The sequence below is a fragment of the Notamacropus eugenii genome, chromosome 1, assembly GCF_028372415.1.
Source record: "Notamacropus eugenii isolate mMacEug1 chromosome 1, mMacEug1.pri_v2, whole genome shotgun sequence".
Taxonomy (NCBI): Eukaryota; Metazoa; Chordata; class Mammalia; order Diprotodontia; family Macropodidae; genus Notamacropus; species Notamacropus eugenii.
Genome location: NC_092872.1, coordinates 518,499,089 through 518,643,267, shown reverse-complemented (window position 1 = coordinate 518,643,267; position 144,179 = coordinate 518,499,089). Strand labels below are relative to the sequence as shown.

Here is a 144,179-nt window from a genome sequence, read left to right as displayed (position 1 = left end):
CCCAAGCTGGGTTATCTCCCTCTCACTGTTCACATACACTGACTTTGGACTCAGAAGACCTGGACTCAAATCCTGAAAGAGGACAGTACAAGGCACACATGATTAAAACGTATATTACCAAAATACTGATGAATTCAGGAACTTGGAAAACAAAGCACTTTAGAATGAATATCATAATCTTTCCCCTCTTCGAACCTCAGTTTCCTTATCTAAAAATAGGGATATCAATGTCTACTCTACCTACATACCTCACAAGGTTATTTTGAGAAACGTGCTTTGTATACCTACATAAATGGGGTAGAAGTGGTTTTTGCTGTTGTTCATTTTCCACCTTGTCCTACTCTTTGGGGTTATCTTGGCAAAGATACTGGGGTACCTTACCATTTCCTTCTCCAGTTTATTTTGTAGATGAGGAAACTGAGGCAAATGGGATTACGTGACTTGCCCAAGGTCACACAGCTAGTAAGTGTCTGAGGCCAGATTTGAACTCAGGAAGACAAGTCTTCCTGACTCCAGGTCCAACACTCTGTACGCTATGGTGTCGCCTAGCTTCATGTGGTGGTATACCCATGGCCTAAATGACTGTACTAATGGGGCAGGAGAGGGAATATCCATGTGAAACACATTTTTAAATTTAATCTGCCTTATTCACATTTTCTTCATCACCTTCTTATGTCTAGACAATCAACAAAGCAACAAATCACTCCCTAATTTGTGGCGTTTGCCGATTTTTCAGATGTAAATGCTCACACTGAAAATTTAGCCCTTGTTCTCCAGAGCTGGTTCAAGCTGGCTCCAGTGCTCTTCAGTTGACCACATACTAATCCATTTGATGCTTACAATATCCCTAAGATGTAGACAAGATAGGGGATTATTTTCTCCCTTTTTATAAATGAGGAACCAAGGCTCAGTGTTCAGTGGCTTGCCCAGGGTCATTTAGCTATTAAATAGCAGCCAGGATTCACACTGGAATCCTGCCTCCAAGTCTATCAGTCTTCCCTTTATATAATCTATTATACATTTTATGTGTCCCTGACTCATCTTTGTGTTTGTACTGTGTCATATTCATCCTTGAACCTCCTCCAGTTCCCTGTACATAGAATCAGACACAATCAGAACTTGAAAGGATCTTTAAAGCCATCAAGTCCAACCCCCCTTTTTTTACAAGTGAGGGAACTGAGGCAGTTAAGTGAACTTGACCCCAGTCCCATAGCTGATAAGTACCTGAGGTGAGATTTGAACCCTGGTCTCCCTGATTCCAAGTCCAGTGACTTATGTACTACACCATGCTACTTTTCTTAATGGAAGCTCAATTTATGTTTGTGGAAGTGAACTGAATTCAAATCCTTGCTTCTCTGAGATTGCTAAGATAGAAGCTACTTTGGAAATTTCTTTCCCTCTAGTAACACTATGCTTCTTCCATCAGTCCCCAGTTTATTGCAGAGCGTCCTGGACAAGATCCTTAGGATACATCATTCTACAGAGAGCCTATAGGCTCTATTGGCATCTTTGGAATATCAAGAGAAGCTGAGGAAGATCCTTAGCTCATAGGGTGGAACTCCTGTGGGGAACTTACAAGAAAAGCAGGAACATTCACATAGGATGAACAGACATGAATAGATGGGTTGCAATCTGCACCAGCAAATAGAGCACCATGCAATACTAGGTGAGTATTGCACCAAGGATTCTAACCAAATTGAACATCAATTTGCTTACAAGTGTGAGCACAAATCCCCCTTAAACCTCTTTACTGTGGGAAGTAAAGGCAACAGGCAGATTCCAAGATAGTGATAATACAAAAACTCCTGAAGTGCTGGGAAGCCCAAAAACTTCCCAGCTATTGAAATCTTCATCCCCAACAAAGCAATGGGTAAAGGGGAATCAACATGGAGAATATTGGAGGGAATGAAATGTTGCACAGGGTTCCTTAAGGAACTAGACATCATGTTATTTTCTTCTCCCATAACCTCCATGGCACCTGGTACTGAGTAGAACTCAGAGGAATTAGTCAAGGAAGGTTTAATGGGCAGTGTGGTTAGGGCAGAGAACTGGGTTGAGAATCAGAGAAAATGAGCTGAAATCCTGACTCAGTTACTACCAGAATGACTTTGGTCAAGTTAGTCATGTTCTCTGCACCTCCTCTGTAAAATGACATGGCTAGACATGATCCCTAAGGTTCAAAGGCCCTTCTAAGGCTAAACCTATTATCCCATGATCCTAGAACTCTTTGTCTATGATTCATTCTATCCTCTGGTGCCTACTGAATCCTATCTTTCACTTAAAGACTGTCAGGCCTAGAGGCCTAAGGGCTACCCGAGTCTTTCCTTACCTGTCGCAGGTCTTCGGCTGGCCAAACCAGATAAACGTATGAGAGAAGAGACTTTCCAGAGTCGAACAAGGGTTAGGCTTTATTCAGGGTCTTGGTTACATGTGCAGGGTGAATTCTTCCTTAGGAGAGAGGAATCCTCTTCCCAAGGAGGCAAAGATCTTACAGTAAGAGAATGGGAGTGGGAGTGGGAGAGGGGAGAGGGTAGAGGGGAGAGGGAAGAGGGGCCTTCTGTCCTCTAAGGGCCCCTCAGCGCTAAGAGCGCCTTCAGGCTTTCCTGACCCTACTTAAGCTCTCCTGCCGCATAGTTTGCACCTGAATACCGTGCCTGTTCTCAGCCCTTAGACAACAATAGGTGTGCTCAGACCATGGATTAGTCTCGAGGGCGGGGATGCTCTCCCCAGCAAGTTTCCCACAGGGAAGAGGCAGAAATGCACGAGATAGCCCGGGTCTCACACCTCAATTCCCAGCTGTTCCCTGGGGGGGCCTCATGAGAACTCTAAGGTTTAGAAGTCCTCACCTTTACCTGCCTGAGACTGTCCACATGGAACTGAGCTTACACCCCCAACAAAAGACACTATATCTCTTAGCCCTTTCACCAAGGCTGGCTGTTCCTTTGGAGAAGCTGCCCCTATGTTTGTCATAACCAACTTCACCAGGTCTCTGTCATTCTTCCTAGTCTATCCAGGATGAAATTGGGGTCCCCTTTCCTCCACATTGAGACACTTTGATGGTACTGGAACTGATAGGGAGAGTGAGAGGATCTCACTCAGATGTATATCTTTGGTTTCCCTATTTCTCATGTTGCAGATAAGGAGACACTGGAGATTGATCAAGATGGTCTCTTCTGTATAGACACAGGGAATGAAAAATTCCAGAAATTTCCAGAAAAGGGAAAGAAATGAGGGTAGAGCTAGTTTGCTGTATGCAAGTCTCATGGATCTCCAGCAAAAAATACCAGAAAGCTTCTTTGTCAATCATAACAAACATATACAAATAGAACCCTAGAATTTTAGAGTGGGAGGACATCCCTCTCAGGGCATCTAATCCAACCCACATCTGAACAGAAATCTCCCTTACAACATCCTTGACCAGCAATCCACATAAATCAATTGATCAATCAATAAGCAATTAATTAAGCCCCTATATTTTACCAGGCATCATAGTAAATATTGGGATAAAGGGAAGCAGGCTGGTGAGCAAGAGAGTGCTGGGTTTGGAATCAGAGAACCTGGGTTCAAATTCCACCTCTAACAGATACTTAGGCAAGTCACTTAATTTCTCTGACTCTTAATCTGTAAAATGAGGGGGTTAGACCAGATGTTCTCTGAGACTCTAAATCTGTGATCCTGTAATACTGATTTATTGTTCAATTGTTTTTCAGTCATGTCCAATAACTCATGACCCCATCTGGGGTTTGCTTGGCAAGATACTAGAATAGTTTACCATTTCTTTCTCCAGTTCATTTTATAGATGAGAAAACTGAGACAAACACGGTTAAGTGACTTGTGCAGGGTCACACAGCGAGTAACTGTCTGAGGCCATATTTGAACTCTGGTCTTCCTGACGCTATTGTATCCACTCTATTCTATCCATCTGCCTCTGTAATACTGATACAAAGACAAAAATAAAATAACCCTTATCTTTAAAGAGTTTACATTCTATTGGACTCACAGATGTGATTCAACACATATTTACAAGTAGGGCTCCATGCTAAGTACAATGAGGAATAAAGCAGGGAAAAATAAGACATAGTTCTAAGCTCAGAGTCTAAAGAGGAAAAGATGATTAGGGCCTAAGAATCAAAGGACAACGCAGGAAAACATTAGAGCATGAGCTAACCTGTATAATCCAGTCAAAGCTGTTGGAGTCTGGGAGTAGAGATCTCTTCAGGCTGGAGGCTTTACCGAGAAGACAGGACTTTAACTGAACCCGAAAAGATTAGCACAGCAATTAATCAGTCGGGAAATATTTATTACCTACTATGCGCAGGCACTGTGCTAAGCACGGGAGATAGAATACAAATCAAAACAAAGACAGTGCTTGCCCTCGAGGAGCTTATACTCTAATAGAGGAAGACAACACACAAAAAGAAATTTTAAAAAGGGGGTTTGAAGTGGGACTCCCCACTCAGGTGGCATGATGGAAAGTTCCAGAGAAATCCACAGGGTACAGAGAGTACCTCTCCCCAAAAAAGTAGTGTAGCGAGAGGTGGAATCTATAACTTTAATGGATACTTTTGATCACAGGATTTTAGAGTCAGAATAATAACATAAGGTAGCATTTACATATCACCTTAAGGTTTACACAGCATTTTACAAATATTATCTCATTTTATCTTCATACCAAATTTGGGAGGTGGGTGACATTATTCTCTCCATTTTACAGATACAGAAACTGATACAGAAGTTAAGTGACTTGCCCAGAATTATAAAGCTAGTGAGTGTCTGAGGCTGGATTTGAATTCAGACCTTTCTGATTCCAGGTCCAAAGCTGGAGAAAGGAATATTATCAACCATCTAATGCAGGAGTTCTTAATTTGGAGTCCATGAATTTAAAAAACATATTTTGGTAACTGTATTTCAACCTACAGGCACACCTCATTTTATTGAATTTTGCAGCTACTGAATTTTTTAAGTCTACTGGAGCCATTTTTCCAACAGTCTGTACTTACATTGTGTCTCTGTGTAACATTTTGATAATTCTTGCAATATTTCAAACTTAAATTATTATTATATCTGTCATGGTGATCTGTGATAAGTGATCTTTGATGGTATTATTTTAATTGTTTTGGGACACCCCAAACCATGCCCATACAAGACAGCGAATTTAGCTGATAAATGTTGTGTATGTGCTGACTGCTCCACCAGCCTGCCCTTAGGTCTTTCTCCCTCTCCTTGGGCCTCTCTATTCCCTGAGACATAATACTGAAATTAGGTCAATTAATAACTGTGCAGTGTCCTCTACATGTTCAAGTGAAAGGGAGACTCAACAGATGCCACAAACTTCATTGTTGTCTTATTTTTAAAAATTGCCGCAGCTACTCCAGTCTTACCACCCGGATCTGTCAGCAGCCATCCACATCGAGACAAGACCCTCGACCAGCAAAAAAATTACGACCCAATGAAGGCTCAAATGATGGTTAACAATTTTTTTTAAGCAATAAAGTATTTTTTTAAATTAAGGTATGCACATTATTTTTAGACATAATACTATGCTCACTTAATACACTAGAGCATAATGTAAACATAACTTTTATATGCACTGGGAAACTAATTAATTCACGTGACCCGCTTTATTTTAGTGATTAAGAAGTGAACCTGTAATATCTCCAGTGTATGCCTAGAACTGGTCTCCCTTTTAATCCTATGTATTTTATTTTATCCAGCCAAAAACATTATTCTGAGAAGGGGTTGATATGTTTATCCAGAGAACCAAAGGGGTCCATCACCCCTGAAAAAAGATTAAGAACCTTGATTTAATCTAACTCCCTCATTTTACATATGGGGAAACTGAGGCCTTGCTCAACACACTACAGATGATAGAGCAGCAGATCTGGGAGCCTATCCCAGGCTCCCTGACTCCAAAGCCAGCGTTCTTTCCACCACACCATAGTGCTCCTTCCAGTGTATCGATGGATGAAATTCTCAGAGGACCCCTTTCAGTCACAACCCAGTGAAAGAGCCCAGGACTCAGAATCAAGAAAACAGGGTTCATATATCAGCTCTGACACTAGTTATATGTCAACTGGCAGAGACTTTACCTCTTTTGCCTTAGTTTACCCATCTGTAAAGTGTAAATAGTAATCCTTGTTCTATCTATTACAGAGGATTGATGTTATGGAAGGGATTTGTAAATCTTACAAGTAATCTTGAAATATAAGCTATCATTTTTATTATTTATTACTTATTATTCTAAGCTGGGGCTCTGGAGCTGTGACCTTTTGTTCCTGCCTCCCCAGCTCTTTTTGCTGGATGGCAAAAAGAAGCCAGCTATCACCTGTCCCTTCCTCCCTCCTTCCCTCCCCATGGGAAGGCCTGTACTCCAGGCCCGACTTCTGCCCCTAGAACGGTCCAGCATGAGAGAATGTTTTCATGTCTGGCCCATTATAGATTCTGAGCAGGATATTGTTCTCACAGTGTGCAAAGAAACAGATGTGTTTATACGGTCTCCATGGAAACCTGCAGGCTGGGGCCACCTTCACTTGGCAAAGGGGAGCTCCCAGGCTTTTGTCTTCCAGGCGGAGAATTGAAAGCAAATAAGATAAGCATCCCTGGAGGCTGGAGTTGCTCATGCCCACCTTGGGCCAAGGATGACTGAGCACAGGGATGGATGCTTGAATGGGCCTTCCTGAACCTCTAAGGACTGAAGACACTTGAATCTTTATTAACAAGTATGGCTTCTCCTTCTCTCTCCCCATAGCCTCCCGCAAGGCAATATTAAAACAGTTTTTCAATAAGTTCACACTGAAAACTAGGACCCTCTCAGTCCAACTCGGGATGGAGAGAAAAATCAGGTTCTTTCTAAACAGGGGGAAAGATTCATTCAAAGAAGGGAAGAAAATTGTAACATCAGAGTTGAGAGGGGTCCTAGAATATAGAATGTTAGATCTGGGGAGACCTTAGGGTGTCGGACTTGAGAGGGACCTTGGAATATAGAACATTAGGCCCACAAGGGTTCTTAGAACACACAGTGTCACAACTGGGAGGGGATTTAGAACATAGAATGATAGACCTAAGAACATTTTTTAAAACATAGAATGTCAGAACTTAGAGGGACCTAAGAACATAGAATGGGCCTGGCTTGCTACAGTCCATGGGGTCAAGGACAATCAGATATAACCAAACAACTGAATGACAATGTTTCTCTTACTTCTAAATTCCATGGTTCTAAGGGCCTCAGCTGAAACAACGGTTAAAAGAAACCAAAAATGTCTTAACACACAGGAATTTTTTATTGCAAAGTTGTCATAAGCTTCATTTCTCTAAAATATTTGCCTTTTTATGTTTCTCTCACTTCAGGTTGTTCCAGGATTTTGCCCCCTTAACTCATACCACAGTGACCGTTTTCTAAAAAATAAAACATTCTGTGTTCTATTGTATGAGCTGTAAGTATTCTTATAGCATGGAATGTCAAAACCGAGAGGGACCTTGATAATTTAATCCATCCCCTTCATTTTGGAGAGGAGGAACCTAAGCCCCACTAAAGAGAAGTGCCTAGCCCAATGTCACAAAAGCAATTAGTGGGTCTCTAAAATCAGATCTCAATGAAACTGGCCAGCAACTTAGCACTACATCATGCCACCTATAATAACAAGATCATTGCCATCACCCAGTATACTGATTAAGAGACAAAAGAATCAGGAACCTTGTCTCCTAACCCCATAAGAATTCCATTCACTTACTAAGTACAAAATACTTGATGGTTCAATGAATATGAAAATGCCTAGTCTCCCCAAACCAAAGATTGCCTTCTAATATTTCAAAGGAATATTTCCAGGCAGGGCCAGCCCCACCTCTTGGCTCTGAATAGGAATCAGGTAATAACACTCCCCAGAAATAGTTATGGAGCAGAGGAGGCTGAGATGTAAAAAGAGACCTGGAGTCAGAGGATCCAGCCTAGAAGCATAAGACAGTTAGGTCTAACTAACCTTAGAGGTCCTAGAGGGGAAGAAACTGAGGACCTGGGAAGTTCAATGATTTAGTCACATTTCCAATTAAGAATCAAAAACCTTTTCTCCAGTGCTATTTCTGCTACACCATGATGCTCACTGCCTATGCAATGTTGGCCAAGTTATTTAACCTCTGTGCCTGACTTTCCTCATCTATAAAAGAAGAGAGTAAGAGCAGGGGATTTCTGAGACCCCTTCTGGTTCTAAATTCTGTAATTATCATGACATAAAAAATAAGAGATTACTCTCTCTCTTTCTTGACCCTTTCTATCAATGTCTCTGGATGGCTAAACTGAACATTTGAATTTTATATACATATGTGTATTTGTATGTACATTTCTACCATATATATACACAGACTTGTTTATCGTGCTTTCTTTTCAGAAAATAGAAAAACCAGAAATCCCAGCTCAGCCACTTCTCATGTGATTTTAAAGTCAATTCTCTTAACTTTATAGACTTCTTTTTCCTCACCTTTCAAAATGAGGGCTCTGGTCAAGATCTTCTGTTAAATCCTTTCTAACTCTAAATCCTGTGATGCCATGACTAAACAATCCCTTGGACAGCAAGGAGATCAGATCTGTCAATACTTGAAGAAATTAATTCAGGCTATTCACTGGAAGGTCAAATGCTGAAGCTGAAGCTTAAATACTTTGGGCATATAATTAGAAGATGAGACTCATTGGAAAAGACCCTGATGTTGGGAAAGACTGAAGGCAAAAGCAGAAGGCAAAGGATGAGATGAACGGATAGTGTCATGGAAGCAACGACCCTGAGTTTGGATGGACTTCAGGAGACAGCGGAGGATAGAACGGCCTGGCATGCTATGGTCCCTTGGGTCACAAAGAATCAGCTATAACTGAACGACTGAATAATACAATGTTCCTCTTCTAAATTTCATGGTTCTAAGTGCCTCAGTTGAAACAATGGTTTAAATAAACCAAAAATGTCTTAGCATAAGAGAATATTTTATTGCTAACTTGTCATAAGCTTTATTTCTCTAATATATTTGCCTTTTTTATGTTTCTCTCACTTGCAGGTTGTTTCAGGACTTTTTTTTTCTTAATTCATATCACAGTGACCCTTTTCGAAAAAAGAAAAAAATCTGGACATCTATGTGAGGAACTCCCAAGATGGACATTCTGACTTTGCACACATACAGGATCAAAAATTTAAAGCTAGAAAGAACATTAGAAGCCATCTAGTTCAATTACCTCATTTTACAGATTAGGAAACTGAGGCCTAGGGAAGTAACTAAATTACCTATTACCTAAGGTCTCATAGGTAATAAGGGTCAGAGTCTGGATATGAACCCAGGTCCTGGAACTCCAGAGATGGCATACTTTCCATGGCACCATACTACCTCCCATATGTGTCAAAAGCAGATTTTGAATCCAGGGCTTCCTGACTCCAAGCCCAACTCTAACATTCGGTGTTCTAAGGTTCCTCTTAAGTCTGACATTCTATGTTTTAAGATTTTATATTCTACAGTTCTATCCACTACATTATGGTACCTCTCTATAAGCTGCTTCGTCCCAGCTTCTACTCCATATTGCTGTTAATCACTTACTCCACATGTGATTTTAGAGTCAAGTCTCTAAAGCAATCCTTGACCAGTGGCTTTCTCTCTTACAAGTCTAGCACAAACTCATCTCTCTCCCAGAATATGTACCTAGTCTACATAATGGTCTCTAATCTATGCATTGTGTTTTTCTCCTCTGTGGGAATGAAGCTCTCTTTTTTATCACCTGATTACTTAAAGAGGCTAGACAGAACTCCTAAACATTCTGAAATCATTAGTTTAAGAAACTGTTAAGTAAGTTTTTTTCAGCAAAGGTATGAAGGAAGGAGGCTGCCCCCTTTACTTCTTGGTGTGTTGGAGAACCAAGAACCACTGTATTAGATTCCCATCAAGGTTGGATAATTCCCCCATGTACATGACTCAGCCTTGTCATAAGCTAAACATGCTTTATAATGTTCCTTTAATTTGTTCAAAGCAATACCTAGACCTTAATCCAACAGCACCAGAATTATCCACTTGGTTTTCAGAGCTTTCCATTCCTTCTTCTCATCTAGCACAATCGTAGATCATAGGTTTTTAGCTGAAAGGGAACTTAGAGGCCATTAAGTCCAACCCCCTCATTTATAGATGGGAAAACTGAGGCACAGAGAGATTAAGTGTCTTACATACTTACAGCTAGTAAGTATCTGAGTGAGATATCTGGTCTTTTGTCACTCCAAGTTCAATACTTGATCCACTTGACACCATGAACCCTGAGGCTGTGGACATGTGTCACCCCACATTCCCACTCCATATCCCATCATACACATATATACATACATACATACACACACACACACACACACACACACACACACACACACACACTCAGAAAAGGCCAGGGCTACTTCTTTAGAAACTCCCCAACAGAAACTACTCCCTTTCAACAGGAACTACTCCATTCCAAGGGCCTTCTATCCAAAGGCAAGGCCCCCCCATGTCTGACTTCTCATCTCCATGACTTTTTCCATCTACCCTAGCATCCCTCAAGGGCCTTAAACAGCTACCCCCAGGCCATGGGAATCTATCAGCGTTTTTCAAGACTCAGAGTAGTGGGACCCTGTGAGTGGGTGACAGAAGTAGGGGCTTATATATGTCCACATATGAGAACCTGTAGAGTATGGCTTTGTACACATCTCTGTGAGCAAGGCAGAGGTGGATGGAGCATACGTGTACAGAAGGAAGAAGCATATGTGTGTGTATACACATATATGTATGTATACATACACATACATATATAGAGAGAGAGATGCGATTAAACAGAATTATATGTATATGTTTGTGGGCTTGTCTAGGACACATTTGTGTTTCTATGTAAGGACTTGCAAGTTGTTCTATTTGTCTGAGTCAGGGGAAAGCCTATTTGCATGTGTATGTAAGGGTGTGTGGAGGGTGTCTTTGTGTATGTGTGTAGGGATATATTTGTGTGTGTAGGAGTATGTTTGTTTATTTGGGTGCCTGTAGCAGGTGTGTATTACCATAATAACAGCTCCCTTTTCTCTAAGCTTTTAAGATTTACAAAACTGGCTCCTCACAACAACCTTATGAGGCAGAGAGGGCAAAGATTATTATTCTAATTTGTGTGAATGTGTAGGGATGTGTTTGTGCACTGGAATGCATGTTTGTCAGTATTGAGTGTGGGTGTGTATCTGTAAGGATGTGCTTTGCAAGAAGTGTATGAGAAAGAGAACCTGGGAGTGGGGCATTAGGGAGGGTGGAAGGACCAGGAAGGGAGAAGAAGGAGAAGATTTGGGAGTAGCTGGCATACATTAGAGCTCACAGACAGCTGATGTCTGCGGGTGAGGGCGTGTTTCTCTCAGTATGTGTTGGGAGGTATTATTAAGAGAGTAAAAGAGATACTTTGGAAACCTCCTTTCTAGAGTTATGAGTCAGAGCTCTGCAGAGACTGCCTGGCAACAGAGCATCCCACCCAGAGATGGTGTCCCAATAGGATTCACCACAGAATCCAGGGACAGAAATTCAGTCCTACAGACCCCAACCTGAATAGACTTGAGCCTTGTCTGATTGCCCCAAGGCTCAAGAGTGGAACCATCTCCAGTGGCTTCTGTGGCCAGACCCTGAAAGTTCTGACCAGAGAGGAGTCTGCTAACCAAGCAGTCAACAACCTAATTTGTAAAAGCACTTAGTACAGTGCGTGGCACATAGTAGGTGCTTAATAAATGCTCGTTTACAGTTTAGATATAAACACAAGTTGTAAACTTCTGAACTTGGCTTTCAAGGCCCTTCAAGTACAGGATGGAAGAGTCATGGCAGGACAGCAGTTTCCTGGAAAAGATCTGGGGGTTTTAGTGGACTGCAAGCTGAGTATGGATCAGTAGTATGATGAGACAGCCAGAATCTAATGTGATCTAACTATGCATTTTTCTAAAAGGTACTACTTCCAGGAATAAGGAGGTGATAGCACCTCTGGACTCTTCCCCAGTCAGACCAACATCTGAAGAATTACATTCCTTTCTAGGTATCACAGCTTAAGAATTCTGTCAAGCTAGACACTGTCCAGAAAAGAACAACCTGGATGGCGAAAGGCCTTGATGGAGTTTAGGCCAGCAGAGGTTGAGTGACCACTTGACCAGGATGTTATAGGAGGGATCCCTTTTGTGTAAGGATTTGATTAGAACAGTGGTGGCATTCTGGGAGCCAAGATGGTAGAGTGATTGGTAAATGCTATCCCCGTCCCCCCTCCCCCCGCCTTGTTGACCTTGAAAAATCCAGAGAATATTTCCCCAGGAAAAATCTTGGAACAGAGGGATCAGCCAAAGGGGTAAACAGTCTCTTAGCCCATGAGGCTAGGAAAATCACAAAATGGGGTCCCTTTGCTGTGACTGAAGGGGACCAGTGCAGAACTGGAGCTGTCCCAGATAGCTCACCTCAATGAACCAAGAGGAGAACCTGAGCACCCTGGGGTGGGGGGTGCAGCCCACAATTGCCAACACCAGGACCCTAGGTATGCCTCAGCACAGCCAGGGGAATTGGGAAGACACTAACACAGATGGGATTCACCAACTGCTGAACTTACCTATAATCTAGCAAAGGAGACCTCCTGTGGCCAGACCACCCCTCCTCTATACTTAATGCAGCTAGCTCCAGGGTAACTCCAAGGGAAACTCAGAAAGACTTCACCTGGCTTCTACTTTGGCACACCAGCCAGCTCAGCACCAGGTAAACTGCAGCATTTTAGCTTCTAGCTGAAAGACCCAGAGGCCACAATACACAAAACCTCAAGTTCTAAGCACAAGAACTGTGGAACAGAGCCTCCTGTACCCCAGAAGCAGAGATCCACTTTAAAAGCCAGGAAAAGGGTGATCATCATGAGCAAAAAGCAAACTTGAAAAGACCATAGAATCTTTCTATAGGGACAAGGACCAAAGCATGAATACCAAAGAGGTCAGCATTGAGACTGCATCCCCTTCTGAAACTTCAGAAGGGAATATGAACTGGTCTCAAGCCTAAAGAGCACCTTGGAAGAGCTCAAAAAGGTTTTTAAAAGTCAAATTAGAGAAGTAGAAGAAAAACTGGTCAATGATTTTAAAAATATGAAAAAAGAATTCACTGAAGAGAACAGCTCCTTAAAAAGGAAAATTGGACAAATGGGAAAGGAAGTACAAAACCTAACTGGAGAAAATAACTCCTTAAAAGGAACAATTGGGCAAATGCGAAAAGAGATGCAAAAATTAACTGAAGAAAACAATCTATTAAAAATTAGAATTGGGCAAGTAGAGAAGCTAATGACTCTATGAGAAATCAAGAATCAGTCAAACAGAATCTAAACAATGAAAAAATAGAAGAAAATGTAAAATATCTCATTGGAAAAACAACTGACCTGGAAAATAGACCCAAGAGAGAAAATCTAAGAATTATTGGTCTACCAGAAAGCTATGATGAAACAAAAGAGCCTGGACAATATGTTCCAAGAAATCATCAAGGAAAACTACCCAGAGGTCTTAGATCCAGACAGCAAAATAGTCATGTAAAGAATCTACTGTTCAACTCCTGAAAGGGATCCCAAAATGAAAACACCAAGGAATATCGTTGCCAAATTTCAGAACTATCAAGTGAAGGAGAAAATACTGCAGGCAGCCAGAAAGAAGTAATTCAAATATCAAAGAGCTATAGTCAGAATCACACAGGACTGACTGGAATATGATATTCTGTAAGGCAAAGGAGCTGGAACTACAACCAAGAATCAATTACCCAGCAAAATAGAGCATAATATTTCAGGCAAGGAGATGGACATTCAATGAAATAAGGGATTTCCAGATCTTCCTGATGAAAAGGCCACAGCTTAATAAAAAATTCAATCTTGAAACACAAGTCTAAAGAGACGCATAAAAAGGTAAACAGGGTGAAAAATTTTGTTATTCAATATGGGCAAACTGTTTACATCCCTATAAAGGAAGATGACACTTGTTAATCTTGAGAATTGTATAATTATTGTGATATTTAAAAGGAATATACATAGACAGAGGGAGTGGGTATAAATTAAATGATATGATTTAAGGGTACAAAGGGATTGTAACAGGAGATGTGAAAAAAAGGAGGCAGAAAAAGGTAAGTTATATCACAGGAAGAGGCACAAAAACATATTACAGTAGAGGGAAAGAGGGGAGGGAGATGAGTATTGTATGAGATTTATTATCATCTGATTTAGTTCAAGGAGGGAACAACAACCTCGGTTAAGTATAGAAATCTAACTAGTTCTATAGGCAATAGGAGGGGAAAGGGGAAAGAAAGGGGAGAGGAGGTTAAAAGGGAGGGAAGAAGTAGTAAGGGAAAAGGGGAGTAAAAGGGAGGGGGGCTGATAGAAGGGAGAGAAGACTGAAGGAGGCAGTGGTCAAAAATTAAAACTCTATTGGGGAGGGGAAAGGAGAAGGGAGAACTTAAAGCGTAAACGGGGGAAAGAGGATGGAGGGAAAGACACAGATATAATTCATAACTGTGAATGTGAATGGGATGAGCTCTTCCATAAAATGGAGGCAGATAACAGAATGGATTAAAAATCATAATCCAACAATATATTGTTTACAAGAAACACATTTGAAACAGGGGGATACACACAGAATAAAGGTAAAAGGTTGAAGCAGAATATATTGTGCCTCAGCTGATGTAAAAAAAAAGCAGGGGTAGCAATCCTAATCTCAGACAAAGCAAAAGCAGAAATATATATAATCAAAGGAGATGAGGAAGGAAACTATATCCTGCTAAAAAGCACCATAGATAATGAAGCAATATCATTACTAAACATATATGCTCCAAGTGGTAAAGCATCCAAATTCTTAGAGGAGAAGTTAAGGGAGTTATAGGAAGAAATAGACAGCAAAACTATAACAGTGGTGGCAAATATGTGTCCAAAGTCACTCCTGAGTATGGCCAGAAACAAATTAAGATGTGCTTCCTATCTGAGTTTAATGTGTTGATATATTAATAAATAAATGAAAGAATGGATGGATAGATAAATAAATAAAAACATGTGTGGCTAAGTTAGTATGCAGCTTGCAGGGATCCTTACCATGTTTCAGTGACCCATGTTTCTCTTTGAGTTTGACACTAATGAGGTCCCATCCAAATCTGAAATTCTGAAATTAGGATCATAGAATTATGGAATCATGAAACTATAGATGGAAGGGACCTCAGAAACCATTGAGTACAACCAGTTCATTTTACAGATGAGGAAACTGAGGCAAGCAGGGTTTTGCACAGGGTAACTCAGCTAGAAAATGTCTGAGGTCAGATTTGAAGTCAGGAAAATGAGTATTCCTGATTCCACATCCAGTATTCTACCCACTGTGCCACCTAGCTTGCCCTTGTTTGACCTTAGGCAAGTCATTACCCAGTTTCCTAAAATGAGAGGACTGAATCTATACAAACCACTTCCATAGTTAACATTCTAAGGTTGCTTCCAACTCTGTATCTGAGGATCTCCTCTTGTCTTGACTCACTTGACCCCTGTCCAGCCAAACAGCTCCTCAAACATCCCAATTTCCCAACTTCCTTACTTTGTTCACATCTTCTCATCCATCTAGCATACTCCTCTTCCTCCAATCACTGTCTGTTGAAATTCTATCCATCCTTCAAGTCTTAGGATAGCTTCTGTGAACTCTACCCTAGAAGGGAATGGTTCAGAGAAGGCACATGTGGGATAGAAAGAGTACAAGGAAGGATCCTGAAGTCCTGAGTTTGGCTCTGCTCCTAACTCACTATGACCAACACGGATGAACACAACAACAATGACCAACACAGGTCATCTCCCCTCTTAAAGCCTCAGTTTCCCCATCTGGAAAATGACTTAGTTGAAATGAATGATCCCTAAAGTCTCTTATAGTTCTATTAAAATCTGCTAGATTTTAATTCTAAGGAACCTTCAGGCTCTGATATCTTTTGTGCTATATACTAAAGTCTCTTTCAGCTCTGACATTCTAACTTCTTTGTTCCAAGGTCCCTTTCAGCTGCGGCGTTCTGAGATTCTGTGAAACAAGGGAACAGAGCCCAGGATGCTCAGATTCACAGACCCAGTCTATCTTTCATATTTAAATACATGTATTGGCTATGCCAAGTAGCATATAATCACCTCATGTTGGTAGTAATTCCAGACCATTCCAAACAAATGATTTCCAGGCCCATTGAAATATAGTTTACAGTGCCTAGTTCCATATTGGTTTATTAAATGGGGCTGAAGTTGTTCAGAGTGACCTGAGAGGCAATTTGTTCTCTTTCTTCTCCCACACAGCCAAGTACCATGTGCCAAGCAATCGCCTTGGAAATCGTTAAGCCCCCTTCCATGAAAATCCATTATCATTGCCTCACCCCTACCCTTGGGCCAACCTCGGAAATGTTCATTATCTTTTATGGCAACATGCTTGGAGTTTTCCTGGGCTACTGCTCAGCTGTCCGTCAGAGGGAATTTCCTATTTGTACTTCTCTACATGTTCTACACTCCTCCACACAGGAAGAAAACTATTGAAAAACACAAAATTGGCAAATGATTGCCTTGAGTGCTCCTGGCCTCTGTTCTCTTCATTGATGATACCCCCTCCCTTCCTGCTCAAATGTTCAACTGTCTCCTACCTCTCAAAATCAGAACCAATTCTCAGAGAAGGGTCTAGGAGGTAATATGGAAAGGGTGTTAGCTTTGCACCTTGGAGGACCTGACTTCAATTCCCAGCTGTGTCACTTACTAGCTGTGTGATCTGGATAAGTTAATTAATCCCTGCCCTCTCTGAATGAATGTGCACATATGCACATGTGTGTATACATATGTTTGTATATGTTTATATGCATATATTTCTCAAATTCACACTAAGTAATAAATTAATAATAGTGAACTAGAATTAAAGAGAGAAATTAGGTATAAACAGAGAAGTATAATGAAGAGTCAGAGGGTTTGGAATTAGAGGAACTTGGTTTAAATCACATCACTGCCACTTTCTACCTGTGTTATGTTGGACAAGTTATTTTACTTCTTTAGGCCTCATTTTTCCAAATGTAAAATGAAAAAGTGGGGTTTGATGAGTTCAAAGTTCTCCTTCATTTCTATATCTTTGGTCCAACAAGAGTCTATCATCCTCTATTGTTTCATGAGCCATCCCCACTCCAACTGTGTCAAAGGGATCTTCCTGAAAAGGAAGTCTGACTATGTCACCCTCTACTCAGTAAATGTCATCAAATACAAAAACCTCTGTTAGGTGGTTCAAACCCTTTATAACCTGGCCCCTTCCTACTTTTCCAGACTTCTTCGACCTTCCTCCCCTCCATACACTCTTGGATGCAGTGATATTGGCTTCCTCGCTGCTCTGCTAACAAGGCACTCCACCTCCTCACTCCAAGTATTTTTGCTAGTTATTCTCCATGCCTGGAACTCTCCCATCTCATCTCATCTCCACCTCCTGATTTGCCTGGTTTCCTTCAAGTCTTAGATAAGTCCCATCTTCTGCAAAAAAAAAAAAATTAAAAACCTTTTCCTGCTCCTTCTTAATCTGAGTGCCTTCCTTCTAAGTTTACATTGAATTTATCCAAATTATCTCCAATTTATTCCATATATATCTTGTTTACACATAATTGTTTGCTGGTTTTGTCTGCCATTATATTATGAGCTCCTTTGGGGCATCCCAGTACTTCTCACAGTGCCTGGTATACTTTGTTGCTACTTGCTGCTGTTCAGTCATTTTCAGTCATGTCCAACTCTTCATGAGTCCCTTTGGGTTTTCTTGGCAAAGATACTGGAGCAGTTTTGCCATTTTCTTCTCTGGCTCATTTTACAGATGAGGAAACTGAGGCAAACAAGGTTAAGTGATACTCCCAGAGATACACAGCTAGCAAGTGTTTGAGTCCAGATCTGAACTCAGGAAGTTGAGTCTTCCTGACTTCAGGTCTAGCACTCTATCCGCTGCATCATCTAGCTGTCCCTGCCTGGCATACAGTAAATACTTAACATTTGTTGATTTGACTTCTTGAGTTGACTAGAAAGAATATTTGAATCCATAGCTTTCAAAACAGGTGAACAAAGAACCCCAGGACAAAATGGTGAGGGGCACCCATATTTGCTAGGAGAAAAATGGATGGTGATCCCACAAAGAAAGCTGAAAAGAAGCTGCTGCTGAAGAAAAATCAAAGAGAGTAAATAAGTCGCCTTGTGCAAGCTAAGGGAAGAAAGACTAACAGGAAGGGATGTCTATGGTGTCAAAAGCTGTAGAAAGAACAAGGAGAATGAGGACTGAGAAAAGGACACTGGATTTAATAATTAAGAGATCATTGGCAACCTTGGTTGAAGCAGTTAGAACAGAACAGGAGAAGCCTTGGAAACCAGCTTGCAAAGGATTAAGAAGTGAGTGAGAGGTAAGGAAATGGGAGGAATGAGAATGGGGAATTCTTTATAGGAATTTTGATGTGAAAGGCATAAGAGATATAAGATAGATCTTGAAAGTATGTCAGGGTCAAGTGGAATTTTTTTAAGGATGAGATCAGGGCATGTCTGTAGACAGTGGGGAAGCAGCCAGTGAGAAGGAGAAATTGGAGATAATGGGAGGGGAAAGAAGGGAGGGTCTCACAGGAGACTGGGGAGCAGGGAAGGAGCTGGATTAAGGGCACGATTAGAGAAGTCAGCTTTGGCAAGAATAAGAGCCACCTCCTCTTTAGAGGTGCGAGGAAAGGAGAGAATGGAAAATTAGTATAATGGGCAAGTAAGTAGCCAATGAGAGCTCAGTTCTGTGAGCACATGAATATTTGGTGAGATTGATTCTGGACATGCATAACGGAAGACCCCACTCTCTACTGCAGCATAAGCACAGTTACTGTCTGCCTGTTTCCAGTCCGCTTTTTCAGCTAGCTTTTATGCTGGAACTGAACGTGGATACGAAACTTCTCAGCAGCACAAGCTCTCTTTCTGGCCTGGCTGAATTTAAGTAAGAAGGCGTAAATTATTGTAAGCCTCCAGATGGAGAGGGAAAGGGTTAATACCAGCTCCTAATCTCACCCTGTGGCTTATAGTAGCCCATGCCTACTCTCTCAAGACAACCAGACCAGGAAGAGAGTTCACTTTCACCGACCCACCTTCACCAACCCTCACCCCCGCCCAACCTCCCCACCCTGGGAGGCTTTTGAGGAAAAGCTCACTTCCGGCTTAGCAACCAACTGAAGATTCCATTTCTTCCCTACCCAGTGTGCAAAGGAAACAGTCACAGAAAGAATAGCTGAATATGCATGCTCCTAAGCCCATGGGGGATATTTTATCAGGCCATGCACACTGCATCAGTTCATAGGGGCTGGGATTTCACTGACCATTGCCTTATTATTACATAATGTACAGGGGTTTTAAGACATGAGAAGGAGAGAAGAAAGAACTCATGTTGAGTTTTATCAGGAAAGTAGTAGGCAAAGTCTTCTAATGGGAAGTAAGCAGGGAAAGTGAATGGTATAAGAAACTTGAAGAGAGAAGTTTGGGAATAATCATTTTGCGGAATATGATTAAAAAGTCAATCATGTTAAAGTTAATCATGTTAACTCCTTGAGAACAGGGACTGTTTCATTTTCGTCTTAATATTCCCAGCAGACATTTTAAAGCGGTTATTGATTTACTGATTGTATAATAACAAAAAGTTCAGCATGGAGTAGCTAGAGTCCAGTTAAGATTAGACGACATAAATTTGTAGCAAACCAAGTCAGCACAATTACATGGCTTTCTTTAGCAGCATTCAGCAGCACACAAATTGGAACATGATGTTAGATGGAGGGGTTGGTGTTTAACTAGGCATGAATGATGGGTAGGACGAAGGCAAGAGATGTAAGACACAGAAAATTGTATCTACATAGACTGATCAACCATATGTTCAAGACAGTGAAAAAAGAAAAAAGCAAGGCCAGAGCAGGGCTAGTGAGGGAGAAGGGGGTGAGAGTAATTGGAGATGGGGTTTGTGGAAGCCAGAATGAAGAATAATGAAGTAAAGGGAGAATTATATGATGAGATGTTATGATTAGGCAGGAATTTTCATTTTTGTGAATTTCAATTCAATGTTCAATTTGTGAATCATGATGGTAACACATTTATAGGTGACACTGAGATCTAAGATCCCTATGAGTGGTTGAGCTGGAATGAAAAATGTAGGTTATGGGAACGCAGGTGCCTAAAAGGACATAACAGTGTATATTAAAATAGGAGAGAAGTTAAAGGAATGGGGACTGAGGAGAAAGGAAGCCAATATATGATTTGGAGGTCATAGATACAGAGCTGGAAAGAACTTCAGAAGCCATCTAGTCCAATCCCCTCATTTTACAGGAATGACAAAACTCAGGCTCAGAGATATTAAATGACTTTCCAAGGTCTCATAGTCAGTAAGTAGTAGGGAAATACTTGGGGGAAACATGGCGGAGGAAAGAAAGGGAACAAGTATTTACGTAGTACCTACTGTGTGCCAGACCCTATGTTAAGTGCTTTTACAAATATTACCTTATAGGATCCTTACAACAACCCCATGAGGTAGGTGCTCAGATGACCTTCATTGTATAGTTGAGGAAGCTGAGGCAAAGAGAGGTGAAATTACTTGCCCAGGATCACACAGTCAGAGTTTAAGATCAGATTTTAACTTAGGTCTTCCTGACTCCAGACCCAGTGCTCTATCCATTGCATCACTAGCTGATGCAAACATGTGAAGGAGAAAATAAACCTGTTCTACTTGGCCCCAAATAGTAAATCTAAGGGCAATGAGGAGAACTAACATGGAAATAGGTTCTATCTCTAACTAAGGAAAAACTTTCCAACAATATAAAACTATTTAAAAGAAGCATAAGCTACTTCAGCTGTTCTAGAACCCCAATCCCCTTGCAAGGCTCATCATTCAAGAGGCCTTTTCTGATTCAAGTCAAATCAGCAAACATTTATTAAGCACCGACTATGTGTGCCAGGCATTGTGCTAAACACTTACCATTCAAGAAACCTTCCCTGATTCAAGTCCAGTCAATAAGCTTTTATTAAGCACCAGTTATATACCAGACATTGCTAAGTGCTGGGGATATAAAGAAAGGCAAGGAACTCACAAACTAATGGAGAAAACAACATGCAGGCAACTATGTTCAGGCAAGATATATACGTGTGTGTGTATATGTACATACATACATATATATATATATATGTATGTATATATATATATGATAAATTAGAGACATCTCAGCCAAAGCACTAAAATTAGAGATGATGGAGAAAGGTTTTTCAGTGAATGACTACATTTTTACTCTGTATATAGCCTCTATCTACTCATTTGTGAACATGCTGTATTCCTCCAGGGCCTAGCACAGTGCCTGCTTCATGGTAGATCCCTAACAAATGCCTGTTTGTAGATTGATAATGAGTTTTCCCTCCCTTAAAAATCTTCAAGCAGAAGCTGGATGGTCATTTCTCAGAGCTGCTATCAAGGGGATTCCTATCCAGGTACAAGCTGGACTAGATGGCCCCTCAGGTCTTTCTGACTCTGAAAGTCGATGACAGTGATTCTGTAAATTCTAGGCATCGGTGAGAAGCTTTTGATGTATCCCATCATCCTCAAAACTGTACTATGTAGACTGACACCTGAGCCTCAGTTCCCCTGAGCTGTAAAATAAAAGAGTTGTGCTGGTTGATTCCTAAGGCCATTGCTAGTTGTATATCAGTAAATTTAATCAATAAGCATCTATTAATTCTCTCCTATGTAATATCAGGCAAAACATCCTACTCTGTCTATTTCTCAGACCAGTCAAGCATGTGAGAAATTAGGGGAGGATTATCTTGCTTTTTTTCTGAATTCCATAAAACCCTAACTGAGCTCACAGTCTGGCTGTGAGGGGCCCCCTGGAAGAGCTAACTCTGGAGGCAGACTCTCCACCACGTATGCTCAATGTCAGCGCCAGGTGCTAAAAACCTAGACAGGATGAGGTAAGTGTTTCTCCAGGCTTGGGCTTGTTTGAGAAATGCCAGAGCCCCCCTTTCCCAAAAATGCCTTCTGTCCCAAGAGGGGCTTCGCCCCAGGCAGTCACGTCAGAGCCAAGCACGTGGAAGCCAGGGACATGAAAGGACTGATTACACTAAGCACACATCTGTGGCTCCCCATGCCCAGGTGGTCACTGCCAGAGCCCACAGGAAGGGACAAGTAGTGAAGAGGATTCGAGGGTGGGGAATGAAGGGAACAGCGCTGGGAGGCTCCAGTTAGGAGGGGAGGCCAAACCTTCCCTCAGGTGGGAGCTGCCCTTCCCCATCACGGCAGGCCATTCCCTGCATTCCTCTCCTCCTCTCTCTACTCAGAAAGTCCTTAGAAGTCACAGTTTTACTAAATCTAAGGATCATGACACCCGGCAGGCTCATACAAACATAATGGGGAAAGCATAGCTACGAGCAGGGGTGTGCTGGTAAATGTCTAACAACTGGCTCTCGAGAGCAAAAAAATGTACGCATTGTACACTTTTAAGATTAATCTGCACTGGCTACATTTTCTCCTTCTCTTTCTTAAGCCTAGACAATCAATAAAACAATAAATCAAGCCTTCATCGGTGGCATTTGCTGATTTCCAAGGTATTAGCAATAATAATAACAATAAATGATCACCCTGAAAATTTAACTATCAGCCCTCTCTCAAGCAGGTAGGAGCTGGCTCCAGATGTGGAAATGCCTCTGGGTGTGGGAGTCAGGGGTTCTGGAGTCTAGTCTCCATTCAGACATGACCTTGAGCTAGTCACTTTGAGCCTTTCTGGTTGCCATTTCCTCACCTACGAAATAGTATCAACATGCTGGGGCAGCTAGGTGGTGCAGTGGATAGAGCACCAGTGCAGGAGTCAGGAGGACCTGAGTTCAAATCTCACCTCAGACACTTGACACTCACTAGCTGTGTGACCTTGGGCAAGTCACTTAACCCCAACTGCCTCATCCTGGGTCATCTCCAGTCATCCTGATGAATATCTAGTCACACGAATAGATGGTTCTGGAGGAGAAGTGAGGCTGGTGACTTGCACAGCCCTCCCTCACTCAAAACAAAGTCAAGTGAAAGTCATGTCATTATTTCTCTGATGGCATGGTCTTCTTTGGTGACAAAGGAGGAACATACACATCAACATGGTCATCTCTGAGATCTCTTTCAACTCTAACATTCTGTGTTCTTTGTTCTTTTTCAGAGGCAATCATGGTTAAGTGACATTGTCACACAGCTAATAAGTGGTTGAGGCTGAGTTTCAACTCAGGTCCTCTTGACTCCAGGGCCAGTGCTCTACCCACTGCACTACCTAGCTGCCCCTATGTTCTTTGTTATGAAGGAACATCCATCTCTAACATTCCATGTTCTAAGGACTTTTTTAGTTCTAATATTCTATATTCTGGGTTCTCTAATCTTGGTCTTAGCCCTAAATCATTTCTCACCCAGCTGGACTCTACTAGACTTTCATCATGTTTTCTGGAGTCCCATTATCCTTCAAGATCACAAGCTCTGAAACTCACACCTCACCCCTTCCTCCCTCTGATTGGAAAGGGTAGTAGATAGACAATGGTGAGCTCCTCCCAGCTCTCCATTTTAGGAGAATGCCCAAGGCAGCCATATCATCATTTCCCACCTGGCTGCCCTGCCTTTTATGTATTGTCTCCTGAATTAGAGTGTGAGTTTCTAGAGGACAGGGACTATCTTTTGTCTATTTTTTGTATTCCCAATGTTTACCCCAGTGCTTGGCACACAGTAGGCACTTAATAAATGTTTACTGATTAACACATGTTCTATATTCTAAAGGTCCTTCAACTCTGACATTCTTCCATTATTAAGAGGGTCACACCTTCTTGAGCTTATTGCCTCATTTGGAGATACTCAGAGCACCATGTGAGTACAAGTCAATGTGTATGTTCTAAGCTGCTCCAATCTATTTCCATTTTTATGCACTATGTAAATATTTCTGTAGCTCCATTAAACATGGTGGTCAATATTTAAATAATCAAGTGGATCTGTTTGTCACTTCAATTCAGGGGTTCTTTCCAGCCATGCAAATGACAACCCATCCATAGCTGTCCAGTCTGTGCCACTCATCTCCATGGCTTCCCTAAAAATTCACCAAAGGAGTCCACCCAATGTGCTTGCCAGTGGTCTTCTTCATCTCCTCCCAACACCTGGAGGGTACCATTGGAGCACACTGATCATCCGCCTATCATGCCTTTCTCTCACCACATGACCAGTCCACCTTCTCTTATTGCCACGTAATTCTTTGATGACATCCTTTTTATTCCTGTCCTTTGGAGTTATTTATTGGCTAGATATTGCAACCTGCTCACACCCATGGTGCACCTTTCCATTGTCCTCTGTGCAGTACTTATCTTTGGCTTTTTAGAAGCAGTGGTATTCCAGGTCTTACTCCCATACAGTAACACTGATTTTTAAAAAAGTTTGCGTTGAAAAGACATGTCTTTGCAGTCCTACAAAACTTGAGGTCAAGTCAATAAAAGTGTCTTGAAATTTCCCAAAAGCAATCTGGTACATTCTTTCCCTCCTTTTTATTTCTAATTCCAGCTCACTGTCCATCTGTATGTACGTGCATATGAAGATACACATCTGTACATATGTATGTCTCAAACAGACATACTGGAGGGCAATTTCTATAGGGAATCCATTCATATACATGCTGAAATTCAGGCACCAGACATTTCTCATCCATTTGGTTTTTCCTCTGTGGATGGATGAATCAAACTTCTTTGAGTTCCAGAAGGCTCTTAAGTATCTTGGGGATTGATGCGATCAATATAATATCATCTACAAGAAGGAACATCTGGAAGCCCTCACCATTCCCAAAGAATCCCTTCTTTACCTGGACTCTATGTTGGATCTCCCCCATTAGAGAAGAAAATACTTTTGGCAGGCTTATGGTTTTCTATTTTGTGCTTTGCCTGAAGTTAATTATGAGAAGGCCCTTGAATGGAGTTATTTATGCTGTTACATCTTCAGAGAAATCTTGGATGACCTTGATATCTGAATGGGAAAGAAACACTGTTGTAAAAATGCCTTCAAGGTAGTGTCCTATTCTCCCTAGTCAAATGCATTTTCAATTAACAAACCACAAGCACAACAGGACCTCATATTCTCTACATCCTTCAGTCAGTTGTGAGATGGCAAAGATGTGATCCACTGCTAAATAGCCTTTGCAAAAGCTTACTTTTTTTCTACTAACTGCCTCATCAAGAAAGCCCTCTCAATTCAGGTAGAGATGACCCTCATGTAAATGAAAGGGTAGGTATACGAGTTGGTAGTAGTAGCCAATGTCCTTTCTGCTTTTGTTCCCCATATCAAGATCAAAGATTTTTTCAATGCCCCCACCTTTAGACATCTTGTAAATGACTTCCTTGATATCATCAAAACAGTATCAGAATTAATAAGAAATAATATATAATATATTAATTATTGATATTATATATAACTTTAATATATATTGATTTATTCAAATCTCAAAACAATCCCATGAAATACATCCTACATATATTATTATCCTATCTTGCAGATGAGGAAACTGAGGTCAAAAACTTCTAATTTCCCCAGATTCACATATGCCTAGTAAGTATCAGAGCTGGGATTCAAACCCAGGTCTTTCCTGACTCCATGTCCAGCAGAGCTGCCTCTCAGCTGATTAACATCCTGCTTCTGTCATATACTATCTCTGTGATATTGGACAAAGATCCATTTGGGCAAAGAGATTAAACCTCTGAACTTCTATAAATTTCAGACTCATCAATAAAATGATAGGGCTGGACTAGATGGTCTCTAACGTTCCTTCAGATCTCAATATGTGATCTTAAGAGAAATTCCCAGGTGAGATAGTCCTAAACTCATTGGCAGGACCTAATGGGCCCTTCTTTGCATGTAATTCTCTTTAGGACCACAAAGGTTTTAACCTCCAAGCAATATGAGACACCTTCACAATCTCTTTCACCAGCCTGCAGGGCCAAGAACCCAAGCCTCCAACAGGACCAAGCATCCGGACTTCTCTGAGCCATTCCTACCATTGTGGGCATACTATAGGCATGGTGGTCCCTGCCACCACCAATGGAGGAATGGGCTCACTCCCAGGACTAACAGTAGCTCACTTTGCTGCTGACAAAGCACTTTCATCAAAATAACCCTGCCAGGTAAGTCATGAAAATATCATTATCCCCATTTCACAGATGAGCAAACTGAGGCTCAGGAAGAGGAAGGGGCTTGCCCAAAGCCACATGGGTGTTAAGTGTCAGAGCCAGGGCTTAAACCCAAGGCTTTTAATTCCAAGTCCAGTATCCTTTCTACAATGGAACCCTAAGTTTGGGAATACTCAGCTATTTGGGGCAAGGGGAGACATGAACCTCAGCTGAGCCAGGACCCATTCTTTGAATACTAGAATAAATATGTTGCTTAATTTGAAAAAAGCCACTGTAGGGAGTCAGCATGCAGTAGTAGAAAGTATATTATACTTAGAACAAAGATTCCTGGTTTCAGGGGTATGCTGGTAAATATTAAACAATCAGGTCTCTGGAAAGATGACACCCTTTTAAATTTAATCTATTTCAACAACATTTTCTCCATCCCTTTCTTAAGTCTAGACAATCAACAAAACAATAAATCAAATCCTGATTTGTAGGCTTTGTGATTTCTGAGGTGCAGAGGCTCGACCTGAATATTTACCATTTAGTGGGCTCCCACACACCCAGGCCTGGTTTTGAATCCTTGATGCTGCCACTTCATAGCATGGAGACCTTGGGCAAATCACTTCCCCTGCCCCCCATCTCATTTTCCATTTCCATCAAATGAGAGGGGGTTAAATTAATGGAGCCTTCCAGCTCTCAAATCCTATGGGATGTGTTCATGGGAGGGCCCCTTCCTTGGGGTTAACTTTTCAACCAGTTATGCTGCATTTCTTCTGCTCTAACTCCTTCCAATCCTCCCTCTGAGGACACAGAGGATTCTTCTTTCCATTAGAAGTTCATTCATATCCTCCCTTCAGGGGAAAAGCCTATGTTGATTGGTTGAGAATAGGGGAAAGTAGAGGCCAAGCCTGAGACTACATTTCCATCTTTCTTGTGTATGATATAATGGGATCTTTTCTCCAGTGTAATCAGAGAGAATAAACTGCTGGAAGGCATGTATGGTGATGGATGGAACTGGTAACTTATGAATAAAGAAAAAGGGAAGAGCTGGAGAGAGGTCAATGGTGGCAACCAAGGGGAAGAAGAGGATTTGCAAAAGGATGGCATTTAAAAATAACCCATGGTCCAGAACTGCAGCTCTAGGTCTATAAAAATCTTGTCCAACCTTGAGGGCTTCTTGCAAAAATCATTCTATGGTTCATGTATTCCCAGGGTATTCCCTGGGAACATATGAATTTTGCTAATGAATGTGTCTCTGTGCCAAGAGGAAAAGGACATTGGGTCCCTATGCAAGCACCCTGGTTAACAATACATCCAGTATAAGGTAGGCTATCACCTGATGGAATATGCAAAAGTCTAATATCACAAGCAACCAAACATTTCTTCTCTATCCAATGAGTCCTACTTATACTAGACAAGGACCTATAAAGTTCTAAAGGTTTATAGTATTGGCCTAAAGTTGAGCCCCCAATCGCAAAAAGAACATACTTTGGGCTGCTAGAGAGTCTACTTTCCCCCTACGTCCAATAAAGACTCAATCCCCCTTCCCCTAACCTGCACAATTCACTTAATTGACAGAACCAGTGAAAGGTAAGGTCTGGTTGTGGTTCTGTCCCTTGCTACCACTCAACTCCTGTTTGGTCCAGAAATTCCTTGGAGCCAGAAGGCTAAGGCCTGGAATTTCTCTGCTTGGTATAGAAATTCAAGTCATTCCAGAGTGCTTCCACTGGAACCAACAACCTACAGCATCAAGCTTGGCCCAGGAACCCCACAATGGCAGGCCACCATCTTCTCATTTCCAACACTTGGCACAGTGCTAGAACACAGTAGGTGCTTAATAAATGTTTGCTGGCAATTCTCCAGAGGAGCCCCACAGAGGCACAGACTTTCCCTCCAGGGAACCATCTGATCTTTGTATGTAACCTTTGTCCTCTTTGCATTTCTCTTTGTCTCCTCAGTTCTCTCTAGGTCTACATATCTGCCCCATTCTCTTTTAAAGGTCAAAATCAAGTGTATAGTCCAGGTACATGAAATGGTCCTTAATCAGTCAATCTTTCTTAATGTGGTATTAATGAAACAAGGGTATAATGATCCTCACAACAACCCTGGGAGGTAGGTGGTACCTGTTATCCCTATTTTACAGTTGAGAAAACTGAGGCAAAGGTTATGACTTGCCCAGGGTCATGTAGCTATTAAGTGTCTGAGGCGGAAGTTTTGAACTCAGAACTTCCTGATTCCAGGCCCAGAGCTCTATCCACTATACCTCCTTTTCAATAGAGCAATAATATCTCATTAAGGAGGTATAAGAAGAGGCCTTCCCTGGACACTTTCTACACAAAAGATGACAGGACTTGAAAGACTCACCCTTGTTTGGTCTGACAGAACAAGTAAACCTGGTCACCATGGTATGGATCTAGAAATTCCATGAGGAATTTCTAGGATAGGGCAACTAGGTATGCAGTGGGGAGAACATCAGGCCTGGAGTCAGGAAAACTCACCTTCTTGAGTTTAAATCTGGCCTCAGACACTTAGTTGCTGTGTGACCCTGGGTAAGACACTTAACCCTGTTTGCCTTGGTTTCCTCATCTGTAAAATGAGCTGGAGAGGGAAATGGCAAACCATTCCAACATCTTTGCCAAGAAAATCTCAAATGGGGTCACAAAAGAAGAGTCAGACATGACTGAAATATGCCGAAACAACAGCACTGTAAGATGTTCAATAGAGGTAGGCGGAGACGGAGAAAGAGACAGAGAGAAATCCACCCCACCTCCTACCCTGCCTACCCTGCTTCAGCTGGCACAGAACAATGGGCCAAGAGGGGCATTTACCAGAGGGGCATTCAATTGCAGGCTTGTAATTGAACTGGAGCGATCACATAAATCTTTGAGACACACGGCAGTAAAAGGGTCACAGGAAAAGCGCCTTCACATGAGCTCTTAGAATCTCCCTCAAAGCTACCCCAGATGACCTCTGTTTGACCTACATGGAAATAACTCTGAATTTGGAGTTAGAAAGACTGGGTTCAAATCCCAGCTCTGCCATTAACTGGCTGAACAACCTTAAGAAAGTCATTTGCCTTCTCTGGGCCACAATTTTCTCATCTGGAAAATGAAAGGGTTGGGCTTGGAAGTCCCATCCGTCTCTACAGACTTCAGTTCTGTTCAAATGCAAGACCCCACTGGTCCCTCTTGGCTGGGTTGTTTCAGTTCCTTTCCCTTTCCATACAGAATTCTGTCTGGTATTTCATCCAGTTGCACATGAATTATGAACCCCTAAACAGTCATTCCCTGTCTGTGAAGGGAGAGGGGTCATTACCTGTATAAAACTGGCTGATTCGGTCCCCAGAGCAGCATTGGGGCTACTGAGCCGTGCTTTGCTCTCTAATCTATTATTGGCATTATGGAGTCACAGAATATGGTTTATTGAAGTCATAACCCTGGTAGAATCGGTCATTACCACAGCTAACGGCAGACTTTGGAGGCCATGAGAGGTCCTCAGCTTTGCCTCTGATGATTAAACAGCCAAACGACCACTGGCTAATGGGAATGGGCAGCCCTCACGGGGAGGCCACCATCATAGTTGGGACACAGACTGAGGTACCACCTTCAGGGAGATGTTCTCTTTTGTAGCCTGGGCCCCTGTAAGAAGACAGAGTAAAGCCAGCTACAAAAATAGAATGTCTCCCTTTTCTACAGCTCCTTAAGGTTGCTATTACATTCCTTTTACAAATAAAACAAAATGAGGCTCAGATATAAAGGACAACCCGCCAAGGTGGCAGAGTTAGAAACATTAATGCCAAGATTCAAGCCCAAGTCTCCTAACTGGAAATCCAGTCCTATTATACTAAAGAAAGGATGCTTACTTTTTTTGTGCCATGTCTACCTTTGGTGGTCTGGTGAAGCCTATAGGGCCCTTTTCAGAATCATATTTTTAAATGCATAAAGTAAAATATGTAGGATCACAAAGCAAATCAATTATGACAAAACAAAGATGCAATTTTTTTCCCATTCAAGTTCATAGGCCCTCTGGAATATATGTACTGATCCCTTGGAGGTCCATCCATCCCAAGTTAAGAATCCCTGTACTAAAGGGAGGCAGCTATAGCTGGAAAAAGGAAAATATTCCTTCTGTATGCTGCACCTTAGGCTCCGGAAATGCCAGCTGACCAGAAACCCCTCTGTCAACCTTTATATATAATAAATATAATAATAAAACACAACTTGTCCACATTAATCTGTCCTGCCTTCAAGAAGACATATGACTCCTGTATTCCAAGTCTTATCCAGCGACATTTTTTAGTTTGTTTTACCTCCCAGGTAACATGACCCCAATCCAGTGACCACCACCCCCCATGCCACTTTTCACTGCTTCCTACTAATGGAACTCTAAGGATGAGTAAAGGAGGGAAGGAGGGAAGGAAGGAAGGAAGGAAGGAAGGAAGGAAGGAAGGAAGGAAGGAAGGAAGGAAGGAAGGAAGGAAGGAAGGAAGGAAGGAAGGAAGGAAGGAAGGACCTATCAAGCACCTACTAATAAATTTAGATCCTGAGTAGGGAGTATGGCAGAGAAGGTTCATATGACTCCTTTGAGGAGTTTGGTTCTCCATTCATGAATCAGTCTTTGTGTCTTGGAAAGACCCTGGAGTAAGAGGTGGGTTTCCATTCTGCCTGTGTCAACTGAAGGTCTACAGAGTTGCCATGCTGAATTCTTTATTGTATGCCTGTGTAATCGGGACAGTATACCAGTTCAGTTCCAAGAAACCTAATCTCTTCCATTTGAATTATCTTAGGAAGATTCTGAAGATCACATGGCTAGATAAGGTACCAGACACTGAGGTTCTTTCTTGAACTAAACTGCCAAGCATTCAAACTCTACTGCAGAGAACACAACTCTGATGGGCTGGCAACACTGTTCAAATGCCAAGCAGATGTTTGTCTAAAAGAGTATTTTACAGAGAACTCACATAAGGCAAGTGCTCACATGGAGGTCAGAAGAGGCAATACGAGGACACTCTCAAGGTCTCTCTTAAGAACTTTGGAGCAAATTGTGTGACATGGGAGACACTGGCAAAGGACCACCCAGCACGATGTGACTGCATCAAAGAAGGCACTGCTCTCTATGAGCAAAGTAGAACTGAAGGAGCTCAAAAGAAACATGAGATTCACAAATTTGGAGACATCTCCACTTCCAAGGTTCACTATTCATACCCAACCTGTGGTAGAGTATTCCAAGCTCCTATTGGTCTGATCACCCAGTCCAACACATTATATCCTGACCCCAACATTTTGGTCCTCTTTGAGAATGAAGGACAACAACCAACCAATCAACTTTGTGTCAGGGATTCAAAATCAGGTGTCCTGCATTCAAATCCAACACTCTTTCCACTAGACTAGGATGAGCTAAAAATGAGATCTTGTGTCCTTCTACCTCCTTTGCTGTGCCTTTCTTTCCCTCCCAGAGCTTTCACCTCCTGGAGTCTCCTCTTCCCTGAGCCCTTTCACTTCAGGTTCACAGAGTTCTAATACTGCCCAGATCTGCCATAATCCTTCCTTCCTTACAGTGCCTCACTCACTGGATGGTGACCTCCATTATTATCCCTTCTCCCTAAGATGCAGAGAGTAAATAATGACTGAATGTGTCACCCATTTGAAAGTATTTGCATTTTAACAGGTGCCCCAAGAAAATAAAACACTCAAATTTGCACTGAATTTCAGATATCAACAGCAAGCTAGTAAAGAAGTCTCCTTAAATAATGGCAGCTTTCTATGGGTCTCACCTGTACCTCGAGCACTCCTGCCCAATCCTGTCACTGGGCTTTCTGCTCCTCACTTTCCCAGTCTGGTGTCACATGGCATCAGGTCCCCCATTCTTAAAACCTACAGAAATAACAGGGATGGGAAACCTGTGTCCTCAAGATCTGACTGAGACATGTCAGGTCACAGAAGCAGAGACTTATCCAATGTCTGAGCTACAAGGGGACTTCAGAAATGGTCTAATCATGACATTTGACAGAAGATAAAACTGAGGCACAGAGCAGTTAAGTCACTTGCCCAGGGACACAGGAAGCTGTTGGCACAGGCAGAATGGAAACCCAAGTCTCCTGACTCCCAGTCCAAGCCTCTTTCCAAGGCACAAAAGCTAATTCATGAACGGAGAACCAAGCTCCTCAAGGCAGCCATGTGGGCTTTCCCTGCCACGCTCCCCCCTCAGTCTCTGTGCACATAAAACTATTATTAACATCATCAATAATAATTACAGTTCACATTTCTATAGCACTTTACAGTTCAGAAGCCCTGACGCTCTGGGAGGTAAGGAGTGAAAGAATCCTGCACAGCACCACCTTCACAGTAAGTGCTCCATAAGTATTTGTGACATGAGCAGATAAAAGCAAATCAGCAAACCTGATCTAGTGAAAAGAGCCCTGGGAGAGAAGTCCAGAGACCTGGATTCGAGTCTCAGCTCTGCCATGGATTCAGCTATGTGACCTTGGGCAAGTCACTTTCTTTACCTGGGCCTTTTTTTCCTTCTCTATAAAATAAGGGAATGGACTTGATGGTCTTTAAGGCAGCCCCCTCTCCCAGTATATACATATATTTACACACACACATATACACATACATATATTCATACACACATATAATATGTGTGTATTGTCTCCTTCAATTGAATCCAAATTCCTCAAGAGCAGATATTGTCTCACTTTTGTCTTTAAATTTCCAATGCCTGGCACAGGGCCTGGCACCTAGTAAGGTTGAAGTTAATAAAGGCTTGTTGACTGATTGATTGATTCTCTGGTCTAAGGTTCCTTCTAGCTCTAACCTGTTGTGTTCTGAGGTCCCTTTAAGAATGGTTCTGACATGATATGATTCCACTTATCACATTGTATTGTAGTTATCTATATGTGTATAATCTCCTACTAGACCATGAGCTCCCTGAGAATATGTTGGGAGCAAGTCTAATTTTATTTTGCATCCCTCTCAGCATTTGCTGGTTATTTCCTGAAGTGTTACTTTATTAATACCATTTTGAAGAGAAGGAAACTGAGGTAGAAGGAGGGAAGTCACTTGCACAAGGTCAAGCTAGGAAATGTGAAGATCAGAACTTGAAAACAGATCTTTGGACTCCAACTTTCCATTGTTATACTCTACCTCTAAACAAAAGTTTGGGCAGGACGGGAGCCTGGGATAATGGGTGTGAGATTTAAATAAAGAAATCTCTTCCAGCAACTTCCTCGAAGTCTGCTGGCTTGCAAGAGGCTTCCCTGTGGGAGGCAACGTAACTTCTAGAATGATTTGCTCCCTCTCAGATCCCACCTCTTCCCAAGCCCTGAAATCAGAGACTTCTTTCAACCCTGGCCTGAGACTGGGGTGGGCTGGAGGAAGGAGGCTTAATCTCTTCTCAGCACGTGGCCACAGCCAGGCCTAGTTGGCCACACTCAACCCCATGCCGGGCTTCTCTGGCAGTCTCCCAGGACCCCCAGGTGGCCTTCCGCTGGTGCATATATTAGCATACATTATTTAATCAAAAATAAACCACACAGCCAGGGCCTTCCAGGAGGGGGGAAGGGGAAGGGCTCATGGAATTCCCACAGCAACAGAGACCAAGAGATTTCCCCTGGCCCTGGGCTACAGACAGACAGATAGACAGATTTGGGGGACCTAGTAATTCAGACAGTTGGCAAGGACCCAGAGTATCCTTATATATCCCCAATGCCCCATCTCTAAATAGATCTGTGCAATTCTGTCAGCCCTTGCTCTAAAATGATCTCTCTCACTTGCCAGATCATAACCAAAATTCCATCAGAAGTCTATTCCTTTGGTGAAGGACGATAGGGTGGAGTACCCTGGCACAAAAGTCAGGGAGCCTGGGTTCAAACCTCACCTCTGACATTTACCTTGTGAGCTTAGGCAAGTAGACCTTGGTTTCCTCACCAAGGAAGGGGTTGGACTAGATACTCTTTGAGGTTCCTTTTCTGGAAGCAGTTGGTGGTAGAGTTATACAGAGCACTGAAGTTGGACTCAGGAAGACCTGAGTGCAAATCTAACCTTAGACACCTACTGGCTATGTGACTCTGGCCAAGTTATTTTACCTCTGTTTGCCTCAGTTTCCTCAACTGTGAAATGGAGATATTAATAACACCTATCTCCTAGAGTTCTTGCAGGGATTAAACAAGATAATATTTGTAAAAAGCTCTTAGCACAGTGCCTGGCACAAAACAGATGCTATGAAAATGCTTGTTCCCTTCTCCTTACAGCTCCAAGGGACCTCAGAATGTGGAACCTAGAACATAGAACCCTGTAGATGGAAAGGGCCTGAGGAATCACCAAGTCACAGATGAGCATGATGAAGCCCAGAGAGGTGTTCACCCCATTAAGCAAGATTTTGAACCCAGGTCTCCTGACTTCCAAGCTTGGTTCTTTCCATTATACTAGGCAGCTCAAATAGGAATTCCTTCCTTCCTTTCACAGATTGTATATAATACATACCCTGTGAAGGGCCCTGTGGAATAAGAAGGTTCATGGCAAAGTGGAAAGAGCACTGGTCTTGTGGTGAGAAAACCTGGATTGAGTCCCGTCTCTGCCACTTGCTAGCTGTATGACCTTGGGGAAGTTACTTAACCTCTCTCTGGGCCTCAGTTTCCCAATCTGTACAATGGGGATAATATGAGAGCACTCCCTACTTCATGGAGTAAAGTGTTTTTGTCATGAGGAAAATGTTTTTGTCAACCTAAAGACATGTGAGTTACTATGATGACGATACACTTCATGATCTAGGAAGGGAGGTAAAACTCAAGTTCAAGTAACTGCCTGCCAGGCCTAGAGGCCTGAGGGCTACCCAAGTCTTACCTTACCTCGCAGGTCTTCGGCTGGCCAAACTCGATAAACGTATGAGAGAAGAGACTTTCCAGAGTCGAACAAGGGTTAGGCTTTATTCAGGGTCTCGGTTACATGTGCAGGGGGAACTCTTCCTTAGGAGGGAGAGAGAAATCTCCCAAGGAGGCAAAGATCTTACAGTGAGAGATTGGAAGCAGAAGTGGAAGTGGGGAGAGAGGGGGAAGGGAGAGCGAAGAGAGGAAAAGGGAAGAGGTGCTTTCTGTCCTGTAAGGGCCCCTCCCGAGCTAAGAGCTTTCAGGCTTTCCTGACCCTAATTAAGCTCTCCAACCGCGTAGTTTGCACCTGAATACCGTGCCTGTTAGATAACAATAGGTGTGCTCAGACCTGGGCCACTCTCGAGGGCGGGGATGCTCCTCCCATCACGTTTCTCACAGGAAGAGGCGGAAATACACGAGATAGCTCGGTCTCACTCCTCGATTCCCTGCTGTTTCCTGGGGGGCCTCATGAGAACTCTAAGATTTAGAAGTTCCCACCTTTACCCTCCCAAGACTGTCCACATGGAATTGAGCTTCCACCCCCAACAACTGCCATACAAGGCAGACAATAAAAGGGCAACAGGAATATGGGGGTTAAGAGGACAGTCTGTCCTTTCTGTCTGAGATTCAAGAAGGCTTCATGGAGGAGGTGGTATTTGAGCAGAGCCTTGAAGGGTAATTAGTTAGGAAGAGCCAAAGGGAAAGGTATAAAAGACAGAAGACAGACCAGAATGAGTGGGGCAAAGTATGCTCGCGGCATGGGGAGCACTCCAAGATGGTTGTGACCTAGAGCAGGGGACAAAAAAGCTTTAGTGGAGACTCAGCATCTAGTTCAATCCCTTGTTTTGATAGATGAGGAAACTGAGGTCCAGAGAGGTTAAGTCATTTGCCCAAAGTCACACAGGGAGTAAGTAATGGATCCCGGATTTGAACTCAGTGCCCTTAACTCCAAGTCCAGGCCTCTTTCCTTCCATTTTATCATGGATGGTTCTTCCTGGCACTGAAGGAAAAACTGAAAGCCATAGTATAGGATTGGGGAGAGGGGGAGGGTAAGGGGGACAGAGAGACAGATTATTCAGACATCAAATAGGAAAGAAGGCACCATAAAAGGGAAAAAATGCTCCTGAAAGAAAGCTGGGGTGCAGATTCTACTTCCTCCCTAGCCCTCACCAGGGCAGTCCCTCCTGAAACATGAAAGCTAGCATGAGCCCAAACCTTGTTCTCACAACCCTTTTCCCTCTCTCCTAGGTTTTCAGAGTCACGTGAATCTTCAGAGGAAATGTAATCCAGGTGTGTTAGGTTCCTTTTGCCTGAACTCATTCACATCTGCTGTCTCATGCTGGGAGATGGCCACCTAATTGGTCTCCCTGACTCATGTCTCCACTCTCTCCACACAGCTGCCAGAGTGATTTTCCTAAAACACAAGTCCGACCACACCATTCCCCTTCTGATAAATTCTAAGAACTTTCTGCAGGATCACACATAAACTCCTGTTTGGCATTGAGAGCTCTTTCCAAGATGTCTCCAACCTACCTTTCCAGCCCTGTTGCACAGTATTCTTCTTCCCCAGCTCCATGGTACAGCCCAAGTGGCCTTGTTTTTCTTCCAATCCAACACTACCTTCCACCTCTGTGCCCTTGCCTTGGTTGGTCCCCCTGCCTAGTACGTGTTCAGTCCTCGCCTTTGCCTCTTAGAATCCGGGTTCTCTTTCCAGCTCAGGCAGTCCCTTCTTCTACACAAAACCACTCCTGATCTCCTCAGTCACTAATGCCTTCCTCCCTCAAAATTACCTTGGTTTTAATTTGTATCTTTTGGACACATACCTGTATATAACCATGTTATGTCTCCTGATACGATGAGTGTAAGCTCTATGAGAGCAGATACTGTTTCACTCTTCACTTTGGTCTGTGTATCCCCCAGCACCTACCACAGTGCCTGGCATATTTGTTGTAGGTCAGTTGTTTCAGTTATGTCTGACTCTTCATGACACCATTTGGGGCTTTCTTGGTTAAGATGCTGGTGTGGTTTGCCGTTTCTTCTCCAGCTCATTTTATAGACGAAAAAGCTGAGGCAAATAGGATTAAGTGACTTACCCAGGGTCGTACAGCTGGGATGTGTCTGAGGGAAGATTTGAACTCAGAAAGATGAATCTCCCTTACTCCAGGCCTGGTGCTCCATCCACTGTGCCACCTAGTTTCCCCTGCCTGGCACATAGTAGGTCCTTAATAAATGCTAGTTAATTGATTGAGGAAGAAGCAGCTTGGTGTCATGGAAAGAATGCCAAGTTGTATTTGGATATACAAGTTATATGGAAGGAATTTCACACAGAGGATCTAAACTGACCTAAACCAGATCTCCTCCCCAGCCCCACAAGATCCCTGGAACATGTTGTATGTAAGGTGAATTTTAGTGTAAGTAAGGTGGATTTTAGTATATGTCAAGCAAATTTTTGTTATTATTTCTCAGAGTTCAGTTTCCCAGGATCCATAGCCATGACAATCTTCAGTTCTTAGGTACTAGATATGAGTCCCCATAGTTATAGTTCAAAACATCTCCACCACGCTTGCACATAGTTACATAATAATAAATAGCAAAAGCATCCACTGTGGCTGAGCAGTGAGATACAGAGTTGGGGGGGAAGTAAACTTGTGAGGCTATTGGTGGCAATATGCCTTCTTTGTCTGTTGTTCTATAAAGCAGGTGGTCACTAGACAGTGAATGGGGAACCCTTAGAGTTGAATGCACAAAGGTGTGTGCCTCAACTGGCCCCCATGGAGGCTTGGGGGGAACCTTAAAGTTGAGTGCGCAAGCTAGAATGCTATACATGCTTTGATTGGCCTCCATCACGGTTTAGGGGGAATCTGTGTTTGCCTCAAATAGGCCCCATTAAGGCTTGAGAGGACTTAGGGGAAGGACAAGTTATGCCTACCTCGATTGACCCAATCAAGATGTAGGGGCAGTTGCCCCCCTCTTCTTACCAGCCCCTGTGAGAGGGCAATTAGGGAAGGCTGTAGGAGTTTGTGCTCTCACTATCAGCAATCTCTTCTAAGAAAACTAAACTAGAATAAAGTAAGATTATTAACCCCTTTTCAGTGTCTTTCCTGTCTGACCAAATCGAGTGAACCTGTGCTAGCAGCCCTCAAGTGTGCTGTCTTACACATTCCCATCCAGGCTCTGTTGAAAGATCTCCAGTGTAGGGGAACTCACTATCACCAAGGCATTTGAGGACAGTTCCAATTATTGGAAAGCATTTCCTTATATTTAACCCAAACTGCCTCTCAGAAACTTCTACCCATTGTTCCTGGTTCTACCCTCTTGGGCCAAACAGAACAAGTCAACCCCTTCTTTGACATGATGACCCTTCAAGTACTTGAAGACAGCTGTCGTTTTCCCCTCCTTCTGTCTCCCCCTCAGTTCCATCCCCAACTCTTCTCTAGGCTAAACATCCCTAATTCCTTACATGGCACAATGCCTTTCACCATCTTGATCACTCTCCTGTGGATGAGCTACAATTTGGCAATGACGTCCTTCCCAAAACATGATGCCCAGAACATGGAGACCAGTACTTCAGGTGAGGTCTGACCAGGACAGACCCCAGGAAGACTAACACAACAGCCATAGGTAGGAATCTTTTTTTTACCTGGGAAAAAGCAGTTCAAGGAGCCAGGGGAGTGAATGCCCAAGTTCACACAGCCATTGAGTGGCATTTGAATTTGAACTTGAATTTGAATCCAAAATCCTTAACTCCAAATACAAAACCCTATTTTACTATATCGTATATGTGCATAATATTATTAACACAATATATTATTAATATTATATCCATTACTACATATAATTACTTTATTTTACAGATGTGGAAACTGAGAAAACTGCCCAGGGTCAGACCAATAGTAAGTGGCAGCCAGGATAAAAGCAGTTTTCAAATATTTGAACAGTTGTCATATGGAAGGATTGCATTTGTCCCTCTTGACCCTAGGGCAAAACTGGCACATAGCTTGTGCTTACTAAATGTACCTGGACTTACTGACAAGACTAGGAGAAATGGGTGAAATTGCTCAGAGACAGAGAAGGGGAAAGTTCCTAACAATCAAATTTAACCCAAAGTACCATGGGCTGCCTTGGGAGACAATGGGTTACTTTTCACCAAAGGTGCTCAGATAAAAACTTGGCTACCCACTTGCCAGGTATGTTATACCAGGATCACAGGATGTTTAGAATATAGATCAAGAGCTAAAAAGGACCATAAGAGCTCATCTGATTTTATAGATGAGAAAACTGAGGCTCAGAGAGGACATGTCTGGTCCAAGGTCACACAAGTCATAGGTGGCAAGGCAGGATTTGAATACAGGTCCTCCAACTCCAAATGCAGTTTACATTCGCAATCAGGTGGTACTACATGGCCCCTGAAGTCTCTAAGAACTTTGAGACTCTATAATAACCTCTATACCATGGTGAAACATCATAAAACATCAACAGAGAAACAAGATTTTTTTTTAAAGGGGGAGAGAGTTCAAGATAAACAAGGCTAACAGGAGAAAGGGCAGGAAGAGGTAGAAAGGGGAAGCTGGGAGGGCCAGTTGGATAGCAGATGCAATTGTTTAAATCACTCCAACCCTTAACCCCACCATGGCTGAGAACAAGGGGAAGAACACCATAAATACAGAATCCTTCAAAGGGGTAGAAACATGATCCTACAATGGTGATTATGACAGAAGACCTAAAGGCAAGGCTTGTGACTGAATCTGCCAAGGTGAGAGTGCCCCCTGCCTACATCAACTCTCTGGGACAAAGCCCTGTACTAGTTATGGTTTTGCTATCCCCTCTTACATTCTCAAACTTTTTTTCTTCTTCAAGGATCCATGACCTTTCTGGTGTTGGGGCTTCTTCTTTCAAAGTGGACCATAGCCTCTCAATAACTTAGTGGATGGTCTTGGGGAGTTAAAGTATTTATCACCCACCCAGATATCAACCTAATATTGAACCTCTCCAAATGTAGCTCAGATAACATGCATAAAATCCATCACTGGGTCCATTCTCATAGCCCATAGAACTGGAAAGGACCGCTAAAACTATCTAGTCAAACCCTCTCATTTTATAGATTATACATGGAGGTTAAGTGACTTGCCCAAGGTCACACAGAGAGTAAGCATCAGAGAAGATATTGCTGTGAGAAATATCAACAATCTCAGATATACAGACAAAACCACTCTGATGGTAAAACATAAAGAAGAATTAAGAAGCCTCTTAATGAGGGAGAAAGAGGAGAGTGTAAAAGCTGGCTTAAAGCTTAACATAAAAAAATAAATAAATAAACTAAGACCTTGGCAACTGGTCCCATCACTTCCTGGCAAGTAGAGAGAGAAGAAATGAAAGCAGTGTTAGATTTTACATTCTGAGGCTCAAAGATCACTGCAGATGGCAACTGCAGCCATGAAATTAAAAGATGCTTGCTCCTTGGAAGGAAAGCTATAGCAAATCTGGACAGCATACTAAAAAGCAGAGACATCACCTTGCCAACAAAGGTCCATTAGTCGAAGCTATGGTTTTTGTCCAGTAGCAAAGTATGGCTGTGAGAGTTGGACTATTAAAGAAAGTTGAGGGCTGCAGAATCAACACTTTTGAATTGTGGTGCTGGAGAAGACTTTTGAGAGTCCCTTGAACAGCAAGGAGATAAAATCAGATAATACTTAAATTAATTCTGGCTATTCACTAGAAAATCAAATACTAAAGCTGAAGCTTAAATACTTTAGTCATATAATGAGAAGACAAGATTCATAGGGAAAAGACCCTGACATTAGGAAAGACTGAAGACAAAAGAAGGGGACAGCAGAGGATGAGACAGATGAATAGTTTCATGGAAACAGCAAACATGAACTTGGACAGATTTTGAGAGACAGTGGAGGATAGAAGAGCCTGGTGCACTATGGTCCATGGGGTCACAAAGAGTCAGACACGACTGAACAACTGCCCACAACCTATGAATCCAGAGTTAGTTGTCTTTATTCTATATGATAAACTACTCAAAATCTCTCCAACTTGGAGGACATGCCAGAGTCTGTACTCAGATGACATGACCTGAGAACCTGGGGTCACTGATACATGATGATAAGACATCACAGTAGGCTTATGAATTCTAAGTGCTGAGTTTTTGTTAATGCAGCCTAAAACACCTCTGCTATAAAAAAAAAAAGTTGTCATGTCATTCTCTTGACTTACATGAAACTTACATGAAGTCTGCTTAAGACCCCTAGATCTTATTCACACAAGTTTCATCTAAGCCCCTCTCCCTCATCCTGTATCTGTCAGAAAATCTAAGTTTGCGTTCAGTGTCTAACTCACTAGGTGGGACTTTGGGCAAGTCAGTCCTTCTCTTACAGCCTCAGTTTCCTTATTTGCAAAATGGAGATAACATACTCCCAGGGTTCTTATAAGGAAAGTGCTTTGTAATCTGTAAATTTCTATTAAATTTCAGTTCTGATCATCACCATCGTCATCAGTATTAGTTTTATAGCTTGCTCAAAGCCTACAAGACAGGACTAAAGGGGAATTTGAAAAAGAAGAACATGGCTCACAGAGAGATAATCTCACCCCCTGAATCTGAGTTTCTGTTTCCTCTTGGCCATACGCTGTTGGAAACAGCACCGTCAATATTATGTACACAGAAACCATCTGCAGCATCTAATAGCAAAAAGGTTATTACAATTTGTGACATAAGGTGTTTACTGAATTTGGATTAATTACATTTGTGCCCAAACAAATCCTGGTATTTTGAGAGGGGGAGGGAGTGAGGAACAACTCTTTCAAGCATCCAACCTTCTGAGATCGAGGTTTCTAACTCAGCACCTGAGCAAGGGGTCAGCAGGAAATGGGGCTGACCTGCTGGAGGAAAAGGCATAGAAAGTGCTGGATTTGGGATTAGAGGGTATAGTTCAAATAAGAGCTCCGCCCCCTTACTTGCCCTGAAGTGATTTAAACATGGCAAGCATTTTGAAAGTCATCTAGTGACTTAGATAGTCATCCAAACTTCTCATTTTGCAGCTGAAAGACCGTAGACCTAGTGAGGTTACTTAAGTGACTGATTTGCTAAAGTAACATAGGTAATCTAAAAATTTAATCCAGGTCCTCTGACTCCAGTTCCAATGTTATTTTTTCCCCATAGCTCCACTTCTTTCTGGGCCCCTTGTTTTTTCACTTCTAAAATGAAAGTTACTTTACAATCTCTAAGATTCCTATCAGCTCTAAATTCTAAAATGCTAAAAATCCTTTAAATCTATAATCTAAATAAAGTGAGAAACAGAGTAATAAAATCAGAGAGAAAGACAAAGCAAGATAGAAAGAGAGACAGAGAAAGAGAGAAATAAAGAGGAATGGAGACAATAAAGGGCAAAACAGCAAGGGACCAAGATAAACAGTAAGAGAAAGATTAAAAAAATAGTAAATGAGAGGTAAGTAACAGTGAGAGATACAGAGATGAGTGCAAAAGAAGAGGTAAGAAAAATAGAGGAAATGTACCATTTATAGAGATGGGAGGGAAGGAAGGAAGGAAGGAAGGAAGGAAGGAAGGAAGGAAGGAAGGAAGGAAGGAAGGAAGGAAGGAAGGAAGGAAGGAAGGAAGGGAGGGAGGGAGGGAGGAGGAAGGAAGGGAGAAAGTGAGAATTAAATTCAATAAGCACTTGTTAAGCACCAACTGTGTACCAGACACTGTTCTAGGCACTAGGAATACAGACAAAAGTGAAGCATTCTCTGTCCTCAAATAGCTTATCTTCTACTAGATGAAAATGTTATATAGAAAGATAAATAAATACAAAGCCTTCTGAAGGAAAGAGAGGCAGAGAAATTGAGACAGAAAAAAGACAGAGAATTAACGAAGGGGGCAAGGATCAGGAAAAGCCTGGAATAGGCAGGGGCACCCTAATTATGTCTGAAAGGTAAGCTAGATAATTAATCCAAGATGTAAAGGTAAAGAGGGGAATGGATAAAGTGGCAGAAATAGACAGTGAAAAAAGAGATTGACAAAAATATAAGGAGAGATAAAAAGAGAGACAGAGACTTCAAATTGAGTGAGTGAAAGTGAGAAAGATAGAGACAGACTTAGAATAAGGGGAAGACAAAGGAAGAAACAGATGTAAGTGAGAAAGGCAAAGACACAAGAGAATAACAGAGAAAGGTAAAGGAAGACCTTTTCTCGTTTTCTGTACCTTTCAGATATTTGTCATATTCTCTTTTGTGTTGTTACGCACTTTGGTCTTATTTTTTTCTACAAGACTGTTCTGCGAGGGTGAGGAGCTTAATATTGTCGGTACCTCTTTCAATGCTCAGTATAGCACATCGAACCGAAGAGACACTTAAGTGTTTGATGAATGCATTAATGAAAGACAAAGACAAAAACAGAAAGAGAGAAACAGAGACAAAGAGACAGACAGATACAGAAAGAGAAAGGCAAGACTCAGGGTTGGGAAACAAGAACAATAAATGGGGGTGGGGGGGAAGGTCAAAAATATAGGGAAAGCCACGAATGAAAGGAGAGGCAGAGACATACAAAGATAAAAGGGAAATGGAGATTTCTGATGCCATGCACGGTATCCTACCTTCACTCTCTGGTGGTTAGCCAGAAGTCCCCAAGGGACAAAGGGCTTACATTTTGAGTAGGAAGGCAAGAGACACTTGATCACACATACACTCACACACACACACACACACACACACACACACGCACACACACACACACACAGATACTTTTCCCTCCCCTGCTTCCAGTGGACTAAGTTAACTTAAAAATTCCTGATCTCCGTACTTGAGATCCAATTCCCTTGAAAATTAAAGGAAAATCTTCAGCTTTAGCAGGGCTGCTGGGGAACTGGGGGAGCTGCCCAAGCTTCGTTAGGGGAGAGCTCACTTCTACATGCCCAAAGGATGCTGCCAGGTAATTACCAGAGAATAGCAGTTAATTACCAGCTCTTTCGAAGGGGAAAACATTGGTTTTGGCAGAGAGACCTCCATTTTTTATGCATCCATCTGGTGCCAACAATCCAGCATCTCTCCTAAGGAATCCAAGTTCAAAAACTGAATTCATCTTGTCTCATTAAGGGACATCTCTCATCATCCTCCCACTGGGTGCCAGCAGCTTTTGCCTTTGCACAGTGCCAGCCTTCTGGAAAGCACAAAGTTGGTGTGGATGGTCTCTAGAGTCCCTTGTAGTTCTCACCTTTCCACTGAAGTCAATTCAGTTCAATGAGTATCTGTTAAGTGTGATTTCAATGCTAAGGATAGAAGAACAACCTCTATACCACCGTCCCTCTCCAAGTCTGATAGTCTGTGTTCTGAGATCACATCAGATGCTACACTCCTAGTAATTACAGTGATGACCTCACTAGAGATGTCCAACAGGCTTACTGAGTTTGTGAAAGGTATAGCAGCGTTCACATATTAGAGCTAGATAATTTGAGGCAGCTGAAAGGCAAATGTCTTACCGAGATCTTAGGGAAAATCCCCAACAAAGAAGATCATCCAGGGTCTGTCTCAGATCTTCTGATCTCCACATCAGCCTACAAGCTCCCTGAAGGCAGGGGCTGTTCCATTTCTGTCTTTGTCATCCCCAACACTTAGCACAGTGCCTGGAACCAAATCAGTCCTTAACAAATACTTATTAACGGATCCCACTGCTTTCCTCTGTCCTAGCAGGAAGAAATGAAACATTTCAGAAATTACAATAGTTCCTTAAATTTCTCTAGTTCCTATCTTTTTACAGCCTACAAAGTATTTTCCTGACCACAGACTTTTGAGGTAGTTGATGTTAGATGACATGTGAAGTTGGTAACAACAGCTAATATTTCCATAGTACTTTGAAATTTACTGATAGTTTGAATGCAGACTGAGGCACGCTGTTTTTCACTTTCTTTTTCTTTTATTCAAGTCTTCTTGTACCAAATGACTAATATGGAAATGTTTTACATGATTGCGCATGTATAACTTATATCTGATTGCTTACCCTCTCAGGGAAGGGGGAGGGAAAGGAGAGACAGAATTTGAAACTCGAAACTTTTTTTAAATGTTAAAAATTTGTTTTAACATGTAATTGGAGGGGATAAAATATATTTATATTTTTTTAATTTACAAAATGTTTTACCTATACTGTTACATGTGAGCCTCATAACAACCCTGTGAGGTAAGTGATGATGACAATAAAAACTGGCATTTTTATAGAACTTTAATATTCACAGTTTATTTGAGTCTTGCAACAAAACGTTGTAAGTTATTGTTGGTGTTATTATTAACCTCATACAACAGTTGGTGTTATTATTAACCTCATTTTACAGATTAGGAAACTGAAGTTCAGAGGGTCAGACAGCTAAATATCAGAGGCAGAATTCAAACCCAGGTCCTCCTAACTCCAGGTCCAGCACCTTTTGCGCTATCATCATGGTACAGTTGAGAAAGCTGAGGCCCAGAAAAGTTAATACATAACTATGGGCTATATGACTGTGGGCTCTGCTGCCACAAAGTCTGGGCAATTTCCCCACCATACTATACTGCCTGTCATGGATTACTGTCCCCATTTGGTAGATTAGGAAAGTGAGTTATAAGGAGGCAGAGGGACTTGTTCACATTCACACAGTAAGTGGCAGAGCTTGATCTTGAACCCAGGTCACCCAATTCCAAGTGTAGTGCTCCATGCTGTCTAGGAAGAAAAACAAGGATGGTGATCCCATAGGTGTCAAAGATATCTACCAACCTTTGGTCTGCAGAAGACAATCAGTTTATCAATTTTAAAAGCATTTTTTAAGCACTTCTGATATGCCAACGGCTGTTCTAAGTACTGGGAATATAGAGAAAGGTAACAGCAGTCCCTGCCCTGAAAAGTCTCACATTCTAATCAAGGCAATCATGTGTTAATTTTTCAGTACATACAAGATAGAATCCAGAGTTTAGTAGAAAGTTATCTCAGAGGGGATGGCATAAGCAGCTAGAGGAACCAGGAAAGACCTCTTGCAAAAGATAGGTTTTAATCAGGATCCCGAATGGATCATGTTCAAATTGGGAAATTTCTGACATGGGAAAGAGAGAGGGAAAAGTTCAAAGAATCAGGCATAGTTTGGGCTCCAGAACAGGAAACAAACAAACAAACCTTGTCTAGTTCAGAGGTCTTAGAGGTGGAATGCATCTTAGAGATCATCTCAGACAACCCCTCATCTTACAGATGCAGAAACTGAGGTTCTTTTCTCCTCTACCCCTCTCTACTCAGCCTACTTACCTAGAGTAATACGAAAGAGCAGTGTCCAGGAGTTAGGAGACTTGGGTTGAAGTCTGTTGGATCTCATGAAAGTGACTTCTTCTCTCTGGGCTTTCTCTCTAATGACAATTCCTGCTTCCATAGCACTTTATGGTTTACCAAGTACTTTCTAGATAAAAATCCAGAGAGAAGGAGGGCCACCGTTGCTATCCCCATTTCACAGATGAGAAAACTGTGGCCCCTGAGATTCAAGGCTGGAAGTGATCTTAAAGACCAAACCACTCAGTTTACAGGGAAGTCTAGAAAGATGAAATGACTTGCCCAATTAAGACAGATGTGGTAAATCCAAACTTCAAATCCAGGTCTTCTGATTCCAAATCCAGGGCTCTTTCCACTGTCCTGGATGGTCTTGGGGTTGCCAATATTATGGAGCAGTTACTGTTGCAGAGTCCACCTGGCATTCCCCCACAACTCTGCCCAGTATGGCCAAGGGCACAGAGCATCAGACTCAGAGTCAAGAAAACCAGAGTTTGATTCCTACCTCAAACACTTAGTAGCTGTGCCATCCTGAAACACCTTACCTCTGGGAGCCTCAGTCTCTTCATCTGTTATATGGGGATAATAAGAGAACCCACTGTACTGTGAGGATCAAATGAGGCAAAGTAATTTTCAAACTTTATAGCACTATATAAATACATGGGGTTTTTTAGTAATTAAATTTTATTTTTTCAATAAACAGAATCAACCTTACTTGCCCCTTTTATATCTTCTCCCATCGAAAAAGAAAGAAAAACAAAGCCTTTGTAACAAATATACATAATTGACCAAATCAAACTCCTGCATTGTTCATGTCCAAGTATGTATTACATATTAGTAGAAATATTATGTGTGTATACATATATAATAACATTTAGAAATGTTATGTTATATATATACATGTGTATGTCTATATGTGCATATATGCCTCAGTCTGCACCCTCAGTCCATCACCTCTCTGTCAAGAAGGGGGTAGCATGCTTCATCATGGGTCCTCCGGAGCCCTAGGTGGTCACTGACTTGATGGGAGATCTTAAGAATTTTAAAGTTGTTTGTCTTTACCATGCTGTTGTTATGTTAAATTTTTCTCCTTATTCTGTTCATTTCCCTCTGCATCAGTTCACACAAATCTTCCTATGCTTCTCCAAAAAAAACCCTTCATCATTCTTACAGCACAACAGAATTGCATCCCATTCCTCTAGTATGACTGAGAGGACAGAGAGCCAGCCAGGAGGACCTGAATTCAAGTCTTTCTTCTGACACCTACAGGCTGTGTGACTGAACAAGTCACCCCCTCCTCGGTGATCTAGACAGCTCTCTAAAAGTCAAAGTTGCAGAGTCCCTATATCCATGAAATCCTAGGTCTAATTCCTATCCCTGTCCCTGTTATTCCTCCCCCTACCCCAAACAAAGTGCTGAGAAGATATCATATAGGGTCTCTCCTTGATAGCAGGCATGGCCCTGCAGCCTCAGAGAAGTAATGAATGGGTGCTGGGCAGAATTATTAAGACAGGAGTTTACCAGTCTCCTAGGCTGACCACTAAACTGACCTACTTCCTGCAGGTCATGGGCCTGGCAAGCTATATAATGCCTCTTCTCACTCTGCCTGGCCTCCGCACAGCGATAGACGAATCTCTTCCCTGGGAAAATATGTGTTAAGGTTAACTGTATGTCCCCCAGTGCCAGCTTCAGTGTGGTTAGGGGAAAACAATTAACCCATTTAAGAGCAAATATTTGGAAGATGAAATTACTGCTGGGGAAGCCAGGCAGCTCTTCCATCCCCTAAACCAAGCATGGTTCAGTAGTGTCCACACAGACTCACCATTTAGGCTGCGGAATGGAAAAGATTTTGTTAATGATACTGGCATTTCAGGTTATTGGAATAATTCATGTTTGCTCCTGCTGAGAGAACTTTTCAGGAGGACAAAGATTCCTGTATCTTAATATATACATATATTTACATATCATATGTGTGTGTATTAATAGATAGAAGCAGAGAGCGAGAGAGAGAGAAAATGGAGAGACAGAGACAGACAGACTGAATGGAGTCTGGCCTTGTGATTTTATTAATATAGAGAACAGTTGAGGGAGAAAGTGTAGACCGACACCTTCTCTGCAATTGACAGCCCCAGAGAACACCAACTAGTTAAGAGACTTACCCAGAGTCACATAACAAGTATGCATTAGAATGGAGATTTGAACCCATAACTTCCTGTATTGAAGGCTGGTTCTCTATCCAATATGCTACACATATACTGCCCCTGTCCCTGTCCCTCCAACTCAGCTTGTGGCCCCCACCTGCAACACACACACACACACACACACTCGTAAGCACGGATTGATATAAATAGGTGTCAGGTTTTCTGATCTAGACCTAGCATTACAACAGCGTAGGAAACTCCCCTTATAGAAATACCCTCCACGCTCCCTCAAAACAGATTGCCTACTGGTCTGCAGCTTACCCTTTCAGACAGCTGTTTGTACCCTTGAGAAGTTAAGTGACTTGCCCATGTCCACACAGGTGGCATGTGAGACAGGTAACATTTGAATTCAAATCTTCTTAATTCCACTCTATCATACCGCTCTCACAAATGTGCGTATACACATATATGTATATGTGTTGATGCATACACACATTTATTTAATCCCACATGTATACATACACATGTGCATATGTGTGTTTATGTACACATGTGTATTTAATCTATGTGCATGGATACATGTGTGTATATGTATTTATATGCACATATTTATGTGATTCCACATGTGTACATACACACATATATGCTGCCTCATACCACTCTGTGCTCAACAGAGCATATACTTCCTTCTCTCCTTCACAAACTCTGATGCAACTGATCATTTGCTCCCAAGATACCTACTTAAGCAACTGCTTTTTCCTTGTTGACTAGAAGGAGGACTAGAGCAGCAGTTCTCCTTCCTCTGCATTTTGAAGGATAAATTATCATTAAAGCAAATCATAACTTTATCAGCTGTTCTGATTTTGGCAGACAGAGAGCTCCAGAAGATACCTACATACATCACTACAATCCAAGCCAATCCAATAAGCATTTACTCAGCACCTATTATGTGTAAGGTGCCTACTCAGTGCTCCTCAGCACCCGAAGACAAATGGAAAAATAGTCCCTGCTCTCAACGTGCATACTTTCTATTGAGGTAATACATGTAAACATGTAAGCATAGAAACATGATAGGAAAACTAAGGCAATCGTGGACTTATTAAAAGAGACATAATATTCAGGAATAAGAAAGTGACGATCCACCAAATTCTTCCCTGGTTAGACCCAATCTGGTAAATTGTGTTCATCCAATAATACGCCTCTTGCCTGAGTATCTGATCTGTTTCCTGGACTCCATATATAATTCCTCCTCCTATCTGGGTGGTCTGGAATGGGGTCAGTCCCATAACGATACTATTTCTCCTTCAACCTGCATTGCTCCCTCACCAAATGCTCTCCAGGGTGTTCTCTGCTCTGGTTCGAAGAATAGATCATGCTGTCAGGTTGTCAGGTCTGGGAAGACTTTCCATAATGTCCTGGCTATAAGATACAGACATGCACTCTGGGAGAACCCCAGAATTCTTTGTCACTTATGTCAAATCAACAAACGGCTGGCTACCTTTGTGCCCAGCAGCATGAAGCCATCCCACCCCACCACAACACCACCACCACTTGTCTCTTATTCCTCTGACCAGCACCAGAGGGACTCTTCTCTAGTGCCCCCTGTAGATCTATATTATTATTCCTAGGACCACAAGGAGTTGCTTCCTCCCGAAACTGTCAAGTTCTCTCCTCAGTGAGAAGAGTTCTATGTCTAAGGCAACTAGGTGTTTCAGTGGAGAGAGAGAGAGCTATGCTTGGACTCAGGAAGATCTGAGTTCAAATGCTATCTCAGACCCTTCATAGCAGTGTGACCCTGGGCAAGTCACTGAACCTTTGCCTCAGTTTCCTTAACTGTCAAATGGGAATAATAATAACACCTTATAGAATTATTGTGAGGATCAAATGAGATAATATTTGTAAAGGCTTAGCACAGAGCTTAGTATATAGTAGGCGTTCAATAAATGCTTATTCCCTTCCCCTCCCCACTATTATTTAGCTCAAACATTGAGTTATTTTTACTTCCCTCCTTTCTCTGCTCCACATTCACCCTGCAACCCCCTGATCCAGATAAGAATTCCCCTTTGCCTTTTCATGTTCCTTTTCTTCTGTTTCCTCCTTGAAGTACTTTTTCTTCTATTTCTTCAAGGAACATTTCACTCTCCCTGAAAACCTAGAGAGACAAATTCTGCCTGCCTTTTTTCCTCCTTCCTCTAGGACTGAGACCAATTTGCATTCGGTGCTTATGGAAGTGTTATTTAGTGCTAACTGAAACACAAACATTTTCCCCTCTTTACAGATCACTGCAAATTCTCCTTGCCTTTTTTGCTTGCTTGTAGCCAGATTCTCAGTCCTCTGTGTTCTTTTCGCTCCTTCTCTGGGCTAACCCTTGCGGTTCGCTGCTGTGGCAAATTGCCTAGTTGCCACACCTATTTGCAGCTTTGCTGGTTTCCTCCCAGGGATGTCCAGAGTGAGTCTTCATTTATTTAGGGCAGGTTTCCCACTTTTTCTCTCCTAAGAAAATACAATGGGTTCACAGCTGCTTTTAATTAGCAGTTAGACTTTCCTATGGAGCCCTAAGGCAGACAGAAGCAAACAGAAGCTGGTCCATAAACAGAATTCTGAGCTCTACCTGCTCTAGGTCCTCCTGGCCCACTGATCTGCTGACATTTCCCAGGATTCCCCCATTGCTCAGACCTTCACAACTCACCCTGTGGAGCTGGTCTCCTCCTTTTTCTCAATATAAGCCATCAGTGCAGTCAGACTAGCCTCATTGCTGCCCCCATCACCTCCAGGCCTGATATTGAGCCAATAGTCCTTTCGAAAAGCCCTCCTTGTCATTCCTCTTTTCTTTTTCTAAGTCACATCTCCTCCAGGAGACCCTCTCTGACCACCCCAGCCCACACTAATCTCTGACTCACCTGAGTGTATGTCAGATTTGAAGTTAGTGCCACACAAGTACCACAGGTGGAAACATTACACATATACAAGCCTTCTTTCTAGTCTTTGGCTGTTGAAATGCTTGCAATTCTTGATCTTTGCTAAGATTATAATCAAAAAGAAAAAATAAGAAATACTTGGTTTTCAAGAAAAGAAAGAGCACTCACGGTAGAAGGAGGATCTCTATTCAAATCCCACCTCTAAGATTTAATACTTGGATGACTTTGGAAGTGTGACTGGGTCTCAGTTTCCTCATCTGCAAAACAAAGGGAGTCTTCAAGCACCATATCTATGACCCTGTATCATAGATTCTATGATATTGTTATCCTATGAAGAGGCAGAGAGTTAAGACACAAGTTCCTAACTTTGGCTCCTGAGTCCTCAGTGGTAAAGTCATTTCAAGTGACAGCCATTCCCTCACTCACCCACCCAATGCCTCACTACATCCTCTCTTTCTCTTACTCTCCTCCTCCTTGGGTTCTAGAGTTGCCCATCTTACACACCACTCTTTGAGAATCATGGGGTTTTTTAATTTTTTTATTTATTTTATTTTTTTATATTTTTAATTTATTATATATGTATATATATATACATAATTTATTAATTCTACATTTTTAATTTATTTATTTTAGTTTTTAACATTCATTTCCACAAGATTTTGAGTTCCAAATTTTCTCCCCATCTTTTCCCTCCCTCCACTCCAAGACACCATGCATTCTGATTACCCCTTCTCCCAATCTACCCTTCCTTCTATCACACCCCTCCCTTCCCTTATCCGTATCTTCTCTGTTTTCTTGTAGGGCAAGATAGATTTCTATGTCCCATTTTGCACGTAAAAAACAATTTTTAGCATTCGTTTTTAAAAGTTCCAACTTCTGTCTCTTCCTCCCTCCCCACCCATCCCCACTGAGAAGGCAAGTAATTCAATATAGGTTATACATGGGTAATTATGCAAAAGACTAACTATATTTCCCTCCATCCTATCTTGCCCCCCATTTATTCTATTCTCTCTTTTGACTTTGTCCCTCCCCAAAAGTGTTTACTTCTAATTACTTCCTCCTCCCATTTGCCCTCCCTTCTATCATTCCCCTACACCTCACTTATCCCATTATCCCCTATTTTCCTGTAGTAGGAAGTAGTAGTAGTGTAGATTTTCATACCAAATTGAATGTATATGTTATTCCCTCCTTAAGCCAAATATGATGAGAGTAAGTTTCACTTTTTCCCTCTCACCTCCTCCCTTTTCCCCTCCATTGAAAAAGCTTTTTCTTGTTTCTCTTATGGGAGATAATTTGCCCCATTCCATTTCTTCCTCTCTCCTCCCAACATATTCCTCTCTCATCCCTTATTTTTATTTTTTAGATATCATCCCTTCCTATTCAACTTACGCTGTACCCTCTGTCTATATGTATATAATCCCTCCAACTACCCAAATATTGAGAAAAGTCTCAAGAATTACAAATATTATCTTTCCATGTAGGAATGTAAACAGTTCAACTTTAGCAAGTCCTTATGATTTCTCTTTCCTGTTTACCTTTTCATACTTCTCTTGATTCTTGTGTTTGAAATTCAAATTTTCTATTTGGTCTTTTTCATCAAGAATGCTTGAAAGTCCTCTATTTCATTGAAGGATCATTTTTCCCCTGCAATATTATACTCAGTTTTGCTGGGTAGCTGATTCTTTGTTTTAATCCTAGCTCCTTTGACTTCTGGAATATCATATTTCAAGCCCTTTGATCCCTTAATGTAGAAGTTGCTAGATCTTGTGTTATCCTGATTGTATTTCCACAATACTCAAATTGTTTCTTTCTGGCTGCTTGTTCTGTTCTCCTTGACCTGAGAACTCTGGAATTTGGCTACAATATTCCTAGGAGTTTTCCTTTTGGGAGGTAATCAGTGGATTCTTTAAATATTTATTTTACCCCTTGGTTCTAGAATCTCAGAGCAGTTTTCCTTGATAATTTCATGAAAGATGATGTGTAGACTCTTTTTTTGATCATGGCTTTCAGGTAGTCCCATAATTTTTAAGTTGTCCCTCCTGGATCTGTTTTCCAGGTCAGTTGTTTTTCCAATGAGATATTTCACATTGTCTTCTATTTTTTCATTCCTTTGCTTTTGTTTCATAATTTCTTGATTTTTCATAAAGTCATTAGCTTCCATCTACTCCATTCTAATCTTTAAGGAATTATTTTCTTCAGTGAGCTTTGGGACTTTCTTTTCCATCTGACCAGTTCTGCTTTTAAGGGCATTCTCCTCACTGACTTTTTGGATTTCTTTTGCCATTTAGGTTAATCTATTTTTTAAAGTGTCATTTTCTTCAGCATTCTTTTGGGTCTCCTTTAGCAAGCAGTTGACTCATTTTTCATGATTTTCTTGCATCACTCTCATTTGTCTTCCCAATTTTTGCTCTACTTTTCTTACTTGATTTTCAAAATCCTTTCTGAGCTCTTCCATGGCCTGAGACCAATTCATATTTTTTTTATTCATATTTTTCTTGAAGGCTTTGGATGGAGGAGCTTTGACTTTGTTTTCTTCTGTTTGCATGCCTTGGTCTTCCTTGTCACCAAAGTAAAATTCTACAGTCTGATTCTTTTTCTGGTTTTTGCTCATTTCCCCAGCCATTTACTTGACTTTTGAGCTCTTTGTCAAGGTAGTTCTCTGCTTCCAGTGGAGGGTGTACTGTCAGCCACTTGATCCCCCCACAATCTGTGGGCCTAGAACTCAAGAAACAGTGGCTACAGTTGCCCCTGCTGCTGCTTTGGCTGCTGCAGGTTCCTCCATGCCCTCCCCCCTCTGCTCCTTGAGGCTGGGACTAGACCACTCCACTCTCTTGCACTGGTCCCACAGGCTTTTCCCACTGACCTTCCAATTTATTATCAGTGTTTTGGGGTCATGAAGTCTGAAAACCACCACAGGAATGAGAGATTCAGTCTCCACAAGGCCTGTTCAGGTCCCTTCTGTGCAGACATGACCCATGTTGGACTGTATCCTGCCCCCAGTGTGGTGCAATAGACACTTCCCAGTGACGTTTCAGGCTGTCTTGGGCTGGAGATTTCCTTCACTTCATCATTCTGTGGGTTCTGCAGCTCCAGAATTTGTTTAGAGCTATTTTTTACAGGTATTTGGCTGGGCTTGGTGAGAGTGCTCTAGAAAGTATGTGCTATTACTCCACTATCTTGGCTCCACCCACCCTCGCCCCCAGAATCATGGGTTTTAAAGAAGCATCATTACAGAAGGGAAATTACATTGCATCTGGAGTGGCAAGTCCCTGACCATCCAGACACTTTCTAGCAGCATGACTATGGATGAGTCATTACCCCTTTTTGAGCCTCAGTTTCCTCATTTATAAAACAGAAACAAATTATTGAAACAGAAACAAATATATCATATACCTCCCAAAGTTGTTTTTAGGAAAATACTTCATAACCATTAAATTTCCATAGAAATTTGAGCTATCATTGCTATTTTAAAATCATTCACAATCTAGCCCCAACCTACCTTTCCAGCCTTTCCACTCTCTATAATTCAGTCAGATTAACCTTCTTAATGAGCATTTATCAGCATCCCATTGAGCCCTTACTATGTGCCAGCCACTGTATTAGGTATTAATGATGCAAAGACGATAAATGAAACAATTCCTATTCTCAAGAACACATGACTTTTCACTTCTGTCCTCCATGGCTTTACATCGGTTGTCTACATACCCAGAATGTTCCTGATTTCTACTTCATAGAGCCCCTGACTCTCTTCCAGGAGCATCTTAAACATAAAATAATAATAGCAACTAACATTTGCATAGCACTTACTATGTGCCAGGCATTGTGCTACGTTCTTTATAATTATTATCTTCATTTGACCCTTAGGATACCCTGGAAGGGAAAGACTATATACTCAGATGCTAGTGTCCTCCTCCCCCAAAATTATCTTGTATTTATTTTGTATGTAACAAGTATCCTAGACTTATTCTTCAAAAGTGAGATAGGCTACTTCTTCCCCTCAGGGCACTAGAGGTACCCCTGAAGGGTTAGTGTCTCTTCTCAACTCAAGGCATCTGTCCAGCTATGTTGCTCCTACTGTGAGTCACTAGTGATCAGAGCCCCACTCCCATTTAACCAATTAACATTAATTACCTTTTACAGAAGGATATTTGCTCCCCACCACCACCACCTTGGAGATACATCCTCCCCATACCACCTCAGTCTCTGAGGAGAGTGGGCTCAGATGTAACTCACTATCATCATAGCACTGGTCCTATACCAAGCTCATATCCCAAATCATCATCTCAGCTACTCCTGGGTTGAGTCCTGAAGGTTGTTTCTCAATCCTCAGGACATCAATGTTGGGCTGGCTGAAAAACTACATGAAAACTACTGGACTTTAGATGGCTTATCCTCTTGACCTTTCAAAAATCACAAGATTGTAACTTCCAAATTAAACTCTTTCACCTAAAACAAAAGAACAAATGCTGAGGCTAAGAACCCAGGACTGTTTTCATGGGTCACTCGTTAACTGGGGAACAGGGATGGGAATGGGCCCATCATCACACTAGAAGGAGCCAGCTGAAGAGAAGACATCAAATCCAACCAACCAAAGTTGGGGAAAAGGTCACACAGAGCTCAGCTAGTCAAAGAGGCTGCTGTTTCACAGAAGAGAACCACTTACAAAACGTCTATCCATACTCCAAAGTCTCTCCAACATACTTCCATTATATACTATTATCATTCTACCATAGCTCAGCCTTTTCCATGTAGGGAATTACATCATGGGCATTGAGTATGTTCACAAAGATTTTTGTTGTTCAGTTGTTTCCGACTCTTCATGCCCCCATTTTGGGGTTTTCTTGGCAAACATCCTGGAATGGTTTGCCATTTCCTTCTCTAACTCATTTGACAGATGAGGAAACTGAGGAAAACAGGGATAAATGACTTGCCCAGGGTCATACAGCTAACAGCTGTCTGAGGCCAAATTTAAATTCAGGCCTTCCTGACTCCAACCCTGACACTCTATCCACTATCCCCCACCTGCCATTCAGAAAGATAGGGCTCAATAAGTGTATTTTGTAGGGAGTGAACACAGGTATGCCAGTAGGTTCTCGTTATGAAATGAATGAATTTTTTAAAAGAAAATTAACTGAAATGAGTGAAAAGGACAGTGAAAAAAGCTCCAGAGCAGGAGTCAGGAAACCTAGATCCCAGTCCTAGCTCTGCCATTTACTGTGTGACCTGGGATGTCACTTCTGTTCCCTAAGCCCCACTTTTCTCCTTTGTAAAATGAGGGAAAGGACTTAGTGGCATAGATGTTCTCCAAGGGCCACTCTGCCTGACCTTGTCACAGTCTGTATTTGAAGGTCCCTCTCGGCTGCAACATTCTATATTCTGAGGTCCCATTTTGCATTTACCCACAGAAGGACATGCTGTCCCTCTCGATAGAATGTAAGCTTCTTGAGGTCAGGGACTGTGTTTTTTGTCTTTTATCTCTAGTGCCTGGCATTTCATAAGCATTCAATAAATATTTGTTGTTTGACTGATTTCAGAAAAACAAACACATACTTTTAGAACCAGAAAATTATTTTACCTAACCTTTTCATTTTTGTTGTTGCTTTATCATTTTTCAGTTGTATCTGGCTCTTTATGACTCCATTTGGGGTTTTCTTGGCAAAGACACTGGAATGATTTGCCATTACCTTTTACAGACGGGTAAACTGAGGCAGACAGCATTTGCCCAGGATCATAAAGCTAGTAAGTGTCTGAGGCCAGATTTGAACTCAGGAAGATGAGTCTTCCTGACTGCAGGTTCTGGTGCTCTATCCACTGCACCTTGTGCCATCTAGCCGCAAAATAGGAAACTAAGGCCCAGAGAGGAAAATTGCTAACCCAAAATCACACATCTGGGAAGTAACAGAATTGTTATTAAGAAGTAAGGTGTTTGGGTAATAAAAATTTCATAGACAAGGAAAAAATAACCACTGATTCTCAGTGAGGAACCACCATACTACATGATATTGCATCCCTAAAGCTTGCCCTCTGGCTTGGTATTAGGGCAGTGGAAGATGGCCCATCCATTAGTAAACCACAAGTCAATTAAAATCACAGAATTATAGAGCCCTAACTTAGAAAGGACCTCAAAGAAGAACCTGCCCCACCTAATGCAGCAGTCTCCTAATCTACAGGCTCCCTGATAGTCTGCTTATACACACCCAATTACACAGAGTTACAAACCAGCATCCTAACTCCAGCTGATCCAGCTGTGTTTATATGACAGAAGATTTGAAATGCTGATGCCTAGAACAAGTCATGGAACCTAGGGCAAATCCCCTCCTCAGTCTGTTCTGTTTCCTCACCTACAAAATGAGTTATTGGGTTAAATGATCTGTATGGTCCCTTCCAACTCTAACATTCTATTTGTTTAGTTTCCTTCTACCCCTAACACTAAATATCATTCACTTCTAAGGTCCCTTCCATCTCTGATATTCTATGTTATTTGTTCTAAGATCTCTTTGAGTGCGAACATCTACGTTCTATGTTCTAAGGCCCGTCTAGCTCAAATATCATTTTTTTGTTGTTCAGATGCTGAGAGCTCTGACAGCAATGTTCTGTGTTCTAGGGCTCTGCCTACTCTAACATTCCGTGTTCTATGCTTTAATATTCTATGGGCCTATGATACTAGTTTTCTGATTGCTAAAGTGCCATATGACGGCTTTGATCTTTTGAGATTCTTTCCTCTTTCAAATAACCCAACTTTGTGTCTTTGGAATCATGGGTCAGTCATTTGTAAACAGACAAAGCAGCTCCTCATAGTGCCTCACAATAGAAACCCCTTAATAAATGCTTCTTGATCAACTGACTGATTGACATGCCAGAAGTCACCGAGTATTTAGACCTTTATATAGAAAGCAGCTTCTTAGCCTATGAAAAGCATCTCCGATGAAGCACCACCATGCGATTGGAAAACAAACTGCAATTATGCAGTGGAAACTTTTTCTGGGTCTTTTTACATAAACAAGTTCATTTGTTCATTCAAGAAATCCCAAGCACATCAAAAGCACTGTTTATATTAAAAGGAAGAAACAGAAAATTTGGCTTGGCCCTGTGCCAGCTCTCCACCTACAGAGTTGTCAAGCTGTTAGATTAACATGAGGGAGTGCTGGTGTTTGTGCTGAAGGAATCACTGAAGCCAAAGGTGTAACTTCTTGGACAAAACATCTAGGCGTGTTTAGCCAATGGACCCAGATTACTGGAAACTAAATGACCAGTATTTGCTGGAAAGTCAGAGCCAAACTGGGGACTCGATGGAGATGTCAGTGTGCATGCTCACGCCTGCCCTGGCTAAGAAGTCTCCCTTCCTGCAGACAGATAACTGCTCTTAACAAGTAGTAACATCTGGATGCTTCTGTTCACTACTGAACTCATATCCCAGAAGAACTGCTCCTTCCAAGACCCAGATGTTAGATCCTCCCCAAACACAGATGGTTTGTGAGCATTTAGAAAAGAACATGGAATCACACTTTAAGGGAGACAAACAATAGGAGGGCAACCAGATTGGTGAAAAGTCTGGATATCACATCACATAAGGAATTGTTGAGGGAGCTGAGCATGAGGGACCTTATAGAGATCACAACCTCTAGACCTGGGCTGAATGGGACCTCAGGAATCACCAGGTCCAAGTCCTACCCAAATCATGAATCCTGCGTGTAACATTCAACCTCTAAACAAAGCTCTCCAGCAACAGGAAACTCACTAACTCCTGAGGCAACCCATTTCATTGGTAGGTCTCTCTAACTATTAAGAATTGACTACTTATATTGATCTCAGACTCCTCTTCTTTTGACTGCCCCTCCCTATTGATCCTAATTTTCCTTTTATAGTCAAGCAAAGCAGGTTTCATTTCTCTGCCACAAATAGCTTTCATTAAATTCAAGATAATTTTCATGGTCTCCCTATAGCCTGCCTTCTTTGGACTAAAAAAAAAAAAAAAATTCATCCACCCACATATATATTTGCTAGTATCTTCCCCTCTGAGATTACCTTCCGTCTTTTCTGTATATATCTTTTATGTTCAGTTCAGTCATTTTTCAGACATGTCTGACTCTTCATTAACCTCATTTGGGGTGTTCTTGGTAAAGATATTGGAGTGGTTTGCCTTTTCCTTCTCCACATCATTTTATAGATGAGGAAACTAAGGCAAACAGGAGTAAGTGACTTGACCAGGGTCATACAGCTGGGAAGTGTCTGAGGCCAGATTTGAGTTTAGGAAGATGAGTCTTCCTGACTTCAGGCCCATCACTCTATCCAGTATGGCACCAAGCCTCCCCATATCTTGAATGTACACCTATTAGTTTACATGTAGTCTCCTCCATCGGTCTGTGAGGTCTATAGTTGTTTGGTTTGGTTTGGTTTTTTCCTCTCTTTATCCTGTATGTAACTTCCTTTACTCTGTATTTATTCTGTTTGCATAAAACTGTTTACATCTTGTTTCCCCCCCTTAGACTGAGCTCCTTGAGAGAAGAGACTGTTTTTTGTTTCCCTTTATATCCTCAGTATTTAGCACAATGCCTGGCTGACAGCAGGTATTAAATCAATGCTAATTGAGTGACTGATGGGTATATAGTAAGCACTTAATAAGTGTATGTTGGCTGATCCATTATATAGCATGGGCTCCAGTCCTTCTCACCCTTTGACCCCATGGCATTGAGGGACTAAATGGAACTGGAGTTAGTAGAGGGCATCTCATCCTTAGACTCTTAGAGAGTTTGAGATCAGAGAAGTTGACAAGGTTTCAAACATCCTGGGCACCCTCTTTTCCAGCCTTGGGATAGCTGAAGACAATTAGCATTTGCTCTGCCATGTCCCCAAGCCCAATATCTTTTTCTTCAAGCTACTCCTCTTCCTATGGCATGACTATGAACTACCCGCCATCTTGATCATCTTCTTCTAGCTATGCTCCAGCTTATCAACAAGGTTCAGCATAGCATAATATCGTCATCAATTCACAGCTTGAGGGGACTTAAAAATTCATCTAGTCTAACCCCTTCATTTTACAGATAAGGAAACTGAGGTCTGGAGCAGTGAAATGTCCAAGGTCTCACAGGTTTTAAGTGGCAGAGCTAAGACCCAAGCCTAGCTTCTCTGATTCCACACCCAGCACTCTCAGAAGGTGCCCCCCAGGAGGGGGTAAGTTCAGATAGTATCCAGAGAAAGTGTCGGCTTAATAAGTTGTTCCTCTGATCTCTCTGTGTGATCCTCCAAGGGATGTCCTAATGCAATCTTCCGCACAAGAAGCACAAAACCTCCTGTCTCTATTGTGATTTATTCTTTTTGAAGTGTTTTCATATCTCATTTCATGTCTCATATCTCATCCCTAATAAGATTCCCACCACCACCCCCCACAACATGGGAGAGCTCCTTAAAACTGCCCCTGATATCTCTCAACTTGAATTTCCGGAGCTAGCCTCAGTGGGCAGGCAGTGATGGATAGTGGAAATATTTGGAATGAGAAGGCCTGGGCTTAAGCCTTGTCTCTGCCACCTTCTTATTAGCTGTGTGACCTTGGGAAAGACAGTTTACTTGGAGGAGTCTCTGCTTCCCTACATATCAAATGGAAACAAAAAAAAAAAAAATCCCTTCACAAAGTTGATGTAAGAATCAAGTGAAATAATGGCTATGGAAGGAATCTTTTGCTACAGTGCAGAAAGAGTATTGGCTCTGGAATCAGAAGACCTGGGTTTGAATTCCACCTCTGACCCTTATTACCTGTGATTCCTGAACCTCAGTTTCCTCATCTGTATAATGAGGAGGCTGGAATAGCTGACCTCTAGGGTCCCTTCCTGTTTTAAATCTATGGTTCTCTTTCTGTTCTAAATGTATGATTCAACACAATGGTATGTGGTAAGTACTTAACTAAATGCTTATTAACTGACTGGCTTCCTATCTCCAGAGCTTACTTAGCCTGCTATATTTTTGCGGTCGTTCAGTCATTTTTGGTCACGTCCAACTCCTTCTGATCCCATTTGGAGTTTTCTTGGCAAAGGTACTGGAGGAGTTTGCCAGTTCCTTCTCTGTTCATTTTACAGATGAGGAAACTTTGGTAAACAGGGTTAAGTGACTTGCCCAGGATCACACAGCTACTAAGTGTCTGAGACCAGATTCTAACTCAGGAAGATGAGTCTTTCTGACTCCAGGACTAGTGCTCTATCCACTTCATACTTAGCTGCCTATTTTAGTATATAGCAAGCACTTAAGAAATGCTTGTTGGGACGAATGTGGAAATAGGTTTAACATGATTGCACATGTACAACCTGTATCAGATTGCTTGCCATCTTGGGGAGGGGGAAGGGGGAAAATGGAGGAAGAAAAATTTAGAACTCAAAATCATATAAATAATGAATGTTGAAAACTATCTTCACATATAATTATAAAAATAAAACACTATTTGCATAAGAAAGAAATGTTTGTTGACTGATTCTTTGTAATGTATAGTTTCCAGTCTTCATCCTTTTATCCTAGGGACTTGTTATTGTTATTATCAAATATCTTTTCCAGGATTTAGAGTTGGAAGACACCTTAATGATTATCTTTTTAACCCTTCAATTTATAGAAGAGCCTCAGAGAAGCTAAGTCTTGGTCAAGACCACAGAGCAAATGAGTAGTATAATCTAGATTTGAACCTAGGATCTCTGACTCCAAATCCCATGATCTTTCCACTGCATCAGCCTGAGTTAACTGCTACCAGACCTCCTTCAGCAGGCCCAGTCCAGGACAGAGATAGCAGGCAGGCTCAGTCCCCAGTCTCCCTATCCTCCCAGTCTTTTCTCTGGTCTCTTCTCCCCCTGCCAGTAACAATTTCAATCTCACCCTGTCAAGGAGGGTGGTTAGGTACTGGTGGACTTGCGCTAGGCTAGAGGAGCTGGTGCACCCCGAGACAGCTCAAGGGACCAAGGTGTGGCATAAGTACCTGCTGACCAAGGAAGAAGGCAGCCCTCTCAGAGATAGCATCACGTTTCGGCTTCCTCTCTGCCTGCACAGGCCCGAAGATGTATTTACTGTAATTACATCTCATAATTTGCAGCCTTATTCGGCTTTAATGAGCAAGCCAACCAATCCTTCAGCTGTTCTCTGAAGAAGGAAGCTGGTTATGTGATCTCTCTGTGGGCTCTGGCTGCAGAGAAGGGTTTGGATAGAACTGCTCCACTATCTGCCTTCAGACAATACTCAAGGCAGAGGCAGAAAAAGCTCTTCTGATAGGAGAACTCCGGCTCCCACTGACCTGCCCCCAAAAGAGGCAATCTAGATGATTCCTCCAGGAGCAAGGGTTGGCCAGATGGAAAGCACCCACCTAAAGGGTTGGTCAAAAGCGAGTAGAATGGGACACTGTGTCATGGGAAGGGCACTGAACTAGGAGTCAATAGACCTGGGTTCAAATTTCATCTTTTTCACTACCTCTCTGGAGGACCCTGGGCAGCTTACCCCACCTTGGAACCTCAAAATTATGGTACAGTACAAAGAGGGATGAACTTAGAGGCACAGATACTGAGTTCATATCACATCTTTGTCACTTACTTCCTGTGTGATCTTGGGCCAGTCATTAACTTCTCTGAGTCTGACCTTCCTCATCTGTAAAATGAGGCCTCTGTCCCTTCAGCTCTAAATCTATGATCCTATACATCCTGTGGGACTGCTAGATGGTGTAGTGGATAGAGCACCAGGTCTGGAATCAGGAAGATTCATCTTCCTGAGTTCAAATCTGACCTCAGACACTTCTCAGTTGTGTGACTTTGGACAAGTCACTTAACCCTGTTTGCTTCAGTTTCTTCATCTATAAAATGAGCTGGGGAAGGAAATGGCAAACCACTCCAGAAAACCCTCAACAGAGTCATGAAAAGTCAGACACAACTGAAAAATAATTAAACAACATGTATGCTGTAAATCAAGGAAAATAATATTTGTACCACTGACCTCAAAGGGTTGTTGGGAAGAGAAAATAAAAAGTCACCTAGCGTACTAGGCAATAGTAATTCACATTTCTAAAACATTTTAAGGTTTACAAAGTGTTTTCCCCTGTGACAAGGCTGGGAAGCAGGTAGTACAAGAATTATTACCCCATTATATAGATGAGGAAACCAAGACCAAGGGAGTTAAAATGACTTGCCTGTGACCATATTCGTTGCTGCAGTAGTGCTAATTGTACTAATATTTGCAGTAGTGGTTATAGTAGGAAAGTAGTGATGATGATAATAATAGCTGGTAGTTACAAAGTGCTTTAAGGTTTGCAAAACACTTTACATACCTCATTTAATAGTAGTAAAAATAATAGAAAGTCAAGAAAAAGATAATTGTCACTATAAATAATAGGACTCAAAGGCAGGATTCTACTTTAGGCCTCTGGGCTACAAATCCAGCTCTCTTATGCCAGCCTCCCCAAACTCACTCCCACTGCCACCTGCACTATAAAGGCCACCAGTTTACTTTAACAGACAAAGCTCTCCCAGCCAGAGAGAAAAGGGGATGACTTAGAAAAAGCTGAGGGGTCAACCAGGGTGAGTACTGTGAAGCTCTATTAACACTAAGCCTTCTCGCTCCCCAGCAATCCCCTTGATCTCAAAGAAGGTAATGTAAGGACATGTAAGAGACTTCCCAAAGCTGGGAATAAACATACAGAACTTGTTAGCTCAGGAGGTTTTATGTTGAGATGAACAGTGGTAAAAGCTAGAATTATAAGTTTGAGAAGGGTTCAAATTAATTCCTGGAGTTATAAAGCAAGAACTGCATGGAAGAGCACTCTATACTTTTGAGTTTGACAGTGAAGCCATTGGTGCTCCCAAGTCAGAACCCTGAGTCAGATGGGCCTTGGAGTTCTGCTGGTGGCCTGGGGAATGCAATAGGATGATCAAATCCAAATACTTCTACCAGGCCTTTAAAGCTAGCTAGGTAGCTCTGTGGATAGAGTGCTGGGCCTAGAGTCAAGAAGATTCATCTTCCTGGGTTCAAATCCAGCCTCAGACACTTAGGAGCTATGTGACCCTGGACAAGTCACTTAATAATCCTGTTTGCCTCAGTTTCCTCATCTGTGAAATGAACTGGAGAAGGAAATGGCAAACCACTCCAGTATCTTTGCAAGGAAAACCCCAAATGGAGTCATGGAGAGTAAGACATGACTGAAACAATTCAACAACAACAGGTGATATCCTCAAGCCTGCAGTTTGACTGAGAATCTAGAGGAAAAGAAAACAACAGTTCCTTTCTGCTCTGTGGTTTGGGGTGGGGGATGGTAACCTTTTATCACCCAACCCCCACCTAACGCAGGTTTACTTTATGGCACTGGAATCTTGAGCATCTCTTGTGACTCGCCAAGAAGGGAATTTCTTCTTTCTCTTCTTCTCCACTCTTTTCTCAGACAGCTCCTCCTGGGACTTCCATACCAAGGCTTTCTCAACCCAGTCCAAACATGAAGTGGATTACCTGTGTTTAAAGGAGAGCAGAGCTCCTGCCCTTGGTGTCCTCTCCTGCCCCCTCCAAGTGCCTGGGGGTATTAGTAGGAAGAATTCAATGAGAATTGTAGCTTACTGGGATCATAGGAGATTTCCTGACTATGACCTAGAAACTTATCAATTCTACTCCACTCTATGGCAATGCCCAAATCAGCCATGAGAACCCTACCACTGGGGAAATGAGGAAAAAGATTTTCTTATCTCCAGACCTCTTCCCCACCAAAATTTGGAATGAAAGTGACCAAAATGGGGGACAGGAAGGGAAAGGGAAAGCTATGGGGAAAGGGGAGAACAAGCCCACTCCCAACCATAGCTGTTGTACTAGAGGCCCCCTTGATTTTCTAGCTCCAGGTTTTTCAATGCTCAGCTTCAGTTCCTGGGGTGGACTCCGAGTGACTTCCAAAAAATAAGAATGATGATGGTGGTAGTGATGGTGATGATGGTGGTGGTGGTGGTGGTGGTGATAATGATGGTGATGATTTATTTGTGCAATGATTTGTTCATGAGGGAAATTGAAAAACAGCTCATTACTCTAGAAACTATAAAAAGGTTATCCTTAAGGAACTCAGACAGTGATTAATGCAGATCATTCAAGAAAAGAAACTGTACAAGGTATCACTGCAGGCTTTAAAATTTTAACATAACATAAATACCTAGCAAGACATTGTCTATTCATGTACTGCTAAAGCAAGTCAAGAAAACTATGAAACAATGCTGACTATGTTACATAATCTCAACTGGGCCCTCAATGTAGCAAAGGCAATTCCTTATGAAGGCAGCCAATATCTGAGTTCATATCTGACCTCAGATACTTACTAGCTGTGTGACCCTAGGCAAGTTATTTGATGCTATTTGCCTTAATTTACTAGAGAAGGAAATGGCAAACTACTCCAGTATCTCTGCCAAGAAAACTCCATGAACAGTCTTGGCATGCTGTGGTCCACAAGGTCACAAAGGGTGAGACACAACTGAACGACTCGGCAACAGCAACAACAATGATTACTATTCTACTAAAGGGGTAGGAAAGTAGGGGACGATGAAGAACAAGCATTTTTAAGGGCCTATTATGTGCCAGGCACTATGTGCAAGGCACTATGCTAAGCACTTTGCAAATACCTCCTTTGATTCTCACAACATTTCCAGGAGGTAGGGGTGTTATTATCTCCATTTTACAGTTGAAGAAACTGAGGCAGGTGGAGGTTAAGTCATAGTCACAGAGCTAATAAGTAAATGAGGCTAGGTTTGAACTCAGATCTTCCTGACTCTGGGCCCATCACTCTATCCATTAGTGCTACCTAGCTGCACTTTTTCCAAGCTTTTTCTATATACTTTATTTGTAACATGTTGTTTGTATGTTGTCTCCCCGTTAGACTCTATACTCCTAGAGAGCAGAGACTGGTTTGGGGAGGTTTTTTGCTCTGAATTTTTTTTGCCTTGCATCTTTATATCTCTGCCATTTAGCACAGCATCTGGCACATACTTAATAAAGCTTTATTGACTGACATCTCAGACCATGTGTCTGTTCTGGTTAGCTCACTATCAGGGCAGCGTAGCCCTGGTGAGGGCAGCGGTTCCAGGGCAGAGCTCTTCCCTCTGTGAGTCACCAAATGAACTGAGTTCATAGATCTGACAAGGACCACAGGATGCAGAACATCAAAGCATCCAAGCTAGAAGAGATTTAACAACACAGAATATCAGAGTTGGATGGGGCTTTAGAGTAAGGGCTGAGACTTTGGAATATGAAATGTCATAGAACTTCCTGCCTTTCCTGATTTCCTTCAAGTCCCAGCTAAATTCTTTCTATGAGAAACCTTTCCCAGCCCCTCTTTATTCTAGTGCCTCCCCTCTGTTGGTTCTTTATAATTTATCCTATATTTAGCTTTTTTATACATAATTATTTATATGTTGATTCGCTCTTCCATTAAATTGTGAGCTCGAGGACTAGGACTGTCCTTTACCTTTCTTTGTAACCCCAGTGCTTAGCACAATGCCTGACACATAGTAGGTGCTTAATGGTTGCTGTCCTTCATTCTCAAAGAGGACCAAAATGACATCATTATGCTAGAGTCAAGTTTCCGTGTATCTGACTGTGACTGATCAGACCAATACAAGCTTGGAATGAACATTTGGGGTGGATTCTCTAAATTTGTGCATCTCATGTTTCTTCTGCCCTACTTCATTCTGCTTTACTCATAGAGCAGAGATAAGGGCATGACACACTGAGTAATCTTGTATTAGTGTCTCCCAGGTCACACAGGCAATTCCAAAGTTCTAAAGAAAGACCTTGAGACTATCCTTGTATAGCTTTTTCTGACCACCAGCAAGATCACTTGCTCTGTGTGAGTTCTCCACAAAATAGTGTTTTAGGCAAGCATGCGTTTGGCAATCAAACAATATGGCCAGTCCATCAGAATTAAACTCTCTACAGTAGAGTTTGAATGCTTAGCAGTTTAGTTCCACAAAGGACCTCAGTGTCTTATCCTGCCAGAAGATCTTCAGAATCTTCCTAATTCAAATGGAAGCAATTCTGTTTTCTGGCATGGCGCTGGTATACTATCCATGTTTCATAGGCATACAAGAATGATAGTCAGCCTAACACTTCTTCTCCCCCACCCTCTCCTTCAGAGCCTTTCAAACACTGAGCTAGCTCTGGCAATGAGTGTGTCAACCTCTATCAATGTGTACATTGATAAAGTACACTGCCAAGGTAAGTGAACTTATCCACAGCATTTAAAGCTTCTCCATTTGCTATAGCCAGTGGTTCCATATATGGTGCAGTACTGGCTGGTGGAATTCTGTTTTCTTGCTGTAAATTGTTAGGACAAAATTAGCACAAGCCACAGAGAATTAATCCATACTTTCTTGCATCTCAGCTTCAGAGGCTGCATTGAGTGCACAATCATCTGCCAACAGAAAATCATGCACCAACACTCCCTCCACTTTGGTCTTTTCAAATTGAAGAACTTACCATCAGTACAGTAGCTGTCCGTATTGCCATGTTCATTGTCATTGAAGGCATTTGACAACATGACTGAAAACATCATCTAAAAAGCATGGGAGCAAGCACACAGCCTTGTTTCACTCCATTGGTGACCAGGAAAGTGTGAGAGTATCATCCATTGTCTAGAACCCAGGCAAGCATCGCTATCATGAAATCAGTACAATGCTAATGAACTTATCCAAATAACCAAATTTTGACATAATCTTCCATAAGCCCTCATGACTAACAGTGTCAAAGGCTTTGGTCAGATCTACAAACATTGTGCACAGACCTCTGTTCTGCTCCTGGCATTTCTCCTGGAGTTGTCAGGCAGCAAACACCATATCGACTGTTCCTCAGCCCTTTCTGAAGCCACACTAGCTCTCAGGTAGATGACCATCTTCCAGATGAAGGAGCACCCTATTAGGGAGGACTCTGGCAAGAATCTTACCAGCAATGACTGAGAGACCCCCCACCTTTGATTGTCACAGGACAATCTATTTCCTTTACCTTTATGGATATGGACAATGAATGTATCCTTGAATTCCTGGGAGATAATCTCCTCTTGCCATATAACCTGGAAAATCACAGTCAGCATTTGCATGAGCAATGGACCCTGCCCCTAACCCCATCTTGTAAATTTCAGTTGGAATAGAATCAGCACCAGGTAGTTTGCCACAGGAGAGGAGCCTAATGGCATTCAAGACCTCTTCTTCAGTTGGAAATTTGTCTAGAAAGAGATTGACTTCAACCTGAGGTAAAGGTCAACGGGTTTCAGCATTGGTCTATATGGAAGTGTGTAGTCCATGTCCGTGACAGGATCATGTCCTTATCACTGATCAATGTGACTCTATCAGCATTGAGTAAAGAGGCATGATAGGTCTTTGGCCCATAAATAGCCTTGAGAGCATCATAAAAGCACTTTGGATTGTTACTGTCATCATAAAATTGAATTTCACCTGCCTTCTTACTGAGCCAAGAATCCTGCATGTCTCTAAGCTTTGCTTAAACTTTACTTTTGATGGAGTTAAATGCTGCCTTCTTAGAAAAAAGAATCTGGTAAACCCTGTAGAGTTCTCATTTTTTTCCTTTAACAGTTTCTGAATTTTACCATCATTTTCATGAAACCATTCTTGATATCTGCAAATGTTCTAACACAGATGAGTAAATGCAATGCTGTACACCAAATCTCTGAAAGCTGCCCACTCCTGTTTTGTTCCACTGTTGCCAACCATGTGTTGGTTCAACTTTTCCTCCAAGTTAGCAACAAACTGTTCCTACTCAGAGAAGCTGCTCTAATCTGTTGACATTCAGTCTTCTAGTAGTCATTTTGCCTTGGGGATGCCACTTTTGTTGAATGTGAATATTCAGCTTAGAAAGGATAAGTCTATGATCAGTCCAGCACTCTGCGCCACATATTGTCTCCAGCTCTCTCACATTCTGTCTGTCTCTTCTTATAATCACATAATCTATTAAATGCCAATGTTCACTGAAAGTACATCCACAAAGTTTTATTGCATTTAAGTAAGTGGAAGACAGTGTTGAAGATGAGAAGGTCATGAGATATACAAGTCTTCAGTAGTAAATGACCATTGCTGTTGCTGTTTCCAACTCCATTCCTCCAAGATTCCCTGCCATGCCTGGTAGTCTGAGTCTACTCCAGCATTAAAGCCTTCCAGAATTATATGCTTGTCCTCTTTTGGAACATTGATGATAAGAGTCTCCAGATCTTCATAAAATTTTTCTTTGACCTCATCAGGATTCGTTATGGTGGGAGCATAGGCACTGATGATGGCAGAGTGGCATTTTTCTGAAGGAATAATCACATTGTCATGAACCTGTCATTCACTTCTTTTGGTAGGCATACAAGCTTATTGACTAGATTAATTTTGATTACAAAAGCTACTCCAGCTTTACAGCACTCCCCTTCACTGCAGCCACTCCAGAAAAACATGTAGGTACCCTGCTCCAACTTTAGTAAGCTAGCCTTCATTTGCTAGCCTTGTTCCACTCAAGGCTACTACTACTTGGATGCAATATCTGCTGAGTTCTCTTGCAGCGAGAGCTGCTTGTCTTTCAGATCTACTGAACTTTGTGTTTTCTATAGGTGTGTATACATTCTATGTACCAATGGTGAGTGGAATCATCTTTGTAGAAGTTGTTGTATTCTTTTTTTGTGCTTCCACCACAAGGTGGGATCCCTACCTGCCACAATAATCAGTCCAGTTTGGGTAAAGGCACCTTTCTAGGTTCTTCCTCACACCAGGAGGTGAGCAGTGTACTCCTTAAAAAGCTGTTCACACACCCAGGGGGCTGCCAAATCCCACTGCTGCTTCCAGTGACAAGATGACCATATGGCCTGGGCCGCCTATATGCAGGGTTGTGACTACAGGTCCCAGTATATCCATATCTTTGTTACTTGCCTGTCACCACAGAACTTTGAGATAGGTAAAATGGTATGGGTGATGTCTATTGATTCATGTATAAATTAGACCTAAGTGAGGCAGAATTGCACAAAGCTGCTGGCCTCACTCTCTCTTCCAGTGTCCAGTCCAGTGGCAGGACAGAGTCACAACCACTGGTGATAGTTCAAGATGGAATGGGTGACCCTGGTGACTTTGGTGTCTAGGCTCTCCATAGGGCCTGCTTCAGTTGCTTTCATGGCCATTAGAACAAATTGTTCTCATCTGTCCACCCCACTAGGGGAAGTCATCACATGCTCCTAACTCACCAACAGGTTTGGGAACCCTCGGTTACCCTCAACATGGTTTAGCCTGCCTGCCAAAATGGTTTACTAGGGTGTGGCCACTGTGCATGCTACAGCTTCTTGGAGCCATAGAGTTGAGTGGATCAGGTAAACACCAAAGATGGAAAGCAACCCTCACACCAGAGGTACTAGTCCTGCCTGAACACACCCCACAACCCAGGTGCTTAATAAATTTTTACTGACCTGACTTGGTAGCTCAAATTATACATCAGAGACTCGATACCTTTCATGGACTGAGTGAGGACATGAGTGAGTGAGGACAAATTCCCATATTACATATCAAGACCTCACCCAGACTGGTAAAACTTAAGAATTACATTTTTCATAGATCCTACCATCCCAAATACCCAAATACCCAAAACCTCCACATTACATTGAACCAAAAGCTTTCATAGTACAGAGATCTGACCAAGGAAATCAAAGTGATGTGGGAGCAGGGTAAGGTACACTTCATCCCAGTTGTCCTATTTGCTACCGGAACTGTACCATAGATGCTTTAGTGAAGAAGGTGAGCTCACATCCTAATGTGATCTTTATATGCCTACTCAAAGTAATTCTTTAACCCACCTGTACAATAGCCCCTGGAACACAATACAAATGAAGGATAGTAGCATAGTAATTTGTCCTGAGACCATTTCTATATGAATCCAGTTGGAAAAGATGAGAAGAATGAGCTGACAACAATAATGAAGGAAGAGGCAAGGTGGTTCAGTGTGCAGAGAGCTGGCCTCAGACTCAGGAAGATCTGGTTTCAAGTCTTGCCTCTGGCATGTCCTAGATATGTGACCATGGGCAAGTCACTTAAATGCTCCGTGACAGAGGAAACTAAGACTATAATTTTCAAAAGAATGCCAACCTGCACTGATAAAAGAAATTCCTCACCAGGAGCTCCCTACACCAATTAAATCACAGGTCTGGTGAAAATAATAATAATAATTGCTATTATTATAGTTGTAATAATAAAAATAATCACAACTTTGCATTTGATAAGCACTTTCACAAACTTTATCTCATTAGACCCTCACAATAAATATTCTTGTGATTTAATCCAAGAAGCATTGTAGAGATGAAGGGAAGTTAAGTAACTTTCCCAAAGGCACACTGAAAGTTACTGATCGGGTAAGGCATAGAACCAGGTATGGAAAAGAAGTGAGTAATGAAGATTAAACTGAAAAATATGTCGTGTCCTTTTTTCAGAGTTGATTGTTAAACATTTACCAGTATATCATCTACATAGATCACAGGGCACACAGATTTAAGATCATAGATCTAGCTAGAGCCAGAAAGGCTACAGCTATGAGGCCATTTAATCCAACCATCTCATTTTACAGATTAAAAAACTGAGGCCTAGAGTAAGTAACCTACCCAAAGTCTCATAGGAGGCAAGTGTCTGAGGCAGAATTTGAATTGAGGTACCATGACTCTAAGTCAGGTGCCCTTTATACTTTACCACAAACTTCAGAATGACAGTTAACTACCATGGGCATCAAAGCCCTTGTAGAGGGACTGGCACAGTGCCTACCTCATCAAGAAGAAGTGTTTACAACTGTGGCCCTAAAGAAAGAGATTAAATGCCCTTTCCCTTGACTCCATCCCTCACTGTTTAGCTGCACTGAAAATGCCGGCTTGCCTCTTTTAGGAACCTAACACAAACCAAATGGTGTGAGAAGATAAGCTTGAAGGAAAACAGACAGATGGACCCAGTGAGTATAAAAATAAGAAAGACTCCTCCTTAGGAGCCCAACCTTGTTTCCCTCTAAGGTCTCACCTCCCACTTGCCATGTTCATCTCCTGTGTTTCCAAAAAAGCCTTCAGGGTTGGTATTAACAACTGAGTGAATCTTTGCGGAAAAAAAGGGACATTTCCCAGGCAAAACCCAGGCCCAGTTTGCCAAACATAATAGTCTCTGAAGTCTATGATCCTATGAATTAGTAAGTACCTCCTGTCCACAAAGCAAAGTAGTAGAGACACTGATTCAAAGTATGAATGTATGTACATTTAAAGTATGGGATCAGGACATTTGCTGTGACCACTGAGGAATAATGTTCTTTTGGAACAGTACAAGGGAATGGGGTAGGACCACCCTTGGAGATCATCCAATTACATAACACAACAGAATCATAGAATTTAGAACTAGAAGGGATGTTAGGGATCCAAGTCCCTCATTTTTCAGGTGTGGAAACAGAAACCCATATGGGGGGACTGATTTTCCCAAGGTTGCACAGCTAGTAATAATTATAATAGCTAGCATTTGTATCGTTCTTCAAAGTTTGTAAAGCATTTTGCTCCTATGTTGTCACTTTACATCCCCACAATACCCCTGGGACATAAGTATCATTATTATCCTAACTGTACAAGTGAGGAAACTGAGGCAGACAGAAGTTAAGAGACTTGCTAAGCCTCACACAGTTAGGAAAAATTTGAGGCAGTTCCACATAATAGATGTTATCGGTCACATACACACATGAGTGTGAATGAGCATATCAGAACCTCTTCCCATACCTTGATTAAAGGGAAAAGGGCAGAGTATCAGCATGTTGGGGGAACAGAGAGTATGACTGACAGAAGAAAAAACCCAGGAAAAAGAGAGCAGGAGCATCCTGAGTCCAATTGACACAATTCTATCAAAGTCTCTAAATCCTATAATTTTACGAGGCGCAAGCACCATGGTGACACTCATCCAAAGTGGGGCTCTCTAGGATAATACACCTGTGCCCAAGGACTTAGAGAAACTCAGCTCTAAAGATGTATTTATCAAAGTGGGAAAGGGGAAAGGAGGAAGAAACCCTCAGGGAAACTTTAATAGCCTAATGCACCGAGTGGAACTTGAAAGCAGAGATATCTAGACATAGTGAGAAGAGCGCTGAAAAGAATACATGCAAAGGAACTGAGTTCAAGTCCATCAAGTGAGTAAGGTAATATCCATAACTATTTCACAGGACTCTTATAAGAATACACTGATACAATGGATACGAAATTGACAGATGCTATATAAAAATGATAGATTATTAATAACAGCTAATAATAATAGCATTTATTTATATAACACTTAAACGTTTGCAAAAAGTTTTACAAACACTGTCTCATTTTATTTTCATGACAACCCCAGGAGGTAAGTGCCATTATTATTATCCATTTTCAGATGAGGAAACTGAGGCAGATAGAGGTAAAATAGCTTGCCCAAAGTCACACAGCTAGTAAGTGTCTGAGGATTTTCTTAGGGATATTAATATCTAGAGGACAAGTATAGTCCTTAAGTATATATAACTTTGGCCACTTCACTCCCCCTTTAATCCTCAGTTTCTTCATCTGTCAAATACGTATGCTACCTACCTCTAAAGGCTGTTGTGAGGATGTAACAGCACCATGTATATAAAGCATTCTGGAACCAATAAAGCACTAAAGAATTGCAAGCTGTTATTATTTCATCATTGTGTCCCCAGTGCCTAGGACAAGACTTTACATATAGCGTGTGCTTATTAAATGTTGAATAGAAATTGGCAGTAGAGTCTAGGAGAAAGAGTCAGAAGACATGGCCTCCACACAGCTGGGTGGCCTGGGTTGGAGCCTCAGTTTTTTCATTTGTCAAATGGAGATAATTTTTTTCCACCACTGTCCTCCTTGGGCCATTGTAAAAGCTTTCCACAAACTACAAAATGCTTTATAAACAGGAATTTTAATAACAATAGCTAGCACTTATATAGAACTTTAAGGTTTACAAAGGCTTTATCTATGTTAACTCATCTGATTCTTGGGTCTTGCTGGCTTCGAATCCAGCACTCTAACCACTGAGGCACCAAGCTGCTGCATAATTCTTACCGTTAGGGTAATGTCCCTGGATGTTTTGGAACAGTTGTCACAGCCTGTGTCCATTTCAGACTTGGTCATAAAATATGTCTTCCAGATGGGTGGGTGGGTGGAATATTCCCCAGTTCAGTAAATAAGCGTCTCTTCTCTTTCTTCCCTACATGTTTCTTTTTGAAAATTTTCAAGCCCTGGCCCCCCATTGAAGCCCTCTCTTTGCAGATGATCCCAGGCTTCAGTGTTTCCAAGACTACCACACCTCCTCCATCACTCCCAGCCCTGTATTGGGCATCAGGCCAACCATGTGCTCAGCTCCCTAAAAACTTCATCTTCTCCATCAGAATGGGCAGTTTGGTTAGTGAAAGATTTATGACTCCCAAGAGCTGCCCTACCCTTTTCATAATGCATCGTTATCCCCTCCCCCACTCCCCATCTCTTCCCCCGCTTAAAAACTCCCGAAGCTCCACTTTACTTGTCTCTTTGTTTATGACCTCCAAGCTTCAATTTCCAATTTCACATTTCCCCATAAAGGCTCTCGAGGAATTATAGTACAGAGAAAGGGGGAGAGGGGAGGAGGGAAGGATGTGTTGTGGAGAGTGACTGGGCTGGCCTTGGGCAAAACTGTAAAGTAGATAAAGGCCCTTGGATGGCATTAAAAACTAGAACCAAATTCTGGCTCTGCCACTTCTTAACCTCTTGGGTCTATATCCCTGGGACCTTGAGCAAGTTATTTATAAAGGCTCAGAGCTCAGTTTCATCCTCTATAAAATGGGGATAATAATTTATGCCCTACCTAACTCACAGGAATGGGGTCAGGATCAAATTAAATAATGGATATGGGGTAGTGGAAAGTGCTCTGGATGAGGCTTTAAACATCGTAGGACCTGGATTCAAATCCCAGCTCTGTTTTTTACTACTTTAGGTAAGTGATAACTTTTCTGGGTCTCAGTTTCCTCACCTATAAAATGAGTAGTTTAGCTAGCACAATGGATAGAAAGCACAGCAATTAGGAGCCAGGAATTCTGCCATATACGGTTGCTAGGTCAAATGGCCTAGGACTCTGGACAAGTCACTTCGTTTCTCTCAGACTCAGTTTCCTTGTCTGTAAAATGAGGAATCAAAGGAATTAGGTTTAAATATTGACTTTGCTGCTGTGTGAAATTAGGTGAATGACTTCTACGCTCTGGGCCTCAGTTGACTCAATTTTTTTTAAATAAAGTTGGATTTTATTGTTATCTAAGGGATTTTGCAGTTTATATCTGATGAGCCTATATCCTAAGATCCCATCTAGTTCCCATGTTCTATATGCCAAGAGTCCTTCTTCTTCTGTCAATCTGTGTCCTGATATCCTTCCCAGAGTTAACGTTCTATGTCCTATGTGCTGGGGTTCCTTCTTGCTCTGACCTTCCAGAATTCTAGACCCAGAGTCAGGGAAAGCCCCAGGCCCAAGGGTCCTGAGCTGGCATCCAGCCATGATCAGTCAGGTTGGGTGGGAAAGGGTGATGGTGCTGGCAGATGGCGGTTCTGTGTCTTCACACAAAAAACAAGAGTCAAATGGAATCTTTCCAGGTGCCGAAGCCAGCTGTTGTTTCCCCCGGGAGTTCTGTCAGGCCCACCACTTAGCTGCTGCAGGTGTACCGTGAAAGGCAAGGCTGTCCTTGCCAAAGACGAGCTGTGCTTATAAAGAAACCACAAGGCCAAAAGCATAAATGCTTATTAAATTGAATTGAATCGAAGGCCAGCAAAGGATAGGGAGGCTAACCTAATTTTTCTTACTTTGCTTACTTACTTTCTTTTTTCACCTGTATGCCCTGTGGCAGTCATGACACCCCCTCCAAACCCCCCTGGGTCCTCCAAGGCTCCCCCACCCTTAACTTCAGTTTTTCTCTTACCGACCTCTCCTAGCTCATGCTCCATTTCTCCTTAAGTGTATGTTTCTTCTTGGGTGGCTGCTCAGTTCCAAAACCCAGAACTATATCCCAAAGGTAGGCCTGTGATAGTTTCTGAGGTGGCCTGTGCTGGTATTTGAGACAGAAGAAACTGAGTATCTCATTCAAGGCCACATCTTCATGTGGTACTTGGGGAAATAGCTTTTCTAGAATCAGCAGAAGCCATGGGTAGGTTTGAATTTCAGAGTAGATAGGTTTGGAGAGTTTTCAGAAATGCAGCCATCAGCAAAGCTGCCACACATGCTGGCCAACTGAAGGCAAGCGGCATCGGGACAGCCCCTGGCAACATCTGGCAGAGAAAGCAGAAAATGGGAACACATGGCAGTGGAGGAACAGTGCTGAGGAAGCAATATCCCCCATTCTGATGACAGTCATATAGCCCACAACATAGTCAACTGAAATCCAGAGCAGATCAGGTGATTTTAGGACACAGCAAGGCCAGAAGCTCTTGCTAAGCACTTACTGTGTTCCACTACTGTGCTAAGCTCTGAGGATACAAGTACAAGCAAAAAGAGACTATACCTGTCCTCAAGGAGTTTATATTCTGGTGGGAAAAGATGATATACAAAAGGAGTCACCATGGTTTCAAAGTCCAGAAAGTCAGGAACAAAGTCCAGAGGGGAGTGGAGGTTGGTCCACCTCCAGGGATGGGAAAGCCTTGAGGGTCCTCAAGTGCAGCCTTTTGACTGAATTCAAGTTTTATAGGACAAATCTTTTTATTAAGGGGATTTGTTCTGTGAAGTTTGGATTCAGTCAAAGGACCACACTTGAGGACCTAGAGGGCCACATGTGGCATCAAGGCTGCAGGTTCCTCAACCTTGGCCCTTCCTCAAAATGGAGGCCCCAGAAGGAACTCACCAATAGGAGAAAGGTCCTGCCTAAAGGAAAGATATTCCAGGGTGAGAAGGCAACAAGCAAAATGAATGTTCCAGGGAGAAGAACATGGGACCTTGTTTTGAATCCACAGCTACACGGCCTATGATTTCAGGAAAAGCCATACATAAATCATTAGAGCTACAGAGGCCCCTAGAGATTATCCAAGCCTTTGGTTCTCAGTTTTTTTGGTCTCAGGATCCCTTTATACTCTTAAAAATTCATGGGGACACTCCAGAGAGCTTTTGTTTATGTGAGTTATATTTACAATATTAGACATCAACATTAGTGTTATTAAAGTAGTTCTGACCTTGAGGACCCCAAAGGGTCTTAGGATACCCTAGAAGTCCCCAGACTACCCTTTGAAAACTAACGTTCTAAGACCAGCTAGGTGTTGCAGTGGATACAGCACCAACCCTGGAGCCAAGAGGACCTGAGTCCAATTCTTACCTTAGACACTAACTGTGCGACCCTGGGCAAGTCACTGGAAAAAAACGAAGGAAGGAAGGAAGGAAGATCTAGTTCAATCCCATCATTCTACAGATGGGAAAACAAAGAGAAAGAAAAAAATTTAACAACTTGTCCAAGGTCACAGAGTAAGTCACCCACAACTAGAACTCTACTGTAATGGCTACTCCTGGCCCCTTGCTTTTTTTCTGTCAGAATTCATAGCATCTCACTTAAATTCTTCAACCTCAATTTCCTTGTCTGTGAAATGAAGGGAAGAGGAGAAACTAAAGGGTCTCTACAGTTGTTTTCTCTCCATGACATGGTGTTTCATGTTCCAAGGTCCCTCCCAACTCTGACATTCTATGCTTTAGTTTCTCGGTTCCCTTCTCTTGCTAATATTCTATTTCATGTTCTGAGGCCGCTTCCAACTCTGGCATTCTGCATTCTGTATCTAAGCTGGGCTTGGCAAACTATAGTGTTTTGTACAACCCTCGAGCTTAGGATAGTTTTTAGATTTTTAAATAAAGTTTTATTGTATTTAAAAATGTAAAAACCATTCTTAGCTCCTGAGGGTACAAAAACAGGCAGAGGGCCATAGTTTGCAAACCTCTGTTCTAAGCTCTGACATTCTCTGGGTCTCTGCTAGTTCTGTCTCCCTGGGCCTGGTTGCTTTGTTCCTTGACTTTCGGAATAAATAATCCTTGAGAAAGGACACAGGAAGCTCCCTGGAAGGCAGAGCACGAATTTACATGTTCCTTGGGTGACATTCGAGGATCGATTGAGCCAAAGGAACAAACAGGCAAGAGCAGTCCATAAATAAGGGGAGGCCGCTGATTGGGATGCAGAGCTGAAGGGCAGTCCCTGTTGGCCTGTCTTTCTGTGCCGCCCCCTTGTCAAGGCCAACCCTGCCTGACACCCTGAGCCTGTGATCTAGGAGCCAAAGGGTAGTGGCCAGGGTGATGGGGAGTTTTATAAGCAAGGTCCAACAGAAGCAAACAAACAAATATGTCTGATATTTCCCCGGTTTGGTCAAAAAGGCTGTAGGAGATCAACTCACTGGCAACTTCTGTATATCTTCTTATCCTTGGGAAGCATTTCTTGCGGCCCAAAGCCCACAGGCAGCAAGGTGTTTACTGCAGTTAGCGAACATTGCATCCCTTTATTTTACAAAGAAGAGGGTGTGTCTGTGATTTTGAACTGATATATCTTCCAGTCTGTGGAGACAATCCCTCTAAAAAAACACCCTGGGATCATCTCTTTTGAGGAGCTAATTAGATGAAATCCATTTTGCTTTCTCAAAAGACAGGTTCATTATAGTATAAGACCTGGATTCATATCCAAACTCTTCTACTTACTATCCTGGGGAATCACTTAATCTCTCTAGACCTCAGTTTCTTCATTTATAAAATCAAGAGGTTTAAACTGGATGAGTTTTGAGATCCCTTCTAGCCCCAAAATACTCAGTTTTGTATTTTAAAGTCCCTTCCAGCTCTGCCACTCCAAGTTCTGAATTCTAAGATTGATTCTACCTTTAATAATCTATGTTCTATGTTCTATATTATTTGTTCTATAATCTTTGTTCTATTTCTAATGTCCTTTTCAGCTCCAAATCCTATGATCCTCTGGCCAGAGGGAGATTTTTAAAAATATTGAATAACTAATACCTATATAGCACTTTCACACTATCACATACATTATCTCATTTTCACTTCTCAAAAATCCCATGAAGTAGGTAATGAATGGATTATTCCTATTTAGTATCTTAAAAGTTGAAGAGAAGGTGTTCACTCATACCAGCATTAGCAGAGGGAGATTCTTCATCTAGAAATTCCCTGTTATCAATAAAATCCCAAGTCCAGTGGAGATCCCCATTCTTATCACTATTTTTGTTATGGAACTCTTACGTAAGACCTGTGAATTTATCACTATATGGAAGTTCCCATTTGAAAAATTTCTCCACCAATGCAAATTATCAACTCATCTATAACTTACATTCTTTGAGGATTATATTGCTGGGGGAGGGAAAGGTGACACTGACTGCAATGGCTTAGAGCTAAGCAGATAGTAACTAGCTAAACTCAAGTGACTCAGCCTTGGGCATTTAGCTAGTCTGTGTTACAGGTGGGATTTGAATCCAGGTGTCGTTGACTCCAACAATGGACCTCTGCCCACTACATCTCTCATTCTCATTTTATAGATGAGGAAATGGAGGCTCAGAGAAAATCATTGACATGCTCAAGGTCACCTAGTTGGGCAGCTGGAAGTCAAATTCAGAGCACTCCAATATCTTTGCCAAGGAATCCCAAATGGGTTGTTATGAAGATCAAATGACATAATAATTATAAAATGTCACATAAATGTTAGCTATTATTATCCATTCAGTAAACATTTATTAAATGCCTGCTGTGTACCAATCATTATGCTAGGTTCTGGAGATAAAGAGACAAAAACAAAAGAGCCCTGGCCCTCGAGGTCCTTGCTAACATTTTATTAGAGTTAACACAGAGACAGGTTTAAAATATATATATATACATACATGAAGTAATTGGGAAAGGGCAGTAACAACTAGGGGGATAAGGAAAAGCCTCATGTAAGAGTGAACAGTTGAATTGACCCTTGAAAGAGGCTTGGAAACATTCTAAAAGGGAGAGGGATGGAAGGAGGACTGCATTCCAGCCAGGGATGTTACAAGAAAGGAGAACAGGTGGGTCCAGACTGTGAGGGGCTTTAAACACCAAACAGAAGAGTTTTATATGTTATCCTAGAGGCAGCAGGGAGCCACTGAAGTTTCTTGAGCAGTGGAATGACATGATCAAACCTGTACTTCAAGAATATCAATTTAGCAGTTGCCAAGATTTGGAAATTGAGGGGACGGACGCCCATCAATTGGGGAATGGCTGAGCAAGTTGTAATATATGAATGTAATAGAATATTATTGTTCTATAAGAAATTATGAGCAGGAAGATTTCAGAAAAACCTGGAAAGACATATCAATTGATGCTTAGTGAAATGAGCAGAACCAGGAGAACATTGTACACAACGATAGCCACATTGTTCAATGACTGACTTTGATAGACTTAGATCTCAGCAATTCAGTGATCTAAGACAACTCCAAAAGACTCATGATGGAAAATGCTGTCCACATCCAGAGGAAGAACTATTACTGAAGAGTCTGAATGCAGATCGAAGTATACTATTTGATCTTCTTTTATTGTTTTTTCTTTCATGTAGTTTTTCCCTTTTGTTCTGATTCTTCCTACACAACATGACTAATATGGAATATGTCTAATATGATCGTACAAGTATAGCCTATACAAGATTGTTTGCTGTCTTGGGGAGAGGGGAGGAAAGGGAGAGGAAGAAAAAATTTGGAACTCAAAATCTTATAAAAGTGAATGTTGAAAATTATCTTTACATTTAATTGGGGGGAAAATGCTATTAAAGGGGGCAGGGCAGGGATTTAGCAGCTGCTGGGAGAATAAAATGGAGAAAGGAGATGCTGGAGGCAAATTCTCAATTAGAAGATTATTACAATTATCTAAACAACAGAGTATGAGAACCTGAGTGAGGGTGATTGTCTTATCCTGTAAGTGGAGAGAAAAGAAGAGGAGGGATAGGATGTTTTTCTAAGACAGTGAAAAGAGTTCTTATGTTCAGGAGACCTAGGTTAGAATCTGTTTTGAGGCTTATTGGCTATATGACTGTCACAAAATCACTTCATTTCCCTAAGCCTCAGTTTCCTTATCGATAAAACAGGAATGACTTGCAGTCCCCTACCTTGCAGAATCGTTGTGATGAAAATATTTTGGAACCTTGAAGTTCTACATAAAAGTGAGTTGTCATTATTATATTTATTTTTTCAGAGCTGAGCACAAGATTTTGCACATAGTAGGTCCTTGGTAAATGTTTGTCCCTTGAATTTTTGTTGCACGAATTTTGATAGAGGTTGCTATGTTGACACATCTGCATTTATCCCCAAAGACCTATGAGTCTGAGCTCACAACCAACAGCCATAAAAACTTTGCAACAGACTTAATTTATGGCTGGAAGGGCACTAGCCAGTGCATCATCTTAACTGCCTTTAGGACAGGAATGAAAGGACTGTTTATCTTTATCATCACTTTGAGCTTGTCATGGCTAACAGAGTGGGGGTGCTGAATTTATCCACTAGATAGAAAATCCAAGATCAGCTGAAATGAATGGCTTCAGGGCCAGCCTTAAGTAGGTGGTCTGAAAGGAGTCCCTATCCCCAAATCTTTCCTTTTCCAAGCTGCTTCAATATCTGAAATTCCATGAGGGTCATTTCTTTAATTTAATTCCAATGAGTCCTCTGGAAAAATTCAAACATCCCTTGGAGACAGAACACACCAAGCTCTTGTCATCCATTAAAACCCATAGAGAAAATTCATTTATCAGTTTTATTTCCTGTGGTCACAAGATTCAGTAATCACTGGGCTTGGAAGATGGAGAAAATGAAGAAAGTTGGATTAGTTGGGGACTGAGCCAAGGAAATCCCTGGGAATTAATTAGGATCACTGCCTTTAAATTATTTTAGGATCATTGGTTTGAGGGAGAGCTGAAAGGGGCCTTAGAGATTATCCAGACCAAGGCAATCTTAACCAGGGATCCACAGACCCATAAGATATCCAGGGATAGATTTCAAGGAATTTGTGAATTTTGGATGGGAAGAAAATTACATCTTGCTTTTCACTAATCTTTGGCTTCCTTTCTGATCTTATGTGCTTTATTTTATGTATTTAAAAATATTTTTCTGAGAAGGGGTCCACAGGCTTCATCAGACTGCCAATAAGATCCACAACACAGGCACAAAAAGATTGAGAGTCCATGAACCAGATAAATTCATTCTTATTACAAATGAGAAAACTGAAGCCCAAAGAGGCATGCTGACTTGCCTAGTCACACAGGGATGTAAGAAGTAAAGCCAGGAATCTGACCAGGAATGGGAAGAGTTATCATGGGGAAGATTCTGCTTAACTGCAAAGAGAACTGGGATTAATGAACATAGGTTACGAGGTAAGCAGGTTTCAGACCAATCAAATATAAGAAAGAACTTTCCAACATCTACAGTAATCTGGGAAGGGGGCAGAAGGGGAAGGTGATGAGTTCCTCATCAAGAGAGGTGTTTGAGCAGAGATTAAGGATTCTCTAGAAGGGATTTATCCAGAAAGCTTGATGTAGACCAAGGTGGCCTTAAAGGTTCCCTTCCAGCTCACTCTGAGATTCTAGGAGCTCCATGCTCTGGCTGTGTTGGCAGGGAGACAGCTGGTGTGGCAGGAGGTGGCTTTCACCTTCTGCAGTTGTGGGGCTGGTCCTCAAGGTCTCCCTAGTGGGAGGCCGGCACCCTGGAGGAGCCCAATGCTCCTCCTCATTTTTCTAATTGCACCAAGGATATAAATCCCACAATGTGTGCCCGGTCAGCTGTCCCATTTTTCTCCTAAGTAGCAAATTTATGGAGCACACATGCTCAGAGGTGATTATTCTCTGATAGTTTATAGTATCTGAGCTCTTTTTTTCGATAAATCTCATTTCTATGGATTGGCAGTTCAAACAATGCATTTCCTGCTCTCTGGAGGTTGCGAATAGCTCACTTTGGTTTAGTAACTTTCAGAGATTGGGTTTTTTGCATAATGTAAATCTGAAGGAGAAGATATTTGGTCTGCTCTACTCTGAGTGCAATTAGTGCGATAAATACTGGGAGAAATTCATTTTCCTTGCAAAGGGAAGGCAAGTCTGCTTGGTATGCAGAAGATGGAGTTGTTTGCAATACAGGAGTTTCCTAATGTGCTTAGCAATGCACCGAGTGAGGTTTGATTTGCAGCCTTAAAGAATTCAGGGATGAATAAAACATTGAATTAATTGCTGAGGAAGGATTGCCAGGCTACATGAGATGGAAAGCCCAGGAATAAAAAATAAAAAGATAAAACCTGTGCTATCTGCAACCCATGCCCCGGGGAAACTGTATTTGATTTGGAGTCAGGGCTGTTCACCCTGCTTAGAACAGCTTGCCTCTCTCTCCTCTCTGCCCAGCTGAGGCTAGTTCAAGCTTCATCTCTTCCATGAAGCTTTCCCCAACCACTCCAGTTCACATTATAGATCAAAGGACATAAAATAACAGGACTAAAGGGGACCTGAAAATATGGAATTAGAGCTGAGAGAGACCTCAGCACATAGATAGCAGTTAGAATTGGAAGTCCTTTTAAAACATAGAACATAGACTATTGTTAGAGTCTGTACTAGAAGGGATCTTAAAACAGAGGATATCAGTGATAGAAAGGGACCTCAGAATATAGAATGTTAAAACTGGAAAAGATCTTAAAACAGTACATAGGATGCGTTAGGATTGGAAGGAATTTTAGAACCTAGAACATCAGAGCTGGAAGAGACTTTAGAGAGCATCTAGTTCAATCCTCTCCTTTTACATATGAAGAAACTATGTCCTAGAATCTTAGAATCTCAGAGCTAAAAGTGACTCTTTACATAGATAGGATCCTACGATGCTATGCCATTTCTGTCAAAGAAATCAGCGTTATCTGAAGACTGACTCTAGACATTAGAAAAATAGATAGTTGCCTATTCTGGACGTTCAGAGGGGTGCTGGATATTACCTTCTACCCAAAACTATTTCCCCCACTACCTGTGTCACTAATTTGGAAAATTCTACCTTTTAGAGATTCATTCCTTCAGATTCTTCAGGAATTCGGGGTTTTCAATATTCCCTATTGATATGCAATTATCTATATTTATAGCAACACTTACTATATAGTGGCAAAGAACTGGAAACAAAGTAAATGTCCATTGACAAGCTATTGCATGTAAATTAATGGAATATTACTGTATTGCAAGAAACAATAAATACAATGACTACAGAGAAGTAGGGAAGACATATGAACTAACGCAAAGTAAATCAAGTCAAAAAGAGAAACCCAATATACAACGACTGAAACAATGTAAATAAAAATAACCAGAAAACAACTGAAACTGAATTATGCAAAATTACAAAGAACAGGCTAGGCCCCCAAAAAAGATATGAGAAATCAGCTGCTCCATTCCTTGGTAATAGGAAGAGACCAGGGGGAAGGTTTACAGATGTGGAGCACTGGATATATAGTCAGATTTTCATTTGATGTACTGATAAGTTTTGCTGACTTTTTTCTTTTTAAAGAAAAATCTTCTGTTAAAAGGAAGAGCTTTCTGGTACGGAAAAGAGAGGGATACAGTGATATAATACGTTTTTTAAAAATTCTACAAAGGGTAACTCCTTTAAGCTAAAACCTCAGCAGGACTTCTTGGCTGAGAACTGAGAACAAGACCCTTGGACATGGAAGATAGGATTAGTGAAAGAGGGCGGAGCAAGGGATTGGAAAGAGATAAAAGCAGGCATCAAAACCTCCTTCACTGTTTTGCCAATGTGTAGGGGGCAGCTAGGTGGGGCAGTGGATTGAGCACCAAGCCTGGAGACAGAAAGACTCATCTTACTGAGTTCAAATCCTGCCTCATATATTTAGTAGCTATGTGACCCTAGACAAGTCCCATAACCCTGTTCACCTCAGCTACTTCATCTGTAAAATGAGCTGGAGAAGGAAATGGCCAACCACTCCAGTATCTTTGCCAAGGAAACCCCAAATGTGGTCAGAAATGACTGAAATGATTAAACAGCAGTAATAAGGGCTAAGCTCTGGAGGATGATCTCTGAAACAGGCATTAAAGACCTGTCCTTCTGAGAAAACCAAGCATCAGACATTGGCCTGGGATTCAGGAGACTCCATCTCTTCTCTTTATTAGCTGTGGGATCTGGGGCAGATCTTTTCCTTTCTCAGAGCTTATGTATACTCATGGATCAAATGGGAGGGGAGTGATAATCACATTACTTACCTCACAGGATTGCTGTGGAGCCAAATTAGCTCTTGGATATAAAGCACTATTTAAATTCAAAGTCAGTAGACGTGGATACCATTATCCTAATAATTCACATTTCTTGAGTACTTTTTTCTGAACAACCCAAAGAGGTCAGTCAATAGTACAAGTGTTATTTACTCCCATCTTAGAAATCAAGAAATTAAGCCTCTTGCTTTACATGGATAGTAAGTTAGAGAATCTGGATCTGAACGCAGATCAATTCTGTCTCCAGAACTGTTCAGGGGTCTTTCTCATCATACACCTTGCTATTATTAGCATTTCTTTTGAACTCCATGCTAGAGATGTGGGAGGGAAAGAAGAGTCTAGAATTTAGTAAGGCCCCAAAGTTTCTGTGCTAATAAATCTGTGAGAGAAAATTCTGCTTCAGATAAACATTTAGTCTAGGATTCATAGGTGGAAAATATGGGCATTTCAATGAGCTTCTGACATGATCTCTTGGTTAATGATAAGGACAGTATCCACAGAAAATGTTCAAGAGATAAGAATAAGTTCAAAGAACTGATGCTAGTTCTAGGCTCCCAGAGATCTTTGAGACCCATTTCTCTTTTATGTGAATTATAATGGAAAGATGCCCCTACGAACACAGTCAAGACTTAACGGACCTTGTGTCAGGGGGAGTCATAGAATCCTAAGATTTGGGGTGGAAATAATTTTAGAAATCATCTAGTCCAGCCCTACCTCACCCTCCAACTTTAGAGATATGGAAAATAAGGCTCAGAGAAGAAAAAATTATCTATCCAAGGTCACAGAGTAAGCTAAGAGCAGAACTAAGACTTAGATCTGTCTTTCAATCCAGTGTCTTCTCCACTCTACCAAACTGTACAGGGAATAGGAGGTTCTGGGTAGTAGAACTTTCTGGTTGCCCAAGAGTTAAACACACCCTCTCCCTAGGCCTTTCCATTTCAACTTTGTTCTTGTTGAGAATCTAAACCACCTGAGTTTATTTTCCTGCCTTAGTAAGTTGAACAGGAGCAAGAGAACAGGCTGGATTCTATCTGTGAAAACTGTAAGTCTGTCAGGGCTCCTCAGCTGCGCATGCACACGTGCACACACACACCTCTTTCAAATGGGCAATGTGCAGCAGCAGAATAGAACATTGACTTTGGAGTTAAAAGACATAGGGCCCTTCTCATAGGCCCCATCCTGAAAAAAACTTTCATTTGATCTCTCCATCCCCACTATCATCTAAACTAGCTAAACTCCTCAAAAACCATCTCCAAGAGGTACCTTCACTTTCTCTCCTCTTGCTCTCCTCTTAATTCCATATAATCTGGCTTCAGTCCTTATCATTCCATTGAAAAGGCTCTCTCCAGAGTTACTAATGATTTCTTGTCTGCCAAAGCCTTTTCTCTATCCTCATTCTCCTTGTCCTCTCTGCAGGCTTTGACACTGTTGATCACTCTCTCCTCCCTGATATCCTCTTCTCTCTAGGTTTTCAGGACGCCATTCTTCCCTGGCTCTGCTCCTACCTATCTGACTACTCCTTCTGTTTTCTTTGCTGGATCCTCTTACAGATGAGATCCCTCTAACCATAGGCATCCCTCAGGATTCTGTCCCTCTTCTCTCATTCCTCTATACTACTTCAAGTGGAGATCTCATCAGTTCCCATGTATTTAATGACTATCTCTGTGCTAATGATTCTCAAATCTACCTCTCCTGCCCCAAACTCTCTGCTGACCCACAATCTCTGATCTCCAACTGCCTTTGAAACATCTCAAACCAATATCCAGTGGACATTTGAAACTCAAAATGTCCAGAACAGAACTCATCACCTTTCCCCCTAAATCTTCCTCACCTCCTACTCTTCCCTATTACTGTAGAGGGTAGCACCATCCTCCCAGTCCCTCCGACTCACAGTCTAATAGTTATCCTCAACTCCTCACTGTCTCTCACCCCATATTCCATCTGTTGGCAAGGCCTGTAGACTTCACCTTTGCAACATCTCTAAACACTGTCACTACTCTGTTATAGGTCCTTATCACTTCACTCTGGGACTAACACACTTATCTAAGAGCCTACTAGTGAGTCTGCTTGTCTCAGGTCTCTCCCTATCCAACCCATCCTCCATTTAGCCACTAAGAAGATTTTCCTAAAACATAGGTTCCCATCATCTCATCATCCTTCTCAATAAACTTCAGTGACTCCCTATTGCCTCAAGGACCAAAAACAAAATGCCACCTTTTGGGATTCAAAGCCCTACCCTCCTCTTCATATACTTCCAGTTTTCTAGGACTTTACTCCTTGCCATATAGGCTATGATCCAGTGACATTGGCCTCTGAGTGTTACACCAACAAGACACTCCATCTCTTGGCTCTGGGCATTTTTACTGGCTGTCTCCCATACCTGGAATGCTCTCCCTCCTCTGCTGCACCTACTCACCTCCCTAGCTTTCATTAAGCCTTAACTAAAATCCTATCTTTTACTGGAAGCCATTCCCAACCCTTCTGAATTCTAGTGTTTTCTTTCTGTTAATTATTTCCTATTTCTCCTGTATCTAACTTACTTTGTCTTTATTTGCGTGCATGTTGTCTCCCCCGTTAGATTGTAAGTTCCTTGAGGACAGGGACTTTTTACCTCTTTTTGTATCCCCAGAGCTTAGCATAGTGTCTGGCACATAGTAGGTGCATGATAAATGTTTATTGATTGGTTGGTCCAACTCTGTCTTTCCATCCTCCTTTCCAGTCCAAACTGAACTAACAGGCATTCTCCTACTTAATATTCTATATCCTATAAAGGGAGAGATAGTCTTTGTACAGGATGCCTCTCCCACCCCTGGAATACTCTCCCTCTTAACCTCCACCTCTCAGAATCTTTAGTTTCCTTCAAGGCTCAACTTAGGTTTCACTTCCTATGGACTCTTTCCTGATCCTCCCAGTTTTTTACTATTGTCTCCCTCTTCAAAAACAGTCTGGCTTATTGGACAGAGAGGACCTCAGGATCCAGAAGACTTACTTCTGACTAAGTGACCCTGGGCAAATCATTTCACCTCTCAACCCCCTAGGTAACTCCCAAAAGCTGCAAGTCTGATAGAAAATGCCAACCCGCATTTATAGAACTCCTAAGAGTTCCAGGGATGTGCTGAAGTCCATTCAGACCAGTTCTTTAAAGCTGATTGTTAAATTTTCAGCATGAGCATCTACACCTCAGAAATCAGCAAACACTACAAATTGAAGCTTAATTTACAGTTTTGTTGATTGACTAGACTTAAGTCTACACATAACTTCTTTAAAGTGATGGAGAATATTAATAATGCATATTAAACTTAAAATTGTATTGTGGGTGCTTTTTCTTGAGTCATTTGTTCACTATTTACCAGCACACCCCTGCAGAGTTCCCTAGATCAATGAAATTGTAGTCTTTATCCCTATTCATCTGTATAAATCTCCCCAGCAAAATGCCAGTTCCTTGATCGGTTGGCTTTTTGTCTTCATATGCCTAGTGACACACACACAGTAGACCTATAATAGATGTTTGTTTAATAAATTGAACTGAATTTCACTTCTATAGGCTTCAGTTTCCTCATCTATAAAAGGAGAGGGTTGGATTGGGTCCTTTTTAGATCTAATTCTATGATGTGATGATTCATCTTCATCTAGTGATGTGACCGCAAACATCCAAAGACATGTTATTTCAAGGAGTTCAAAGGCAATGGAGATACCCATAGTATTACTTTGTAGGCAAAACATGTCATATAAAACCGGAATATGGTGGCTTAGCTAGTTGGTCAAAATGTATTGAGAAGAAGGAGTAACAACAGAGAGCACAAGTATTATACTAAAACCTCTCAAGTTTTAGAAAGACATAGAGGAAAGTTTCCAATGCATGGTGGGTATGATGGTAATGAAAGATTAATGGTGAGTGGGAGGAAGAGTTAAAGATCTTTCCCATCCATTAATAGGCCTCAATATCATTTATTAATTTCTGTTGAAGCACTGGGTCAGAGGGTCTTGTCCTCCGGCTCTGAAAAGTGTATAAATACTCTGAGGTGAGGTTTTATTTTGGGGCTTAGTTTTTGGAAGAAGGTTTTTGTGTCAGACGGAACTCTGGGAAGCCACAAAGGAGCTGCCCCTTCCCCACTCTGAAAACTCAGATGTTGGTGCTTCTCTCTCTGGGAACTATGTATGGATTTCTCATGGTCAGACAGTTGGCAGCCCTGTCTGTTGACTTTTTTTCTCTGTACTTTCTCTGAAGTTCAGGGTGCTGACTTTTTCCCCCTGAACTAAGTGAATGATATATGTACTTGATTAAAGTGATTGTTGACCCCTCAAAAGTTGCTTTCCTTTTAGAAAAGCAGATCTAAGAACCTGTAAGCAGGCCCTCCTGTGTATGCCAGAGTCCTTGATGTTACAGTGGGTAACAACACAGAATAGTGAAAAGAGTGCTTGACCTGGGCTCTCCTCTCTGACACTTAGCAGTTGTGTGACAGTGGATAAGTCACTTTACCTAAGTCTGTTTCTCCATCTGTAAAATGAGACTAACGATAACTATAGAACCTACTTCACATGGTTGTTGTAAGTGACCAGATGAGACAATAGTAAATAAAGCACTTTGCAAACCTCCAAGTGTTATTTAAATGTCAGTAATTATTTTGGGGTAGATCTTCTCTAGAGAAATTATAAGACACAGAAAAGAATCACACAGGATAGACTGATGGCCTTTGAGGTACCTTTCAACTCAGATTCTGTCATTCTCTAGAAGTCTCAGAAAGCATAAATGGGTTGAAGTCTATTTCAGGAGAGGGAACACCTATATCAGTCAGCTCACAAATGAATGAGTGAATGAGCATAAAGCTCCTACTATGTACCATACACTGTGATAAGCTCTAGGGAGACACACAGAAAAGAGACATAATCCCTGCTTTCATGAAGTTTACTTTCTAATTGGAGAAGACAACACATCTAAGTACACTCAGCTGCACGGCCAATGGAAGGGCCTGGTGGACCTTAAGGCACATTGGCATGTCACTTAGCGATGCCTGCATTGTCTGGGCAGATAACGGGACCCTTTGACCCTCCATCTTACTGGAAGAACTGTAATTGTTGACTTCCTGTTCATTCAAGTAATAATGAAATAGAGTCCATGGTTGAATCACTGTTGACAGACAATTAAACCTCAAGGTCATCTTTCTAAAAATAAATTCTGCTGAGCAGAATAAAAGAGAAGGTAAGAGAGATTTGTTAGGAAATGACCTGAACCTAGAAAATACCTGGAACTTGTTTTGTGATAAACTCATTATGTGGACAGATGTTTCATTTAACAGGTATTCTGGTTAATTGGGGGTGGGGGGAGGAAATCAACTCTACACATAAGGAATAAGGACTGAGGAAAGGTGTAGCTACACAATCACTTGTATGAAAGAGGTCTGGGGGTTTCCATGAACTGCAAGCACAGCATAAAACAAGAGGGTAACATAGAGGGCAAAAAAGCTCCTGTGGTTTTGGACCACATTCATGGTGTTGTTCTCATTAAGTCATTTTTCAGTCATGTCTGACTCTTCATGACCCCATTTGGGGTTGGGTTGGCAAAGATACTGAAATGGTTTGCCATTCCTTCTCTAGCTCATTTCACAGATGAGGAAACTGAGGCAAACAGGGTAAAGTAACTTGTCCAGGGTCATACAACTAAGTAAGTGACTGAGGCAGGATTTGAATTCAGGAAGATGAGCCTTCTTGACTCCAGGTCCAGTGCACTATCCACTGTACCACACAGTTACCTCCATAGAAGTACACTGTCTAAAACAAAAGGGGCTACGGTACTACTCTGCTGTCCCTTGGCCACATCCCATTGGAATGCTGAATTCCATTCAAGGAAACACATTTTTAGAAGGATGTTAGCAAACGCACATCAAGAAGACAGCAACCAGGACAATAAAAGGAATGGAGACTTCTTCCTGCAGACTGATACAAAGAAGTAGCTAAAGTATTTGAATATGTCATATTCTGCTTGGTCCTATAGGTTCGACAAGGAGTGAAACAGAGGGTTGAGGGAAGGGAGGGGATTACAAAGAGGCAGATTTTGACTCGAGCTGAAGAAACCCTTTCTAGCAAAGCTCGCTATCCAACAATGACACAGGCTGCTGCCCCAAGAGACAGTGAGTACCCTGTCACCACATGTGTTTAAGAAGACCACTTGTCAGGAATCGAGTTGAATTAAATGTCCTCTGAGGCCTTTTCTAACTCTCAGATTCTGTGATTCATCCAAATTGTCCAGAGGCCTGGGTAGCTGAAAACAGCCTTAACAGAGTGGGCCTAATGGGATCCTCCACAAGACTCCCCATTTTTGGCTCCTCCCTCTCCACCCCCCAAAGTATGGTGTTTGCAAGACCTTTATCCACCATTTAGGGAAGATGTTCTCAGTTGCTCCCTGGAGAGAGGGAAGACAGTCCTTTCTAATGAGAAATGAATATCCATACCCAGGCTTGTATCTCTAAAATAATTAACTTGGATCAGTTCTTTTCACATGGAAATGACTTGCACAGAGAACTGGCAGCTGGAATCCTTCCCCCCAACTCCTCCTCCCCAGCTGGAAGGGTGAGGTATTGGGAAGGTGGTAGGGGTCACAGAGGGGAATGATGGGCTCCATACTAATCAGGAAGACCCAACACTGGGTCTCTTCCTATTAGCCTGGAGCTTAAGGACTCATAGCTCCCCACCTGCAGGAGATGGTCACTGTAGAGTTTGGTTCATGCTGATCTATGCATTATTATATACATTACTATTACATAATATACATAATTATTTCATAATTACATTATTATTACATACATATTACATACATTATGACCAAAGGGTCATAATGACCCTTCACTAACGTTCTCTTTAAATGCCTCATCAGAGACATTACTAACAAGCCAAGCATCCAGGGCAATTTGGGGGTGGGAGTCAGTGGGGGAGCTGCTAGACAGTCTGTCCCATTCAGGTACAGTTATGTTAACCACTAAAAAGCCAGTTGAGGTACACCACTTGAGGCATATGACAATGGGGAAAGGCAGACTCCATGAGAAAAAGCTATATAGCATTAGAACCTTCAGGAATAGTGGCCAAGGGCTGGGCAATTAAATAGGGCTGGTTATGGCACATTTACAGGGGTCATGGTATGGAGCCATCAGCTAGAAGAACTCCACAGGGAGCAAGTGTACTTCTTAGAAGCTTGTACCCAAGGTCAAAGTACTAGCTGCTCCATCCTAGTTATAGCTCTGTCTCATTATGACATAGATGTAACCCTATACTTTTGAAGGCTATACCAGTTCAGTTGTCATATATGCCAGTCTTCCTAGGACTATTTTGACTAAGTCTAGAAAGGCTCTGAAAAAGTTTGATCCCAAGGTACTGAGTTTTGGCCACAGAAACTCCAGAAAACCCACTTAACCACAGAAGGATCATGACCTGAGTCAGTGGAAGGAGAAGCTACACAGATCTTTTAATAATTCACATTCACAAATAATTGCACTACAAAGGGTTATTCTCACAACAACCCTGAGGTCAATAATATAAGTCTCTTTTTTATGGATGAGAAAATTAAGCAGAAAAGGCAAAGGGGGTCTAGAGAGGGAAGTGATGTGCCTGAGGTCACACAACAAGCTGACAGCGGATCAGGGACTTCTACCCAGGCAATCCCAAAGCTACTATTCAGTCCTACTCAGAACCAGGCTCTTTCTCCCACATCACTGTTTCCCAGCTAAGCAGAAACTCTGAATCTCAGCTTTCTCATATGAAAAGCAGATCACAGTAGCACCTACTTCCCAGGATTGTGATGATTAAATAAAAAAATAAACATGAAGCACTGTGAAAACCTTAAGGTGCAATAGAAATATGAGCTATCATCACCATGACCATCACCATCATCATCTTCATCATCATCACCATCATCATCATCACCATCACCATCATCATCACCATCACCATCACCTTCACCATCATCACCATCACCATCACCATCATCACCACCATCTTCATCATCATCACCATCATCATCATCACCATCACCATCACCTTCACCATCACCATCATCATCATCACCATCACCATCACCTTCACCATCATCACCATCACCATCATCACCACCATCTTCATCATCATCACCATCATCATCATCACCATCACCATCATCACCATCACCATCATCACCATCACCATCATCACCACCATCTTCATCATCATCACCATCACCATCATCATCATCATCACCTTCACCATCACCATCATCATCATCATCATCATCATCATCATCATCACCATCACCATCACCTTCACCATCATCACCATCACCATCACCATCACCATCATCATCATCATCATCACCATCACCATCACCTTCACCATCACCATCACTATCATCATCATCATCATCATCATCATCATTCTACCTCACATTTCTATAGGGATTTAAGACTCATAACGGGCTTTGTTGAGAAAACTGAGCTCAAGGAGACAACTTGCCCAAAGATACATATCATATTTGCAATCAATTGAGAGTTCCAGTTAATCAAGAGCAGCATAGAATAGTAGATAAAGAGGCAGCCTCAGAGTCAGGGATAATCATTATTACTATTATTATTTGTTATATATAATAATAAATTATTATTATTAGCATTTTAAGATTTGCCAAAAAACATATTTGTGAAAAATCAAGTGAGATTACATATATATGTGCAGATACAATATCATTTAAATGACATTTTATATATATATATATGTGTGTGTATGTCTGTAGATAAGTATGTATACATATAGAGAGAGATATGGATATATAAATTGATTCTCACAATAGCCTTGGTAGGTAAATACTACCTAAGAGTTGCATATTGTTTAATGTGTGTGTACATGCATGCATACATGTATACACACAATTTCATTTAAATGATATATGTACATATGTATATATGGGGCAGCTTGGTGGTATAGTGGCTAGAGCACCAGGTCTAGAGTCAGGAAGACGCATCTTCTTCCTAAGTTCAAATTCAGCCTCAGACCCTTACTAGCTACATAACCCTGGGCAAGTCACTTAATCCTGTTTGCCTCAGTTTCTTCACCTGTAAAACATGCTGGAGAAGGAAATGGCAAACCACTCCAATATCTTTGCCAAGAAAATCCCAAATGAGGTCATGAAGAGCTGGACGCAACTTAACAACAACAACAATTATCCTCATTTTACAGACAAAGAAACCAAGGCAAAAAGAGGTTAAGTGACTTGCCCAGGTTCCCATAGCTAGTAAACATCTGAAGCCAAATATGAACTCATGTCTTCCTGCCACCAGGTCCAACATTCTATCCTCTGGGCCACCTAGCAAGAAGACCTTGATTCAGTTCCCTTCTCTGACACATTCAGACTGTGCCATCCTGGTTAAGTCCCTTAACCTCTCAGTGCTTTCCCAACATTTTAAGAATACAAGTTACAGGGGAGATGGTGATTTACAGTGGTTAGGGAGTTTCCTCAAAGTGAGGGGACATTTAAAGATTGTGTGTGTGTATATGTGAATGTACACACATATACATAATTGCATATATATAATCTCATTATAGTGTATATATAATGCATTGTATGGTTTTTAATTATATTATTTATTTGCTATATTTTAACTATAAGTATCCATAATCTCACTTGATTCTCTCAGATATGTTTTGCATATCTTAAGTGATATATAAATGCTAATACTAGTTATCATCATCATCATTATTAATATTATCACGAATGACTCTGAGGCTAGTTCTTCCCCCACTTTCCCATGCTGTTCCTGATTATATGCCGCTCATCCCTACAAGAAAGTTTCAGGTCTGGCTCTCTTGCCTACCCTGGCTGGTGAATTAAGGGATTAGCATATTACATCAGAACATCATCCTTGTTGCAGGCTTCCCATGTTCCCGTGAGGAAAATGCTCAGGTATTTCTGTGGCATGAAAAATATGGTCAGAGTAGATCACCTCCAGGTGTTTGACATCAGATCTCTTCTATATCAGAAAATGAGGAGTGATTCAGTTCAATTCCAATTGAGATCCTATTTATTAAGCTGTCCAAAGCTGGTGGACAAAGACAAATATTAAGCAATCCCTGCTCTCAAGGAGTATAGATTCTACTCAGGAAAAGATTGAAGAAGGGCTGTTTTGTTGTCTCTCTTGAGATCACAGCCTACCCAGGATTCAAACAGGATTCATCCGCTGCCCTTTCTTCCAGGCCTTCTATGGCCCCACTTAATAGGAGAAGACAGTATGGAGTAATGGAAAGTGCCCTGGACCTAGGGCTTTGTGATCTTAGGGAAGTCACGTGATACTTCAGAGACCCACTTTCTTCATCTGTAAAACAAATAGATGAGAGACAGAAAGAGAGAGAAAGAGACCCATCAATAGAGAGAGAGAATATTTATTGTTTCTTATGTTCCAGGCACTGCTAAGCTCTGAAAATATAACATAAAGTAACAAGAAAGACCCTACCCTAAAGCATTTACATTGTGCTATGGAAAGATAAAAAAGAAAAGTTAACTAGAAGGGATTAGGTAGAAAGGAAGGTCACCTATTAGAAGCAAAGCTTCTGGGGAGGAGATAGAGAAGCCAGGAGAATGAGTTGGACTTCATAATATTTTTTTTTCCATTTACATGTAAAGGTGGCTTTTAATATTCACTTTCATAAGATTTTGAGTTACAATTTTTTTTCTTTCCCCTTCCCTCCCCTCTTTCCAAGGCAGCAAGCAATCTGATATAGGTTATACATGTAAAATCATATTAAACATATTTCTACATTAGTCATGTCATGAAAGAAGAATCATAACGAAAGGGGAAAACCATGGGAAAGAAAAAAAGAGTGTATGCTTTGATCTGCATTCAGATTCCATAATGCTGTCTCTGGATGTGGACAGCCTTTTCCTTCATGAGTCTTAGATCACTGCATTGCTGGAAAGAGCTAAGTCTAACAAAGTTGGTCATAGCACCATATGCTGTTACTGCGTACAACGTTCTCCTGGTTTTGCTAACTTCACTCAGCATCAGTTCATGAAAGTTCTCCAGGTTTTTCTGAAGTCTGCCTGCTCATCATTTCTTATAGCACAATTGTATTCTATTACATTCGTGTACCACAGCTTATTCAGTCATTCCCCAATTGATGGGCATCCCCTGATTTCCCAATGTTTTGCCACCACAAAAAGAGCTACTATAAATATTTTTGTACATGTGGGTCCTTTTCCCTTTTTTATGATCTCTTTGGGATACAGACCTAGTAGTGTTATTACTGGATCAAAGGGCATGCACAGTTTGGTTGCCCATTAGGCATGGTTCCCAATTGCTCCGGAGAGTGAGTTGAGCTGCAACTAGTGGGCATGGCAAGGGTCCCTCATAAAATGGCAGTCTGGGCTAGGGGCTCACCAATCAGGAGAGCAGGATCCAGAGTAGAAGGCGTTTGAGAGGGAGAGGGGTGCAGGGCACTTCGGAGTGCTTTGGAGAAGGTGGAGAAGATGTGGTGATAACAATATTTACATAACCTACCATATACAACTTTAGGAGGAAAATGCCTTATAAACCTTCCAGCTCTATAGACATCTAGTATGCCTGATAGAAAGACCTCTGGGGTGGGAGTCAGGAGATTTCCTACTAATTAACCTTGTGACCCTGGTGACTCTGGTTACACCACTAACTACCCATGTCAGGGAGAAGATTATATTCAAAGGAAGACAGACTATGTTCACAAATGGTGACAGCAACCCAAGAAAATCTGGATTCCCTGAGGAAAGAACTTAAGATGCTGAGAGATGGAAGCAGTAGGCACTGGCAGAGAGGGGGCACTCCCAGTTCTTGAACCATAGGATATTGAGCTTTCAAGTCTCTTCACCTGTCGGTGCCTCAGTTGTCTCACTTTCAAAATAGGAATAATAGTAGAGATCTTCCTTATCTCAACCCAGCAATGTCACAGTATAAAAATGTTTTAAAACTAGGAAGCCCTGTGCAGATGAGAGGCATTATTGCTGCTGGGGGCCAGCCCCAGGCAGCAGCCGCTGAGGGAACTGGAAATTCTGTGGCCAGCAGAAACATCATCACCCACCCAAATAAGGGGGCTGGGGAGGTGTTGCAGTGAAACCCCACAGAGGATCACTAGTCCTCTTAGCATTCGGCAGAGATCATTCAGTGCTGGGGTTCTGAAATTAAATCTTCAGGATTACTCCATCAGCTGAGAGGGATGTGTGGTGCATGTGTGCCTGTACCTTGTGACGGCTGCTGGGGAGGGAACTCTGGAAAGGGAGAATAGTGATTTTTATAAATGAAGAATGTAGCTGCACTGATGAAGCACAGATTAAACTACTTGAGGTGGGGGGAAGCCGGAGGGGAGTCTGGGTTGTTTGCAGCCTTGCTGAGCCCCTGGGAGTGTGAAGACCACGTTGGGAGTCATTTCTTTCACAGTCTCTCAAGCCACCTGGGTTGGTCTCAGCCCTCATTCCCTTTGTGCCCAGCTCCAAACCACTTTGTCCTACATCTGTCCGGACAACTCCATTAAATTTTCATGTGAAAGGCAGCAGCATCGTGCTGCCCTGAGACCTGACATTCAGAGGGGAGGGCACCATCTGCTCTGAGACTCCAAGCATTGTGCTGAGAATTGCATTTTTGCTTTGACACTGACAAGCCAGAGATGGTTCATAGGAAGGGGTCAAGCAGAGACAGGAAAACCAACAGAAGGCAGCTTTCATTGACTAGGAAACTGAGGGCAGCCCCGCCCAAGGTTTCTGCTCCTGGAACCCAATTTCTCTCTTGATAGGGGCTGCCATCTGCATCTGAAAAAACAGACCCTGAGTCCCTTTGGAGCCCACCCTCCATGTGGTGCCCATTCTTCCCAAGAGAGAAAAAGAGAGGAGACATAATCTTCCATTGGCAGAGGTTGCTGGTGGTTGAGAACACTGGGCATTGGTAAGGAGGGGACACTCCCAGTTTTTGAACTCTGGAGAAAAGGCTATTTTATCCCAGCTTTCCAAGCCTGGAGTTGGCAGGAATGAAGCTGAGTAGACTTCTAAGGCCTTTCACTCCAGCCTCCAAGGCAAAGGTGAATTGGCTCCTCTGTTTCAGCTCTGAAACTACAGGCCTAAATTAAAATAGAAAGCCAAGGGTATGAGGACCCTCCTTCATTTCCCATACCCCAAAACACAGGATACTCTTCACTCTTACTAGCTGTGTGCCCACAGTGCAGTAGATTGAGTTCTGTGCCTCAGGAAGACCTGAATTCAAATGTGACCTCAGACACTTAGTAGGCAAAACACTTAAGCTTTGTTTGTCTCCATTTTCTCAAATGAGGATAGCACCTAGCTCACAGAGTTGTATCAAGTGAGATAATATTAATAATGCACTTAGCACAGTGCCTGGCACATAGTAGACATTTAAGAAATGCTTATTCCCTTCCCCTATGCCAATGGTGGTAAACCTGCAGCCTCAAGGCCACCTGTGGCCCTCTAGGTCCTCAAGTGTGGCCCTTTGACTGAATCCAAACTTCACAGAATGAATCCTTTTAATAAAAGGATTTGTTCTCTAAAACTTGGATTCAGTCAAAGGGCCACACCCGAGGACCTGGAAGGTCACAGGTGGCCTTGAGGCCACAGGTTCCCCACTTCTGTCCTATACCTTTCAGTTTCATCATCTATAAAATGGGAATACTGCCTACTTCACAAGGTTGTTACGAGGAAAATACTTTTTAAATCTTAAAGTGGACTTCCAGACAAAACAGGTCCCTAAATGGAGACAGAGCGTCCAGTTCCCACAAACCTACTTCAGTAAAAACCTGAAGTTCACACTGGACCAAATAATGATCAAAAAATCCAATGAGAAACTATGATCATTCAGTTAATGAACACTTATTAAGCATTTACTATGTTCCAGGTATTGTGTTAAGAATGAGGAATACAAGTAGAAAAACAGTCCCTGTCCTCAAGGAACTTACCTACAAATGAGAGAAGATGGCACATAAAAGCCCACCAAAGAGGAGGAAGGTGGAAATGAGGAGAGATGAAGGCACTTGGGTGTGGTAGAAGTCCAGAGTACACAAGGTGTCCTGAAAACTCTTCTAAAACTGAAGGTTCTGGTGGGATCCATCTAATCAGGAGAATTCTAGGTTTAGAGTGAACTTTAGATTGAAGACCTGGAGAATTTGAGAGGAAGTCAGAGTTCATATAGACAGGAGAGGAATAAAGAATTAAAAATAAGGAACTTCTTCTATCCCGTAATTACACAGAAAGACATCCAGAAGCCCATGGTACTGGTGGTAGTGGTAGTAGTGGTGGTGGTGGTAGTAGTAGTAGTAGTAGTAGTAGTAGTAGTAGTAGTAGTAGTAGTAGTAGTAGTAGTGTAGTGGTAGTGGCAGTGGTATTAGTAGTAATACTAGTACTAGTGGTAGTAGTGTGTGTGTATGTGTGTGTGTGTGTGTGTTCATCCTTTGTTGCCAAAGAAGACCATGCCATCAGAAAAATGATGACATGACTTGCACTTGACTTTGTTTTGAGTGAGGGAGGGCTGTGTAGGTCACAGCCTCACTTCTCCTCCAGAGCCATCTGAATCCAGTGACCAGATATTCCTCAGGATGACTGGAGATGACCCAGGATGAGGCAGTTGGGGTTAAGTGACTTGCCCAAGGTCACACAGCTAGTGAGTGTCAAGTGTCTGAGGTGAGATTTGAACTCAGGTCCTCCTGACTCCTGCACTGGTGCTCTACCCACTGCACCACCTAGCTGCCCCTAAGCAGTAGTAGCAGTAGTACAGTGGTGGTGGTAGTAGTGGTGGTAATAGTGTAGTGGTGGTGCTGGCAGTGGTAGTAGTGGTGGTAGTAGTGTAGTGGTGGTGCTGGCAGTGGTGGTGGTAGTAGTAGTAGTAGTAGTAGTAGTAGTAGTAGTAGTAGTAGTAGTAGTAGTCGTGGTGGTGGTAGTAGTAGTAGTATAGTAGTAGTAATAATAATAACAATAGCCAGCATTTACATAGCACTTTGCAAAGTAATTTACAAACACGATCTCATTTTGTCCTCACAACAACCTTGGAAGGTAGGTACTATTATTATCCTCATTTTACAGATGAGAAAACTGAGGCTGAGAGAGGATGAATGACTTGCCCAAGGTCACACCGATAATAAATATCTGAGGCTAATAAGAAAGGGAGCTATGACCAAAGCCAGCACCAGAACAGGCATACCAATCCACAGCCCCCCAGCACAAGCAGAGATTATACAGATATACACACACCTTGTGTACAAAACTCTATGTCTAGAAGCAGAAAGAGTAGAGAACTCCTTAAGAAAGGTCTAGCAGAGTCTCACATCTCCAAAGCATCCAGAAACCCTGGATGCTACCATGGATTAGTATAAAAAAAATTATAGATCTAAAGAGGCCTGAAATCCAGCCTAGAAGTAGTAAGTAACCCTAACAACTATAAGCTAAGACTAAAAGGAAAAAATGGATTTTTCTACAAGGATTACATGAATACCCAGAAGAAATTAAGCAAGAGATAAAAAATAAAATAAGACAAGATCTCTGAGGAAAAAATTGAGAAGAGAGAAAATAGCTTAGAAGAGAAAGTAATAAACCTTTCCCAAGAAATGGAGCGAAACCAAACAGAAATCAATTAACTCCATTTGAGAGCAAGAAAAATTAGAACAAAATCAAGACTAAAAGAGGGAGTAGAAAAAAAAAGTGAAAATGGAAGTGGAAGAAAATGTAAGTTACCTGACATCAAAAGTAACTGACCTGGAAAATAAATCAAGGAGAGATCATTTAAGAATCACTAGATTTCTTGAAAACCATGACTTCAGAAAGTCACGACATACTATTTCCAAAAAACTGCTCAGATCTATTAGAACCAGAGGGCAACGTAAAGAAAGGAAGAATTCACTCATGAACTTTTGAAACAAAAATGCCAGGAATGTCACAGACAAAATCTATAGCTTTCACGTCCAAGAAAAAAATACTGTAAGTATCCAAAAAGAAGCCGTTCAAGTACCAAGGAACTACAATCAGGATCACACAAGACCCAGTAGTTTGTGCTATACATGAAAAGAGATCTTGGAGTACAATATTCCAAAAAGCAAAAGATGCAGACTTATAACCAGGAATGACTTGCCCTATAAACAGACCTCAAACACGAGTGATTTTGGGCAATGTCCACCCCAATTAAGTGAAGACTTACTAGGGAGGAATGGGCAGATGAGAAAAATGTGTTCCAACTGCCATGAAGGTGGCTGAAACAGGCACTGTGGAGTATTTAAAGCTTGGTCAGACATCAAAGACACTAAAGTCATCCACCGTATCCCAGACTATCACCAGTGGTCCTAACTTTTGTCTTGTCACTGGGCTTGGATGACTCTGGAAGAGAGAATGCAGATAAAGACTTTGTGCAACTCTGCCTCACTTAAATCCAGTTCATGCACAAGTCAAGACATTAACCTGTGGTGTCATTGGTCCTCTTTGGAAACAAAGCACAAACAACAATCCTACAGGGAAAAAGGGGGGGGCTTTTAAAGGAACAGAGGATTTTCAAGTATTTTGATGAAAATCACCAGAGCTGAGTAGGAATTTTGCAATGTATACACAAGAGCCCAGTAGAACCTAGAAAGGAAAATTTATTTGATCAATTGGAAGACATTGTATGTGAATGAAATAGAATATTATTGCGCTTCAAAAAATTATGACGAGACAATTTCAGAGAATCTTGATGTTCTGGTCCCCTTCTAGTCAGTAAGTTTATAAATAGCCAGTATTAAATAGCAATAGCAGGAAATAAGATTGCAAGGGGAACTTAGAAGTTGTGTACAAAGCATCCCAAAGATTGAAGGAGCATAATTAATAAATTAGATAATATATTAACCAAAAATTACATCCTAGTAGTCTGTGTTGAATCAAGGGAAGTCACCTAGATTTTGCTGTCAAGGCCTTTTGGTCCTATGATGTAAAAATCTCAGACAAGTTGCAGACACCTGCAGTTAAGACCAGGAGATCACCAAGTGAAACTGATAACTTTGAGATGACATGGACATGTTACCTTTAAAATATACTGACAACTTTGAGATGATTTGGACATGTTAATGAACTAACCCCAAGGTGGCACAGAAAAGAGTTAGTTTCTTCCCCTAAAAACGCCTATAAAAACAAGACCTCAAACTCTTGCCCCCGCCAAGCACTCCTCTGCTTCCATCAACTCCATGCTGCAAAGTGCTCCAACTCGAATCCATGGTCATGTGAATGATACTATGTCTTTCCTCCTCCCCAATGTCTTCTGCATCCCTGCCTGCCTTCCTTCACCACGCCATGCTCCATCCCCTGGCCATTTGCCTCTGTGCCTCTTTTGAGGGGAAGAAATTAACTCTTATCTGTGCCATTTGCCCCCACACCCTCTGGGCCTTATTAAAAGGTACCTGTAGCCTCCATTCCCATTGCCATTGTGATCTTTCCCTGAGAGTACCCAAAGAACCAGGCATGCCTGTCCCATTTCATAATTTCATACATTAATTATCAATTCACCTGGGTAAGATGAATCGATGTGGAGAGAAGTAGGAAAACAATTTACATAAGATACAGAAAGAACTCTCAAGAGCATTCTGAGTTCTTTCTCCGTAGTTTGATTTCATCTACACAAATATGAAGTATTAATATCACACTTATTTTTAATATATAATTGAGGTGTGGCTTCAACAGTGTTATTGCTATGAACCCGATTCCCTCCTTTTAGCACAGTGAATTTAAAAATAAGCCCTAGAAATCTCCTGAGCCTTCGTGCCCTGACTCTTGCAGAGAGTAACAAATATTCCTATATCCATACAAACAGATCCTTGGATGATTTGCTTCTGTAGGTTTACATGAATCTACTGTTTAACTCAGGCAGATGAGAAACAGGTAAAGCACATTGGCAGGGAGAAGAGAGAACTGATATTGATAAAAAAAAAAAAAAACCAAGCTGTCACACTCTGAGACGTTCAAGAAGAAAATGCATTATGGAGGAAGAACTAAGCTCTTGAGAAAGTTCTTGAGAAGTTTCCTTATACCTTTTAGCTTTCTCCCTTTGGAAAATACTGAGGTGAGAATCAGGGAGAGATTTCTTGTTCCTCCCTACTGCCATTATTTGGCCACAAAGCTTGAAGATGAGACCTTAGCAAATCATCATTGTCTTCAACAATATCCTTTTACAAAATTTTAGTTGGCCACTCAAAAGTCTAATGGCCTTTTCAAGGGAGAAATAGACCACTGGAAGTACATCTCCTTGTCTCTGTTACTGTCCATCCCTTAATTTCATCAAGGGAAGGCACTCAACTGATTGAGGGTCTCCTAATAAGCTATGCTCCATCTTGCTAAAAAAAAGAAAGAAAGAAAGAATATATCTGAGTCTCCTTTCCTGACTTCCAAAGTAGAATTTATTGAATAGGATTCAGTCTCTCTCTAAGTTGCCAGTGCTCACTGTTGTCAGAACATTAACCAGGCTGGTGAATACAGCTCTTAGTGGATCTACAAGCTCTAGGACCCTATCTGCAAGATTCCATTAAAACCATATCCTTCTGGTCACTAATACCCTGCCGTGTTCCAACCAGAATAGCCCTGAATAAGAGAGAAAAACAGCAAGAGGAGTCATTCTTGTATCTAAAGGTAAGAGACATGATAGTAAAGGAGTCCAACCATTCATTGGGAGAGTCTGTGGAGATAGAAATAGATTTTAAGACTTAGAGATAAGGGGCTATGGTTGTTTTTTCCTTTCTTACTTCGATATTCAGCTGATTCCACCATGCCACTTCATAAGGAATAATTCCAATGCTTCATTTCAAATGCCTTTTTGCAGTTTTTGAATTTGTGGCTGATTTGACAGATGCTGTGAAGTGCTGACCTAGGAGCTATTGTTATTTTTTTAATTGAGACTTTGCATTTCTGACATTGCCATCCCTACAACCCCAGATCTTGAGGTTGGGGGTAGGGCAAGAATAAGGGAGGAAATATGTATTTGAACAGCTGCATAAATTAACCAGAACCAGCCAGAAACATTTGTGGATGGATTTTCTGATGTACTGCACATGGGGTAACCCACACAGTTTGTGTGTCCTCTGTCCATGGTAGAGTAATGGAATGTTCAACCCAAGCCCCTCACAGCCAGGCACACTGTGATTAAAATGTAATGGGAACTAAATGAAAGGTCTCAGACCTGGCATAATGCCAGATGCTCTGGCTAGGTTTCTCTTTGCCACGCCCAGCCCTGCTTCATTCCCCTTTTTCAAACTGAATCCGCAGATGTGCTGTTCATAATTAGAGAGTAATTTAATTATCCACCCAAATTTTCATTTGGAAATTAATATTTAAATAGAGTCTAACTGCTGTACAATGTGCTTTTTGTACTGCTCATAAAAACAAAAAAGCCTGGAGAGCAAAGGAGACAAGCAAAAAGGCAGTGAGAGAAAGCTGTAGATCGTCTTGGATAAGTTCTGGCATCCTTATAAGCTGACCCCTCGGCCTCACCAGGCCCCAAGTTAAGATCCAACTGAGAGGGTGGCTAGCCATCTTGTGAAAGACATAAGCTTGTATTTAGAAAATCAGTATTTTCCTTTCTATTTCTTCATGCCTTTGATGAACTTCCTGGTGGCATTGAGCAAGTCATTTGGTGACACAGAAAATGAATCACTGGTCCTGGAGTCAAGAAGACTTGAGTTCAAATCTGACTTTACATACATAACTGCTGTGTGACTCTAGATAAATCACTTAACTTCTGTCTGCCTCAGTTTCCTCAACTGTAAAATAGGGTTAATAATAGCGCCTCTCTCACAAGATTATTGTGAGAATCAAATAAGATAATATTTGTAAACTACTTTGCAAGGCTTAAAGCCTATATAAATTCTATTGTTATTTAAATTCAGATTTGGATATAGAAGAGATCTTAGAGATCATCTAATCCCACCCCCTCATTTTTACAGATGGAGAAACTGAGGTAGACAGAGATTAGGTGACTTGTCCGGAGTCATATAGGTAGTAAGTGTCTGAGGCTGGATTTGAACCTGGGATCTCTGAATCCAGAGTCAGAACCTATTCCTTTATTTCTTCTTCAGGAAAATTTTCTTCCCTGGAAAATGAAGGAGATCCCTTCTGACTCTGATATGACATGCTATGTTCTACACAACTAGAGATTTTTCTAGCTTTAATGCTGCATATTCCATGCCAGGCTGGGGAACCTGCAGCCTCAAGGCCACACATGGCTCTCTAGGTCTTCAGGTGGGGCCCTGACTAAATCCAAACTTCACAGAACAAATCTCCTTAATAAAAGGATTTGTTCTGTAAAACTTGGACTCACAGAATTTATAAGAATAATGGTCATTCCTCAATTGATAAATGGTCAAAGGATATGAACAGGCAGTTTTCAGAGGAAGAAATTAAAGCTATCTATAGTCATATGAAAAAAAGCTCTAAATTACTATTGATTAGAGAGATGCAAATCAAAACAACTCTGAGGTACCATATCACACCTATCAGATTGGCTAACATGACAAAACAGGAAGATGATAAATGTTGGACAAGATGTGGGAGAGTTGGAACACTCGTTCATTATTGGTGGAACTGTGAGCTGATTCAACCCCTCTGGAGAGCAATTTGAAGCTGTGGCCAAAGGGCTACAAAAATGTGCATACCCTTTGACCCAGCAATATCACCTCTAGGACTGCATCCCAAAGAGATCATAAAAATGGGAAAGGGTCTCACATGTACAAAAATATTGATAGCAGCTCTTTTTGTGGTGGCCAAGAACTGGAAATCGAAGGGATGCCCATCAATTGGGGAATGGCTGAATAAATTATGGTATATGAATGTAATGGAATACTATTGTGCCATAAGAAATGATGAACAAGTAGACTTCAGAGAAGCCTGGAAGGACTTACATGAACTGATGCTGAGTGAAAGGAGCAGAACTAGGAGAACTGTGTACACAGCCACAACCACAGTGTGTGAGGAATTTTTCTTGTAGACTTAGTGTTTCACAGCAATGTAAGGACTTAATAAATTCCCAATGGACTCCTGAGGCAAAAATGCCTTCCACATCCAGAGAAAGAATTACGGAATTGGATCACAGAATGAAGCAGACCATTTTCTCTTGTGTTATGTTTTGTTTTGTTTTATGGTTTCTCCCATTCATTTTAATTCCTCTATGCAACATGACTAAGGTGAAAATGTATTTAATAAGAATGTATGTGTAGAATCTATATAAGACTACACACCATCACAAGGAGGGAGTGAGGAGGAAAGGAGGAAGGAGGGGGAGGGAGGGGGAAAAATCTAAGATATATGGAAGTGATTGTAGAAAACTGAAAACAAATAATTTTTTTTAAAAACTTAGACTCAGTCAAAAGGCCACACCCAAGGACTTAGAAGGCCACATGTGGCCTCAAGGCCGCAGGTTCCCCACCCCTATTCTATCTATGCTCTAAGGCAGAAGCAGTGTGTATCCAGCAGCAAGAGTGCCAAATTTACGGTTCTAGTTCCAGCTCTACCACAAACTAGGAAAGAAAATGAACACTTACCATGTACCAGTCATCATTTTACAGTTGAAGAAACTAAGGCAGACAGAAGTTAAGTAGCCTTTCAACATCACACAACTCATGAGTGTCTGAGGCTGGATTTGAACTCAGGTCTTCCTAACTCAAGGTCCAGTTCTCTATCCACTGTACCACCTAGCTGCTTCATACTAGCTTGTGATCTTGGACAATAATTTTATTCTCCTGCCCTGAGTTTTCACATCTATAAAACGAGGGAATCTAAGGTCCCTTCTGGCTCTAAATCTATGAGCCCTTTCAACCTCTGACGTCCTATTCCAAAGTCCCTTCCAGCCTAACACTCAGTGTTCTCACTCCACCTGTACCCATGTAAATCCAGGGGGTGCCTACGACCTATACTGCCTGGGTGGGTCCCTCCAGTGGCCTTTCAAACTGGACTGGCAGGTTTTCAACTTTGCATTTCTAAGGCTGTGACATTAAGACATTCTCTCTGCAGGCTCTGTTCCTGCCTTACCTCCTCCATCAACTAAGCCTTCACAAATAACAAGGGAGGAGGGAATAAATTCTAGTTCTTTTCTCCTAATTAAAAACCCTTCCAAATGAGAGGAACTCTCCCTCTCAGCAAGAGCATAATCCATCCAGATAACTCAGAGAGAACAAATGCCAGGCAGAAATCCGTTAGCAACAGAAAACTAATTTAAAAACCGCAAAGGGGAGGGGGAGAGGGGCAAAGGGGGAAGCCACAGAAATGCAAATGGGCCAATAAAGGAGACAGGCTGGGGAAGAAACTGTCTAGATTTCAGAATCCAGAGTAATGGATCCAGTGTCTGCACTGGAGAACAAAAGGAGACTCTAAACCATGGCTAGGACAGAAGTTTTTAAAGGAATAGCACCCACTGAGGCTTAAATCACAGTCCCTGACCACAGCTGCTCAGAGGATCCCACAGTGAAAGGACTGAGGACCCCCTCAATCTTCCAAGCTCTCTTTCCCAGCACCTCAGTCCCCTGCCCACCTCCTCTGTCCTCTCCCTACTCCCTCTGAACTCCCCCAGGCTTCTGCCCTCTCCCTGACTCCTCTTCCCCAGGCCCTTCAGGCCTCTCTATCCCTTCTCTCTCCCTCTCTCCACTCCCCAGGACCTTTATCTTCTCCCAGTCAGTCTGTCCTCTCTTCAGTCATCTCCCCACCGTTCCTCTACTCCTTTAATTCCTCTGATCTTTAGTCCCTCTGTCTTCTCCACAGTTCTTCTGTCCTCTCCCTAGCCCTTTCACCTAGTCACTGGCCAATCCAGATAACTAGATAAAGTGTTTATTAAATGCCTACTATGTGCCTTACCCTGTGCTAAGCATTGAGTTTGCAAAAAGAAGAAAACAAGATGATCCCTACTTTCAAAGAACTTACATTCTAATAGAAGGAGATAAATCATAAAAGGGAGCTGAAAATGAGGGGAAAGAAAAGAGAGGAGGGACGTGAAAGAGGGTACATCCTGGGGACATGGCAGCCAGAAAGGAGGTGGAGGTGGAGCAGGCAGGAGAAGGTGCTGGAAGTGAAAAGAGAAGCAGGCCTGGGGCTGTCCAGGACCAGGCTCAGCATATAGGGCCCGGGATGGGGTTGCCCTTAGTGGCCAAGTCAGCTGTTGTGAAAATGGATGTGAGGGAGCCTGAAGGGAATTCTACATTAGGAATGGAAACAGAGGAGAGGATGTTCCACCCAAAGAAGAGATATGTTGGTCTCTACATTCTCAGCTGCTTTCAGGGTAGGCATTTAATACAGGCAACAGTGAGGAAGGTCAGAAGTCTGGGGAAGGCTCCTCCCTATGGGTACTTTCGGGAATCAGAGCCCCAGAACATTCTGGTCTAGGCCCAAGGGTCCTATTTGGACAGCAGGACAGCTTAGCTTAGAGTTATCACTATCGCTAACTTTGGTCCTCATTACAAGCAGTCAGTGAGTATGAGAGTGACAATGAATAGGGAAAGCTGGACCAAGCTGGCACATCCTCCTGCAGGTAGAATGTCCATTCCCCTTGATACCCAGCGACGTGCCTCATTGCCCTCTGTAGCAGCCCCATCTCTCCTCAGCTTGGTATGGTGGAGAAAGCACATGCCATTGAGCCTGAAGAACTCCGTTTTAGGCCTAGCTCTGTCATTTATTGATCGCGTCGTTCTCCAGGCCTCAGTTTTCTCATCCGTAAAATGTTGATAAATAGATTTGCACTGTCTTCCTCACAGAGAGGTTTTGAAGGTTAACTATGAAAGTGTTCTGTGAACCTAAAGAGCTATATAAATGTCAGCTCTCATTAGAATTCATGTATGTAAGTTTTTACTTGGCACTTATATAAATAACCTAGTGGGTATTACAAGAGAAATCTGAAACTTGCCCCCTGCTCTCAAGGTGCACGTATGCTATTTGGAGAGGAAAGAGTCATACACACTGAACACCTAAAAGAGGGAATAAGAACACACAATTAACGGCAAACTGTTTCAGACATAACCACAGAGTTCAGAGAAATAAGAAATTACTGGCAGGCTGGCAGGAGTGGTCTGGGAGGCATCCCAGAAGGTCTGTACTCTGACTGTGTAGGATTTATATAAATGAAAAGCAAGAGGATGGGGACAGGTACAGGATGAGCAAAAGTATAGAGGGCACAGTGTGAGGGGAACCATGGGCTGACCTCCTGGCTACTGGAAGGTACCTCTCTGAAAAGGAAGGAAAGATGAATTAAGGGAATAGATTAAGGGAAACTAGCAACACGTTCAGCCCGATTTTCACCTGCTTTCATTGAACAGTGGGTTCTTTTAAACTTATGGAAACAAAATCTCCATGAGTTTGCATGAGTGCAGAAATATTGGTTACCCCCGCAAAAGAGACTGGAGGACAGGGTGTAAGGGCTCTCCAGTTCTGCCAGGCTTGTTTTCAGATTCTTTGTTCTAGATGAGAGGAATTGGGTTAATAATAAAATAGGACAGTTGCAGCCACACTTCAATGATGCTTTAAAAACAAGTTTAATAATAATAATTCACATTTATATAGCATTTTAAGGATCATAGTATTTAGTTGGCATAGAGGATAGAAGGTCTGCCTTGGAGGCACTAATAGTGTCATAGAGAGTTGGAAATAACTGAAACAACTCAACTACTACAACAACGGGACTTTCTCCAGCCAGGAGATGGCCAAGGCATTAGCAATTTACAGTTGGTGAAACAGCTGGAGGACTGGGGTCATGAGAGGTTATGTAACTTGTCCAGGGTCATACAGCTAGAGACCATACTTGAATCCAGGTTCTCCTGACTCCAAGGCAGACCTTCTATCCACTATGCCAATTAAATATTATGAGGAGGAAAAAGAGTAGTAGTAGTAGCAGTAGTGGTGGTGGTGGTAGTAGTAGTAGTAGTAGTAGTAGTAGTAGTAGTAGTAGTAGTAGTAGTAGTAGTAGCGGTAGCGGTAGCGGTAGTAGTAGTAGTAGTAGTGGTGGTGGTGGTAGTGGTAGTAGTGGTAGTAGTATCATCAATTGTGTATTCTAGAAAGGCATAGATTCTCATAGTCCAATACAAAGCTACACTTATGGAGATTTTCATAAAGACTCCAGAAAAGGAGAAAAAGACTCAAGAGTCCTGAGGTATCCCATGGCTCTATGTGTTCTCTTTCTTTATATTTTAAGTTTGAACTCACTCTCCCCTGGTTAATTCATATTTGCAAGAGGAGAATATGCCCTAGTTTGAGGGTAATTTTTGATAACTACTGCTCTTGCCATTTCTTCTCAGTAAATTCCCCTTTTACAAAGTTCTATATTAAAAGTAAAGAGTTCTAATGATTGATAATATTAGCTAGTAACTTTTAAGAAATGATACTAGAAATGGTACAAAAAAAAACAAGAGATATCCCTGGAACTCCTGAGAGAAGAACTAGCTACTACTTGTTGGAAACCCAGCTTGCCAAAGCAAGAAGGAATTGGAAAAGTAGCCCAAAAGGGATGAGAAAACTGAGTTCCAGAAACAGTAATTGACACTGATTTTTACAGATAAAAAGTAGCAGAGCTGACAGTCTTTTTTGTCAGCTGCAACACTTTCTACTACACCATGCATATTCTTATAAAGTGCTATGAGTATATGTATTTGTCATTATCTTTGTGAATTATCTCTTGATATAGGACTTGAACAAGAAAGCTAAGTTTTGTTGCCCTATATAATAAATTCCAAGAAGACCTGGACTTGGGCACATACTCTCAGCGTCTTAAGCAATTCTTTAAGCCTCTGAATTGTAAAGAGAGGGTAGAGTTGCATTGGCAGAAGGAGTTTCACTGCTCACGAGTTCCTTATACTAATGAAATCATAGGTCCAGTCCCTTTCCCTATCTCATTTCATCGATTAGGTTACTGAGGCACAGAAAAACTCAATGACCTCTTGAGGTCACACAGCAGACCTTGGATCAGACCTCTTGACCCTGCCCTGCCTTTTTAGTAAGAAAAGAGAGCCAAGAATGAAAAACATTAAGCCCCATAGCTTCCCCCTAGCACCAAAGACATTTTGAGCCTCTTTTTATCTATAAGACTATTTTCCTGTGTTCCACTGGGGGAGTTGAATGCAATCAATAGCCTGGGTTTCCAGGAGCCAAGGTGGAAACTGCCACCAGGTCTCTCTGCTGATAAGAAAGAACATGTGTTTTAAAGATCCTGGTTCTAGGAAGTGTTTAGCCTTACCAGTAAGCTTCAGCAGACAAAGGTATTGATCAGGCTGTTGATGTGGGGGCTGTGAGTCATTCTGAGATTCTGAGAAACCTTTCTGGACCTCCTGTTCCAATGGGTCAGTTTTCCAAAAGCAGAGAGATTCAGTTCAATAAACATTTATTAAGTACCTTCTGTGTGCAAGACTTGGTGCTAAATGCTGAAAATACAAAGACAGATGTAACATAGCCGCCGTCTCAAGGAGTTTCTAATGCTAATGGGAGGGGAAAGGGAAGGACAAATACACAAAGAACTATGGTAGAAGCCAACCTGTGCACATCTCTCCAAATAATCTGCCTGGGAACACAGGTCTGAGCATACCATTACACTGCCAAAGGAGCACACTATTGTTGATTCCAGGATAAAATGCAAACTCCTCAGCTTAAGGCTTAAAACCCTTCCTAGCCTGGCTCCAGCCTTTTGAAAATTAGTCCATATTACTCCCTTCCACGAACCGTACAATTCAGCCAAACTGGCATATTGGCTATTCACCCAAATAAACATCCCATCTCCCCCATTCATTCTTTTGCAAGGCCTGTTTCATATGCCTAGAATGCTTTCCTTCCTCCTTCCACCTCTTGGAATCATTAGCTTCCTTGATTCTCCAATCAGAAGTCACCTCCTACAGGAAGTCTTCCTCCTCTGCTTTATAAATTTTACTGTCTTTACTTTTCCATAGAAATGCTGTATAGTTGCAGCAGAATGAAAATCGTTTGCTGACCAACCGTTCCCCCTTTTGTCTGTATTCCTACTGCTTAGCATAGTGCCTTGCATACAGTGACGCTCATAGGAAAGATCCTCACAAAGTTCTGGGAGAAATCAAACGGCTCTTCAGTCATTCCACACTATGGGGATAAGGTATTGTGGGAAGAAACATGCTGGATTGAGAGTCAGAGAGAAAACTGGGTTCTAATCCCAGCTCTGCCTCTACCTTGCTGTGTGACCTTGGGTAAATCACTTCCTCTCTCTAGGTATCAATTATTCTTCTATAAGGTAAGGGGCTTAGGCTAACTACTTCTTTAGTTCCCTTCTAGGTCTAACGATCCAGTGTTCTTTTCTTTCCTGAGACTTACCCACCAGTTACTTCTCTTTGCTGGGGTGTTAGTGCTCTCCATAGAGAAATACCCAGCATTCTTTTTTATGGCGGTTGCCTCTACCAAGCACATTAAAGAAAAAACTTCCTTCGGGTGAACTTTCAGTTGCAGAAAGTGTTATCAAGCAGCATGCCACCACTTCCTGCCTCACTTGGGAGGATTCTAATTGATGGCTGTGCTCAGGCTTCCGTAGCTAGTATAACAAGAATTACAAAGTGTTGGTGCAGAACAATCACACCTCTCCCACCTTCTATCACCTCAGTCTCTGGGAAGATTAGGCTCACATGTTTGCTCCCACTGAGTTCAGTTCCAAATGCTGCACAGCCAATGGGTGAGTCTGGGTTTCTGCTTTAGATGTGACATGTAAAGCAGGTTATTTTTCAGGGCCTCATCTGCTGTCTCACCTGGCCTCCCACAAATCCAAGCCAGGACACCAGCTCCCAGAATTCTGGCACTCACTATTCTGACCTTTCAAAGCGTATGAGGTTATAGCCATCTCTAGTACTCCTTCAGCTAAAAACTGGAAAAAATAAATACAAGAGACAGAAGCAACAGCAGAGGTATGGATGGACTCATGGGGCACATGGCAGCAGCCCTGTTGGAGAGGTATAGGCCTGAGGCCTCTCTCCCCACCGGAAGGCCTACAGAAGTTTGTGATCCCTTACTCCAGTACAGCCAGGTAGGAAAGAAACTATTTGACTGATTAGTACTTTTTGAATGCACCCTGGTTCTGGCTGAGTGATCAATCAAAAGTCCTTTTCTTTGCCACATGGTGACCAGACCAGAACCAAGTATACAATGTCTGCCCATGCTCCAAAGTCCACATGGAGACTCCATCCACAGAGGACACTGCACACGCTTATGAGGAAGAGGTTCATTGGCCAGACACCACCGTACCCCCAGAATTAGTGCCTTTAAACACAGGAAGAAACATGATCAAAGCATCCCAACACCCTGGGTTATTCTGAAATACAACAGCAAGGCATGCCTATTTCTGTTCCTATTTCTTGGCTGTTTGGGTGATTCTCGCTTCTCTTGGGGATAATTCTTCATCCATTTTTAATATCTAAATGCTTTTAGAGATCTATGACCCTGAAACCTCCTACTTCTGGCCTCCTCCCTTTCCAATTATATCCTCTACATAGCGTCCAAAGTGATATTCTACAGCAATACCATGTAACTCTTTTTAAAATAAATTTATTTTAAACTTAAATACAAAAACTTAAATACAGAATAAGAAAAGAAAAAAAGCATTGCCACGTGAACAGCAAAACATAAGAGAAGATTCAAAATATACAGCAACAAATTTCCATTTCAAGAAAACCTATATAGTAAATACTATTTATTGTGTTCCAAGCTGTCCATCTTTTCTTTGCTTCCTTGTAAGTTTTCTTTTGTTCTCTGCTGTGCACTTTTTACTTTGTTCTTTTTTTCCTCCTTCCTTCCCCTTCTTCTCCCAAGAGCAGTTAAGTGGTGCATCTGATAGAACACCAGTGCAGGAGTCAGGAGGACCTGAGTTCAAATCTCACCTCAGACACTTGACACTCACTAGCTCTGTGACCTGGGCAAGTCACTTAACCCAAATTGCCTCATCCTGGGTCATCTCCAGTCATCCTGAGGAATATCTGGTCTCTGGATTCAGATGGCTCTGGAGGAGAAGTGAGGCTGGTGACCTGCACAGCCCTCCCTCACTCAAAACAAAGTCAAGTGCAAGTCATGTCATCATTTCTCTGATGGCATGGTCTTCTTTGGCAACGAAGGATGAACACACACAATCCTCTCCCAAGAAGACTACAATGAAGTATGGAGATACACACATGTGTATATGTATATACACACAAAGATATATATATACATGCATATATGCGTGTACATGTATTGTGTATATACATGTGCACACATATGTACATGCAATCACTTATACATATACTTAGATATCTATAATCATACTCATATATTGATATATGCATTCATATGTATCTATGTAACACCATTCTATACTGATTTGTCCTGTTCTTTGAGGGTGGATAACATCTTCCTTCATAAGTCCAAGTCTTTCCATAGTTTCCTAAGTCTACCAACTCATCATTTCCTACACCACAGCAGTATTCCGACCTTATACTGTCTCCTTATTTTAAATAGTCTGAAACAATACTGATTAACATGGATGACATATACTGTAGTTTCTCTATTTTTCTCTTTTGATTAAATCTATTTTAATTTTTACTTTGTCTGAGATCATGATTACTGCCCCTGCTTTTTTTCCTAATAAATTCTACTCCTGATCTTTATTTGTTTGTGTATATCTCTTATTTCCTATTCCTCCTGACTCCTTTTTACTTTACTTCTACCCACTGCCTTGTCCTCCTATTACTTAACCTACTCCCCTCCAAATATCCCTCCCTCATCCTCTCACCCCAGCTCTTCCCCTTTACCCTCTTGTTTCTATCTGAATTTAGAAAACTTTTATAGCCTTCCAAATATGTGTTATCCCTTCTTTATCCCATTCCTGTTCATCTAGACACCCTTCTATACCCCCCCTTATCCTATTCCCTCACACTTCAATTTCTTTACAAATGTAGAAGATTTTTATTCCCTTATAACTGTATGTATTGTTCTCTATTTAATTCAGATCTAATGTGAGTAGGGCTCTCTCTAAAAATCCCTCCCTTATGCTCTCCTTCCTCCCTATCCCCTTTAGCCTTTTGTTTCTTTCTGAATTTTGAAGACTTTTATGCCCTTCTAGATATATATGTGTGTGTGTGTGTGTGTGTGTGTGTATAGTTCCCTCTTTAACTCATTCCCAATGACAGCACAGTTCCAGAACTACCAGCCCCCCTCCCCATCTAATTCCTCTGTGTCAGTTCTTCCTCTTATACCTCATTTGCATAAGACAATTACTCTTTTTACTTTTTCCTAAGAGGTTTTCCTTCTTAGAATCACATCATATTTAGGTCTACCTCAATCTTTCTTTTGAATTACCCAATTACTAATAACAATCTTAGATATATTTTTTCTATTTCCTCATATAAAAAGTCAACAGTCTATCCTTATTGAGCCCCTTGTAATTAGCCTTTGATGTGTACCCTATACTTCTCTTGGATCTTGCATGTCAAATTTTCTATTAAGTTTAGGTTATTTTTGCAACAAAATTCTGGAAGTCTGGCAATTCATTAAATAGCCATTTTTTCTTCATTCAGGATTATGCTTAACTTTACCAGGTACGATATTTTTGGCCACAACCCCAGTTCTTTTACTCTTCAATATGTGCTGTTCCAAGACCTGTAGTCTTTTAAAGTCCTTGCTACTAGGTCTTGTATGATTCTGATTGTAGCTCCACCATATTTGAATTTTTTTTTTCTTCTTGCTTGAGCTAAGAGTTTCAGACTTTAACTATGATATTCCTATAGGTTTTCTTTGTAGGATCTCTTTCAGGTGGTGATAGGTGGATTTTTTTCTATTTCTACTTTCCCCTCTTGTTCTCATGCTTCAGGATAATTTTATTTATTTCTTGTATTATTGTATTAAGATTCTTTTTTTAATCATAGCTTCCAGGTAGTCTGATTATTCTTATAATTTCTTTTCTTGATCTGTTCTCTAGATCAATTGTTTTTCTAATGAAATATTTTACATTTTCTTCTTTTTTTTCATTCTTTATATTTTGTTTAATTATTTCTTGGTCTCTTATAACTTCCCTGGCTTTCCCTTGCCCAGTTCTAATTTTCAAGAAGTTGTTTTCTTCCTTAAGATTCTGGATCAACTTTTCCAGTTGGTTGACTTTCTTTTCATAATCTTGCTTTTCTTGGATTGTTCTTATTTTTTAAAATTTTTCCTCAGTCTCTCTCATTTTATTTTTAAAGTCTTTTAAATTCTTCTATGAATTCTTTGAGGCAGATGACCATATAATGTTACTCTTCACAAAAGGAGGGGGTTTTTTTGCCCCAGTATTCTCCTCTGAATATGAACTCCAGTTTTCTCTATTCCCATAGTAACTTTTTGTAATTGCTCTTTCTCCTTCGCTTGCTCATTTTTTCTTATTTATAGCAGCTTATTATTACAATCACTTCTAGTCCTGGGATATAAGAGATGGCGCCTCTGACCTCAGATTCTCCTTGAGTTTTTCTCTTTGATATGGAACTTAAACTAAGCATTTCAGCCCACAGCCAGCAGCACCCCACCCCACTGCTTCTACATTTACCAGGAGGGTGTTGGTTCCACAGCTGGGTCTGGTATCCCTTAACCGCAAAGGTTCCCTCAATCTTCCCCTACTCAGACACTGGACTCCCCACACTGTCCTCGGGGAGGGGAAAATTGGCTGAAACCAGGGCTATCTCCCAAATTGGCTAGCCCCAGGGTTCACTGATTGCTGTTTCAGTGGAACTATCCTGGAGGTGTTTACACTTCACAGGAACCAAACCTTGATCCTGGGAGTTTTTTGGATATTCTCTAGTTGTCCCAGGAGGACCACTGTTCTGTCCCAATTCTTATCTAATTTTACCATTCTATGCTCACCTGTTGTATTTTGTCTTGTTTGTGGGAGATATCTGGAAAACTTGGAATTTTCTGACCTATTCCGCCATTTTCCCAGAATCTTTTCCCTTGTAACTTCTGCTCAAGAGGCCTCATTGTTGCCTTTAGGTTAGATTATAAAACCATCTGTTTGGTAGTTAAAGGCCTTCATAATATGGCTCCAGATTACCTTTCCAGGATGAAAACTACTGTATCACGAGGAGAAAACTCCAAGACTCCCTCCAACTAAACAGATCACAATTCAGCCATGTTTCCTCCTGTGCTGCTCTTGTCCTCCCATAAATTTGCTGCAGGGGGTCTACCCAGGGACATGCTGAGAACAGCTTGAACCTTGTTCTCTCAAATCCATTGTTAAATTTTCAGTAGGAGCATTTACACCTTGAAGATCTGCTATGAATGAGGGCTTGTTTTGTTTTGTTGAGTGTCTAGAAATATTTTTTAAATGGAGAAAATGCAGATTTAACTTAAAAGTGTGTCCAGAATACTTTTTGCTCTTTTTGTTTTGTTTTGTTTTTGTTTTTGAAGAACCAGTTAGTAAACATTTACCAGCAAACACCCAGGTCTGTTTGACCTGCTGGATTCCCTCCTCAATTTCTCCTGACATTAGAAGGGTATCACTCTGGAGTCCCAGATGTTGTCCCCTCACCCTCACCACATGGCCAAACCATCTTCTTTTCCTATCATATATTACTTTAGTGACATTTTTTACTCTACATTCTGTTCTCACCCATCATGCACCTCTCCATTGCCCACTGTGAGCTATGCTTTGAAGACTGTAGTATCCCATCTTTCTGCCAGCAGAATATCAGTGTTTAAAAAATGAGATTTTTATGACAGGAAGCATATTGGGATTACTGCAAGCACTTCTGATTTCCCAAAGACAACCTAGTCCCAGTTCTTGTTCCTCCTCAAAGCTGGGTCCAGTTTACTATCTATCTATAGATTCCATAAAAATGGGCTGCATACCCAGCTATATGTCATAATCTGAGCAATACGCATTTTTCTTTACTTTGCTTTAGGTATGGATTATTTTTAAAACCTAATCTCTTTTGAACTGTAGTAGTATACATTTTGTTGAGATATTTATAATGTTCTGGGTCTCAGAAAATGCTTTCTTTGTGTATTGCCTCCCCCATGGGAAAGAATCACCATGTCTCCTTTCTTTCTCTGTCCTCCCATTCTATGGTACTCTACACATAGAATCCAGCCTAAATAAGAGATCTGAAAAAACTGTAAATAAGAGATAGGTTTCTACAGCAACGTGACTATGGGTAACACTATGCCCGAAGGGATAGCTATACTAGGTCCCTAGGTGACTATTTCCTATGTCAATAATAAGTTGAACAAGGCCCCAGGAAACACAACAGTACAATCCACCTGCAGAAACCTAATGCCTGAATGCCTTAATATGCAAATCAAGTCCCTACTTAGCTTAGACATCTAGTTTATTATTTTCCTCAGGGAAAATATATATCTCCTACTGGTTCCAAGTACAAGGTTCCCCTTCAGTATTCAATTCACTTGTCTCAGGTTCCAGAGAAATGGAAACAGACTTGTTCTGAGACAACCTCAGGGGAGAAAAACGGTTCCCTCTTGAATAAATACATTGCATCTTCCCAGGTGGCTCTCTCTCTACTGCTCAACACAATGGGAACCTCAGAACACACTCTCAGACATAAAACTATCAACTATGTGGAGGTCAAATTTCATCACTGAATCTGCCTAAGTTTAAGACTCATCTCCAAATCCCTCCAGTCTCTTAGAAATATGTACAAATAAGCAGATACTTACAAAGGATCCCCATACTCATGGGGACATAAAGAACCAGACCAATCTCTCTTGGACCAGAACCCAAAGTTCTGTAAGAAAACACATCAATTCATACTATAGGGGGAGCCTGGCCATGGGATACTCTAGGAGTGGGGGTTCCAAGATAGAACCATTCTAACTAGGAACTTTTCTAATGTAATTCCTCTCAGAACAAGAGTGGGGGCCAGGTTCTTTATAACCTGTATAAAATAGTATCTTAAGTATTTCACAGATCATAGACATAGCTGAAAGAGAACTCAGAGGTCCTGCAATCTAACCCTGTTATTTTATAAATGAGGAAACTGAGGTCCAGAGAACTGGACTCCTAAGATCCTGAGATCATAAGTATGATCACACCTAAGATCATACAGGTGGTATGATCAAATGAGATAATGTTTATAAAATGTTTAACACAGTGCCTGGAACATAATAGATACTTAATAAATGCTGTTCACTTCTTTCCATCCTTCCGAGTAAGTTAGAGAACTATAATTTGCATTCAGGTTCTCTGCATCCAAATCAACCATTCTTACCACTACACCATACTACCTTCTTATAGCTTCCTAAATATCATCACTTCTAGATGGCAGAGGTGATTTCCATATGGTAAAAAATAATGACAGAAAGCACTATCCCTGGATGAAGTATAGTGGAAAATCATTTTAATTGTATTGATATATTTTGTTTTTACATCACCTTCTTTTCCAAATATATCCTTCCTCCTCCTTTTACCTAGACAGCCATCCTCTATAACCAAGAATAAGAAGAAAGAAGAGGGGGAGCAGTTTAGCAAATTAACCAGCACATCAACCAAATCTGACAGTATTTGTGATATTCTATGCCCTTGGTTCCTCAGTTCTGCAAAGGAAGGAGGGAGGTTCATTGCCTTATCTTTTTTTCCAAGTCATGCGATATCACTAGAATTACATGCCATAATTAGTTTGCCCCAGGCAAGGTCACCATAACTACATATTCAGTTAAATGTATTTCATTCTTTCCATTTACATCATTGTAGCCATCGTGCATATGATTCTCCTGGTTCTGCTTATCTACTTTTGCATCAGTTCATGCACATGTTCCCATGTTTCTCTATATCCTTCACATTCCTTTTCCTACAGTGCAGTCACATTCTATTACATACATGCACCACAAATTGTTTAGCAATTTCCCCATCAGTGGACATCCACCTTATTCCCACTTCTTTGCTACTACAAAAATTGCTCCTATAAATATTTTAGTCAGTAGATATAGGATCTTTCTGTCTTTGCCCTCCTTGAGGTATATGCCTAGAAGTGAGATCTATGGGTCAAAATAGATATTTTATTCACCTTCTGAGCATCTTTCCAAACCATTTAGCAAATCATTTTCATGTCCTTGGTCTCAAGTAAGAAGGTATCCTCCTCTTTCAAGTCACCCCAGTTTATCATTCAACTATCAGATCCCCAGTTCATATAGAAACACTAATGGAAACGACAGAGAACTCTGTCCTGAAACCTCAGCTCTATACCCTATATAGGTCATGAAACAGTTTTCCTATCAAGGTTCCATAATCAATGATTCCTGCTCCAGCTACTTGAGACAAGTTCAAGATCACTGGCCCATATAATATAGACCTCTTTTTTACTAAATAAACTCCTGTTTTCATTTTGTTTTTACCTTGGCCCCTGTCTAAACATCCCATGGCTAGGCCCCATGTCCCTTGTCTGCAAGTCTCTGTGTTTCCTGAAAGGTCAGTGCCTTGAGCTCTGGTCCCTGGGTGATGGTGCTGTTCTGCTCTGTTCTGCTGAGTACGGAGCTCCATATGTGGCTAATCGGTAAGCCTCCATAACTATCTCAAGAAGGTAGCCCAGGCTTAACTTGGAATCACGGAAGCAGTGTGAGGAGGCATATGTTTTTTTACAATCACAGACCCCAAGAGTTTCAGAGCAGCGAAGATCTTATAGCAAAGTGTCACCCGTGGCTCGTTTCTCAAACCCTGTGCTCAGATGGACCTGGCTCGTTCTTGCAGACTATTCAATAGTTTTCTCATTGGCTCACGTCAAGCTGAAGATTTTCCCTAGGAACATTAGAATTTGCTTTATGTCTAGTTTGGTAGTTTGGCTAGAACTTAGCCATGCCTAAAAGAGTTCTTATCTCCCAGACAAGCACTCAGGCTAACAAAGCATCAAAAATGGGATGGGTTTGGTTAACCCAAAAGCAAACATGAAGGATGTGTGCCCACCAATGAAGTCAGGAAAATTCTTCTTTCTGATGGGTCTCCCTCACCCAAGGACCTAAGCAATTGCTCTGACTCATAACACTACCCTATGCAAGACCCCTCTATGGGAAAATATACTTGTTGGGGAGTCAAGCAACCCTACCCTTGGATGAACCTCCTATAGGTACCTATACAGACTTCTAGACTTAAAATACCACCATGGGCAAGACCACCTCTGAAAGGAAAAAGAGCTCAGGGTTGCTAGGGAATCAAGTAGCTCCCCCACTTATGGGTCTATAAAACCTCCCTAAAGATCTGTATGATCCATGTGACTTACAGCATTGACCTACTGAAGAGCAAGGTCCCATTTTGTTCCTCTAGACCATGGTTTCCTACTGCATCCATCCTCCTGTTTTCTATCTCCTTCTGGTGTAGCTCTTTCTCGCCATCTTTGTCCCCTGCTTCCCATCAGTCTGTGTCTTCATCTGGTGGTCACTGCCTTATTCTAGTTTTGGCTCTGGACTTAAAGCTGGAAGGTCCCCTTCCACATTATCTAGTCCAAGTTTCTCATTTTATAAATGTGGAAATTGAGACCCACAGAGTGATAGTGATTTGCCTAAGATTACTCTAGCAGTAAGTAGAAAAGTGACAAATTTGAACTCACATCTTCTAACTCCAAATCCAGTGCTCTTTCCACTATACAACATTGTCTTATTAGTGTCGAATTTTCCATGTATCAGAAGGTATCACTTAAAGACCAGAAGGACTGGATCTCAGAAACCATGACATATCATCAAAATAATTATCTAACCAAAGGTACCTATCAACTAGAGTACCCTCTATCCAGCTCCCCCTCTGGCCCCAGCTGCTGCCTATCTTGTACTAAAAAGTAACCATGCTTACAGATCTCCCTCTAATATACTGGACCCCTTGATTCAATTAACACAGAACATGTTCCCCTCCCTTGTTATCTCCTGGGGGTTCAAATCCACATGCTCTGTTCTCATACATAACCTCAATGTCACCCCAATGGCAGCATGGGATTCACCAAAACTATAACCTGAGGTCTCGATTTCTCCCCTCCCACCTTCAACTCCCAGAATAGTCCCCCAGCATCTCTCCTCTGACAGGGACTTCTGACTGTCATAAGACCTAAGGTCTAACCCCCCAAAACCTGAATTTGTCTTAAAAACCTTATCAGAGGGCACCTTAATGCTACTTGCCTTGGGCACCCACATTTTAGGGTGCATGCTCAGTGTTAGAATTCCGAATTACAGCTCTCTCTTTTGCTCATCTAGTCCAACCTCATGATTTTACAGATGAGGAAATTGAGGCTCAGAGAGGCTAAGTCACTTGTTCAACATCACCAAACAGATGGTAAAACCAAGACTTGCAGCTTTCTGATTCTAAGGCCAGCTATTTCTATTATACCACATCCAAGCCAACCTCCTCATTTTATAAAGGGAAAAATTGGGAACCAAAAACGGAAAAATAACTCATCCAATATAACACGTCTTGTTCTCATTTTAAAATAATCTTTTCTAAAAAAACAAAAACAAAAGTTCCACTTGGGTTAATCTCTACGCCTTAGACTAGGCACTTGCATTTAGCACATAGTAAATGCTCAATAAATACTTCTTGGTTAATAAATTACTTTTATTTAAACCACTCATTACAAAAATCAAACAAAATGACCACTTATTCATGGCATAATCAGGAGTAAAGCCCTGATGTAGAGGAGAGATTTCTATTCTTGGAGCCAGGAAGACCTGAGTTGGAATCCTGCCTCAAATATTTATAAACTCTGTGGTGTTGGGGAAGTCCCAGCATCTCTCAGCTTCACTTTCCTCATCTGTATAAAGAAGTCATTAAATGAGATCACCTCTGAACTCCTGCTTAGCTTGAAATTTATGAGCTCAGGGTCCTATGACTCCCACTCAGGGTTCCTTCTACAATAGCAGGTTTATTCAATGGTAAATGACCCTATAGTCCTCCTCCCTCTTCACCTGCTCCTTGCTCCTAGGACCCTGGAAGAGATTTAGCAGGGCTCCAATTGGTCAAGACCACATCAGGCCACTGATATTACAGGGGTATAATAGCGAACAAATGTCAGCTTATAGTGCTTATGTGCCAGGTACTATGCCAAGAATTTTTTTAATTTCTTTTTTTTGCAGGGGAGAGGCATTTGGGATTAAATGACTTGCCTAGGGTCGCACAGTTAGTAAGCATCTGAGGTTAGACTTAAACTCAGGTCCTCCTGACTCCAGGGCTGGTGCCAATATCCATTGTGTACCTAGCTACCCCTATGCTAAGTGTTCCAGAAGTATATTTTCACTTGTTCCTCACAGTAACCCTGAGAGGTAGGTGCTATTATTATTCCCATTTGACAGATGAGGAAACTGCAGGAAACAGAGATTAAGTGATTGGGCCAAGGTCACACAGCTAATAAGTGTCTGAGGTCACATTTGAACCCAGATCCAAAACCCAGCACTCTACCCACTGCACCACTTAGCTACTAAATTTAACAACCGGCTTTCCAAAAACATAGGACATACTTATAAGTTTCATCTGTGTTATTAACATTCTTTCCATCACTTTCTTAAGTCTAGACAAATAATAAAGCAAGCCCTGACTTGTAGCATTTGCCTATTTCCAAGGTATAAATGCTCACATTGAAAACTTAACAATCACATAAGCTATTTCAAGTTGACTCCAGCATACCTCTGTCTGGGGACCCTTGGAATTCTCTATGAGGATTTCTACTGCCCTGCTAGGCCCCCTGAGCCCAAACACAAGCTCCTTGGGGGCTCCAGTTCAAATAATCAGTTTAAAACGAAGAAGCTCATCAGGAAAGGCTGGTGATTCAGTCTCTGCCTTGAGTTCTACAAAAGTCTTTAGACAAAGTCATGGGGAAAGTCAAGAACCAAAAGAAAGCATTCTATGTGTCCGTCTCCAAGTGACAGGAACAGATCATCCTGACTGATCCTTCCTATACTAGGAAGTACAAAAAAATCAAGTAAGCAGGGTTCTTGGCAAATGCTGGCCCAGTTTTGTCTTTCCAACTAGTTCTGGGATCTTGAATTAACCATCTCTCTCCCTCTGATTTCTCCAAACTTCTCTTCTGCAGCATCCCAGCAGTCATTATTTTTCCCTTTTTCTCTCTTACTCTCTCTCTGTCTCTGTCTCTCTGTCTCTGTCTCTGTCTCTGTCTCTGTCTCTGTCTCTCTCTCTCTCTCTCTCTCTCTGTCTCTCTCTCTCTCTCTCTCTGTCTCTCTCTCTCTCTCTCTCACACACACACACACACACACACACACACACACACACACACACCACTCCTGCTTCTGAATCTTTGAACACCTCATTCTCTGCTTCCCCAAGGTTTGGTTCATCCTTCCAGACTCAGCCTATGTCCTTCAAGAATCCTTAGCCGACTCCTCCAGACCTCAGTGTTGGTTGCCTCTGCTGAGCTCTCCCAGGGCTCATCTGGTCAGTTGAATACAGACTCTTATTTGAAACCCAAAAATATCAAAGGGAAAAAAACCCAACAGGCTACAAGAAGCTGAACTACTTAATACTGTGTGGTCACCATGGTGTTGATATTAGAGGACTTGATCGATAACATCATTATTTCAGTTTTCAATGCTACCTCCCCTGTGAAGCCTTCCCAGATCTTTTCAGCTAGATATAATCCCTTTGTCCTCTCAGTTCTCGAGGTATTTACTCATGCTTTTTTCAATAAGTATTTGTATCTATGTTGTTGCCCTTCAATCATTTTGGTCATGTCCTACTCTCCATGACCCCATTTGGGGTTTTCTTGACAAAGACACTGAAGTTTTTTCCATTTCCTTCTCCAGTTCATTTTACAGATGAGGAAACTGAGACAAACAGGGTTAAGTGACTTACCCAAGGTCACACAGCTAGTATGTGTCTGAGATTGAATTTGTACTCAGGTCTTTCTCACTCTAGGACCAGTGCTCTAACCACTGCACCACCTAGCTGTCCCTGTATCTAAGTTACATACCTCCTAAGAGATTATAAGTTCCCTGTGGGCAGATTCAGTATCTTCTACTTTGTATGCCCCACTGAGACTAACAGAGGTCTTTGCACATAGTAGGATCTAATACATACCTGATGAATAATTAAAAGGATGAAAGAAATTACAATGAGGCAGGGAGAATGATGGAACTGGATTCAAATCCTGCTGCAGTTCCTTACTAGCTGTGTACTCTAGAGCTAGCCATTTACCTTCTCTGATCTTCAGTTTCATCATCTGTAAAAGAAGCATATTAATAGCATTGAGTCACAGGGTGGTTGGAAGGAGCAAACAAAATGATATATAGAAAATGCTCTGCAAACTTGAAAGTACTGTATCAATGTGAGCAATTGATTTGGCAAATATTTTTAAGTGTCCTTTGTGCTCAAGGCACAGCCCTGAAAATACAAAGATGACACAGTTCCTGTCCTCAGGGAACCAATAACCCGATAGCTAGCTCAGCCATAGTCAAGGCCACCTCATGCAGTGAAGTCAGAGTGAAAATTACATTGGCCATGGTGCCAGGAGACTAGAGTCTATTCCTGGTTCTGTCACTAACTCACTAGGTAACCTTGCTTAGATGAAGTCACTTAATTTCTCTGGGCCTCAGTTTCCCAATTTATAAAATGATGATCTCTCAGGTCCCTTTCTAGCCTGAGATTCTTAAGTCAGTGGTTCAGAGCCACTAGAAAGTGGAAAAGTGTGGAATCAAGGAAACAGGAAGGAGATTAAATCATCCAGATGGATGATCAGAAACCAGGTGGTCTGCCAGAGCAGGGTGGGAAACAACAGGCAGGCTGACTACTCTCTCAGACCTGGCTGAAGCCCAGAAGCTTTATACATTTCTTGTTGAAAAAGGAGTCAGTCCCATCTCAAGGCACTGCTAGTGAAGTCTATGAGAAAAAGCACCAGCCTGGGAATGAGGAAACCCAGACTCTGGTAATAACTCCGCCACCTACAAGCTCTGTGACAGACACAGAGTAAACTATGTCTCTCAGTTTCTTTACCTTTAAAATGGGTAGACTGGACAAGGCCATGTCAAAGTTCCCTTACAGCTCTCACATCCTGTCTTCTGTATTCTTAGGCCCCTTTTGTTTCTAACTCATTAGTCCCCTTACAGGTCTAAAAATTCTATGAGTTATTGCACCTTCTCAAGGACAGCAATTCACTTCCAATCTACTAAATAGGATGAGACGCGGGGCAATCAAATAAGGATATTTTTTTAAACCTCCATTTTTTTCAACAATGAAATTCAGCCTAGAATACTGCTATGAATCAGTCACATGGCCTGAGAGTTGGCAACTATCCAACATATGTGCTGATGGAGACATATTTCTCTATAGGGAAACACTTCCAATCATCCAGCTCCACGCTAGCTGATGACAATACTCCTCACATGTGCCTAAAGGAGTTACTGGCTACATAGGGCTTTGAGGGCCAAGTTCCACCTGGGAAATAAAAAGAGGGTAACGTCACTCCCATACTTTATCCAGACTTGGGTGATCCAAGAATAATAAATGCAAGATATGGAGTCACTGGCCCTGGGTTCAAATCCCAACTGTGCTACTAATTACCCATGTGGTCTTGTGCTTTTGCAAATCTTAAAGTGCTATATAAATGTGAGCTATTAATTTGGCAAATATTGTCAAGTGCCCCATGTGTCCAAGACACAACACTGGGCCTTAAAAATACAAAGATAGCTTTAACTTACCCTTTCTGAGCCTCAGTGTTCTCCTCTGTAAAATGGGGGCAGTGAAGCAGGGCACCAGGGCACTATAAAGTCCCTTCCAGCTCTAAAGCCTAAAAAACTGCAAATTTTGTTGAGTTAGTGACCCTGATGCTTCTCATTGCCATCAGTTCTCCTCACTGAACCTGGGTTCCCCATCACCCAGCTTAGCCTGGGGTCATAGGAATATAAAGTTTAAAGCCACAAAGGCTCTTAGAGCCTGTCTAGTCTGCCCTCACCCTCATTTTATAGATGAGGAAGCCAAGTCCAGAAAGGTTAAGCAATTTGCATAGTGGAGAGATAGCTGTCCTTAGAACTAGGATGACCTCGGTTCAAATTCTACCACTGACAAGATGAAATAATCTTGGCCAAGTCACTTAACCTCCTCAGTAACCTGGACAACTTTCTAAGACTACAAGTTACCGAGAAAATGCCAACCTCGATTGGTATCAATGAAATTATAGGCCTAGCCCCCACCTCCATCCTCATCTCCATCCTCATCTCCATCCCCAAGTCCATCCCCACCTCCATCCCCACCTCCATCCTCATCACCATCCCCACCTCCATCCTCACCTCCATCCTCATCTCCATCCCCACCTCCATCCTCACCTCCATCCGCACCTCCATCCTCATCTCCATCCCCACCTCCATCCTCATCTCCATCCTCATCTCCATCCCCACCTCCATCATCATCTCCTTCCCCTCTTCCATATTCATCTCCATCCTCATCTCCTTCCCCACCTCCATCCCCATCTCTGTCCCCATCCCCACCTCCATCCTCATCTCCTTCCTCTCTTCCATACTCATCTCCATCTTCATGCCCATTCTCATCCTCATGCTCACCTGTGGTAAGCAGCAGAGCCAGGATTCACACTTGGTCCTCTGCCTCCACATCAGGACTCTTCCTACTCCTCCACACTTGCCCCTCTTCCCCTGCTCTTTGACAGTGGTCCATACCCCTTCTTTAGGTAGCTTTCATACAGGAAAATAGGCAGAGAACTGTGGACCTTGAGTGACCTTGGACAATACCATTTCCTTGCCCAAGCCTCAGTTTCCAACAAAATGAGAATAGTAATGCTTACACTTCCTACCTTGCAATGATATTATTAAGAAGGAACCTCAGGAACCCTCCAGCCACCTGAGGACCCAGCAGTGCTGGAAGCTGCCAATGCCAAACTGAAGTGAAGCACAGCCAGGCCCCAAAGAGAGAATTCCAGTGCCCAGGCCCAGGGCTCACATGCTGTGCTCTTGGTTTGACTTTCCACCAGTTTTAATAGACCTTCAGAATAAGAACAGGTTGCTAAGGCAAACTTTAATGATCCATTGATTTTTTCAGGCAGGAAACTGCTACCACTAAAGCCTCCTCTCCTAATGGATGGGGGAAATGCAAAAATATTCTGAGAGGAAGGGGGCCGTCCCTGGCCTTCCTGATGCTCTGTGGGCACCAGCTTCTAGGGAACATTCCAGAGGACAAGAAGGGGTGGTTTCAAGGACACTCACCCAAGATGTCCAGACAGTACCTGCCAATCCCAGAGAGGACTATCTTCCCCATGCCCAGCCCTAGGCTTATTCTCACATCAGGCTTTCTTGTATTGCGATTACATTTTCCCTGTCTTCAACTCAACTCAATTCATTCAGCAGTACCTGAGCACTTGCTATACACAAAACCCTAGACTGGGTGACCAGTTAGTTTATATAGACTATAGCTCCTGTCTTAAGTGGAGTTTATATTTTATTAAGTAGGAGGAAAAGATAAGAGGCATTTATATAAGTGACTTTGTAAGTGTTTTTCCCCCGCTTCCCAGGAATCACTTTGCATTTACTTTCTATAGAGATAGGGACAGGACCTGAGTTTTCATTGCTCTAGGGCCCTCAGACCCCTCGGTGAATATAGGTCAGCACAATTTTATAACTTAAAGTCTGAGAGCTGCCTTGAGCCCTAGAAAATTAAATAACTTACCCAAGGTGACACAGCCAGTGTCAGAGATCCAACTTCTTGTCTCTCTGCAGGCCAGATCTCTACAAATTACACTATCCTGACTCTGTATTTACTTAATTCTGCTATTACAAGACATATGGGTTCCCAAAAAGCATGGTGCCATGCAAAACTGCCCAGCAGAAGCCACAGAGCTTATGGGAAAGTAGGGTTAGGAACACAACTATCAAAAATTTGTCAATGACACCTTTAAAAAAAATTAGAATCTGATTTTTAAAAACTAATAGCACAATTTTATGCATTAAATGGCAAAGAAATACATAAATACTATAATAGTAACCACTTCAATGCCTGTAGCTGCTGCTCAGCCTGTACCCCATGCTGCCCAAGCAATTTGGGGAGGCCTTAACTCCAGGCCTCAGAGTAGAGGCCACAGCAGATGGGGATGGGCCTGATTCGAGGTGGGGATGGAGATGGGGAGGGGAATGGAGATGAGGATGGAGGCACTGTCTCTGCTCACGGCACCAGAAGGAGAAAATAAATATGGCACTTCCCTTTGACAAAAATTTGAAGTTTGACTGTGGAAGTGGTATCCTTGGGGTTACAGTTTATGAGTTAGTATGATTTTGTTTATTTTTATAAGGTAGGTAAGATGGTCTCTAGATTAAAGATAAGGCCTTAAATTAAGGTCCAGGGAAATTTGGTGACATATCTATGTCATCAGGGGTAATTTTCTAAATTCTCTCTCTGAAGAAATCTCACAGACACAAACTCAAAATTCAAGTTATATTCAAAATGTTTGGGGGGCAGGGCAGAGCCAAGATGGCGGAGTAGAAAGACACACATATGCAAGGTCTCCCCACACAGTCCATAAAATACCTGTAGAGAGGTTCTCTCAACAAATTTTGGAGCAGCAGAAGTGGAGAACAACAGAGTGGAGAAGATTTCCAGCCCAGGGTGACCTGAAAGGCCCATGGAAAACGTCTGTTGCACCAGATGCTGAGCAGAGCGCGAAGCCCAGCTCAGCCTTGGCCATGTGGCTCGGGCTTGTGAACAGCCCTCAGGGGTGGGATTTCCAGTCGTGGAATCCCCAGTGCCAGGAACAGCGGTTCCCAGATCCCTCATCCCACAGGCACCGAAGGTCAGTGATGGGGGCTTTTCAGCTGGCCAGGAAGGGAGAAGGGTCTTCCATAGCTCCAGCAGCAGACAGCAGCCACAGAGGCTACACAGCAGCCATACTGACTGCTCCATTGTTGGAGCATAAAAACCACTGGGGGCACTGAAGGGCTGAATCTTACCTCAGCCCTGTGTGGAGGCCCTGGGTGAGCTGGTCTTTGTCTCACACTGAATGGCAGCCCTGCCCATCCAGCTTATCTGAAAATCAGCCCCCAGTGCTGACTTGGTAGAACTGGAGGCCAGAAGGCTGTGGAGAGGTAACTGCTAAGATTCTGGGCACAAAAATCCCTTTCTGCATCCAGACCAGTACACGCTTGATCGTGCCACCTTGGAGGAACTGAGATCTCACAGATTCCCAGAGTATATCCTACTCTTGACAAAGGACAAAGTCAAGTAACTAGTTGGGGAAAATGCCCAAAAAAGGGGAAAAAAATAAGACTATAGAAGGTTACTTTCTTGGTGAACAGATATCTTCTCCCATCCTTTCAGATGAGGAAGAACAATAGTTACCATGAGGGAAAGACATAAAAGTCAAGGCTTCTGTATTCCAAACATCCAAAATAAATATTCAATGGATTCAGGCCATGGAAGAGATCAAAAAGGATTTTAAAAATCAAGTAAGAGAGGTGGAGGAAAAATTGGGAAGAGAAATGAGAGAGATGAAAGAAAAGCATGAAAAGCAGGTCAACACCTTGCTAAAAAGAGACACAAAAAAATGTTGAAGAAAGTAACACCTTTAAAAACAAGCTAACTCAATTGGCAAAAGAGGTTCAAAAAGCCAATGAGGAGAAGAATGCTTTCAAAAGCAGAATTAGCCAAATGGAAAAGGAGGTTCAAAAGCTCACTGAAGAAAACAGTTCTTTTAAAATTAGAATGGAACAGATGGAGGCTAATGACTTTATGAGAAACCAAGAAATCACAAAATAAAACCAAAAGAATAAAAAAATGGAAGACAATGTGAAATATCTCATTGGAAAAACAATTGACCTGGAAAATAGATCCAGGAGAGACAATTTAAAAATTATGGGCCTACCTGAAAGCCTTGATCAAAAAAAGAGGCTAGACATCATCTTTCATGAAATTATCAAGGAAAACTGCCCTGAGATTCTAGAACCAGAGGGCAAAATAAGTATTCAAGGAATCCACAGATCACCTCCTGAAAGAGATCCAAAAAGAGAAACTCCTAGGAACATTGTGGTCAAATTCCAGAGTTCCCTGGTCAAAGAGAAAATATTGCAAGCAGCTAGAAAGAAACATTTCAAGTATTGTGGAAATACAATCAGGATAACACAAGATTTAGCAGCTTCTACATTAAGGGATCGAAGGGCATGGAATATGATATTCCAGAAGTCAAAGGAACTAGGACTAAAACCAAGAATCACCTACCCAGCAAAACTGAGTATAATACTTCAGGGGGGAAAATGGTCTTTCAATGAAATAGAGAACTTTCAAGCATTCTTGATGAAAAGACCAGAGCTGAAAAGAAAATTTGACTTTCAAACACAAGAATGAAGAGAAGCATGAAAAGGTAAACAGCAAAGAGAAGTCATAAGGGACTTACTAAAGTTGAACTGTTTACATTCCTACATGGAAAGACAATATTTGTAACTCTTGAAACTTTTCAGTATCTGGGTAGTTGGTGGGATTACACACACACACACACACACACACACACACACACACACACACACACAGCACAAGGTGAATTGAATAGGATGAGATCATATCTTACAATAATGAAATTAAGCAGTGAGAGAGAAAGATATTGGGAGGAGAAAGGGAGAAATTAAATGGGGCAAATTATCTCCCATAAAAGAGGCGAGTAAAAGACTTTTCAGTGGAGGGAAAAAGGGGAGAGGTGAGAGAAAAAACATGAAGCTTACTCTCATCACATTTAACTAAAGGAAGGAATAAAATGCACACTCATTTTGGTATGAAAACCTATCTTACAACACAGGATAGTGCGGGAGGAGGGGATAAGCAGAGTGGGGGGGATAATGGAAGGGAAGGCAGTGGGAGGAGGGAGCAATTTTGGGGAGGGATAGGATCAAAAGAGAGAATAGAAGAAACAGGGGGCAGGATAGGATGGAGGGAAATATAGTTAGTCTTACACAACACGACTATTATGGAAGTCATTTGCAAAACTACACAGATATGGCCTATATTGAATTGCTTGCCTTCCCAAAGGGAATGGGTGGGGAGGGAGGGATGAAGAGAAGCTGGAACTCAAAGTTTTAGGAACAACTGTTGAGTTGTTCTTGCAACTAGGAAATAAGAAATACAAGTAATGGGGTATAGAAAGTTATCTGGCCCTACAGGACAAAAGAGAAGATGGGGATAAGGGAAGGGAGGGATGATAGAAGAGAGGGCAGATTGGTGATAGAGGTAATTAGAATGCTGGGCGTTTTGGGGTGAGGGGAGGGGAGAAATGGGGAGAAAATTTGGAACCCAAAATTTTGTGGAAATGAATGTTGAAAACTTAAATTAAAAAAATAAAAAATAAAGTAATTGGGGAATATTTGACAAAATAAAAATACAATGCAACACACAAAATGTTCCAGAATATGTCAATTGCTTTGGAAGAAATTCATATTTTTGAAACAGCATTATAGCAGCATTACTATATCTTAGATTTACTTATCTTATATGTTTTTATTCCTCCCCCCAAAAAATGAAGTATATAATAATTATACTAATAGCTAGTATTTTAAGGTTTCTAAAGCACTTTACAAATATTACTTCATTTTATCCTCATAAAAGACTTGGGAAGTAGGTGCTCTTATTATACCTATTTTATAGATGAGGAAAGCGAAGCAAATAGAAATGAAGTGACTTGCCCAAGAGTAACACTGCTAGTAAGAGTCTATGGCTGGATTTGAACCCCAGACTTTCTGACTCCAGGCCCAAAACTCACTCCACTTACCTGTAGGCACCTTGAGGTCAGGTACTATTCTTTTATTTTCTGCTCTTTGCAGCCCCAGACACTAGCACAGTGCTAAACATATATAGTAGGCACTCAATAAATGCTTTCCGAGTCAAACCAAGTTGAATTTATATACATTATCCCATTTTAGCCTTATGACAACCCTATGAGGAACATACCACAGGTATTATCTTCATCATACAGATGTGAAAACTAGGACAGACAATTAGCCATGGTCCCATAGCTAATGAGTTCCAAAATGAGGATTTGAAGTCAGGGTTTACCTGACTCCAAGTCCAGCAAACTTTCCACTTCCTCAAGCTGTCTCTCTAGAGGCAGACACAAATCTAATATCACTTAAATATATTAGAAGCAGCTCCAGTAGATGGAGCAGTGGGCTTGGAATCTCCTGAGTATTCCTGAGTTCAAATCTGACCTCAGACACTTAGTAGCTGTGCGACCCTGGGCAAGTCACTTAACCTTGTTTGCCTCAGCTTCCTCACCTACAAAACAAGCTTGAGAAGGAAATGGCAAGTCACTGCAGTATTTTTTCTGAGAAAATACCATAAAGGGGCCACAGAGAATCAGAAATGACTGAACAACAAAAAGTGCTGTATTAGGCCTACATAAGGAGGGAGGAATGTATTACCAGTCTGGGAGGACGAAAGAAGACTTTCTGGAGAATGTGGCATTTCAATTGGGCTTTAAAGGGGGTAGGAATTCAAGAGGTAAAGGGAAAGAGGGAATGAGGATCTCCAGGCATAAGGGACAACCCTGAACAAAGAAAGGCATATTGGAGATACGGAGGGGGTGTTAGAAGATCTGGAAGGTCAGGTTGGAGCCAAACTGGAGAAGGTCTTGAATACCAGAATACTTAACAAAGAACCTTGGGTCAAGCAAGAATTTGATGAATATTAAATCGAACTGACCCCAGTTTTACCTTCTCCTCCCTTTCACCCCATTCATGTGGCTATAAATAAGTCACCAAGCTTCTTTAGGCATTAATTTTTCCATCTTTAAATTAGAAACAATCTTACCTAGTTCACATGGTTATAAAAAAGAAAGAAAATCATCATCATAAAGATGCTTTGAAGAATATAACGAGCAATACATGAGTTATTTATTGGTTTATCCGTCTTTCATTCCATTTTTTTCTATCATTCAATTATAAAAGCCGGTGATTTTAACCACCTGGATATTACTCCATAGACCATTAAATATAAAAGGATACTGACTTGTCCAAGACTAATTCCATCTGGACTCCATCAAAAATAAGAATGAGATTAATTATAATAACAACACATAATAATCCACATTGATATGTCACTTTCAAGTTTGCAAAACATTTTCTATACATTAGATCAAGGGACATAAGATAACATAAGATACTAAAACTGAGACTGGGAAGATCATCTAGCTCAATTCTTTAATTTACAGGGTCTCAAAAGGGGGAAATGACTTCCCTTAATCTTCATAGCTAGTTGGAAAGACAGCCAGAACCTCCTCAGAATAGTAGAGTGGGAAAAATATTGGGGGTTATAGTGGGGGAGGCAGGGAAAGCATTTGTAACTCACAGAAGACATAAAAAGGGAAGTTCAGAAAGGGATATAAATGGAGTGATTTTGTTATTGCCTTGTTAAGTTTAACATATACATTTTAGAAACAAACTGCATTGTAACAGAAGCCCATGGTTTCATAAACAAATCTCTTTTTATTCTTTCTATGTTAAAATATTTGGGATAAGTGGTGCTTGTTAAGTTCCTAATAGGCAGGTAGAAAGAATACTGGACTTTGAGTCAAGAAAACCTAAATTTAAATTTGGCCTCTCACAGTTACTATGAGATCCTGGGCAAGTCACTTAATCTTGTCTACCTCCATTTCCTCATCTGTAAAATGAGATGGAGAAGAAAATGGCAAACCACTACAGCGTCTTTGCTAAAAACAAAAACAAAAAAAAAAATGGAATCACAAAGAGTTGGACATAACTAAAACAACAAAAACAAAAAATTCATAATAAAAAAAATTTTTAAAAGAAAAACAAAGGGATATTGGACTTTGAGTCAAAAAACCTGGGTTCAAGTCCCAACTTTGTCATTTATTAGCTCTGGGACCTTGGGCAAGTGAGTTCACATCTTTATTTCTTCTTCTATAAGATTAAAGGGCTATAGTTCCAGTTCTGAAATTCTTTGTTCCAGGGTCTCTCCCAACCCTAACATTCTGTGATTCTCTGATCACTTATTCAAAAACATTTATTAAGCACCTACTATGTGCAGAAACTTATGCTTGAGACTTCAGGAGGTACAAAATTTAGAGAAGACATAGTCCTTATCCCCATGGAGTTTACAGTTTAATAGGGGTATAAGAAAGAAATATAGACACCTATAATGTATAAAATTACATGATAAGTGCATTATAAAGGGGCCAAATAAAGAATTCTATAAGGTCCAAGAGCAAAGATTATCATCAGTGTCCTGATTTGTTCATTCACATTCCCCCTTATTAATGTGTTCATCATTTCTTCCACATCTTTATTTTCTCCTTCCTGCATTCTTTCATACTTTCGCCTTGGCTTTTTCATCTTCATTCACCAGTGCTTTGGGTTTGTTTCCCCACGATGCCTTCCTTTCTCATTTGGATCCTTATATTTTCCATTTACCCATCCCTCTCACATACCCTTGTTGTTTTCCCCAAAAAACATGGAGGATTGTACAGTGCACTGAGCAGTTGCGGTTCCTGGGAATGATGTGAACTGTGGCTTCCTGGACAATCCCCAGCTGCCACCACCCACCTGATGCACATATTCAATCAGAGCAAGATATCTATGGAAATTCTCCCTCCTCTGGGGGAGGGAGTTCATAATCATGATCATAAAAGCTCCATGGATTTATTAGATTGGCAGCATTCCATACACCAACCACCTCTAGGGTAAGATTTATTGAAGAGGTAAAAAACGGGGCGGAGGGGGAAGGGGAGTCTGAGACAAGGTAACATTTCCAGAAATACAAATACATTTGCCTCATCTGAAGAAAAATGACTTTTCAAAGGAGCCAGGTGCCTGAGCTGATAATGACTTTTTTTCTTTCCAGGCTCCTTCTCAACTCGTTACTGCCACCTAGAGGCACAATGATTTGAGTATTAATCCCAGAGTCAGGAAGACCTGAGTTCAAATACAACCTTAGACATTTAATTACTAGCTGTGTGAGTGACCTCGGGCTAGTCATTTAACCTCTGTTTGTCTCCATTTTCTCAGCTGTAAAATGAAGATAATAACAGCCCTTGCCTTCCAGGATTGTTGTGAAGATAAATGAGATATTTTTAAAGTGCATAACACAGTGACTGGTACATAGTAGGTGCTATATAAATGTTATTATTATAACATGAAGTCTTTCCTAAGCACTCTAGTGTAAGGAGGATTGATAAAGGGAGTTCATTAAATCCACTTAATGAGCTTAAAGAGAGGTAAGTCTTTATGTTATGGTTGAGTCCCTTCAGTTGTATCAGAGTCTTTGTGACCCATACAAGGTTTTCTTGGCAAAGATACTGAAGTGGCTTGACATTTTCTTCTCTGGCTCATTTTACAGATGAGGAAACTGAGGCAAACAGGGGTAAGTGACTTGCCCAGAATCACACAATTAGTAAGTATAAGGTCAGACTTGAACTGGAGTCTTCCTCACTCCAAGCCAGGTGTGATACCTAGCTGCCCTTTTGTGGGACTTTTTTAAAAAACATATCCTCCTATAAAATATGGCTATGCTCATTGGAATCTTGAGAAAAGGTGTCAATCTTTAATCTGATCTCGAGACTGAGGCTACCTCAAGATGAATTGACTGGTTTGAAGTTTTTTGGCAGCTCTTAAGGGCTGATTTCGGTGACTGAGATTCCCCCTCCCCAAAATCTCAAGATGATTTGGTTGAATAGGATTCACAGGACAATAAAAAGGCATTGGCCTTCAAAAGAAACTGACAGTTAGCTGTTGCTTTTTTTTTCTTTTTCCCCTCCTTTAGGGATAAACCAGAGGACAGGAGAGTAAACCAAGGTTATAGAGGGGCTAATGACTGCTTTGAGGAAGAGACATATGAGAGTTGCATATGTTTGCCCATGGTCCCCAACAGGAGAATTCATGAGCAGTATTCTTGATTGTTGTCTTCTGTTTGAAGGAAGAGCAAAATTTTCTAGGCAGCATGATCCAAACATCTTACTTTCTAGAGGGGGTGGGGGGTTTCCTGAGCAGTATGACTCTTGGAGATAAAAGAAAATTGTCCAGGTTGCCCCCCAAACCTGGAGAAGCATAAGGAACTCTTGGGGGAGCGAAGTCATATTTTGCTCTTACAAAAAATTATTCAGATAGCATAGATTCAATAGGAAAGGGTTTGGGGATTTTTTGTTTATTTTGTTTGTTTTCCAGCAGCCCCAACATACGCTTGCTTTCCAGAGAAATTCAAACCATAGAATGTCAAGATGAATCTGAAAGAGACTATGTCATCAGAATGTCAGTGGCTTGCCCCCTTGGCAATCCCAAGTTCATTTCCCTTATGAGGGGAGTTTATTAATCATTGTGAGAGGTTTATTCTTTTTTCAATCTATTTGTGAGTTCCTTTACGTCTTCTTGTGTTGGTTTTTTGGCAAAAAATAAAAGCTATCCTCCACCCAATATGTACTTATTATCTTGAAACTGTATAGAGGAACTAGTGATCCTATCACATACATTTTTGAAAATCTAGATACAAATATCTTTGTATAACCATATTAAGCAATTTTTCAAAGTAAATTTTAGGTGGGAGTATGAGCCAAAGAGATCTTTTAAGGATGCTCATAATGTCAAAACTTTGAAGGACATGGGCCATAGATCACATTTCTTATCTGTACCACTAATTTAGTCCTTAGATATATATGATCATACCTCAATTTTCCCCACAATGTAATCTCAAAAATTGTTTTATCATTTTTTTTCATTTTGTAAATCAGACTTTCCTACAGGAGCACAATTATACTTGAGCTGTATTCCCATCCGTGAACTTTATATTCAAAAAGATGTGACCAATAACCATATTTATTTATCTATAATAATTTAAAATAATAAAATCATGCTTCCAGTCCTATATAAATGAGTATAAATTTACTGTATGTATTGATTGTCACTAAGCTTCTAGTAGGTCTCTGTTTCCTCACCTCTAAAATGAAAAAATTAGATTAAGTGATCTTCAAGCTCTAACATTATATGTTCTGTGTTCTAGCTTTGATATTATATTCTGAAATCCCTTCCAGTCCAAACATTCTGTGTTCTATCTTCTAAGGTCCTTTCCAACATTATCTGTTCTGTGTTACAAGGTCGCTCCTAAACAGCCCTCAGATTCCTTTGTTTATCAGTCATCAATCAGTATTTATCTTAATAAATACTCCGCCTTTTGTAATCCTATGGATTTTATTTTTTGCATTTAAAAATATTATTCTGAGGGGGCGGAGCCAAGATGGCGGAGTAGAAAGACGCACATACACATAGCTCTGAACCCACAACCCATAGAACATCTACAAAAAAGTAACTCACGGCGAATTCTGCACCCAGAGGCCACAGAACATTGCAGCGAGGGAGATTTCTGTTCCAGAGAGTCCTGCAAACCTCTCCCAAAAGGTCCTTCGTGCCACGGACTGGGCGCCGGGACTGGGAACTGAGTACAGCCCTGCCGTGTCCGCGGCACCAAGAGGAAAAAATCCAAGCAGGCTTCAGGGACGGAATCTCCAGCGGCCACGCGGGTCCCTCCACCCACAGGTGACAGGGGTTGGTGAGAGGGTCTCTTTGGCGGGTCGAGAGGGGAGTGGGGTGCCCCCATAACTCAGGCCTCCTCGGGAGGCAACAGCGGAGGCGGGAGCAGACCAGGGCTCCCCAAGCAGGCAGGAGCCCGGATCCATTGTTGAAGGTCTCTGCATAAACCCCCTGAGGCGGCCCTGCCCCGACCTGAGCACCTGAACTTAATCTCACACTGAATAGCAGCCCTGCCCCTGCCAAAAGCCCTGAGGCCGGCAAGCAGCATTTGAATCTCAAACCCCAAGCGCTGGCTGGGAGGATCCGGAGGCGAAGTGGGTGTGAAGAGAATATTCAGAAGTCAAATCACTGGCTGGGAAAATGCCCAGAAAAGGGAAAAGAAATAAGACTATAGAAGGTTACTTTCTTGGGGAATAGGCATTTCCTCCCTTCCTTTCTGATGAGGAAGAACAATGCTTACCATCAGGCAAAGACACAGAAGTCAAGGCCTCTATAACCCAGCCCACTCAACGGGCTCAGGCCATAGAAGGGCTCATAGAAAATCAAGTTAGAGAGGTGGAAGAAAAGCTGGGAAGAGAAATGAGAGACATGCAGTCAAAGCATGAACAGCAGATCAGCTCCCTGCTAAAGGAGACCCAAAAAAATGCTGAAGAAAATAACACCTTGAAAAATAGGCTAACTCAATTGGCAAAAGAGGTGCAAGAAGCCAATGAGGAGAAGAATGCTTTCAAAAGCAGAATTAGCCAGATGCAAAAGGAGATTCAAAAGCTCACTGAAGAAAATAATTCTTTCAAAATTACAATGGAACAGATGGAGGCTAATGACTTTATGAGAAACCAAGAAATCACAAAACAAAACCAAAAGAATGAAAAAAAATGGAAGATAATGTGAAATATCTCATTGGAAAAACAACTGACCTGGAGAATAGATCCAGGAGAGACAATTTAAAAATTATGGGCCTACCTGAAAGCCAGGATCAAAAAAAGAGCCTAGACATCATCTTTCATGAAATTATCAAGGAAAACTGCCCTGAGATTCTAGAACCAGAGGGCAAAATAAGTATTCAAGGAATCCACAGATCACCTCCTGAAAGAGATCCAAAAAGAGAAACTCCTAGGAACATTGTGGCCAAATTCCAGAGTTCCCAAATCAAGGAGAAAATATTGCAAGCAGCTAGAAAGAAACAATTCAAGTATTGTGGAAATACAATCAGGATAACACAAGAGCTAGCAGCTTCCACATTAAGGGATTGAAGGGCGTGGAATAGGATATTCCAGAACTCAAAGGAACTAGGACTAAAACCAAGAATCACTTACCCAGCAAAACTGAATGTAATACTTCAGGGGAAAAATTGGTCTTTCAATGAAATAGAGGACTTTCAAGCATTCTTGATGAAAAGACCAGAGCTGAAAAGAAAATTTGACTTTCAAACACAAGAATGAAGAGAAGCATGAAAAAGTAAATAGCAAAGAGAAGTCATAAGGGACTTTACAAAAGTTGAACTGTTTACATTCCTACATGGAAAGACAATATTTGTAACTCTTGAAACTATTCAGCATCTGGGTACAGGGTGGGATAACACACACACACATGCACACGCACACGCACACACACATAGAGACAGAGTGCACAGAGTGAACTGAAGAGGAGGGGATCATATCTTAAAAAAAAAATGAAATCAAGCAGTGAGAGAGAAATATATTGGGAGGAGAAAGGGAGAAATGGAATGGGGCAAATTATGTCTCATAAAAGAGGCAAGCAAAAGACTTTTTAGTGAAGGGAAAAAGAGGGGAGGTGAGAGAAAAACATGAAGTTTACTCTCATCACATTCCACTAAAGGAAGGAATAAAATGCACAGTCATTTTGGTATGAAAACCTATCTTACAATACAGGAAAGTGGGGGATAAGGGGATAAGCAGGGTGGGGGGGAGGATGGAAGGGAGGGCATGGGGAGGAGGGAGCAATTTGAGGTCAACACTCATGGGGAGGGTCAGGATCAAAAGAGAGAACAGAAGCAATGGGGGACAGGATAGGATGGAGGGAAATATAATTAGTTCTTACACAACACTACTATTATGGAAGTCATTTGCAAAACTACACAGATCTGGCCTATATTGAATTGCTTGCCTTCCAAAGGGAAGGGGTGGGGAGGGAGGGAGGGCAGATTGGCAGACAGGGGCAATTAGAACGCTCAGTGTTTTGGGGTGGGGGGAGGGGACAAAAGGGGAGAAAATGCGGAACCCAAAATTTTGTGAAAATGAATGTTAAAAGTTAAATAAATTAATAAAAAAAAAAAAGAAAAAAAATATTATTCTGAGAAGGGACCTTCAGTCCTCAACAGATTGTCAAAGAAAGTCTCAAAGTGGGAACTGAGCCAATTTGGCCAGAACATCTCCTGGGCTACAGATAGAGCCAGCATGACTGACTGCTCCCAGTCTTAATGTTGGAGATCTGTCAAAGGAGGCTGGAAGATTTCTGTTCTGGCAAACATTGGACTGGATGTCCTCTGAAGTCTCTTCCAAATCTGAGATTATGTGATTCTGCAGCAAAATTTTATTTTATTCCCTACTGGCAAGCTTTGACTCAAGGGAGAACTGTTTGCAAGGGCACCTGGGGCTGAGGAGCCCTGCTCTCAGGATGTACCCCCCTTTTGTGAGGCTACTGCTAACCCAACCCCCAAAACAAGAATTTCTCCTCCGTATTTCTTCAAAGTCATTAAGCACATGTTTACTTTTGCTAATTGATATAAATGACTTTCCTTTCTCGGTGACTCAGTGTTGAACACTTCCAAATTAATTGGATTTGAACAGGAAAATTAAGTATTTCAATTTGCCATCTTTCAAGATGACAGAATGGAAAAAAAAGAAGCTACTCAAATTTTGTAAGAGAATATTTGATCCAATGGAATGCAGTTGGGAAGGTCAATGAAAGTGTTCAGGACTGAATAAAGGACGGATGAGATACATAAAAGTAATGGCATACATCAATACAGCTAATACACAGCAAAGCCAGGGATTAAACTCAGGTCTTTGAACTCAGAGATTCAGAATGCTCTTATCAGTACACCAGATTCGAGAGAACCCCCTGGCCAACATTAGGACATGTACCCAGTGATTTGGTAGGGGGACAAGAATGGGACTTGTCCTTGTGGTTCTTTCTGAAATATGGATGTGGAAGAAAGAAACATCCTGGGCCTGTCTCCCTTGACAGTGCTTCTTAATCTAGATGTTAACACAATAAGAAAGGTAATCTTATCAGCTGTGAGGGTGGGAAACTGCCGCTATAGACAACATCCCTAAGTATCCCACTGTTCATCAAAGTCCCTCTCATGGGACTAAGTTAGACTGGAGCATGGGTCTGCTATGAGCAATTTTTTTTTTTAAAGAGGGAGGTTTGAGTCCAAGTGAACCATACTTTTGCCATAAAGAACATTTAGGGGTGACCTAAGTTGAGGGTTCCCACAAACTGCACATAAAATCAAGGACAATGAGAATTTTCACTGCTGACACTTAGATGAGGCCCTAACCACTAGTTTATCAATTAATGAATCAGTGCAGAGAAAGATTTCTGAGGCTATAGCCCTACAAAGTCAACTAAGTTGGGAGGGGTCACTGGAAAGCCACTATGCTGATATGTCAGTCTAGGTTAGGGGCAGTGATGCTACCATCATGAAAGGTTAAAGGTTGAGTCATACAAATACATGGTCAGGAATCCAATATTAACTGACTCTCTTACCTACTCGTTCTTCTCTGGTTTGAATTTCTGTGTTTTCACCAAACTTCCTGCTTGTCTCTTCTCCCTTTGATTTCAGCACTTGAGAAAAACCCAAGCCCAGTCTTTGGTTTGTGCTCTTACAATAGATTGGTCGATGAGATCTTAGTCTTCAGAGCATGCTCATATTTGTCCTCCTTGGTGGGTTATACAGAGTATGCACAGATATTTCTTGCCTAGTTTGAGTCCAGCATACATGGAACTTGAGGAGCCAGTCTGGAGGTTACGAGTAACTAAGGAGTTAGTATTGTGTGATGACGAAAAGTCTTCCAGTTGGCTTCAGAGACACAAGGATTGATGACTCAATGCACTAAAATAAGAAAATGTAGATAGGAGAATAAAAGTAACAGATAATACTTTGTCTCCCCACCAATGAAAATGCTAGAAGCCTCAAACCTAGATCAAGAAAAAGACAAACCTATAAGGTATCACCAAAATATATCATCAAAGATGGGACATTTTCTGTTTATACTGTAAGAGGAAAGCTAGGAAGCTGTTTTGCTGCTGTTATCCTTTGAACTAGGCTTATACAGGTTCACATTCAGCATCTGGATCCCTGGTTGGCCCAGGGCTTGAGAACGCCACAAACTCTGCAACAGTCTGCTTCACGTATGGAAGCACTGAAGTAATAGTTCTGTTAGGGGAATTTTCCTTGTCATTGGCTTTCCTATATTATTTAATTAAATGTCTTTTACTTTGAACTAATTTTTCTGTTGCTGTTCTTGTGAAAGAAACGATCATGAGCCATCATTTGAATAGATTTAAGGTACATTTAAAAATATGCCTCGAGCCTGGCTTCCGCAAACAAATGTCCATTCACCCAGGGCTTCTGTTCAGTCGCTCATATCCTGGGATGTGTTGTGTGTGTGTGTGTGTGTGTGCGTGTGTGTGTGTGTATGTAATGAAACAACATATATTGGGGACAGGAAATGGGGACAGGCAAATATTGGGGACTGAAAATGCTTTCAGTACACAGAATGAGTTCTCTCTAAGAACAACAGTACTTGCTTTGTGGGTCTCCCCCTATGTGGCTCAGTATTTGTAACCCCAAATATCTGTCAACAAATTTGGCTGCAGGTGTAGGAGTTTTTGTACGTGGGCTAGCTTTCATTTCTTTGGTGTGCTGGCAGAATTACCATTTACCATCTCTTTGGAGAGCATTTGTTATTAAATGGTGGGGAAGGGACAGAAGAGACTGATCACCTTTTCACCCTCCAAAAATAAATCCTTCAAACCTCTGTGAATTATGCTAGAAGGACCCAGATAGTGTAGGTGAGTTCTCCCCAACCTGCTCAGATATGTGGATTGACCCCAATCTCTAATCAACAAGCATTTTTAAGTGCCTACTCTATGTGAGGCACTATGCAGGACACTGGACCTAAAGGAATTCACCTTCTATTGGAAGAAGCAACATAAATATATACAACATATATACACCAAGTA

The 144,179-nt window shown here is 41.6% G+C and overlaps 1 long non-coding RNA gene across 1 annotated transcript; it reads right to left on the bottom strand.

The window, feature by feature from the left end:
- Positions 1–95,589: 95,589 nt before the first annotated feature.
- LOC140520022 (uncharacterized) lies at positions 95,590–127,251 on the bottom strand. Its single transcript, XR_011972359.1, has 3 exons — positions 127,155–127,251; positions 125,539–125,680; positions 95,590–95,898 (listed from the first exon to the last, which is right to left on the bottom strand). It is a non-coding gene; the product is annotated as an uncharacterized lncRNA (long non-coding RNA).
- Positions 127,252–144,179: the final 16,928 nt, after the last annotated feature.